This window comes from Myotis myotis, unplaced genomic scaffold, assembly GCF_014108235.1.
Source record: "Myotis myotis isolate mMyoMyo1 unplaced genomic scaffold, mMyoMyo1.p scaffold_m19_p_7, whole genome shotgun sequence".
NCBI classification, from domain to species: Eukaryota; Metazoa; Chordata; class Mammalia; order Chiroptera; family Vespertilionidae; genus Myotis; species Myotis myotis.
The window spans coordinates 17,872,849-18,016,237 of NW_023416379.1; the positions used below are offsets into that span (position 1 = coordinate 17,872,849).

The 143,389-nt window shown below is 40.1% G+C and overlaps 1 protein-coding gene across 1 annotated transcript; it reads left to right on the forward strand.

Moving 5' to 3' along the window:
- Nucleotides 1-11,595: 11,595 nt before the first annotated feature.
- RSPO3 (R-spondin 3) lies at nt 11,596-98,294 on the forward strand. Its single transcript, XM_036318361.1, has 5 exons — nt 11,596-12,174; nt 46,067-46,258; nt 47,829-47,975; nt 52,649-52,846; nt 97,063-98,294. The coding sequence occupies exons 1-5, from the start codon at nt 12,078-12,080 to the stop codon at nt 97,248-97,250; spliced, it is 822 nt and encodes a 273-aa protein (XP_036174254.1). The 5' UTR covers nt 11,596-12,077; the 3' UTR covers nt 97,251-98,294.
- Nucleotides 98,295-143,389: the final 45,095 nt, after the last annotated feature.

Consider the following 143,389-nt stretch of genomic DNA (forward strand, 5'->3'; position numbering starts at 1 on the left):
AAATTCGTGCACCTTGAAAGTAACTGTGGGCCATGAGGCTGCAGTGAGCACAGGGATGGGTCTTGGCCCATCCTCCATGCCCTGGCCCGGCCCCCAGTCCCCTGTCTGCCAGTAGTCCCACTCCTGCAGCCACCATTCCCATGTGCTAACAGCGCCGGCCCTGCTTGCACCTGCTGATGGCGCAGAACGATTGGGGCCCACACCAGCAGCGGGTGCAAGCGGAGTTGACACCATCAGCAGGTGTGAGGCAGCTGCTGCCTCGATCACCCTTCAGGAGCAGGGGCAAGGTGGAGAATCCCTGAGGGGTGATTGGGACTGGCAGCCACCGCTTGCATCTGCTAACAACGCTGAGCAATCAGGGCCAGCGCCCGGCACAAGCAGTGGCTCTGGCACCGGCAGCAGGTGCAAGCACCAGGCGGGACCACGGGGCGTGGGAGCAAAGAATTTTCAGTAACCACCAGAGGCTCGCCCTAGTGACAGCAACCGGTGCCCTGCCTTGGTCTAGCATCCCCGCTCACCTGCTCCACCATCCCACCATGGCCCACATCCGCCATGTTCTGCACTCTGCCGCCTGCTGCCGACGCCCACCATGTTCTACATGCACCCCCTGGTGGTCAGCGCATGTCATAATGACCAGTTGTTCAGTTGTTTGGTTGTTCATTTGTTCAGTTGTTCCACTGTTCAGTCTATTTGCATATTAAGGTTTTATATATATAGATGCTAGGACTATGCTGACTGATGCAATGAGAACCTGACTTGGGGAAGTCTCAGTAACCCATTAACTGCCAAGTTGTGTTTCTCACTCAGACTGTATGTCCAGCACAGTCAGCAGTGGGTGAGCAGCGAGGGGGCTGTTCACCAGAGTCCCACAGGGACCTAGACTAATAAAGGATTCCTTTTCCCATGTTCTTCCATATCATCACAACTCCAGAAAGAGAATATTGTAAACCTGTCCCTGGCCCTTAAAGCTTTTGTCTTGCAGTGACTTAGTGTCACTTCTGCTTATTTCTTTTGTTTTATATATTCTATGCTAAATTTAAAGAGAGGGAGGGGCATGGAAACCGAATCTCTACAGGTGTCCAGAAAGAGTGAAGAGAGAGACTATTTGCTAAAACACCCCATGGCTACCACATAAGGCCATGCCAGGGCCAGAATGGCAGGGAAAATCCCTACGGTCACTTTCACCCATATTTGAGCTCTGTACAGATGTCTCTGGCCCCCAAGCAAATCTGCCCGTAAACTATTATATTAGGTCCCACCAATACAAGGAGAAATGTTAGTTCATCCTTGACCTTTTAATATAATTTCCTTATAGACACTTTACACAAGACCCTAGATATCCACCATAGTTCTACCCCTACGATATGCAAAGGGACATGGATGATGAACTGTGCAGAGGAAACTAGACTACGACTTATTTATCCTACTCTCCCACTATCTTCCCTCCAGTTCCAGAAGAGTTCTCTACGTCTTCTTCCTCTGACAAGGCTATCTTTTACGACCTGGTTCCTCATTACGCTATAACTTTCAGTGGAACTCTATATTTAGACTGCCAACTTTGCTTGTGTATATAAAGGAAAATTTTGGAGTTGAGAAATTTCTTGTCTCTCAACAAATCCATGGTAAGACTATTACTAACGGGGGATTCGAAAAAGGCAGTTTTGAGGCTCAAAGAAGGACAATAAAATTATGGTCTAAGTGATATCTGTCCTTACCCTCAAATAATAAATGGCCTTGCTTCAATGTATAGAGTAACTGTAGGGCAACAATATTCAGGGAATGAAAAATGCATCTGCTTAACATTTTCAAAACTGTTATCTTCAAATTAAGCAATGTAGAATATTAAACATCAGGGCTATAATTTAAACAAAATGTTTTTCATTACTGGGGCAGTTTTTAAATGAAAATGTAGCACAAGTACTAGTATTTAATGAAAAATATTTATGTTGTCACTGAGGGTTTCCCTGTCAAAGTATTTAGAAGTCTGTCATGCCAGAAAAATAATCCTTTCATACAATTCTCAGGAACAAGTATCAATAATAGCAGCAATTTCAATTTTAAAAAGAAAATGGTTGAAGAGAAAATGGGTACGATATATTTTGCCTCACCTTTTTGTGTTTGAGAATATATATACTCATCTACTTTCAGCCTTCAAATGCATTTTCTGGATAATTTTTCTTATTTTTCTCATAAGACAGGCCAAATCTCAGGTGAATCTATGTCAGGGAATTTTCAATTACTTTTTGTAACAACCTATTATGTAATTTCTTATACAACCTACTCCAATATTGTAGGGATACCAAAAATGGGGTGTCTAACTTAAATTTTTATTTATGCTTCACAGGGCAATCCCTAGAAAATTAAGTTCATCATTGAAACACTCACACCTCCTCTTCTGCTGCTGCTTTTTCTTGCAGCTTCTATCTCTGCCCTCACTTCTCCACTTCCCATAGTTACTCAGCATCCTCATTATACACAAGTCTCTCACATACTCACATTTCAAAATGTCTGGTATAGGTCAGACCTTCTCCCCTTACAAAATACCAGGGATCTGTTAAGAAGGAAACAATCTAATTAAAGTAATTTGTTCATTATTCTCTTTCTTGGGAGTAACTGCATTTAAAATAAATTTCTAATTGTGATGATTAAAAGTAGTATTTCTTATCTATTAGAAGTTATTAATTATCTATTATTTATTAGTAGTCAGTCTGGTCTTGAATTTCTAACTTATTATATCATATATTTTTAATAAAAACATGAAAGATACCATATTTTGTATAACTTACAATGTTACTAAGTAAAGTATTGGTTCATATGATCACAAATAATGAAAATTCACCATAAAATCATGCAAAATTTATGTATCATTTTTACATAAATCAGAGACTCAATTAACACCAAGGCAGAAATCTACCAGTTTACCTGCCTCCTTTCTTAAACCCTTAAGGTAATCTATTTTGTAGGGCAAACTGATTGAATCTATTTTATTAAATCTTGGTTTTTTTGATATTTAGTAAGATAGTGACTTCACATTCCTGTAAGCTACAATGATGTTCTTCTATCAATTTTAGTGAAAAAAAGATGGCCTCCCAGCAAGAAGGCTTTTGCACAGTGGTTCTTCTTAATGAGGAGCCTTCTTTGTTGCATTCACAAATCTTAAGTAATGCTAACCTAGCTCTGAAGACAAGAAAGAAGAAGGGGTGGGAATCAGAGGCTGAAGTTACCTCTATATAATGGAAGCCCTTGTGACTTCTTCCCCTAAGATCAGAATGCCCCAACCATTTTTCTCAATGAGTTACAAACCATAATGGCTTTCTACTTATGGACTTACAGACAAAACTTCACCCCAGAAGTGGCTTGGAGCTTTGTACTGGTTTAATATTCTGAGGCCTCAAGACTTTACTTGAAACTCAATCAGAGGAAAAAATAATCTAGAAGCGTTCAAGAACACTCTTTACAGAGAGGGTATATGGTAAACTTCAGTATAGCTTTTGTCTCTCTTTTTAAAAATCTTTATTCTTGCAAGTATTACTTATGCCCCCCTTTCTTCCCCATTGACCTCTTCTAGCCTGCCCCCCACCCTAGGCCTTCATCACCCTATTGTCTGTGTCTATGGGTTATGCAGATAAGCATACAAGTTCTTTGGTTGATCTCTTCTCACCCACCCATACTCCCCTGCCTTCCCTCTGAGGTTTAACAGTCGGTTCCTAGCTTCCATTGCTTTCTTGTTTCAATTCAGTGTTAGTCTTCTGAGTGCCTAAGGGGTTCAAAAGCTTGACTTTATGCAGTGGGTTAAAAATTCCCAACAATTTTCTGCAGCTCCTCATATCAAAAGATAGAGTCTATTGAGTAAAACCTGGAAACTGGTATGGCCCTGTACCTTGCTTGACCAACAGAATGTACTAGGAATTAACACTGTAGGACTTCCAAAGGCTCCTTCAGTGTCCACCTTCATGCATCAGAACCCAGAGAGCTCATTCTCAGGGCATGAATAAACACCTGAGGGGAGAGGCCTGCCTGCTCTGCCATCTCAGTTGAGTCCAGACCCAGTGACCTGATAGCTGAATGGAGTATATGAGTGGCCCACCCATATGACCATATGAGGGAAGACCAAGAGAACAACCAGTCAAAAAAATAAATAAATAAACAAAATAAAACAAAAACTATGAGCTCCCATAAACAGTTGACATTTTAAGCCTTAAGTTTGGGGCGGAGGGAGGGTTGTTTTATAGCCATACATAATAGACAGAAGCTCCCTGGGAAGAAAGTCCTTTGCAATTTTACCTACAAATATAGAATGCCACCTGCCAAATTGGGAAAGGTGGCAAACAGGCCAGAATCCAAATGTCAGCACCACCAGGCAACCAGAACCTTTCCTGTTCCTCAAAATGGCTTAAAATTCCCTACATCTGGGGCATGCCCTTAGGACAATGTAAAATCAAAATATATTTCTAGGAAAGAAATGACTTTATGGAGGGAAAGAAGAAGGAGGGAAGGGCAGAACAAAGCTAACTCTTTATCACTAATAAAGGTTAGGTTCCAGAGTAGGGAGCTTCTGATACAGGGAGGGCTACGCAGCCAGATGGTTGAGACACAGCAGGGCACTTTTCGGTAAGGCTGGGTGCCCAAAGCGCAGTCTGGGGAGAACATGTTTAAAGGAATTCTAGGATGCGTGAGGAAGGGTGGAGGAGGAACGTGGGCTAGGAGAGTGAGAGCAGCCTAGGAAGTCCAACCCTCATTTCCTTGGTTACTCTAAATACTTGTAGAAAAGAGGAGGAATAAAACATCATTTTCTCACATGAGAGGAATCTACCCACCATGTAGCTATAGTAAATTGCTCAAATCATTAACCTACATGGACAGCCCCGCACGTATCAGCCATTAACAACACTCCCACATGGTCAATACCGGGCCACATGAATCGCTGGAGGAGGAGGCGGCCTGATCCCACTCCTGGAGCATGGCTGCCTCCCTCTAGCAGTCAGACAACCGTGACCACTGACCCCACAGAACAAGATAGGAGAGCTTATCCTTCCACCTCTGGATCAGGACCAGTCTAAGGCAGAGGCAGAAATCCCTCCTTATCTACATTGAAACTCACCATCAGTCCTTTAAAAGCTGTGCATCTTAGACGCAGAGTTTATCTCCACCCTGCCCAGCCACGCATTGTTCCTCCTTCCTCTTCCGAGAACACACCACACGGCCCCTGTCACGTAGCATTTATCTGTGGAAGCTTTAATGGTTTATGTGCCTGCCTTCCTCCTTCACTGAGGGCAAGGCCCTGTCTCCATAGTTATCGCTCTCTAGAGCAGCGGTTCTCAACCTGTGGGTCGCGACCCCTTTGGGGGTCGAACGACCCTTTCACAGGGGTCGCCTAAGACCATCGGAAAACACATATGTAATTACATATTGTTTTTGTGACTAATCACTATGCTTTAATTACGTTCAATTTGTAACAATGAAAATACATCCTGCATATCAGATATTTACATTATGATTCATAACAGTAGCAAAATTACAGTTATGAAGTAGCAATGAAAATAATTTTATGGTTGGGGGTCACCACAACATGAGGAACTGTATTAAAGGGTCGCGGCATTAGGAAGGTTGAGAACCACTGCTCTAGAGCTTAGCATGGTATGTGCCACATGTGCACTTATTGTTGAAAGAAGTAACTAGCTGACCCAAGGTGGCTACTCAAATGCATCAATAGTAACAAACGTAAACCATAAATGATAGGTGAGTATAGCGTTGAAGAGAGGTGTGTGTGTGTTTTTAAATACAGCTGCTCTGAAGAGGATGTTTCCTAAGCTTATCGTTGAGCATGAACTTATGTGCCTCTTCATGCCATTTTTTTTTTCTGTCACAAAATGTAACATTGCTATATATATATATATATATATATATATATATATATATATATATATATATATATTTTCAGAGAGGAAGAGAGAGATAGAAACATCAATGCTGAGAGAGAATCACTGATAGGCTGCCTCCTGCACTCCCGCTACCGGGGATTGAGCCCACAACCCAGGCATGTGCCCTTGATGGAAATCGAACTCGGGACCCTTCAGTCCGCAGGCCGTTGCTCTATTCACTGAGCAAAACCAGCTAGGGCTATAACATTGCTTTTAACCACAGCACCAATACAACCTATAATGACCTTTCTTTAATATTATTCTCTTAGATAGAAGCCATTCATTAAGCCCTGCTTCTTTGTCTAGCCTGGAATCACCCATAGTAGGCACCATCAACAAACATTTGTGGGATGAATAGATGGTGACCAATTTACCTTACCGGCCACTTTTCACTATCCAATAAGGTGCCCTTACTCACCTATCTGTTGTGCATGACTGGTTTGAGACCTAGCAGGAATAAATAAATAAGCAAAAAGTGACTTAATCAAACCAGCCTTAAAATCACTGGCATCCTTTGCGGCTGCGCTATCCTTACTGCACTGTCCCTTCTCTTCCTGTTTATCACCTTGTTTCTGGTGCCTGATTACAATTTTGAACATGAACTTTGCTCTGCTCCTTGCCATTCTGATTTTAGTTACTCACTTTGGCTTAGCCCACAGACCTTGCTCTGGATCTAAAGAGGCAGGACAGCAGTGTTATTGAAACCTGGTTGAGAGCTAGGTAATCGTTTCTACATAAGCTCAGGCAAGTGACTTGATCTTTCTGGCTTCAGTTGTCTCATCTGTGAAGCAATGTGTTTCAAGGTTGTTTTGAAATAATCCATACGCCAAAACCGGTTTGGCTCAGTGGATAGAGCGTCGCCCTCTGGACTGAAAGGTCCCAGGTTCGATCCCGGTCAAGGGCATGTACCTGGGTTGCGGGCACATCCCCAGTAGGAGATGTGCAGGAGGCAGCTGATCAATGTTTCTAACTCTCTATCTCTCTCCCTTCCTCTCTGTAAAAAAATCAATAAAATATATTTTTTTTTAAAAAATGAAATAACCCATACAAAAGCAACTGCAAAAGAATTACTCATTAGAATTATCCCTCATCTAGCTTTGCACTCTGCATCTGATACAGTGTTTTTGTGTCTTTGTTAGTAATCCTTCAACCCACAGCTGTGACCGCAGCCACTCAAGCTTCACTAGTGATTTTCTGAAGAGTTTCCTGGGACAAAAGAAAGATGGATATCAATCCTCATCCAAAGATATAGATCAGAAAAAGAAAGGAATAACACAGAATGAAAGAAGTTCTCACTCAATCAAATCCATGTTCCTTACTCACCTATGATTCCTGATAACAAATGGAGATTGAGTGGTACCTCCAGGGGTACAAAAGCATTTTCCCTACTCTCTCTAGGTGTCTGCCCAGAATCTGAGATTAAAAATTTGCTCTTCCTTGGCCAAGCCTAAAGACATCTAAAAAGATTAAAGTAGTTCTGGACCTATTTTGTTGAGGCAGAATCATCTAGGATTCCTTTCATGGGTTAGACATTTCTACAAAATCAACGATTTTGTGAGCAGATTTCTAAGTCTGAACCTATTCAATTAAACACAATTCCGTAAGTGAAAGCTGTGATGTCACATAGCTAGAAATAGCTTTGACATTTGCAATTACAAGTCTATCTTTCTTTATTGAATATATTGCCAGTACTTTCAGAGCTAAAAGGGAATTTGGAGACCATTTAGTTGAATTCCTTCATTTTTCAGATGAAGAAATCTGAAATACAACAACAAATACAGAATAAGGACTCAACTTGATCCCTAGATTGCTACACTAGGCCCTTTCTTAATGCAGCACAGAACTTTATATTAAAGATCTATAATCAGACAAAAGTTTCTGAGATATTAATTTTTGATAGTAAATATGATAGGGTATTCGCTTTTTAAATGAGCCCAGCAATTAATTGATTTGTGACAGAAGTTATTTAAAATAGGCACACCAGGCAGTGCTCACCACAACTTTATAAGTGTCCCATAACTTCATCTGGGAGAAAGCAGATACTTCCTTGTTGACAGAAAGTAATCTATCATGAGTCCTAATTTTCTCATTTTCTTAATGATATGTAATCACTTAATCATTTTTTAAATTGCTATAATAATTCTGTCTCCTTGATTTCTCTCTCTGCAAATAGCAGTTGTCCTTCCTCTACTAATTTCAACGGCTTTCAAATACTGCTGCCTGCTCTATATTTCAGAGATGACTTCTAACTGCTTCAGTTACACAGACCCGCCAACAGCACCCTGTTTGACTTAACTCAGATGCCTCCAGATCTGAGTAACTGGAGAGTTGAGCATTTTCAGGATCTGCATGTCAGTTCTGTAGTATAATGACTGATGTCAGCCCAAACTTTGCCAAACATCTCTCATCACTGCTAGTTCTATCCCATTCCAAACCGTGGGGCTTGCTCTCCCTTTCTGGAGCACACCCCCTTACACATACTTGCAGTATGGATGCAACAATATGACAATCATTTTCTCTTCTTCCAGTGCCACTGCTGCAAAGGACAAAAATAACTTGTAACTGTTTGTCACTGCCTGGTGGGGGAGGTGGTAAAGGAGAGATGAGAAGTTTCACGAACTACTCTGGATGTGTTTAATCCACTGTCATTGTCCAAAACGATTCTATTCTTCCAGCTCCAATCTCTTAAACTCCTGGTTATCCAAGCCCCTTGGAACTTGAGAGTTTTCTGGAGAAAAATAACAATGTTGACTTCTATGCTGAGCCTATGGTTTTTAACTTGCTTCTTAGGCTTGGGCCCTGGAAATCATTGGCAGCCCCAGGCTTCTGTGAGTGTTGCTTTCTTGATTTAAAAAAAAAAAAAAAATGGGAGGGGGTACTATGTTGTACAAAATAAGCCAGGGCATGCTTTCCATAAGCTGCTAGGACAGTTAAGGGAATGGGAGACTGAGCCAGGCAAGTAAACACACATTTAATAGTACGCTAACATGGATCAGGGAAAAGTTCTAAAGCATAGCGTCAAGAGAGAAAGAATACGCTCGCCGTTTATTTAATGTTTTCCTTATGTTTCCTCCGACCAGCACTCTTCCTTGACAAGCTTTTCCTGCCCACTGCTTCTAGTGCTTCTTTCCTGGGATGGCTCAAGAGCTACAGCTTCTCACTTCGCTTGTTTATTTATTTAGACTGCCATTGCCGTTCCCTTCCACACTAACATGAGTCTGCACAACGCACAGTGAAAAGTAAATGTCTTCCTTCATGTTTATTTCCCTGAGGTTGTTCACCAAATTGCTTTTTTACATCCCTTTTGCAATCTCATCCCATCCGGTTCAGGTATCCTGGATTAGAATGGCCTTCTCTGGAGTCCTTTTCAAAGGGAGCCTCCCACAGCCTTTAAATCCCCCACATTTTATGGTACAGATATTCAGGATCTGTGGTATTAAGTGAGAAGGAAGGCAAAGCTGAGTGTGACCGGCACAGAAAAATAAAGTAGCTTATTTTTTTAATGGAGAATCTTTATTGGAATTGCCCTGTTATTTGTAACTTTTCTGGTTCTAAGTGATACACTCAGTCATTTGCAAGTGGATATTATGTAACAGAAAAAGGAGGAGAATGTGTGTGTGCTTGTGAGTGTGTGTGTGTGTGTGTGTGTGTGTGTGTTGCACAGAAAATGCAGTTCCACCCCAGAAAGAGAAATATTCAAATGGGAAGTCTTAAAAAATAAGCCAAAAATCATAATCTTGATAGGATTGTTGTGGTGGTTGTCTTCCTCATAAAATACAGCCTAAAGAAAACTATTCCTACCTTTGAAATTCCAACACAAGTGTGCAAAGTAAGAAATTATATTTAATTAAGGAATTAGCATGGAAAGGCCAGTCTCTCAGGTTCTAATTTTTAGCAACTTGGCAGGAATTCACATTTTATGATTCTCTCCTTTTGTATCCAGGCCATTTCATCTCCCCAACCCTCACTTTTGGGATGTTTAACAGCTACACCACTAAAGACCTCAGAGACTTACAACAATGTGAAGCATTGCAAGCTTGCAAAATGGGGTGGATAGGGGCAATAATCTTTTTTTCTCCTCTCATTTATCAACACCTAAGTTGAGGGCAACCTAGTACTGGGGGTCACAAGCGGAGGAAAGAAAAAGGAACACAAATCTTCCTTGCTTTCCTATAGGCTTCAGCTACTTTCTAAACCTAAATTATTGGACATAAATATTTCCAAGGTGTCTATGAATCAAGGATCTTTTTAAAGTGACCTCCCAGAGGTTTGGGGCTGTGTGACCCTGTAATGCTAAACAGTGTGGTCCTGCAGATATTCCATTACAATCATAGGACAGGTCTGTATTAAAATCCCTTTGGGGGCTTGTGACTTTCAACTAAATGCTTCTTCAGTAACTACTGGAAGCCCATCAACTTGCACTACCGCAGAAAGGAGGTGGGAAGCTTACCGCTGACTAATGACAGCCAGGGTGTACTCCACTCCGAAGGGCTAGCCCTGGGCTCACCCGTCCCCGGCCACCCAGGAACCTCATTTTCCGCTGTCCTGGGGTCCCTACCTCCGCTGGGAACAGAAGGAAGTAGTAGACCCTCCTCTCCTCCCCCAATACCAGGAGAAACCTTTTCAAATGTCACACCCAGTCCCCCAGATGAGACACCAAATGGCACAGCAGATCTGCTCCGGAAGATTGGGAGACGGGGGGTGAGAGAGCGCCCGGCGAGGGCAAGTGACTACGAGGGAACTTCTTGGGGGAGGAGGAACCGTCCAGGGCCGCGCGCGGCCAGGCTCAGTTTGGAAGAAAACCGCCGCGTAATTGAATTTTCAAAGGGACAGTCCCGAGGGCACACACCTCTGGGTCCTACCCGCTCCGGTCAGGTAACCCGCGGCAGCGGCGACCTCCCGCAGCCACCGAGCTTCCTCCGGACCACCCGCCCCGCGCCTCACTGCAGCTACTTTTATTGAGAGAAAGGGAGGAAAGCAACAGAGGAGAGGCTTTAAAAACAAAACAAACAAACAAAAAACTGGGAAGTTGTCCGCAGCCAGAAACCCTCCAGCAATCTGCCAAGCGGTCAAGGGGCGAGCTGCCCAGAGCCCCGTCACTGCGCGCCGCGCTGGGGGTGCGGGCGCCCCGTGCAGAGCGCTCGGCCCGCGCGAGCTGGGTGCGCCCAGCCTTGACCTCGGAGACCGAGACCGGCGGGACGCGGGAGTCGGGCGCGGGGGGTCTCTCGCCTCCTGGACCTTCGGCCTCAACACTCCCGGGCCGCGCGCCCGCCTCTCCCCGCGAAAGCTGCCCTTTGGAGGGCTCTGCTTCGCACGCAGCGCCTCCCGGCTGCCCCGGCTCCCGTGCTCCCGCCTTCTTTGCAGCGCCCGGAGATGCTCCGCCGCACACCCGGGACCCCTTAGGCGCCTCTTCCCGTCCCTCTGCCAAAGCGCAACGCCTGTACTTTTCCAGCTCCCTCTTTCCCTCTTGAAATTGAAAGTTATTGAGGTCGCTCAGGGTTGTTGCTCCAGCAGTTTCCTTCCCCGCCCCCGAGCTCCCCCCGCCCCCCGCAGCCATGCCCCCTCCCCTTCCCTCGCCCCGTCTTTCCCTCCCTCCTTCCCTCCCTCCCTCCCTCCTCCCCTCTGGGGTTCTCCTGGCAGCCCAGCCCCACTGGAGCGGCTCCTGCTCGCGAAAGGCAGAAGCAGCTCGGGGTCTCTCCACCGTCCCTTGGCCATGGCCGCGGTGCCGACGGCGCTCGCTCCCCGACGCTCCCGGGGCCTCGGCCTCTGCCTCCGCCACCTCTGAGCCCCCGGGGCCGCCGCCGCCGCCGCCCGCCCGCCCGCTCGGATCCCGCCCGCGGCCGCCGCCGCCGCGCACCATGCTACCTGCGGCAGCCCCGGCGAGGCCGCTCGCTGCTCCCGGAACCCTCGGCGTTGACAGCCACCCTCGCGGAGCCGCCGCGGTCCAGGGCTCGGACCACTTGAAAGTACAATAGTTGGTTTCCCTCTCCACCCGCCCCGCTCGGCTGGCCAACCCAGCACGCCCATCGGATCCGAGTGGAGAAGTTGTCCGCCGCTCTCTGTACGCCTAACACCTACACATCTTCCTAAAACACTCAGCATAATTACCAACCAAAAGAAAAAGGAGGACAAGAAGGGAAACAGTACTGGGTTACTATGCACTTGCGACTGATTTCTTGGTTTTTTATCATTTTGAACTTTATGGAATACATCGGCAGCCAAAACGCCTCCCGGGGAAGGCGCCAGCGAAGAAGTAAGTGCGGGGTCTTTTCCGCGTTTGCTCCCTCCCTCCCGCCGCGTTCACCTGTCGGGTCGCCCGGCCGGTGCGGAGCCGGCACCCGGCGCGGCGGTCCTCCCGCCCTGCGCCCCACGCCTCCGACGGCGGTAACCGTTCAGGCTCCGGGAGGGACGGCGTCTCTCACTCCTTCCTCCCCGCATCCCCCCGTGACCCGCAGACACGCGCGAGCCGCAGCCGGGCATCCCGGGCGCCCAGGGCTCTCCCGCCCCCGGGAACTTCAGGTTCGCGGAGAAGTCGGGTCTTTCCTAAGACCAGCTCTAGGGATTCGCGCTTTCCTTTCGAGACTCGGACGGGGACCCCGAATCCCAGGGACGCCCCTGCCCACCGAGGAGACGCGAGGGGCGGTGCTCGCTCGCCCTGGCGCCCGGTCCCCTCGCGTCGCCGCCCCGCGTGGGGAGACCTGGCTGGGCTCTCCGGTGGCGATCGGCTGCTGAGAGCCCGCGGGGCAGCGGGGGGCGAGGGGGCGGACGGCTGCGCGGCCACTTGCCCTCGCCACACGCGAGTGGAGCCCGAGGCTGGAGAGGCGCGCAGGGTCCGCGTGTCCGCGCGCTTCGGAGCCGCTCGCAGCCCCAGTCCCCGGGCTGTGGGGACCCCCGCACCGCCGTGCAGAGCCGGTTTCCAGGTTCAGCCTGGCCTGTCACACGTGAACATCTCAGGCTCTTTCAAGCCGGTCCCCTTTCTAGCGGGCAGACAGGTACAGGGGGTGGGGTGCCCCCTAAAGAGTCAAGCTCGCCTCCTCGCCGTCTCTGACCCTGACTCCGTGGCTTGGAAGGTTGGCTTGTGGGCGCTTCTTTAGACCGTGTCCCCGCTGGGATGAGACGGGCACCCCCGGAGCACCCTCGATCCAGGTCGGTCTGTGTGAAAGCAGTGCCCTCCTGAGATGAGGGCACAAACCCGGGGATGTCACCTCTCCCTGCCCCTGGGTAGCCCGGCGCGCCGGTCGCTCGAACGTCCGTGCCTGGGGCTGCAGTCCCTTGGAGGACAGCAGAGCGGGGGTCGGAGGGGGGTCTACCCTGGCTTTAGTGTGGGGGGCGCTGCTGGGGAGAGGGAGGGAGAAACCGCCCGGAGCCCTTGGGGGCACAGAGGGTGATGCTATTGCCTTGGTCCCTCGGACCTCCTGGGCGTGGGAGGCAACGACGTTGGGCGGCTCCTGATCGCGCGTGGAAAGCCCCCCAGCTCCTCGGGACCGGCGCGGGCGCCACGCGGAGGACACAGCACAGGCTTGTGTGAGATGGAGGTTTAGTCATCGCTTCCCCACCGCTGCTCGCCCCTGCCCTACCCCTGGACGGGAGGGTCCCCTGAAAGCTGCCTTTGTGCCGCTGGCCTCCAGCAGACAAGGTTTGATTCACCTGAAAACTGCCTTTTAGAAACGTGGCGGGGCCCGAGCTCCAGGGGCTCCGGCCCGGCCTCACTGCCTCTCGGATCGCGTGGCAGGGGGCAGGAGGACCTAAGTTAAGCTAAACGTGTCAGGGCATCCGATTTATTATTCTTGGCTCCTGGGTGGTTTCTCTTCCTCCTCACTCCTCCAGCCATCCTTTCACTCAAGCATTGCGCTCGCGCCTGCGCCCCCTCCCCGCTCCTCCCTCTTCTTGCGTGTCCAGCTGGGGATCTGAGTCACAGGTCTATGGGAAGAAGGATGCCCATGCCGGGCACCAGCACAGCCTCCTAGTTGCGAATCCCTCTTCCAGCCGGCGCCCACCTGGAGCTCAAAGTCCACTCCCTCCACCCCACTGAGGACCCACGGGGCTAGAAGCCGCTCACTGGCTGGCTGGGGACCGGGACCCGAGTGTCAGTGTGTCAAGTGTCTCCGATTGCAGTGTCGGAGCCCCTGTGTCTGAAGGAAGAGACAGTAAAGAAAGTTAGCCGTCCATCCGTTCCCACCTCCCTGAGCGAGGACAGCGGTGCGGGACGCTGCCCAGGGAGGCTGCCCAGAGAGCGCACCTCTAGGATAGGACCTGGAGGAATCGCGGAGTCAAAAGGCAAACTGCTTCTCTGCCTTAATCATCTCCAGGCCGAGTCAAAGGCGCCCTCTGGTTGTGTAGCGGGATGAGAGAGGGAGTGGGTGGGACTGGGATGAAATTCCAATTATTCTGTGGGAGTGGGGCCTGGAGAGAGCTCCCAGAGCAGGGGATGCTCCGTCGCCCTGCAGCCTGCTTTGGCGGCCGGGTTTGCTGGTGCAATCCTGGGAGAGGGGCGACCCCTTGCGTCCTCCGAGGAGACGCGCCAGACTCTCTTGGCAGGTGCAGTAATGGGTTTGTTGTTGTTGTTGTTGTTTTGGAGAATGGGGAAGGGGTGGTGGGGAAGGAGAGGTCTTTGTTAAATGTCCAGAAACTCAAGGCCAAATTGCAGGTGCACATATTCATTTCTTTAAAAATCTCTGAAAGAAACACATGGAGACTTTTTCTCAAGAACTAGGAAAGGTTTTCTGTAATGAAAAATAAGGTTAGCAGTCAAAGGGATTTTAGAAAGTGGTCTCTCCTGTTTTTCAAAGAGACAACTTCAGTGAATGTTTCAGAGTGTCCCTTCTAGACTGTAGTTAAATAGCTTCACTTCCTTAAACTCTTAAGACATGAGAGAAAATTGAACTAAGAACTTACGGTCTTTTGAATATTTTAGTAGAAAGTGTCTTACACAAAAAGATATTCATTTGTAGTGTTAAATGTCAAGTTGAAGGAACCATGGTTAATCTTCAGATATAGCAAATGAAGCCATGTCAGGTATTTCCTTCCGTCCCCCACACAACTGCTACACCCTTCTCTCTATGTTGTTGCAAACTAATGATATTGTTTCCTCTTATAAAAGAGACATTTCACACAGAACTTTTAAATATATACTATTGAATTATGGGTTGATAAATACACAATAACGTTTTCACCTATTTGGATTCATATCCAGCTCCTAGAGATGACTAAATTGAATTTATTTTAAGTAACAATGCAATTGTTACTTAAAAATTCCCAGGTAGCAATGTTTTCAGAGGTAAGCACTAGGATGCTCAATCAAGAACCTGAAACTCAACTTTTAATTTCTCTCCAACTCAGCCTTTGCAACTTAGTACAGTCAGCTTCTGAATTCCAGGTTATCCGCTAATAAAATTAATAGTCAAATTTGCCATGATAATGACCACAATACCTTACTATTGCTCCACATTTTCACTTGAATTATTCATTTGAGCTTCTAAATAGCCACTTGATCTAAAGAGGCAGGCATTAATATTCTCATTTCACAGAGATTGAACCCAAGAAACAGAGGCTAAGTAAGCTATACAAAATTATACAGTTAGTAAGTGAAGCTTGTCCCCTGCTATTTATATGATATGCTGATTCATGTGTGAAAGAAGATGTCAGGCATGCTAAGTAATCTTATGGTCTCTAGACCATCATTTATCCAATATGTTTGGAGAATATGCTGTTCTGCTTGACTGGAAGTTTTTGAAATGATATTTGTATGTATTATACATTAATGACCAATGTCAAAGGATTAACTAACGAGTAATAATAGTGAAGCTTGTTAAATATAATATAATATTATTTGGTTATTCAGAAGTAATTGCAGGATCATATTATGCCAGAAGACTACTGTTAGAAACATCAGTTGCCACTGTAGTATTCTTTTTTGTAATGCCATGTACTAATTGGATTTTAATTTTTTAGATTTCAGATAAATGCAAGATTTGAAAAGCCATTGTATGCATAATAATTACAAAGTATCCATTGCACAATCTATAAAGCTTTTGAATCTTTCATAAAGGTGTTTTAAATAAAGGAGTAAGAATACAAAGGGAATATTTTAATGGTAATAAAATAAAAACGGGTTCATTGGAATATACTGGTTATTGCTCATGACATTGTTTCAGATGTCGAGCCATTCTTTGAGATTCTGATGCACTCTTGGTGATTACACTCTAGTCTTGGAAAATAACAAGTTAACAATAAGGTGGAAAAATCTTTTATTTTGTTCTGAATTTTTTAATATTACTTTTAAATGAAGGTATGGTTTAGATATTGGCTACAATACATTTTCTCACCTGTCTACTTTTGTTAACAGTCTACCTTGTTGTTAAGAGAAATTTAATAGATGGTGACTTGAGTAAAATTTGCTGGAGAAGGTATATTCTGCAACATATCATGTGCTATCTGTGTGAATCACAAATTCAAACTCTTAGTAATGACATCTAAATATATGCAAAAGACTTTTAGTTTTGTGAATTCTAGTTTAATCATCATTAGACTATCAGATTATTTTATAATTATTTAAACTATTAAATTAATTATTTTATAGTTTAACAGAAGGATTTTACCAAGAACATTAAGGGTGGTAATTTTTAAACATTGTCTTTTTAGTCCCAAGTTATTCTACATAAAGTAATTGAGAATATAAGAATGAGTGTGAAATTGATTTAATGTCATCATGTCTATAGTACTTTAAGCATGAAATATGAACAGTATTTCAATTTGTAAGTAGGTAAGTTTTGCTAACTCATTTACATTAAACATTTCCCTGGCATTTAATATTCTACAAATTAGATCCCCAGAATGCTATGAATGGAAATTACAACATGTAGTTAAAATTGATTTTCAAGTTATTATGGAGAGACCCTTGGCACACTACTACAAAACAAATTTATTAGTCATCTGATCATTTTAGACTATTTTTTAAAATATATGTTTATTGATTTCGGAGAGGGGGAGAGAGATAGAAACATTGATGATGAGAGAGAATCATTAATTTGCTGCCTCCTGCATGCCCTGCACTAGGATCAAGCCCGTAACTGGGCATATGCCCTGACCAGGAATAGAACCTTGACCTCCTAGTTCAGAGGTTGACGCTCAACCACGGAGCAATGCTGGCTGGGCTCACTTTAAACTATTTGAATCTGAACAGATATCTTGAAATTGCTACTAAATTCTAAAATATAAATGGTTAAATCTTTTTAAATGTAATAGTGCTCTAATACTATGTAATGTTGATAGAATACTATGTGAAGTTGCCAGACCCCATGTAGAGTTAAGATCAAATTATCCTCCTGCCGTTATTAGAATGAACTATCAAAAATAAAACTATACTACCTATAGTGATTTACTCAATCATCTTTTCCCTCTTTATCTCTATTCAAATGCTTCATTTTGGACATTGTGCTAACCTCTCTTCCCACTTCCTTACTATTCACTCCCCTTTCGCCCACCCCAAAATCCTTTTCCAAGTAGTGAATTCTTGAAATGCCATCAGAGAGGGTATTATGTTTCATGAAATGTAAGAATCAACTTTGGTTACCGTTAGAAAAACATCATTCAGTTTGAGAGCATGGTAAGGATCATGCAAGACAGTGTGTTGAAATTATATGTTTTACTTGGTTAGGACTATTTCTTCTCTGAACAGTGCCTTGTACACTCACATTCTTTTGAGAATGACCATTTGAAAAAGTGTTGAATCATAAATTACATAGTGGGGTGTGTTTTTTTTTTTTGCCTTGCTTTTGATTTTGAGGAATAATGTGGAATTGTGAAATTTTTTTTTTAAGGTTGAAAATTATCAGCTTATCTTAAAATTTACCGTCTGATGGACAACCTAGTAAATTTAAAACACTTTGCAATTATACCTTAACAAAATTATATAGAATCTATAATAATAAAAGCAAAATACGCTAATTAGACCGGTCAGCCGAACAACCTTCTGGACGAAGTCACGCGGCAGGGGCCAAGGCAGAGGTGGTTAGGTGCGATCAGGCAGGCAGGTGAGCAGTTAGGGACAATCAGGCAGGCAGGTGAGCAGTTAGGGGTGATCCAGCAGACAGGCAGAGTGGTTAGGGGTGATCAGATAGGCAGGCAAGTGGTTAGGGGCTATCAGGCAGGCAGGCGAGCAGTTAGAAGCCAACGGTCCCAGATTGCGAGAGGGTGCAGACTGGGCGGAGGACCCCTTCCTGCCTGCCCCCGTGCACAAATTTCGTGCACCGGGCCTCTAGTATAAAAGATACATCTGTAGAAGACATTGCCCGTTTTTTCTATTTATTTAATTCTACCCATCAGACCTTCCCATTAAGGAATACTGCTAACACTCTGTTTAAGTACTCATCCAGCAATATTGAAAAGAATAGGATGTTCCACTCTCAAGAATTGTGGCAGTGCCGAAAATGCTTACTGTCTCAGTGCCATTGAGGGCTAAGTAATCCCATTTTATGCTCCAAAGGTGTTTCAACAACATGAAACTTTTAAGCAAATTACCTGAATTCTTTTTACATGTGAAACATTTGAATAATTTCAAAATTTTATTTTTAAAAATATGGTTACAGGTGCCTCTTCTCTGATGAGAGCATTTCTGCCTTATTTGTAATCTTGACAAGGAACCAAGTTACCATCTGCTGTCACTAACATGTTTCTGGAATTTTCTCAAAGAAAACTGGTACTAAAGGATATGATCGCCCAATTAAATATATCTTTTAGAGCTTTTAACTGCCTTTATACCTCATGCAAGAATCTAATCCAGTATTCAAAACTCTACCTTATTAAAGTTCCATCTGACCTTTAAGAATTTGATGAATAGCAAGCATCACAAGTTCATGATAGAGACTGAGGCCTAAGAAGCCATTGAGGAGAGTCCTCAGTGTATGTGAGGAAAACTAGACTGAGAGGTAGACCAGACTAGATCCAGCACTGCTCCTAACATCTGGATAACCTAGTCAAGGTTACCACACTAAGTTGCAGTTCCTCACCTGTGAAATAAGATGGTGGTTAAAAATTTATATCTAGCCCGGCTGGCGTGGGCTCAGTGGTTGAACATCGACTTATGAACCAGGAGGTCAGGAGGTCAAAGTTTAATTCCCGGTCAGGGCACATGCCTGGATTGCAGGCTAGATCCCCAGTGTGGGGCGTGCAGGAGGCAGCCAATCAGTGACTCTCTCTCATCATTGATGTTTCTGTCTCTCTCTCCCTCTCTCATCCCCTTTAAAATCAATAAAAATTATATTTTAAAAAATTTAGATCTAAGTGATTCCTATAGTCTCTTCAACTTTTCATCTTTGGGTATGAGACGCATAAGCCAAGACTAGGGAGTTAAACAGTTTTAAACTTAGCTGTCTTATTCAACTAAGTTTAGTAGATAAAGATTAAGAATGAAAGCAAATATAAATATTCATTTACTACAAGTAAATTAATCATATAAACATTAGTTAATAAGTAATTTATCAAAGTCCATAATGAATTAATTATGATATTTCCCATCCTTCACAATTTCTAGTGCCTGAAAACATTAGCCATGGCACCAATCAGTGTACTCAGTCTTCAGGAGGTCCATCTTGTCCTTTGGCTCATAGTCATAGGGATCTGGTTTGGAACGTAACTTAAGAGAAGCTTTAGAAGTTCCCTATAATGGCAGACTTTCAGAAGGGGCCTGTGCTGGGATGAAGGTGGCAATTAAATGGCCCAGGTTTAGGGTAGTAAGGCCCTGTGCTATGACCGTTCCTGATTGAGCAAGAGAGCACATACAGCACATAATTTATATTATGAACAAATCCATAGGTCTTGGAAACAAGTTGGATATTAAGAAAAAAAGGAAGTGGACCATATTTGGCACTAAACTTTGGAGTATAAAGACTCAGGTCTGTGTGAATGGAAAAACAATCAATGGGAAGGTAGGAAAAGCATATGTGGTAAGAAACTTATTTTTCTTTTGAGTTACCTTTCTTGAGGGCCAGTTGAACATTTAGTAACTCCAAATTAAAGTTTCAGAGAGTGTCAGGGGCTGAAGATAAATATTTTGGAGTCACTCACATAAAGGGTATAGTTGAATGCTCGAGACAAAATCAAATGGTGCCTTGTTTATGAAAAGTGTTTGCAGTGCTGACATTAAGACTCACCCTTATTGGTAGCTTCAAAATATGATTTATTACACTAATGCATTTGTTTTAAAGAGTCTAATATATTATTCTCAACTATGGCTTCTCATTTTTACATATGGGACTCTCTGTATTAAATGAGACTGGTCACTGGTATCGTGAGCTGCAATTTGAACTGGCCAAATCTTTGAACTGAAGATCATACTTGGAAGTCTCATTAAATGTGAGACTATATTGCTTTGACACAGATCATAGGAAACTTGAAAAACTTTATGGTAAAGAAAGACGAGTTTTCTTAAGATGTAAACATGATTTTTTGAAAATATTCCATTTAGATCTAGCATCTACTCAAAACAGTGCAATTCTCTGTCCAAGTACATTTCTCTACAAAGTGCACTCTCTTAAAATAAGAGCATCTCAGGGTGGGATGAAACTGGAAGGAATCCAGCCCATACACACAGTGTGTGGATTACCGCTGCAACATCCCCACCGAGTAATTGTCCAGCCCTAGGAACCACTCCACTCCACACCCTCTCTTTCTTCTCCTAGTCACTTTGAACCTTCTGTATCAGAAGCAGGTTATATTTCCTAGTGTGTCTATTCTCATAGTTCTCTTCTGAGACCTTGGCATGAGCATGGGATTGGATTCAGTTACCTTAAAACCCATTTCTCAAATGAATACACAATAATGCAATGCACTCTATTCACTCCCAAAAATTGTCCTCAGAAAACTAGCTGGTAAGCATATTTATAATTATACCCCGATACAAAGCACATTCCTGAGAGTAAGTGGTAAAGCAGCCCCCATTTTATAACCACATAACACAAACCACCACCACACAATATAAAATAACAGAATTTGTGAGCTGCTTGTTTTAGAACACTGTTTTCTTAACATATGCTTGATAAGCTGGTAAGAAAAAGAACAGCTAGTTTCTCATTACTATGTTCTCCACTCATGCAAAAGGACCTCACAGATATGAACACAGTCATCTCCACAAAGGCTGTCATGTCAGGAGAGGCGTATCAGTCACATTTTGCTGAGAAGAAAGAAGAAAAATGTTGTGCCAAAGTGTGTGTAAATGCTTCATAGCAAGCTATAGCTTTCTATTTCTCAGAGCCACTGTAATATACATTTCATCTGCATATAATACATTTATATTTACTTTTTGAAATGAGTGCTGTGATAATGGCTATTACTTAAATAGCTGCTGTGTTCTATCTGTGAGGACCCGACCCTGAACTTGATGTTTTTTTTTGCAAATATTATCTCATTTAGTCAAAACACTCACCCTGTAAGGAAGGTGCCAATGTCCCATGTTAGTTGTTCCAGATCAGTCAATGAAGATGTAGTGGACCTGGGATTCCAGCCCAGCTGACTCTAAAGCCCAAGTTCTCCCCGGATTTCTTCTCATCACCTCAACTCTTGGGATTGGTATGGAAGCAATCATGGAAGCATTTTCTCAAACCTCACCTTACTTTTTCTTTCCCTTACTCACCCTTTGCTCATTATTTCTTCCTCCTCATTTGACAAACCGCAAGTTTTTTCAAACATTTACTATAAAGTTTGCTTCTGGTATTCTGATATTCTCTCCCATAGCTCTTTCTCTTCTTTACCCTCTCCTCTCTTTCTTGAAACCTGCCCTATTAATGATTTTAAACATAAAAAGTTGCTGATTTTTTTTCCATTAGGACAATAGGCTAGCACATTTTATATGAAATGCTCTGAGATTATTCTTCCCATCTATGGTGTGGATGTCCAAGATAAGATTAACTTAGGCATGAGGATGTGGGTACAGTCTATAATTTTTCAGTTAAATATCAAAATCTGTCTATGTAATTTACAACCACAATAGATATTTCACTGACTAGCTTTTGTTATCCAGAAAAGTTATCTTTATGGTGCTTCATAAAATCTGTTATTTATATTACTTTTCCCATAAGCATTAACCGTAACCTCCACTCTGAATTTTTGTTTTATGGGCTTTTGTACAGTAATTTTCAATCCTGATTTCAAATGAAAATCACCTGGGGATCTTTTTTTTTAAAAAAAAAAAAAAAAGGCAAATCAATGCCAGACTACGTGGAGCAACCAAATGTGGGGCTGGGGCCTGGACATATATGTTTTTTAAAAATAGTCCTGTTGGATCCTTAATTTGAGAATGGCTATCACTGCTGAGCAGCTGTTGAAAACAGTGCCCATTCATGAGGGTTAGATAGATGAAACAGCCTGTGCGTAGTGTGATAAGAAATGAGATATATGTCATTTGAACAGGTAATAGTTTAAAATATAAAGCAGATAGTCCCATATTGTTTATCAATAGAGTAATGTTAAATTTGTGACACTGCCTAGTGCAGACAAGACCAGCTGATAGAAAATTGTCTCAGCCAGAGTCCAAGAAAAGAGAGCCAAGGCACACAGTAGGGCACCGTAGTGAGTTGAACAAATATGGACTTCACTGAGCAAGAATACAGCTGCTGGGGGAGGTGTAATCTGGGCTGAGTGTGCTTGCTGCTGAACTTTATGTACCATGGGTGAGTGAGGCAGTAAATAGGATAAAAGATGGGGTATCAGCCATACCACAAAGGGTTTTCAAAGCTACTTAATAAGCAAATGTTTTTATGTCATACCTGCTGACTGGTAATGTACCCTAGAGTCCTCTTTGTTTTTAGGAAAACGTAATGGTTAGAGAACTGCCTAATAATAAATAAACATCCCATTGTTTAATAGTTTCTACAATCCCTGACCAACTTTAAATTGACTACTGGTGGTTGTAAAACTACTATAAGTAACAGTTTTAACTCTATCTTAATGGGTTAAGTTTTGTAGTAGGTTGTTTATTCATGAACTTACTGATTTTTTCTCTCCTAATGTGCTCTTCGTTGGGTGGTTATCTTCATTAAATCTTGTTTATTATTTTTTCTAGTCTAGGAAGGATTTTCAAACCTTGTCACAAACCAGAGAAAGCTCCATGGATAGTGAGGTGGAAGTCTAGGCTTCCTGTCAAACTTAATTTTGCTTGTTAAAGGGGCTTGTTGGGAGAATTTGGGTTCTAGTGAGTCACCAGGCCAAATCCCAATAACCACACTTGCCAAAAGTAATTAGATTGAGGAAAGCCAGGCTCCTCGGGAGGAGGGTCATCACAGCACACTTGAGCCATTGCTACGTGGTCAGACCTAGTTACTTGTCCCTGAGGATTGGGAACAATCATGAGTTATAAGGAGCAGAAAATGCACCAGAAAACAATGCTTTCCACCAATTTTTTTCCCTTCAATAGGTTATTCACCCTAAGCACGCAAGAGATGGAAATATGCCACTGGTATCCGTACACAGCTCATGTCACCATCGCCATATAAACCACCTTGTCTGCCTGCTTGAGTACAAACACACATACAGAACTCCTGCTGTCATCATTCCAAGTTCTCCCCTCCCTTCCTGAGTAGATAAAAAGAACCCAAGGAATTTAGTTGTCTTTGTAAAAGAGGTGTCTGATTAGGATGGAAAGGGAAGGGAAGGGACTCTTATAAACATCCTAAGGTCAATGTACATATAGTATTACTGAATTAACCCTAGAAATAAGAACATAGTAGTATAATACACCAGGACTGGAATTCTAAAATCTCTAGAGCTAGGAAAAGGCCAACAATAAGCTTATGATTTCTTATACTGAAAAGAATACCATGCTGAAACATGGTACCATAAGGAGCTAAGTAGAAATGATCAATAACTAAGCAATGCTCTAATTTTAAATCTTTCTACAGGCAAATATTAAGTTAGCATAAATATACTTAATAACCTAAGTGAAAGTTTGCCTTTAAAATTATTGGCATTGCCTCAAGTACCCAAAATAGAGACTCTGTCACTTCATGTGATGGATTTTCAATGGAACAAGGACACAGATCTCCCACTGATCATATTGTTAATGTGGTAAGTTTCACATTCCTTTATGACTCAGGATGACTTCAGCATATTTCAGTACTCCTATGACCTTAGCCCAGCGATTTTCAACCAGTGTGCTGCAAGAGGCACACTGGTGTGCCACAAGAAATTTTAAAACATGCAATACCTGACTATTTAGTCAGGGGCACTGACCTCTTTTCCCTTGCATTGTCAAGTTTAAAAAATGACAGCAGCCAACACAATAGCCCTCTGATGTAAGTGAATCAAAATGACACCTAGCTTTTTTTATCATACTGGAAAATTCATATACATATATATATATATATATATATATATATATATATATATATATATATATAGTGTGCTAAAGAATTTTAATAATTAGTTTATGTGTTCCATGAGGTGAAAAGGTTGAAACTCACTGCCTTAGACTACTAGATCTTTTTAAGCATGTGGATAGGTGATACTGCTTATTTTAAATCCACTGACAGGCAGGCAGTCAGATTCACTTTCTGGCCAGCTTTCTCTAGCAACTGGAAATCTCCAGGTAATACTGGAAAATAAACCATGACCTTGTGCACACCAAAGAATTATAATGACCTGCTGTCAATATATTACCAATCTAATGGAAATGTTTGATTCTCTTTGGTCTTGAGTTTGACCGTGAGATAATCTAAGAATAGAAGAATCCTAATTTTTGGAAATGTAGCAGCAAATGCTACCTGTGTTTACTTATTTCACTACCTTTTGATGGCATGTAGTTTCTGCCTTGAAATACAAAAGATATAGGCAAATGCTGCTTGGCCATAAACCATTTGGCCATAAACCATGTGGCCATAAACTAAATGAGCACATAAATGAGCAGCTAAGTATTCGTTTTTTACAGAACTCAGTCTTGCTTTCCAAGTTATGACCACTTTGTTGATCTAAGTCTAAAAGAACCGCACTACTTTTTGGTAACAAGAAATAAAGCCCAAAGGTGGTATCATCAGCCCCTCTGCCCTCAATTCACCCACTCATTTCATGCCATCTCCAAAATGGAAACTCAGCCCCCTCCACAAAGACCAATGTAATTTAAAAGGGACAGTCTCTCTTTCCTATAGCACATTTCTAAGACGTCCATCCAACTTTCCAGTTTGTCTAGCACTTGATGTTGATCCAATCTCTTTTTAAAAAATGTTTTTATTGATATTTTTTAGAGAGAGAGGAAGGGAGAGGGATAGAGAGATAGAAATATCGATGAGACAGAAACATCGTCAATCGGCTGCCTCCTGCACACCCCCACAGGGGATCGAGCCCGCAACCTTAGTATGTGCCCTGAACTGGAATCGAACTGGTGGCCTCTTGGTACTGGGTCAATGCTCAACCACTGAGATACAGCGGCCAGGATAGATCCAACCTCTTAACGCAGATCAGTGGGATTCCCTTGGAAGCCAGGTAGGCTTACGGCAGGACCATGTGGATGCATCCTGGTCACCTAGCACAGTCAATAGCATGTGCCATCCACTCGGCACTGAGCCCAGGACCCAGCCTGATTCATGTGTGTTTTCATACTTGTGGGCATTACATGCCCATCCCTCAATAATACCTAATTTCTGAAAGAATAAAGGGGAGTTTCAGGCGCTCCAACCCATTTTAGGTTACCGCTATCATTTTCAGCACCCACGTGGACATCTCACATTGCAGGAATTCATTGTAAACGATTTGCCCCTGAACTTAATATATTGCCCACACTATACGTGGAGAGTTTACAATCCCAGGAAACTTTATGTAATACTTTTTAACCAAACTACTTAAATCACTGGCTGTGGGGCAGAAGTGCTATCATTCATCAAATAACACATTTCAAATGAAAATTGCCAAGATTTTCCAGAGCAGGATATTTTCTCCGCCCTTCCTAGCCCAAACTCACTTCCTCGTCCACTCCCCAAATTCTAAACCACTACTCAGACGAATTGAACAGTGGTAATTTTAGAATCTTCCAAAGAAAAAGCAAACACACAGATAGCCCAGCTAATTTCTAAAACACTGTTGCCTTTATCTTGGCAGATTTCAGCCCTCTCCTTTCCCACTCTTGCAGGCTGACTCTCCCTCCACAGGTCATGGAAGGAACAAGGTATTTCTGTCTCCTGAGCACCTTGAGGACCATTGCACAGAATGCGTCCAGTGCTCATTCACACTTCAACAGGCTTCTTTCCTCAGCGACAATTTATTTACTAGGTCTCTGAAGCCTAAATGATCCCTTTAAACCTGAGGAAATTGGAGAGTCATTTTTATAAGAGCAATAAACGAAAGTGGCTGTTCAGATACTTTCCTTGAACTGGTCCTCACACTGAAGTACCTTTTTGTTCATGCAAATCCTTGATATTCCAGCAAGCTGCTCCCTAAAATTCTGTTGCTGCTCAATATGATATGACCAGGGACCCCATCTCCCCTCCCCCCCCACACACACACCAGCCCCCTGCTCCTGGGAGTATGCCAGCAATTTTGCAGAATTCATTCTGACAACTGTTCTGGTATAAATATTTAGAGAAATCCTTCCATTAGAGATTAAACAACATGTAAGTAACGGTTCATAAATGATAGATCTTACTAATGTTTGCAACAGCAGGCCTTATGCTCTCTGATGCACAGATTCCATGCTGTACACTGAAAAAAAGACTAAGGGGAAAAGAATCAAGACAAGAATTACATTGAACTGCATGTAATTTGAACTGCAAGATAGTATTTTAAGTTACCGCTACAGAGCTGACTTGTTTTAATGTGCACAGAATGTAGGGGGAATGAGTTTCTTTAAATTGCAAATAGCAAAAGTTTGCTCCTGGCATTGTAGTGGTTTAAAAACGGCTAGAAGAGTCTGGCCAGTGTGGCTCAATGGTTGAGTATCAATCTATGAATCAGGAGGTCACGGTTCGATTCCTGGTCAGGGCACATGCCCGGGTTGCAGGCCCCAGGAGGGAGGCAGCTGATCAATGATGCTCTCTCATCATTGGTGTTTCTATCTCTCTCTCCCTCTCCTTTCCTCTCTGAAATCAATAAAAAGCAAACAAAACAAAACAAAACAAACAAAAAATGGTGAGAAGCAATTACAGATCTTTTTATTACCATGCATTTCAAATGCAGTTCATAGCTATCTCTCCATATTCCCACCAAATGAGGTAATATATCTGAGATCCTATGTGATGTAAAGTCTGGTTTTTATCTCCTTATTCAAGAACCATTAAAAGAGATTATGGCTGAGCTCTAATGCTAATATCAAATGTCATTTATTAAAATAGGCTGCTTTGCCCTAACCGGTTTGGCTCAGTGGATAGAGCGTCGGCCTTTAGACTCAAGTGTCCCAGGTTCGATTCCGGTCAAGGGCATGTATCTTGGTTGCAGGCGCATACCTAGTGGGGGATGTGCAGGAGGCAGCTGCTTGATGTTTTTCTCTCATCGATGTTTCTAACTCTCTATCCCTCTCCCTTCCTCTCTGTAAAAAATCAATAAAATGTATTAAAAAAAAATAGGCTGCTTCTCCAGTGTCAAGGGCTAGAAGCTCACTGTGTTTCACTTGTGTGTTTTTCAGTGTGCTTGACGTTTTTACGCTGCTTATTCTATACTAGGGGATCGTACGGCTAAGTGATTTAAAGCATCAGAGACTCACTGACAGAATTCCTACTTAACTCTACAGTATTAATGATTGCTGTGATTCTGGACTAGAACAGGTGTGCATCCTTTAATTATCATTGTCACACTAAAGAGGTTAAAATATCTATAATGGGATTTTACTTCTGCTTCAAATATACAATGCCAATCATTCACCGCCGAGTCTCCAGTTGAATCCCACCTGAATCCTGTATTTGTTCATGATTCAGCAAAGAAAATAAAAAAAGATTTAAGGGGGACGAAAGGGAAACTTCATAAACGTCATGGCAGGAGAATAACACCTTTCTAATTGCCTTTTTAGAATCTAGGTCTTCTGGAATTTGGACTATAAAGAAATCTCCCTCAAGGAGGCAGGTGAATTGATTTCTAATTAATACTCTGCTATATGATTTAGACAAAAAATTTAGTCTGTGGTTCAGTTGCATCCACTATAAAACGGGACTAAAATCTTTTATTTACTTGAAAGGAGACTGATCTTAAAGGCCACCCCCGCCCCAACAGTAAGATCAAAGAGCTTTTCCTTTTCCTTCTTGTAGCTTGCCCTAACCTTAGGTAGTTGTCAACAGTTCAAGAAGTTGGAGTTAGGACTTGAATTAAAAAGCATAAGTTTCTCTTTGTAGTCTCATGTAAGTCTTCAGGAAGCTTACAAGTGAAAAGTAAGTTCCATTGAGGGGAAAAGTCTTAGGAAAAATGGAAACTAAATGTAGCCCTAATTAAAACAACATAAATGTGTTCATTCAACAGCTGTTTATTGAACATGTAGTATGTGCTGGGATTACAAAAGTGAGCAAAACACTCATGAAACCTATCCTTGTAACGTGTCACAGTGGTTCAGGAAAGAAAATAAGGAGCCAGAATTAGATATTTGGCTCAAGAAAAAGTAAAATGGTTAGATACTCTTTATAAGCTGTATAACATTTTTCAAGACTTGTTTAAATAGAATTCAAAAATTAATTAGTTTACAAATGAGACTAATGCACACCCGATTATTCTCTGGAAAACAAAGATGCCAGACAGTCTGGGGATGAAGCCGGAAGGTGGAAGGAAGATCGACTGGAAACACTGGAATTTATTGGACCTCCCAGTATTTTCTTGTCTGAAAATTTATGACCAGTGAACCGGAGTCATCAGTTAGCATGACGTTTGTGACAATCATAGGAAGTATGCTATGCGCACTGTAAACGTAGTTGGCATTGTTAGGTAAAGCTTGTAATGGAGTGGCATAGTTTGGCTGAGCTAATTTCCATTTTTAGCACATTGACTAATTTCTAAAGTTGATCTTTTACACTAGTTCATTAAGTGGAATTACTTTCACCAAACAAACATTAAAATATTTATGTTTAAAAATAGTGCATTTTTTGTCCATCTCTCCCAAGCACTTTCAAATCTTTTTTTTCTTTATTTTTTTTCCATTACCATTTATCCCCCCTATAATCTCTTCCACCTCCACCCGACCCCCACAATCACCACACTGTTGTCTGTGTCCTTGAGTTCTTTCTTTTATGCTAAACCCTTGACCACTACATGGACCATACACTCCCATCTACTTAAGGCACCAATTTGGCAAACACATATCAACAAGTTATTTGAATTTCTTATGGAAGTCTGTTGATGGCCTTTCCTAACATCAATTGATAGCTTTCAAGATGTCAGTTGCCAGACTTCAGCGTTTTGAAAATAACATGATCCTGTTCTTTTCTATATATTGTTGCTAACTTGTGAAGGGTTTTGAGTAAAGAAAGGTAAGCATCAGGTATTTTTATGTGCCAGCTCAGGTAACCCTTACAACAATCTCATGATACACTGATCACTATTTTATAAATGAAGAAACGGAGGCTCAGATCACCCAAGGAACAGATAAAAATGACGTAGGCAGACATGATGGAACTAAGTGAATACCCAGATCTTCTGACCTAAAGCACTGCTTTCCCCATTACACTCTGCTTTTCAGTAAGACTCCTAAAGGAGAAAGCCAGAGGAGAGTTAAACGTGGAGAGTTCTCTGTCTGCAGCTCAGAGTGAACTGCTAGTGGTTCCTTAGACAAAAAGTGAGGGTGAGAGAGTAAACCAGGCCCATTGACAGCCGTGGTTACTTGTGAAGTGCAATGAGAAGCCTTTAAACTGTTTTTAAAGCAGGAGCCCGATTAGATCATAACTATTGTTTTTTAAAGGTCACTCTATGGTAGCATTAGTCCTGGTAGGAAATGGAAGTTTAGCGCTGTTAATTAAGGAGGGAGAGTCCCTAGGAAAGGGTGGTTGGAGATGGGGGTGAGGAGGCTCCTAAATTTCTGGCTTTAATAACTGGATGGTGGCACATAGTGAGTAGAAAATATTAGAGAAAGAATGCATGTGGATTAGGTGTTCAATGTGTTTTCATAGTAAGATGTTAGGGAATAATGCATACAACATGATCCTCTCATATTACGTTAGAGGAAAAAAGAGATCCAGAGAAGTTACTTGATTGAAGTCACCACTTTGTAGTGGAGCAAAGAGTAGAAACAACTCCTGTGGCCATTCTGCGACACTGGGCACCACAGAACAAATGAATGGTTCAGGACCAGCATTCCAGAGAAGTGACCTGTGGGTCTTCTGGCAATCTGACCTCTTATTTAATCAATGCTCATTTCAAAGAGAATTATTTGTCCACTGATGAAGATTTATTTCACAGTCTCTTTATTTCCTTACTCTATGAGATCCAAATCTTAAAAAGTTACTATAACCTATTACCCAAGAGAACATGATGCATGTTAGGGCACAATAAAAACAAAACAGAAAAAAACCAGTTACCCATACTCTCATCAAATACAAATGATTAGGTTCAAATCTGGCACTGAGTTGGTGAGATATAATTATGCTCATTATTAAAAACTAGAGGCCCAGTACACAAAAATTTGTGCACTCGGGGGGGTCCTTCAGCCCAGCCTGTGCCTTCTCGCAGTCTGGGACCCCTCGGGGGATGACCACCCACTGGCTTAGGCCTGCTCCCTGGGGGATTGGGCCTAAGCTGTCAGTCAGACATCCCTCTGGCAGCCCGGGAGCCCTCGGGGGATGTCCACTTGCCAGTGGGAAGCAGGCCTAAGCTGCAGTTGGACATCCTTAGTGCTGCTGAGGAGGTGGGAGAGGCTCCCACCACCACCGCTGAACTGGCAGCCGTCAGCCTGGCTTGTGTCTGAGCAGAGCTCCCCCTGTGGGAGCGCACTGACCACCAGGGGGCAGCTCCTGAATTGAGCGTCTGCCCCCTGGTGGTCAGTGTGTGTCATAGTGACCAGTCATTCCCAGTCATTCTGCTGTTAGGGTCAATTTGCATATTACCCTTTTATTATATAGGATAGAGGCCTGGTGCATGGGTGGGGGCTGGCTGGTTTGCCCTGAAGGGTGTCCTGGATCAGGGTGGGGGTCCCGCTGAGGTGCCTGGCCAGCCTGGGTGAGTGGCTGATGGCTTTTTGCAGGCTGGCCACAGCCCCTTCAGGGTGGGGGTCCCTACTGGGGTGCCTGGCCAGCCTGGGTGAGGGGCTGATGGCTGTTTTCAGACTGGCCAAGGCCCCCAACAGGGACCCTCACCCCATGAGGGTGTGGCCATCCTGGGTGAGGGGTTGATGTCTTTTTGCAGGCTAGCCACGGCCCCCAGCCACCCAAGCTCCCAGTGAAGGCTGGCTGGAAGCAAGTATCTGGGATTTATTTATCTTCTATAATTGAAACTTTGTTGCCTTGAGCGGAGGCCACAGCCGGCCAGGGCAGGCAGGAAGCTTGGCTTCCTCCATCACCGGGGAAACCAAGCCTCCTGCTTGCTCCAGCTCTGTGGCTGCCTGCCGCCATCTTGGTTGGGTTAATTTGCATATAGTTGCTCTGATTGGCTGGTGGGCATGGCTTGGGGCATAGCAGAGGTGCAGTCAATTTGCATGTTTCTATTTTATTAGATAATATATCATTATGTTTTTATATATTTTATTTTTTCAATACCCTTGTGAAATGTGTAGAACAAGTTTTACCATTCTCAATTTTACAGATAAAGCTCAAAGACATTAAGTGACATGTATAGTATCACAAAACTAGTAAGTGGCAGAATTCAGCCTCAAGTTTCTATTATAGGGGAATATTTGTTTTATTGTTTTGTTTTGTTTTCTTGCTTTTTTGCTGCAAAAAGCTTTATTGTTTCATTTGGTCCAATGCATGGGAGAGGGCTTCAGGGTGGTTAAAAGAATGGCTAGTAGTTTCTGGCAGAGGCTCAGGCAAAAGCCAGACACCAGGGGAATGCAGAGGGGCCCCTCAAAGGCCTCTGGGCTCCAAAGGTGCTTGAGGGCGAGCCTTTCGAAAGGATACTCCCCAGCCCACCCTGGAGGCTGGCAGCCTGTGGAGGTGAGGCAGGTGTTACCCATCTCCTTGATGAGTTTCACCTCCTCTCCCCGGAAGTGGTTCTGCAGGAAGTCCCAGAGCTGAGTGTTTGCGCAGGCAGAACCCAGGGAAGACAGCTCCACAAGGGCCTGCAGCTCCACAAGGGCCTGGTTCAGGGTCCTCTCCAAGGCCAGGGCGGCTTCCATGGCACCCTGAGTTTTGCCAACTCACCGTGGGGAGGCTTTAGCGCGTCCTGGAGGAGAATGCGGCCACCGCCCTGGTTTTGCATCTTTAAGAGACACTCAGTGCCCTCGGCTTCTTCTCTGCCAACTCCTGGAAGAAGCGGCCCCGCCCTCAAGAGCCACGTTGTTGGTGGAAATAGAAGCCCAGAGAGAGGTAGGTGTGGGAGGTCCACAGAGGCAGGCTGGCCAGGCGGTTGAGCACAGCCTTCACATGAGTGGAATAATTCTAATGAATTTGGGAGCTCATGGTTGTTTGGCAATAAGTAGTTAAGGTAGGAAGAAGCCCGGGGTGTTGGCTGGTCCCGGAGGTGGTCCTGAAGGTGGTGACTGATAAGACGCAGGAGTGAGGCTGGAGGCTGTAAGAAGGAGTGTCCCTGGGTCTATTCCATCCAAACATTGTTGAAGCAAGAGACAGATTGGAACGGCCGAAGGCACTGAATATTTGGTTTTTTGTTTGTTTATTTGTTTTTTACTAGAAGTCCATGGCCTTCCCTGCACTGCCACTATCCCATTTATCTCCTGCAAAGTTCCTACTATTGGTTTAATTTCTTTGGGTTTGCCATTAAAGGCATGTAGAGTAGGGGAGATCTTTGTTCAGGTGATGTTATTTTTACTGGCTGACAAGGTGAATTGGTGGATCTTTAAGGTCCTTTTCCATTTGAATACCTAAATGTGAGCCCATCACAGGGGGAAGGAGAGGAGAGGGTGCCAGATAAGTTATTTTAGAGAATTAACAAAATGTTTGCAAATCTAAGAATAAAATTTTAAGTTCTTGGCTCCCCTAATGGTACTAATAAGCTAAAAATAATTTATAAAAAGAGACTCATAGTGATACATTATTTTGTAAAATGATTAAGAAAAAAAATTTCTCATTTTGTAATATCATTGTCTGTAATCATTATTTTTGAATTAAGATCCTCGAATAAGCTCCCTAGTTAAAATTGACTGGTGAGATTTTGGTGAGGCAGAGTATCCAAGGCAACATGCTGATAGGGTTATGATGGAAAATGAGCCATGTTGGATCTTTTTGTAACAAAAGGCTTTGGCTCTGTAGTCTCCATGGAGAATGATCATTTATAATGGGTTGCAGGAAAATTTGTTTTATCCTGTGGGGAAGACAGAAAATGAGAGGAATTACTGTCAGGTGTCTCTACTCCTACTTTGGGCAATTTTCATGACTAACTTTCCAGGTCCTGTCTCCACAATGACCACTCAGCCAGAACTCAACGCTGGGGAATGAGCTCAGACACTGGAAAACATGAGGGAATGTGGCTGCTTTAAGGAATGAAGCTTAGCTACTCCGTTCTAGCTCTCTTTGGCTTTGGTAAAACCCTTAGATTCCATATCTTAATTCTTGTATGCTCAGGTAGGATGACTGAAAGCATCCCCCTTACCCCGAGACTTTGTTTTCTAAACTCCTGTGTTTTCTGAACACACAAACAACTTTTCCTAAAATTTCATCATCTTTCAAAGCAGTGATGTTGCCTTGTTATCGTCACAGTAAACTTCTTAAGTGGCTTCATATGTTTTTGCTTAATCTTTTCTCCCCTGTTTCTCTCCATCAATTTTACATTTCAGTCAAACAAACAAACAAACAAAAAACCAACCCTAAAGAGTGCCACTAATGCTAGCTGATCCCAGTCAAGGCACCCAAACTTCATAAACCTCATTTTTTGTTTTGAGGAGTTTTGATATGTGTTTTTTTTAGATGAAACAAAGGGGGTTTATTTGTTCTTTATGATTTATTATGAACTGTTAATGTGCCTAGTCCTGAGCTATGTGTTTTTTATACAAAATGGAAATGAGAGAAGTCCAAGTCCCCAGGACCTCAAAATAATCATTTTTATCTGCTTTTCTTCCTCTCTCAATTTTTACCTGCTTTTCTCCCTTTCTTTAGATATCAACTCTCCTTCTAGTTTGATATCCAAATCTCCTTTTCTCTGTTAATTACATTATTTTGTGCCTGGCTTCCCAAGTTAGAAACCACCACATCAACACTTACTACTCCTTTGTTTGCCCACTTAAAACTGATTTTCAAATCCTGTTTATTCTCCTTCTTGAAAAGCTTTAAAATCCATGCCCTCTTTCCATCCCAGCAATGCTCTCCTTATTCAGCTCACAACAATGTCTGGTATAGAGCATCCCATCCCAGCGACTCTCTCAAGGTGTAGTCTCTCCTTCGCTGATTCTTCTCTCCACCATCAGATCTTAAAACCAAATTAGATCATGCCACTAACTTGTCCATAAACAGTTCCTCCAAATTGCATAGAAGATTAAATGCAAACCCCTACCCAGTTTCCCCTTATTTTTCAAAATTCAGGTCAAATTTCAGGTGTTCCAAGTAGGGGTGTCCAGGTGGTTAGTTGTTTCCTTCCTGCCAATGTCTTGTACATACTATTTACCACACTGCCTTTACTTTGTCCATAGTCTCTCGCCGTACTTGAACTCCTAGGTCTTTACCTTTCCTAAAGCACCAAATATCATTTGACAAACTATGTTAAGGAAAAGAGAGAAAATGTATTGGAGTCTTTATGGTAGTAGAACTTCCTGAAAGACGGATTTATGTTCAATATGGGAAGATATTTCAAAATGTTCAATATAAGGAGGTGCTGTAAGATAATTATATTGGCTGCACCCAAATGTCATCAGATTAGACATTATTAAATAGACTGTTCCGGGGAAGATGTTTGAACTAAATCCCTCTAAAGTTCCAAAGGCTTATGACTCTATCAGCTGCAAGCTAATTAACTACATGGACCTCGGTGTTCTCATCTGAAATTTAAGAGAGAAGGAAGAGCTCTAAGATCCTTTTAAACTCCACAGTTGTATTCACCATTCTCCTAAATCATCTTTATGCTTTTATATAATTGCTTTTGATCATAACATTCTCTCTCTTTCCGTCTTTCCATTTGTCTAAGTTATTCTTTAATTTCAAGTCTTGTAACTGTTCCTAAACGCCCTCCATAGTCTTCAGATACCTCAACCATCAGTAATTGCCCCTGCCTGTTAATTTCTGTTGCACTAAATTTCTAGTCGATGTGGCCATTGGGATATAAAAAGATTACTAACTGTATTGTAGGCTTCTTGGTCAGAGACCACATTTTGTCTCTCAGTCCCTAGAAGAGTATTTCCAGTAATCACTGAATAAATACTTATTTGTGAATATGGCAGTGATGTGGCACGCACAATGTGGTACTTGTATCACCTGCCTCACATTCACTCGGGGTTACTTCTTATAACGCAGCTGGCATTATGAAAATTATTCCAGGTCATTTTTTCACACAGTAAGGTTTTAGAACCACTGGCATAGATCTTCGGGTGCTATATGCCATTCTGGTCTTATTTCCATAGCTTGCCTTACGACTTTCGGTCTTCAGTGTAGAGTCCCAGAGGACTTCTTGTGTGAGAGTGCCATTGATACCCATTAAAATCTGCGTCTGCAGTCCTTAAAATATAGCCCCCTGCCCCATGACTCTTAGAGTGTCCCTGGTTCCCTGAAGTTCCCCAGATCACCTGTGTCAGAAGAAGCACCAGCATCTGTCCTCTCTCCAGCCTCCTTGCTAGGAGGTTTCTGACAGAGTTATTATTGACTAAAGCTCCCAGCTACCTCTAATGAGTAGAAATGGCTTAAGGTACTTCTTGGGTAAAACAAAATCTCTTACGCCTAGTGATTGTATTAAGTGCCTGCGAGAAGGCTAGGCTCTTACATATGATCTCACTTAATTTCCCTTCCCGTCCCAGTACTAGTATCTACCAAGTAGATAATTCCCGTGTTACAGATGAGGAGGCCTAGGCTCAGAGAGGTAAGCAACTTTTGTCTAAGGAAATAATCAGGCCCTGAACTCTTGGACACAGATTATTGGTTTTATTCAGATTTGGATACTCACTAACAAGCACAGTGTCTGGATGTTGCATAATTTAATTGTTTAAATGAAAAGCTGGGTGAAGAGATAAATTTTGGTTTTGTGGCTAGTAAATGTCAGAACTCTGTATAAGCCCAAAGTCAGTCCTCCACCCCCCAGTCCCTGTGCTCCTCTGGGAAGTGTGCAGAGCCCATTTCCGAATAAGGTGGCAATCCAGGGAGCGTGCACATAGGACAAAAATGCATCACACCCACGAAGGTGCATGTCAGCACTTCCTGTTCTCTCAGCAGTTTTGTGAATCTGGTAGAAAAATCCACTTATTTTTCAGTTCAGGAGTTTAGATGTGACACATAAAGCTGGACTTATTTAATGGTATACCCACTATTTGCACATCTTCTTGTGCCTGTTAAAATACCACAAGTCCCTTGCCTGCTGTTTGCTTATGCTAAGACTTCAGCCATCAGATATTCTACTTTAGCATGCTATGTGGCAAGAAGATCCAAGTTTATTCATAATATAACAAAGTGGAGTTTGTTTTTAGCACAAACTGAAGTTTGTTTCATTCAAGAATGTGAACTTAGTAGTTACAGAATCACACCCATGCAGATTCATTGCCATTCAACTATCACATTTTCTGTTTATGTTGATTTCTAATTAATTCTCTCCTCAAAAAAAAAAAAAAATGGAATGGCTCTCTCGGCCAGACCAGAGCACATAATGATTCCCACTGTTGGATGAACACTGTTGGATCTGTCTCATGAAAAATGCTGTTATTACCACCCACTAACTCATCAACAGGTCCTGGCTCTCTACAGAATCTGGGTCTCCATCACCCCTATCCACACCCTCTTGTCCTCTATTCACCTCCATTTGGGAACATGGCCACTTGGAGAAGGGGAAGCCTTCCCTCCCTTAGCAACAGCTGGGATGCTGATTCAGTACCTTACATTTTACACCCGTGGCAGAGTGCATTAACTTTATGATAGAATTTCTACTTGTGGTTAGGAAAAAAAACCCCACTATGTTTGGTTCTACAAATGCTTTTTGTTGCAGTTTCGCAACAGAATCAACTCTAGCTATCTGGTAGGTCATAGGAAAACGAATATGGTTTCCAGTACTTTTGAAGAATCAACTTTGGAATTAGCCCTTAGGTTATTAACTTGTTTAATGGAAAAAAGAACATGATATTGAGAGTCTGAAAGGAAGGTTATATCAGAAGAGAAATTATAGTGTTGTTCTAAATTATTTAGACGGTGTTAATATGTGTCTCTAATGGCATGAATTCAGAAAAAATACCAAAAAAAAAGATTGTATACACGATTGCAAAGGGTTTTACTTCTTATTCTCTTTATTCATTCTTATGACCTCTTATATATTTCATAACTTTCCTGTTCCTCCTCACCACCGCCACCCCTTCCCCCCCCCTCCAACCCCACTCACACACACACTCCAGTAACAGGGAATGTGAATTTAAAACCCCAGGACAAACTAAAATTACTGCTAGAAGGAGATGGGAGGAACAAAGAAGAAATGAAGTGTTCCCAAGAGCAAAGAACATGTAGATCAACGCACAGTCTCTTCAAAGATTATGATCTGAACATAAATTCCCAAGTTATGGCTAGTTAGAACATTCTCCTCTAATATAAAAATTAATAAGAGAACATATTTTCATGGAATATAAGATGCTGGTTCTGTTCCATGTACTAGTATCATAAATCTAACAAAAATTAAAATGAATAAACATATCAGACAAAATGTGTTCTTGCCTTTCCTTCTGATATTAGCAATACAAAATCCAAATGCACTTGGTATGGAATAGCAGCTATTTACTTTGGTCCACAAGGCTCTAACCTTCTTTTCTAACCTCATCTCATTCCGCTCTCAGCGCTGTGGTCTTATTGGTTCCCCTTGGGCTGCTCCTCAGGCCAGTTCTTTCCCAAAGCCGTAAAATGTTTGCACTTCGTGATGCTCACCTGTAATACCCTTTCTCAAGTGTTCGTGGCTGATTTCTTTTTATTCTCTTGGTCTCAGCTAAAGAGTAACCTTCTCAAAGGGGCCTTCCCTGACCACCATATTTAAAGCAGCTCCCCAGAGCTACTCTCTGACCTATCCACCTGTTTATTTCCTTCACCGCTCCACAATATTTCATCAATTATTTATTTATTTGCTTATTAGCCAATTAATGTCATGAGGGAAGGAACCAGATGTTTTGTTCAGTCCTGCATGTTCTGCATCCTGAGTAGTGTTGGGCACATAGTGAGTTATCAGAAATTTTGCTGAAAACCTTAATCATAGTCTCCACACTGTGTGTGCAATGCCCACTTTAGTCTATCTTTTGTTTCTAGTCCTGATTCTTTAGCCTGTGGATACACAAAGCACAGCCATCAGCCACTAAGTTGGCATCTAGCTACCAAATAGTCATCCTATTTTAGATTTTAGGAATTCTATATCTGCCATCATTTGCTAGCCATTTTCTTAAATGTTGAGCTGGCTTGATTTTAGTGGAAAGTCTAGCTAAGTGCTACCTAATGTTAGGTCTGTTTCATTGCTGTGGTTTTATTTAAAGTATTTATAGGATATAAATATTAGACTCCCTTCAGGAAATTATTATTCAGTAAGAGAAAGAGAAAGATTTTCCAAGTTCTGAAAGAAATAGTTTCCATTAAAAACAGTATGTTTCCCCACATAATAACGGTGGAGCCCTAAATGGGCTGTATTCAGAACTGGTGGACACATTCCTCTCGGAGACTGTTAGGAATTTTGTGAAACCATTGGTGTGGCACAAACTTTCGAGTATTCAAGGTTGATTTACTGGGACAAAAGATGTGGCCAATTCTATCATCCTAACTGCTTCAGGTCAATTAATGTCTTCACTCTTGATTTTAATAAAAAACCAAAAAGAACATGTATGTGTCCTCTGTCTGAATACATATATATGTATATATGTACTTATGTACACATGCATACATATCTATATTTAAGTAGCATAAGTGAATTTTAATTAATTTAATGATTAAAACATTGGTATATAAATACATTTAAGCCATTAGATGATACACAGTATTTCAAAAGTAACAACATTTATGTTTGTATATATAAACATGTGGTGGTTTCAACAAATTATTAGCCACAAATTATGATAAAGAACTATGATAGATCCAGATATTATTGTTTGACAATGTAAAGAAGTATCATATGCCAATAAGCAATTATATTCATTCAAACAGCTTTTGATATTGTATTGTTTATACTTAATACTCCCAAATTGCCCAAATGGCTGTGGAGATATAGCCATTGTCAGTACTGCTTGAATGCTTTAACTTATGAGCAAATAAGAAACATTGGCTCTCAATGTCTTCTAGGGTTGATTCAGAATTTGAAAGAGATTGCCAAGTAATTCAAATTTTTAACATTATGTTTTTCTTAAAGTGAATATTGCCAAAAATTCCATAGGAATCATGAAACATCTCTTTCTGTAACCATAACATTACATTAAACTTAAAAACGATTCTGCAACAATCAAGCCCCAAAGTATGATAAAAATGTGCTACCCTAACTTAAGCAAGAGAAAAAGTCTACATTTTCTCCAGGTGAATCTGTAATTGAAGAACTTAGAAAAGCTTTCATTATTTTATTTTGAAAAATGTATTTCATATTTAAGCATCCTTAAAGTGTATGTGATTTGAAACTTGATTTTTTACCAAATGTTCATAGGCATAACTCACTTACAAATCCTTCTTTAGATACTTTTTGTTAAATATTTACTGCTTTGACATCTTTATTATTTAAAAAACACAAATAGCCCTGCTAGTGTGGTTCAGTGGTTGAGCATCAACCTATGAACCAGGAGTTCGAGGTTTGATTCCTGCTCAGGGAACATGCCCAGGTTGCAGGCTCAGTCTCCAGTGTGGGGTGTGCAACAGGTAGCTGATCAATGATTCTCTCTCATCATCGATGTTTCTATCTCTCTCTCCCTCTCCCTTCCTCTCTGAAATAAATAAAAATGTATTTTAAGAAAATAAACAGAAAACACAAATGCCTTATTTTTAAAATTTATTACCTTCAGCCATTCAGTAATAAAAAATTATTTGTTGAGACCTAGTCAATAAGCAGCCGGGGCTTATCAAAGAAAATTATGAAGAAATTATCAAGGCTGACCAGACCCCTGTCTTCCAAAAGCCTTCAGTCAATGTGAATGTCCTTGTAAAAGGAGAAGACATGGAGGAAAGGACAGATGTAAAAATAACGTTGATTATAGAGTTTCACTGGTCTCCTCTTCCTACCCTGTCTGTTAAGGCCACTGCATACAGGAGAGTAGGCAGTAAATACTGTGAAGGCGAGAATACTTTAAAGTAACTTTGTGTATTATTGTTTCTTCTTCTTCTTCTTCTTCTTCTTCTTCTTCTTCTTCTTCTTCTTCTTCTTCTTCTTCTTCTTCTTCTTCTTCTCCTTCTCCTCCTCCTCCTCCTCCTCCTCCTCCTCCTCCTCCTCCTCCTCCTCCTCCTCCTTCTCTTTCTCCTCCTTCTTCTCCTCCTCCTTCTTCCTTAAAAGTAAGTTTTATCTAATTTACTAATTTTTCATTATCTGAATTATAAAATCAACAAGTTAATTTCATGTTTTTAGCTTTTCTTTTAAACTTAGTCAAACCTGCTTTTATAAGCCTAACGTTTATTAAATTTCGTACTTCTGGAAATGTTCTAGCCACACATAAATGGCCATCGGAGGCCATTGGCAGCATGCAATAATGGGTCTCTTCCACAGAGCGATTTGCAGTAGATGTTAGTACATTTGCAGTTAGGCTTTAGGAGGAGATTAAAATAAAGCAAACCCTTGAGGCTTTTACTTCAACTGTTACAGAAACAGAACATTGATTCCAATGCTGCCATTGGTTTGGTAGATCATAAACATTGAAATTACCTAAACATTGTGTATTTACCAAATGCTCTAATACAGTTTAAAACTCTGTGTTATGGATATTTTATCAAAAAAGTGAATTACCACACGTGCCAATAGCCTTTAGGAAGTGTTGCATTAGTCATGCATCACAAGGTTATTAAATAGAGAAAATAGTAGGAAATCTTATCAGATGGAAAAAAACTGAAGTTACTCAGAGTATCGAAAGTTCAGACACTGAAAATGTGTTTGTTATGCATTAATATATACTCTTTTCATACTTCACCTTCATATGCAAGTTAAGGAAAATACTTTCCTCTTTCCCAGTTTTGGGGACAGACACTCATTTTACCAGGTATTTGACACATCTATAGTCAGCAGGTCCCATTTTAAAGTTCCTGTGAATTCTGCCCATTTTTTCCACTTATAATTACTCACATCTAACGTTTACTTATATAGACAGAGATTGGTATGAGATATCAAAGATCTAGGTTCTAACTTTTGATCTAAACTCACTATTTATTCAGTAGCTTACAACATTTCTTTGAATTCTAGTTTTGGATTTCAAAACAAATAATTGGTGTAGCTCCTACCATTACAAACAGCAGTTGCCACAGTTATTTAGACTTTCTTTGGAAGCAAAAGTGGTACGGACATACAAAGTATTATTTAAATTAGCTGATAGATCCCTTTTCTTTTACAAAATATCCCTTATCTGGGGCTCTGTTTGCTTCCTTTGCCATCCTTCAGCACCTCCCCTTTCAATATGTCTTCTCTAATTAAGAAGCTACCACCAGAGACTCACAGGTACATCTCAAGCAACTACCACCCAATAAAACTAAATCTATTGAACATTGCTTTCTGTATATCTTATAAAACCTGCAAAATCAATGATCCCAAGCCATGTTTATATTTGTAGACCTTTTTGTTCTATGTACCTTGCTCCAAACCTCCAACTGAAGGCTTTTTACTCCTCCAGCCATACTTTCCTTTCTAGTCACTGGCTGGAACTCAAAACACACCTTCTCAAATCCTCTTTCTTATTCAGTCCACATTCTGTTGGTCACCATATTTAATTGACTTTACCTCCAAAATGTCCTTGGAAATATGCATCTCTCCCTCACCACATTCCATTGCCCCTGCTAGATTTTAAGCTATCATCAGTCTTTTACCTTAGACTCCTAGTTTCCATGCCTGCCATGTTTTCAGGGAAAATCACTTTTCTCATATAAATGTGATTGTATCATTCACCAGATTGAAATTCTCCTTATCCACAGAATAAGTACCTTGGCCCACAAAGGGTTTCATAATCTAGATCTACCCTGTGCTTCCAATCTCCTTGATATTCCTCATGCTTCCATTCACCACTGCTTAAGCATCAGTTGCATTGAACTCATGCCAGTCTCCTCCTTGATGTGGTCATTGTGGTGTTCCCTCCTCCAGTCCTACCATGGCCACTTCCATATTGATACCTTCAGCTCCTTTTCTAACATTAAGTATGAACATTAGATAGTCTATGAAGCCTACCCACCAACAACACCTCCATTGTTATATAAAATAATAGTACAAAAACATTGTTTGAAAAAGTGAGTTGGAAATGCAAAATGGCATTATTATTAGAATAGAACAAAGAAGAAGCATGACAAGGCGGAATTCTATTTTCTGTCTTAGGATCATGAGATTTTAAGGCTGAAAGGGTTGTTACAGTCAATCCAGACCAAAGTTTTCTGTGGTTTCCATATAAAAAGTAAAAACTCTTGCCTTAAGATGAAGTTTGAGAAATTTGTGTCCTGTTGTGTAAGACTGACTGTATAATTTGAGTGATCTTTATCCAGCTTTCAAGAAAGCAATCACTATGCTACTCAACTGTAAAAAAAAAATCTAGAATCTTAGAATATGAACTTCATAGTCTCAATTCTTCTCACTTCCCACAACATAATACTTAAACCTTCCTGAAGCAATAAAGTTTGCTTTCAAATTGTACCTGCCCATATTCAAAATGCCCTGATTAAGAACAAACAAACAAGAATTTTCTTTGCTAGTTAAGACAGTCATGTCTTTACTTTTTCAAAAAAGTATTTTGTTAAAAATTTTTGGCTACAAATGAAATATGTGTTTAAAAAGCAAAGAGAGTGATAGTAGCACAGTGTGTGAGTCGACTGTGCTTATTAATCAGTAAAAGCGTTAATGAGGGAATTGTGCACCCTCATAATTTGGGTGCAAACTGTTACCAATTGTGGGACCCATACAGCTCTCTCCTGGAGAAGTTTCCAAACATCCAAAACTCAATTTTTTAAATGAAATTTATTTTAACGTTTTTTGAGGCTCTGAACATGTGAGTCGTGTTTATTTTCATAGTTGATTCCTTTAAAGTTACATTATAATAGATCAACATTTCAAGGTGCTCAAAAGTCTATTGTGACTCCTTTGAGCAGCTGCATTTGAGAGACAGGGACAGATTGGTGAGGACCAATCCAAACCATCTCCATGTAAGCTCAGAGTCACTCAGTGCCCTGGGTTGGAATGATTTTCTTTCCAACTGAGTTCCTGAGGTCCATTTTTCCATAGAGTTTTTAGGAAACGGTTTCACAGGTTTTATTTTTTATCTACATCTCTTATTTCTTAAACTGAGTCAGTAGACTCAGAACACACGGAGCTCTCTTCACTTTAGGGTCTTTTCCCGCTTAAAATGTGTACACATTTTCTGTAAGTCTCCAATGCCGAGTTACTGGCATGAAAAATTACCCTGTTACTTGGAAAGCAGTCTTCACTTACAAGTCCCCCAGGTCCTATAATGTCTAAACCTCCTGTGCCACTTTCTATGTCCACCCCACCCCACAGAGGAGCAAGTACAGGAAAAGCAGACTTCCCTTCCCCCACACATTTCCTCAGTTTATTTACAAAACATCTTGGAATGAGAATGAGCTGCTTGTGGTTCCTGTGGCTGATTCAGGGATGGTTCCCTCCAGGCAGAGGATGCTGGTCAACTGAGTGAACTCTCTGTAGCTAACCCGTGCACCCTGTGGGAAGGCTGAGCGGGCTCATGGGTGCCCCTTCTCAGTCAGCCTGGTGGGATTTGCTTTTGTGGTAAATAACTTAGCAATAATCAAACGTCACTGTGAAACAGACTCAAGAAAGGCATGGTCCATCAGAGCCTATCCCTCCCACCACCAACAGAACAGTCGGAAATACATGGGGATGCCTTTACACCAAGCATGTCAAACTCAAAGGCTAACAAGGGCCAAATAAACAAGGTTTAAGTTTATGTGGGCTGCAAAAAAGCAAAAACTTCAATTTTCATAGAAACATGGGTTTATTTCAATAGAGACATGCTGAATACAAAGGGCTGAAATAAATGAGTAATCATTAACATAAAATAATAGAATATTTTAATAAACATTAATATTGTTTCTTGAACATTAACTTACCAGACACTGAATAACTGCACAAATTAAGAAGCATAATGCAAATAAACCTATTTTTCTTGTTCTCCGAAAGCGAAATATTTCCTGTTGCGCACACCAAACAAGTCAGTCCAAGACTAATGACGTGGCCATTGGCTGCTAAAATAGTCACTGCTAGTATTAGTGGAGAGAAATGGTGCGCCTGCGCATAAGGGAAATGAATGCAACATGATTATAGTAATCAGTCATTAGCGAATGTTGAAGTTCATTATTAATAACTAGAGGCCCAATGCACAAAATTCTTGCAAAGGGCTCAGCCCTCCCAACCCCGGCTGCCTCGCGGCCCTGAAGCCTCGCAGCCCTGAAGCCCCGCGGCCCTGCCCACTGGTCATTCTGGAAGGTCATTCCACCATCTGGTCTAATGAGCATATTAGCTCTTTAATATAGGATTATGTGTAACAGGATATTGTAAAAATTAAGTTACAAAATTTTTATTAAAACATTTCTTATTTATATTGGTTGGGCCACAAAAATATTCCTTGTGGTCCAATGTGGCCCACAGGCTGCAAGTTTGACATGCTTGCTTTACACACTTATGTACCAACCTTTGCTTCTCATAATGGTCAGGATTTTGCCCTTCTGGACTCCTGAAAGGACAATAAGGCTATTAATAGTGCATTTAAATAGAGAATGCGTTAGGGGAAGAAGTCATCCCAAACACCTGCTAGATGAGAGATTCACCTTAGTTAGCAATTTTCCATCAGCTTGCACATAGGCGTTGATGACTAGTTAGTCGTAAGGTTTAAAGTTGTGAGGATTTCAAGTAAACATGACTCTTCCAAACGTTGGTTTATATTTGTTCAGATTGGCTAATGAATAGTCTTACCACACAAATAAATGACTCTTGGAAACCTTGGAATTCTCAGGGATATGTGTAGAAGTAGTCCTTAGTATGGACTGGTTATGTCCTTGCCAAGTAAATAATTCCCTTGAGTAAATGACAGATGAGGGTGCAAAAACTATAAGACTTCTCTCCCAATGGATAAAACGTTGAACATAAATTATGGCAAGTACTCACATATGATTCACGTGGAAATACTGGTAAGCTAAACATCATAATTTCACCTTTTTATCAATGTGAACTGATAAACATTAAATTCATGTGAGAGGAAATATTTTGGGAAAGCATTGGGAGGTAGGGCGCCCAAATAGCTACATAGTTTTAGAATCAATTGGCATTGGATCAAAGAGTAAAATTGTGCACCCGGACAAACCATAGTTGAAAAAAGATACCCTAGAACACAGTGTCCTTGCTCAAGTTAAGCCCCAGTCTATGTTGTCATCCTTGCTTGAAGAAATTAGAGACGTGCTTATCATCCACCACAGAAATGAAAAGCAAAACTAATGTGTATTGATTTCAGTGAATGTGCACAAAATTACCATCTCCAATTGGCCAGGCTGGTGGTTCAATTGGATATTTTCATATACATCTATGAGGCAATATAGTCTTCTATTTCAAATGCTCAAATTTTAAGAACTTTTAAATCAGGAACAATGTATGTATTAAAAGGAAATAGTAAGGCAGAAAAAAGAGAGGGGGGGGGGAATCCCAACTCATTCACCCCTTACCACCAAATTGAAAGCTAATGAAAGAAAATGTACCCAGAGAATGTCATTGAGCTTCTATATTTACAATTTAACCTTTGTTTCTGTCTTTCTACATTTGCCCTCCAGTGCATCCTAACGTCAGTCAAGGCTGCCAAGGAGGCTGTGCAACGTGTTCAGATTACAATGGATGTTTGTCATGTAAGCCCAGACTATTTTTTGTTCTGGAAAGAATTGGCATGAAGCAGATTGGAGTGTGTCTCTCTTCATGTCCAAGTGGATATTATGGAACTCGATATCCAGATATAAATAAGTGTACAAGTAAGTGCCTACACAAAATTATGTTTTTATCTCATCCATGGGGACTTTCCAGATATGAAATGGCCTCTAGAATATTTGTGATATTCAGTGTTAAGTAAATGATAATATTTTACCTGATTAATTAGGCTGAATCCTACTTGGACTTCACTGTCAGGGCAGGACAATTTTCACCACTTATAAAAAACACTCAAGTTTTGTGTTGTTGTTGTTGTTTTTTTCTCTTTTTCATTGTTTCATTCCTAAGGTATAAATCATTGAACCTATGGAAAAACGGTGCAAGCATCAATGCCATTTGAGTTCCCATTATATTTACAAAATCTAAATATTTAATGACTTAAAGAATCAATTCAGCTATTTTTCACTTCAGGAAGGATTCCAGTATAGATACTGAAACATTTATCAGTTGGCAATAAGTGTTGGAAATATCACATCACCTCTCATCTGCAGCTGAAAAACCTACTCTCCACACTGTAGGCGAAGTAATGGTTTAAAATGTAAATTAGGGAATATCACTCCTCTATCCTACACCACATGTAGCCCTGCCTACCTCTCCAACCTCATCTACGACTACCTCTCAAACACTTTCACTAACCTCCCTGGCCTTCTTACAGGATCTTCCCACCTCAAAGCTTTTGCAATTGCTGTTCTACACCCACTGTGCTGGCAGTTTGCAAAGCTCTTTTGCCCACACCTTGTTTGGCTGGTTCTCGCTTTATACCCAAGATTCTACTCATGTGTCACCTTCTCAGAGAGGCATTTCATGACCATCATATCAAAATAATCAACCGCTTCCTTTTATCAGTAATTTTTCATATCTTTTTCCTACTTTTGTTGTTAATTTTTTCCAGAGCATTTATTACTCTGGAACCAGACTGCCTGGTTTTAGAAACAAATCTGCTCTGTGTTCTAGGCTAGTTACACAACCTTGTGTGTCTCAGTTTTCTTATCTGTAAAATGGGAATCATAATAGGGGCCACCCCATTTGGTATTATAATTAAATAACTTAATATTGCAAAATTCTGGTAGCAGTGTCTGACTTGTAGTATCACCATAGAAGAGGCAACTATTGTTATTTTTTTATTGTGTCTCTTCTCCTTGAATGTAACTTTGTGAAGTCTGGGCCTTGTCTCATTTTTGTGCACTGCTGTCAGTAAATACCGAGAAGTGATTGACACATATTGGGCAATCAAGTACTTGTTTGAATGAATGGACTTCAAGAACAGCACAAAGGCAATATCCTAGTATGTTTTATTACAGTTCTGATGAAACATTTCACTATTATTTATTATAAATAGATATTTGCTCTAATAACATTCTTGGCAGTGGACTTACGGCCAAAAACTTTTTTCTAAGGCAATCAGTACAATGATTCTAAAACCAGTGACTGATGTACATCAACGAAATGACTGTGGGGGAGTCCTTAATTTAGTTTGGCAAAATAATTTTGAGCCCTACATGTTTGTTTGCCATAAAAGTCACATGTGCCTATGTTGTAAGCATACAGAACTGGACCAACAATAGTTAAGTCAAGATAATAAAAAAATTATTCCTCTTTTTCTTTCTCTTTCAGAGTGCAAAGCTGACTGTGATACTTGCTTCAACAAAAATTTCTGCACAAAGTGTAAAAGTGGGTTTTACTTACACCTTGGGAAGTGCCTTGGCAATTGCCCAGAAGGGTTGGAAGCCAACAACCACACCATGGAGTGCGTCAGTATTGGTGAGGAGGAACTCTATGATTTCGAAAGATGAGAAACATCTTAGATGATAATTCAGTCTCCATGGACATGCTTCTCGTCGTCCTATTTTACAAGAACCTGAGGGACTGTCTCTACAAGGCTCTCTCCATCTTTCCATCTTAATGGTGTTTCCATAGCTTTTCCCAGCCGTATTATAGTACAATTTAACATCCTGTGGGATTTCCATTATATCTTAGGGACTGTTAATAACTGTTTCAACTATTCTTATCATTACTTTGTATCATTCTTTAATGAAGTTTTACTTATAGTGATACACACACACACACACACACACACACACACACACAGAGTGGCCAGATTATTATGACCACCCCATCAGTACAATGAAGTGAATTAGTTATGCAAATAATAATAATATAAAACCTTGAGAGTATTTGCTTAGGAAGTTTTCAATATTCAGTATTTTTGAAAGTGTCAATGAAGTACGGATGGGGTGGTCATAATAATCTGGCCACTCAGTGTATATATTGGCCTTGAACTAAATTCCCACCTTAGGGCAAAAACGTGGCAAAACACCTAGGTCTAATCTCAGTCAGTGACCTAAGTTACTCTCCAAGGGGAGAAAAACATGCTCAGTGGGTAGATCAAACACCTAGAGAACTGGAGCTGATACAGTTAAAATTCTTACCCTTTCCTTTCACACTGCCTTGCTGAAATGTCCTGCTATGCAGGTATTCAGAAACGAGGAGAGATTTTTGGACTTACTCAAACTGACAGAGGAGACAGTCCCCGGGTCTGATTAATTGCAGGCCGAGTTTCCTCGGGGGGGGGGGGGGGGGGTCCCTCAGACAAGTTGTTTGTCTAAATAACAGATCACTGTCAGGCTATATTTTCCTTCTTTTAAATGCTGTGCAGCTACTACAGCTACAAGTTTGATGAACACTTGGGGAGCAGATGCTACACCAAATGGGAAAACAACGTACTAAATCTCCAAGTCCCCTGGGCAAGAGCTGCAGGAACCTTTGATGCTGCGCTGGCTGCGCTGATGTTGGCACATGCACACAAATGTCCTCCTGATTCTGTACAAGATAGTCGTCTGCAGGACTCCCCCTGGGTCCCCACAGTCAGATCCATTAGAATCTAAAGCGCTGGGGTAATAACCCTAACATGGGGTTTAACCATTTCAGGCCCACGCGGAACACTTCTGTCTAAGCACAATTTTTGGCAGAGTGAAATAGATGGATGATATTGTTAAGATAACTTCAGAAGCATCTGGAAAACAACAGTCCCGAAACAGTTCATGACTCATTTTAGTTTGCCTTTTTCCCCCTCTAGTCAATAAAACACATAACGCGCGCGCGCGCGCGCACACACACACACACACACACACACACACACACACACGCCACCTTAGAAATAAGGTGCTTTATCTATTTGTAGGTACCAAGGGTTGATGACTAGAGGTAATAAATTCCAAACTGTGAGAAAAGATAGGAAACAATTCTGTAGAATATTCAAACAGGATGAGCTGCAAAGAGTTTGTAGTATTTCTCCACCCAGGGAAAGGGGCGGGGCACCTGTTTGGATTTTCTTAGTTGCTGAAAGTATAGCATTCAGTCCTTAAAAGGCTATTTATTTTAAACAGATCAATGCTTTCTTATCAGAGAAAGCATTTAACACCTGGAGCTATTGGATTAGCCTTTAAAGCTGACTGGCCATTTATACTACCATTAAGACAAGACTATTTCTTAACACAATAAAATTAAAGAAATTCCATCATTTAGAATATGGGTGAGCAGCCTAAAAGGCATTTCATGAATCTGGTTCGCTGAACAGGTATACACGACTTGGGACACACTAGTAGCACAAATCAGCAGCTTTGGTTCAGGGCTGGCTCTTGTTGCTTGCTCCCTATGGGATGTCTCCCATCACATGGTGTCTAGCCTACCAGCACTACGCAGGCCAGGCCCATGGGCTTCCCGAGAATTTCATGAAAAATGATGACCTGCTTGATTATCACAAAGGGCCATTAAAGCCTATTCCTTTAACAAATATAAAAACTAGGCCTCGGAGAGCTGAAATGATGATCCTAAGGACACAAGTGAGTTATTGCCGGTGCTGTAACGATGACCTTGACTCTAGCTCCCTAGTGTTCACCCAACAGGTTAAAGAATGTTTTCTCTCTTTGCTAAAATCTACACTATATGACTTGTTTCTTACCCAGATTTTCAATTGACAGGAAAGGTCATAAACAGAAAACACCACCCTGATATAGAGCTGGGGCGAAAGACTTACCAACATACCCGTTACCAAGGTTGGCAGGTCCAATTAAGCACAAATATCCACTGACCCCAAATTTACAGGGGAATGTACTTCTTCTGCTTTGGACTCCAGATATTTGCTTCCTTTCTGAACTGCCATTCCATTCTGTCATCCTTATTGCTTCTCTCGGAAAGCTGTTTAAGTAGTGAAAGGGGGAAGATATTCAGCTCCAAAGAGTGAGTAGCAAGAACATACCCTTGCTATGTTCTCTGTGGAACCACATAGTTAGCCAACAAGAATGAGAGCGATATCATTACTAGAATTTCATTGTTAGAATCATTCATCACCTGACGGAGGACTCACAGCTAGCTATGCTGTAATTTTTAAAACGTTTTTCGGAAGTCTGGGTATACATTGCCTAGACCACCTTTGCCATTGTAACAAAGCACCAAAGTTCTGTTCACTTGCACATCATATAATTTTTTTTCTCAGTTCGTCCTCTTAGTTCTGGTATTAAATGAATAGTAGACAGTGATAGCTCATAAACTTAGATTTTTATTTTTCCATGTGCTTTCTTGGAGGTCTTTTTATTTTCTGTGTTCAAGATCCACTGCTTTTTAGTGATTAATATGGGGGTGGAAGATATTTCCTTAACTGGCAAGAGTTATGGTATCATTAAGTGACTTGGTTGCTCTAATAATGGTATAACTGAGCATGAAGACTATTTTGAAAGTGGTGCAATAAAGTTCACTTGAGTTCATAGAAACTTAAATTTGCTTATCTAGTCATTTCCATTTAACTCTGTGTTACATTCCGATATCTGAAAGTGACCAAAAAAGCATGTGGAAAATGTATGGCAAATGGACTTAAATTTCTAAAACATTTAGGTTCTTTTTCTTGAGAATGTATGAAATATAGCATCTGTCTTAAAGTAAGGATGCTTTAAATCGGAAGGCAGTAAGAAAATTTTTTGGAAACTTGTTTTTGTGGAAAGGGAGTCATATCATCTGGAAGAGCTACTGTTGCAAGCTGTTACCGTTATTGTAAGTTAGGAAGTTTCATAGACATAAATATAAGAATAGCACCTTGCAGATATTTATTTTCATTAGAAATGCAAAAGCCTGACCTTGAAAAGGCATGATTGAAAGGAAGAGATTAATACATAAAGAAAAAGGAACACCTCTATGAAAAAAAAAAAAGGTTTAGAGAAAGTACATCAGTTGATCTTAGGAATCACTCAAGGTAATTTTAGAAGCAGTCTATCAGCTGAAATTGACCCAGATTCACTTAGAATAGATGTCTCCATGCCTGAACCATATCTATATATATAAAAAGCCAGATCAGGGGGCGGGGCCAGAGGTCAACCTCCCATGGCCCCACCCCCTGATCGGCCGCAGCCCCTGCCCCACCAGCTCTGTCCCCAATCAGCCCCCCCACACCAATCGGGTGGGGCTGGCCAGCCAACCTTCTGCTATCGCCTCCTCTCAACAAGCCTGGCCCCGATCTGCTGATTGAGGCCAGGCCGGCTGGACCCCACCCGTGCACGAATTCATGCACTGGGCCTCTAGACCAGGGGTCCTCAAACTTTTTAAACAGGGGGCCAGTTCACTGTCCCTCAGACTGTTGGAGGGCCGGGCTATAGTTTAAAAAAAAACTATGAACAAATTCAGCAACAGGCAGCGGCGGCAAAAACACCCGGCGGGCCGGATAAATGCTTTCAGCGGGCCGCATGTGGCCCGCGGGCCGCAGTTTGAGGACCTCTGCTCTAGACCATTAATAAATAATAATATTTAAATACTCAAGAGCAATGAAGTAGAACAGGTGGTGGATTGTAGGCTAAGGACCCAGGTTCATTTTTCGCTTTACCGTTCTGTATGTAGCACAGAAGTTCTCAAAGTGTGTTCTCAGTACTTGCAAATCAGTATTGCATGTATTGTTAGAAATGCAAATTCTCAGGCCCCATCCCAGACAGCTGAATCAGAAACATGGGGTGGGGTCCAGAATTCTGTGTTAGCCCTCCTGGGGATTCTGTTATTCACTACAGTTTGAGAATCCTTGAATGCATAAGAATGACTATTCTATCAAGTTATGATCAGGATCAATCAATAATTGCCCAGTACTCAGAACTTGTAAAACACTGGCTAATTATGAGTAATTGTATTAGTTGCTGGTTAATCAAATCTAAAGTGAACAGAAAACCTACTGCAAGAATGAGTTTACCTGGTAATATGTGCACTAAAAAACTGAAAACAGTCTATTCCTGCCTCCCCCTTGCTCTTTGTTCTATCTTTGTCATCTTGCCCAACTCTGTTCTGAAGGATTGCTGCTCAGAGTTTGGGCATGTATTGATGGCAGCAAACCTTTTTGTTTATTTAACAATCGTGGGAATATTTGTGCGCCAGCTGACGCTGTTTCTGCTGTTCTGTTGCAGTGCACTGTGAGGCCAGTGAGTGGAGTGCTTGGAGTCCATGCACGAAGAAGGGGAAAACATGTGGCTTCAAAAGAGGGACTGAAACCCGGGTCCGAGAAATCACACAGCATCCGTCAGCGAAGGGTAACCTGTGTCCCCCGACCAGTGAGACGAGAAAGTGTACAGTGCAAAGAAAGAAGTGTCAGAAGGGAGAACGAGGTACTAAAAGAAATGCTTGTTTGCATCTTCATAATTTGATGGAAATTTCACTTTATTTCTTAGGACACATTTAGTATTACCATACATCTCTAAAGCCCTCAGATGTGTACTAACCAAAGAAAGTGTGGGCTGTAAATTACAGAATATAGATGTGTATTTTTTTTTTTTAACATGGAGCTGATGGCAGAACTATAAACTGCTATAGAGGTATGGCTCACTGAGTCCTGATGAAGAAGGCTGCATCATGGGAATTTAGGCCTATTTAGGAGGAGGTGTAGATTCTCTTTCTTCTACTCCACCTGCCTGCTGCCTAGAAAATTTTGGGGAGCCTCATAACCACAAGGTATAATACCATGCGGTATAAGATCATGGTGAAGAGACACCAGAAAATAAACATATTCCTTTGATCGTTGCCTACAAACCAAAGAAGTACAGTTAGGATGTAAGCTTTTCTAGCTAACATAGTTTCAAGGTTACTTAGGATTTCTAAAATATTTAAATATATGTTTTTTAAAAATATTTTTTTATTGATTTTAGAGAGAGGGAGGGAGAGAGATAGAGAGCTAGAAACATCTATGAGAGAGAAACATCGATCGGCTGCCTCCTGTTGGGGATTGAGCCTGACACCTGGGCATGTGCCTTGACCGGGAATGGAACCCTGACCTCCTGGTTCATGGGCTGACGCTCATCCACTGAGCCACCCCAACCGAGCTAAATGTATACATGTTTTTAATATTGACTTTACATTTGAGGTAAAGAACCAAGCCATATTTTATAAATATAATACCAACTTTAATGACATGCTACCCTCCAGATTTTATTCATAGTCCGCTAACTTTATATAACAGATTACAGAATCTTAATGATCAGTGTTCAATAACTCTGTGTCAGAGCTTCTTCTGAAGTCTTACGATTACCAAGGAGAAGTATACCATTTCATATGATGTTTTAAGGTGATTAAATACATATTGGCCTTTAAAGTTTAATTTTTTTCATCTTCCTCACTAATGTCTTCAGCACCAGTGTCTACCCGTATGTTACATAGCTTTATATAACTACTAGAGGCCCGATGTACAAATTCATGCATGGGTGGGGTCCCTCATTGTGGCCTGGAGGATTGGGCCAAATTGGCAGTTCAATGCCACCTGACACTCCTGCCTGCCACTCCCGCTCATCCTGGCCCCCTGTGCCTGCCACAGGCTCATGCCCAGTCAGTCCTGATTGGGAGAGGCTTGCACTCACCAGCCATGAGCCCTGCATCTGGCACCATCCGCAGGGGGGTGAAGGGGAGCCAGGACCCAATCCACCCTCCAGGCGGGCTGTGGGATACCTTTGCCAACCTGGGATCCAGATCCCTCCCGTTGACATTCATGCCGGTTGTCAGGCTGCTTTTATATCTTTCTTCCTTGCGGAGCATCTAGAAAGGGAAAGTAGCCATGGTGTTGGAGGCCAAGGATGCTGTCGGATCTTGCCGGTGGCGCCAGTCTGTCGGTGCCTGGCCTGTTCTTGGGAGATTGGACCTGCAGGACTACTGAGGGAGTGAGTGGCTGCTGCCGGGCGGGTGGGCCGCAGGGACAGGTCTGTCAGCTGAGCAGCACTCCCATTGTGGGCGCTCACTGACCACCAGGAGGCAGCTCCTGCATTGAGCGTCTGCCCCCTGGTGATCAGTGTGCGTCCTAGTGATCAGTAGACCAGTTGTTTGGTTGTTCAGTCCTAATGGTCACTTGGGCTTTTATATATATAGATTGGTAGTTATCTGCTAAGTCATTAAATCATCCCTCAATTAACTGTCAATTAAAAATAGTTTAGCTGCCTCTGTAATTGAACTTATTTCTTATTTCATTCATTCATTCATTCATTCGAGATCATTTTATTGAATTTTTACTTTATGGCCATACACAATTTTAAGCCCTGGAGATTTACAACTGAATAGGGTAAAATCTCTATCCTGAAGGTTCACTCAGAATCCTACGGAGGGTTAAGATGTTTAAACAGATAATCACAATATCCTATATTAGGGAAGATTATATGTGTGTGAACAAGTCCAATGGGAACACAGAGAAGGGTGCTGAGCAAACCTGAATATTGCTCATCTAAGGCAGAACTTGGGTCACGTGTACTTTGCAATGTCTTTCACTATCCCAAATGCACCAGCAATCATCATAATGTATAAAGCTATTGTTGTCATTAGTAATCAAGTAGTTAATGTGATAAAATTATTGAAGACATGAATTATTTTAACGGGATCTTCAAGCTTTTGCAAATTTGTAAGATTAAAATTAGGTTTTGATTAAAATTAGGTTTAAGAAATGAAAGTTGGCTAGTGAAAAAGGTCTTTCTGGCATTAGTTACCAATTAATTTAAAACATCTTAGATTTTAAAAGTTGAATTTGGAAATCAAATATTTCATCACTCTACTTGTTGTTAAGCTCCCATAGCCGTACATTTACTTATGTTTACTAAATTTTCTTGAAATTTAATGACTTACAGGTGGTCTTCACTCATACTAGGCTTTCCACAAAGATTCTACACTGCTAATAAGTATTTAGTATACTTGTCTTTTCAAATATAAGTGAAAAAAAAATTTTATCTAATAGAAAAAGTAAATTATGGTACTAATTGCATTTTATTTCTTTACTTGAGAATGTGGTCTTCTAATATATTTTTCTGGCAGTTGACTTAAAACATTATCATTAAAAATGTCAGTCTTTAAAACTAAGAATGGATAAGACAAATAATGTCACAAGAAGTTAAAAATGGTAACCTGTGCTATAAGCTTGGCTTAAAAGTTTCTTTTCTGGTCTTTTTTTCTTCCCTCTGATAGTATATGGTAACATTTCATATTACAGAGGAACTTTATACAACCATAAAAATGTATGTGTTTATTACTTTTCAAATTTCATAATACACAAACAACCAAGTAGGAAATATGGATAGCATTTGGGATTAAATACCAGATTCAGTTCCAATTTTATTAATCTTCATACATCTTTTTATGTCTGTCAAATATTTTTCTCAAGTAGCCTAAAAGTTTAAGATAGAAAGGAAACAAGTTATTTCTTAATTCATTACTTCTCTAATCTAACATTTATCTTATATTGTTTTAATGGTAACTTATCAAATATCCTATTGAACATGGAGAAACCAAATAGAAAAGTATTTATGAACTCTAGGTAGACCACTATACCACATCAAAATAATATTACCCAGAGTACTCTCACTTAGGCTCTGAGACCATATATATATATACTAGAGGCCCAGTGCACAAAAATTTGTGCACTGGCCGGAATGGGGAGTGTCCCTCAGCCGACCTATGTCCTCTTACAGTCTGGGACCTCTCAGGAGATAACCACCTGCTGGCTTGGGCCGCTCCCCAGGTGGCAAATGGCAGGCCCAATCCTGCGGTGCCTGTCCTGCCTCCACGGGTCACAGATGGCAGGCTCGGATGGCGGTGGGACGAGCGGCCTATGGCACCACCTCGCCCCGCCACCCCGGGTCACACACAGGAGTCCCAGATGGTGGCGGGCGGGGGGGCGGATTGCGCTGTTCCGCCCCACCTACAGTATGAAATTTAACAGCCATCTTTGTTAGGTAAATTTGCATACTCTTCTGATTGGCTGGTGGGCATAGCAAAGGTACGGTCAGTTAGCATATTTGTCTTTTATTAGTGTAGATAATAAACACAATAAAGTGATAAAGACATGATTTCTCCTACCACTCTTAAATGCTTATAGATTCATAAAAGAAGATCTTTTCAATTCATGACTGGAGCATTTCTGGGGAGTAAGCTAATAGATAAGACTCTTTAAAATAAATTTAGCCTGAAAATCTTGAATTTAAACTTACATCTATCATCCCCACCTAAGAGGTTAACAATAGACAGAGGTAGATAAGCCATTTTTGGAAAAGGTGTGGAGCATGTGTTCAGGATTTTTCTGTTGGGCCATGATTGCCAAAGGCAAGGTCTCCAGGGAAGAATGATAAGATCCAGAAATGACTTTTCAAAATGCACACAAAGAGACTGAATAGAAGGAACTAGGTTTCAGTAACAGGATGGATTATTCTAGTTGTGATATGCATATACATATATATTTGAAAAATTGTTTGTGAATAATACACACATACACATTTTTCTTTACTAATATTTTTCTCATGCTTAAAATGGTCATAGTAAATGAATCTATGAAGGAAAATGTAATATCTCTAGCCCCAAATCTGAATTTTTATCTGATGTACTTTTTTGTTTGTACCCTTTAAGATTATTTTCCTTTACCTGACATGCTACCTTTAACTTTTCCATCATTACCAGCTTTAATAAGTTATAACCATTGCAATAGTTTCTAGCTTGAGCTATCTCAATTAAATTATATATCTAAAATGTCAAAGATATATAACATATTTTAAGAGATTATAAAGTCTAACACATATAGACTATCATATATGCATTAAAACAATATATTAAAACTAGAGACCCAGTGCATGAATTCGTGCATGGGTGGGGTCCATCTGGCCTGCTCCAATGGGGAACCATTGGGCCGGGCCAGCGGGGGAGAGGGCCTATGGGTGGTTGGTCAGCTGGCCCCACTCCCAATTTGGTTGTTAGGGACCGATTGGGGGCTGGGTTGGCCAGGAACGGGGGACCTGTTTGGGGCCAGATGAGGCTGGTTGGCTGCCGCAGTGTGCACCATAGCCACCAGTCATTCCGGTTGTTCTGGTTGTTCTGCTGTTCTGGTTGCTGGGCTTTTATATATATATAGATAGAAATAAATAAGGAGAAAATGCACTTTCAATGGTTGTCAACTTATACTTATTGACTCCTTTGATTTACTTGGTGTAACCATCTTAGATAGATAAAGGGAAGTGAAACAGGACAATGCAATATACGTGTGCCTATATTTGAGGCAAAAGGATAATTTTTGTGTATATGTAGGGGTGGGCATAGGAACACCAAACATCTTTATTAATTTGCACATCCTTTAACTGACTGAAGAAATTTCCTATAGATATGGGGTTTTCAGGCAATTAGAAAAGAATGAAAGAAATTTTGTTCCTTGCCTAATTGCATGGAGAGCATACTAATTCATTGCATGCAATGCATGATAGAAATGGAGGAGAAGAGTAAGTCACAGAAGAAATAGGGTTGCCTCTACTTTCTTGGTGTCAAAAAGAAACACCATCCTTCCCACCAGAGAGAGAGAACAGGAATCCATTAAAACAAAAATAAATAAAATATCCAGAGACATTTCCAGGGAAGAAACAGTGTGGGGATTATTGCATTATTTGAACATATTGCAGGTTGCCTTATGTGCGTTTCCCAAATTAAAGGTAACGCAGCAAAATCTAATAGGTTTTACACAAAAGAAACGTGTTATATGTTAACTTATAAATCGCTATTACTACTTCAAATACCACTATTTTATATGCATTGTGTTTATCATGAGCACTATATTTAAAATTGCAGCCAAAACAGTTTTAAAAAAATCAAGCAAATAAAAAGTGAGTCTGCTTGGTTCCTAGGTATCCTCCTCAGTTTATTAGTTTACTTCCTAAAAGCTTTATAACAATGATTCCAGTGGTGAATGGTTGCGTTTTCTACAAGAAGTATTTATATTAAATATTTTTTTCAAATTCAAAACAATATATTTAGCCAATATTTTCTGAACAGTTTTCAAAATCCCAATCAATGGATTGGTTAGCTCAAAATTGCAGGAGGCCAACTGGCTTAGAGTATGTGCATGATGTCCTCTCCCCACCTGTGCTCCATGGAGGAAGACCAGCTGGCCGGCGGCTCGTCCTGTTTAAGCACTGGAGGGTGGGCCCTGTCTACTCCTCCCTACACCCAATCGGTGGACTAGCTCTTTGCCATACGTCAGAGAACATGTGAAAAAGTGCAGAGCTGAGACGATAATGGCATTAGAGATTGTGGTCCTCAACATGCATGATTTTGCTCCCGAGGGGACATTGCTGATGATCACAACCTGGAGGAAGGGAATGCTATCAGCATGTAATGGTAAAGTCTGGGATGCTGCTAAATACCCTACATGCACAGGACAGCCCTACACAACAGAAATTATCTGCTGGTGACAAGGAGGAGAAACTCAACAATCTGTCTTTGATATCCCTCCTTAGGTTCTAGTCAGTTCCTACCCCAAGGGGTTTGTTCAGATTCTGGGGAGGGCCTGTTGCCACCAACAAAAACCTGCACATGCTCTGAAGCTTTGGTAACAAGGACGAGATGGTAGAACAGCAGGGAAATCCCGCCCCCCCCCCACCACACACAAGTTACTATAAAAATAATAAACCAATTTTATTAAAAAATTAATGTTATTTTAATTCAAAATATTTCAGTGTCACATGAAAATGTTCAGCTATGTTAAAACCTCCAAGAAAGGTAGTCTCTTGCAGTAAATAACACCTTTTGCTCTCAGAGAGATGTGCCCTAATGTAAACGTATGTACCTCCTCCTAAAGGCTACTTTGCAATCCCCTTGTATGTTCTTAATTGTGTCAATCTTAAAGAAAAAACTCAGCTAAAAATAAGAAACTTTTTGTTTCATGCCTTGCAACCCTAGGTACTATAACATTTTAAAAAATTCCACCATCAGTTATCTCTTTATAATGAACTAGAGGCCCGGTGCACAAAAATTTGTGCACTCAGGGTAGGGGGTCCCTCAGCCCGGCCTATGCCCTCTCGCAGTCTGGGACCCCTCAGGGGATGACCACTTGCTGACTTAGGCCTGCTCCCCAGGAGATTGGGCCTAAGATGGCAGTCAGACATCCCTCTGGCAGCCCGACAGCCCTCGGGGGATGTCCACTTGCCAGCGGGGAGCAGGCCTAAACTGCAGTCGGACATCCTTACCACTGCTGAGGAGGCAGGAGAGGCTCCCACCACCACCGCTTAACTGGCAGCCATCAGCCTGGCTTGTGGCTGAGCAGAGCTCCTCCATGTGGAAGCTCACTGACGACCAGAGGGAACCTCCTGCGTTGAGCGTCTTCCCCCTGGTGGTCAGTGTGTGTCATAGTGACCAGTCATTCCCAGTCTTTCTGCTGTTAGGGTCAGTTTGCATATTACCCTTTTACTATATAGGATAGAGGCCTGGTGCACGAGTGGGGGCTGGCTGGTTTGCCCTGAAGGGTGTCCCGGATCAGGGTGGGGGTCCTGATGGGGTGCCTGGCCAGCCTGGATGAGGGGATGATGGCTGTTTTCAGGCTGGCGAGCGACTGAAGCTCCCAACCTCTCCTTTTTTTCTTTTTCTTTTTTTATTCTGGGATTAATTTCCTTCTATGGCAGCCACTGGAGCTGAGAGCCAGCTTTAGTTCTGAGGCTCGGCTCCAGCTCTGAGACCTCGGCTGCTGAAAGCAGGTATTTGGGTTTGTTTGGCTTCTATACTTGAAACACTATTACAGCTCCAGCTCTGAGGCCCAGCTGGCTAAAAGCAGGTTTCTGGGGATTGTTTAGCTTCTATAATTGCAACATTGTTTCTTAGAGTGCAGCTCAGAGGCCTGCAGCGGCAGGTGGGGAACCTTGGCTTCCTCCATCACTGGAGCAAGCAAGCCTCATGTTCGCTTCAGCTGCCTAGCTGCTGGCCGCCATCTTGGTTGGCAGTTAATTTGCATATCGCCCTGATTAGCCAATGGGAAGTGTGTCGGAGGTACGGTTAATTACCCTATTTGTCTATTATTAGATAGGATACCGAATTCATATTACCCCATTTTTTGTAGGCTACCTAAGATTTGGTGGACATCATTAATGGTGGTCAAAATTTATGGTGGGAAATACTCGTGTTACCATTATCCATGAAGTCCATTCCTTGCTATGGTGACAGAATAATCATTTATAGTTCTCTCTGTTGTGTTGATATGTACCTCAGAAGCCCTATTCTAAAACCATCGTTATCATAATTTATCCAGAAAAAATATTTTTTGTGATGTTTATAAATTTCTAATGTTTTTCGACGTAACACATGTGGGTCAGTTTATTAAATACAGTAGTAGCTGTAGTACACAAAGCATTCTTCAGCCCCTGAGCAAACAATGATTTTGCCACTGTTTAGATTCTGTGCGTGAAGTGAAGTTGTTCGGTGAGCCTTTGCTGTATAACAAATGATCCCAAAACCTAGAGGCTCAAAACAACAATAACAATAAATGTGAATGAGCAATTGAAGCTGAAGTGATATCACAGAATTTAATTATAACCTGTGCAGCTCCCTCTGGGCTCTCTCTCATGTGGTTGGCTGGCTGAGGAAGGACTGTGGGCTATGTTTCTATCATGATCAAAGTGGCTAGGGGTTCTACAAGGTTTAAAAAGGGAGAGGAAAAACAGTTCCTCTTGAAGAGGGTCTGGGGGGATAAATGCAATGCAAGAGACTTGACTTGGGGTGGTGAACACACAATACAATGTACAGATGATGTACTGTAGAATTGTACAGCTGAAACCTATGTAATTTTATTATTTTTATTTTTTAAATATATTTTATTGTTTTTTTTACAGAGAGGAAGGGAGAGGGATAGAGAGTTGGAAACATCGATGAGAGAGAAACATTGATGAGCTGCCTCCTGCACACTCCCTACTGGGTATGTGCCTGCAACCAAGGTACATGCCCTTGACCGGAATTGAACCTGGGACCCTTGAGTCCACAGGCCGACGCTCTATCCACTGAGCCAAACTGGTTAGGGCATGAAGCCTATGTAATTTTATTAGCCAATATCACCCCAATAAATTCATTAAAAAGGTAAAAAAATGGGAGAACCAAGATGGCGGCATAGGTTAACGCCGGAGTTTGCTGCTTTGAACAACTACTTCAAAAGTGAAACTAAAAGACAGAAGGGACATCACCCAGAACCACAGGAACGCTGGCTGAGTGGAAGTCCTACAACTAGGAGGAAAAAGAAACGCACACGGACACTCAGAGGAGGCGCAGTGCTGAAGTCAAATTCTGAGGTGCGGAGTGCGCCAGCGGGCTGGCAGCGGAGGGCGCGGTTGGCGTTTTCAATCGGGAGGGAGTCGCAGACTCTGAGCTCCAGATCCGGGCGAGTCTCTAGGGACCCAGACTCAAACGGGAGAAGCGGGACTGTCTGGCTTCGGTCAGAGCGAGTGCAGCTTTCTCTCTGAGCTTTGCAGCGGGTGCTGGGACTCAGAGAGGCAGAGCCCCTGGGGACAGGACTGAGAGCTGCCATAACTGCTCTCTCTGGCCCACCCTGTTGATCCTGTGCGACCCGCCCCGCCCAAGCCCTGCACAGAGGCATTTGCCGGATAGCCTCAGGCAAAGGCTAGATTAGCACCTCCCTAGAGGACAGAAGTTCTCTCACTGCTGACACAGCTGATTCGCATAGCCACTTGGCCTGGAGGTCAAACCCTCCCTGGAATTAGCTACAACAATCAAGATTTAACTATATGACTTCGAACAAAGACCACTAGGGGGTGCACCAAGGAAGCATAACAAAATGCGGAGACAAAGAAACAGGACAAAATTGTCAATGGAAGATATAGAGTTCAGAACCACACTTTTAAGGTCTCTTCAGAACTGTTTAGAAGCCGCCGATAAACTTAATGAGATCTACAAGAAAACTAATGAGACCCTCGATCTTATATTGGGGAACCAACTAGAAATTAAGCATACACGGACTGAAATAACGAATATTATACAGACTCCCGACAGCAGACCAGAGGAGCGCAAGAATCAAGTCAATGATTTGAAATGCGAGGAAGCAAAAAACACCCAACCGGAAAAGCAAAATGAAAAAAGAATCCAAAAATGCGAGGATAGTGTAAGGAGCCTCTGGGACAGCTTCAAGCGTACCAACATCAGAATTATAGGGGTGCCAGAAGATGAGAGAGAGCAAGATATTGAAAACCTATTTGAAGAAATAATTACAGAAAACTTCCCCCACCTGGTGAAAGAAATGGACTTATAGGTCCAAGAAGCGCGGAGAACCCCAAACAAAAGGAATCCAAAGAGGACCACACCAAGACACATCATAATTAAAATGCCAAGAGCAAAAGATAAAGAGAGAATCTTAAAAACAGCAAGAGAAAGAAACTCAGTTACCTACAAGGGAATACCCATACGACTGTCAGCTGATTTCTCAACAGAAACTTTGCAGGCCAGAAGGGAGTGGCAAGAAATATTCAAAGTGATGAATACCAAGAACCTACAACCAAGATTACTTTATCCAGCAAAGCTATCATTCAGAATTGAAGGTCAGATAAAGAGCTTCACAGATAAGGAAAAGCTAAAGGAGTTTATCACCACCAAACCAGGATTATATGAAATGCTGAAAGGTGTCCTTTAAGAAGAGGAAGAGGAAGAAAAAGGTAAAGATACAAATTATGAACAACAAATATGCATCTATCAACAAGTGAATCTAAGAATCAAGTGAATAAATAATCTGATGAACAGAATGAACTGTTGATTATAATAGAATCAGGGACATAGAAAGGGAATGGACTGACTATTCCTGGGGGGGAAAGGGGTGTGGGAGATGCGGGAAGAGACTGGACAAAAATCATGCACCTATGGATGAGGACAGTGGGTGGGGAGTGAGGGCGGAGGGTGGGGCGGGAACTGGGAGGAGGGGAGTTATGGGGGGGAAAAAAAAGAGGAACAAATGTAATAATCTGAACAATAAAGATTTAATTAAAAAAAATAAAACAAACAAAAAAAAAAGGTAAAAAAATAATAATAAAATAATAAAACAATGACCACAATGAGAAGGGAAGGGGTGGGTGGGTGTGTGTGTGTGTGTGTGTGTGTGAGTGAAAATAAACAAACGGTAGAAGGGACTAAATTGAAGGTTAGATGGAAAGAGAAATACATGTGGAAAAGAACAGAAACATGGTAGATTAAGAGGTTTTGATGAATTTGCTGTTTATATCCATTCTGTCCATGTTAATAATAATAGCCTATTGGTGCCAGACACTGTGTTAGAAATTTTATGTTTGGATTAGTCCATCAGTAAAAAATATACCTCATTCTATGTGGGGTCTGCTTTGACAGTAATGTATAAGGATTACACCATTTGAGTGTTCATTTCCGTTCGTGGTGCTAAATATATTTTAATGTAAACAAGTTTGAGAATGTTTTTGCTTCAGTGGTATCACAGAATGTAATTGTAACCTGGTTGCGTTTGTTTGGTCACACCTCTTGGGGGGCCTAAGGACAAGGTATCCAGTCCTTTTTGCCAGGCCGTAACAATCTACAAAGTTGGTCTGTAATGCTCCTATGAAGAAGTTGCTAGAGTAGATAAAAGGAGAACACGATAATGATCTATGGAAAGAATCATTCTTTTGTGCCTTCAAATGTGTGCTGTCTTCTCTGCCAAAGAGGTTTCAGCAACAGCAGCAGTTTCAAGGAGTGACTGTATTAGGGAGGTAGGAAAGAGGACAGGCGCATGAAAGGAGGAAGTGTCTTTTTGCTGGAGAAATGTTTACTTTGTAATTAGCAAAGGACAAGAAGGCCCTTTTGGAAACTGTACTTGGGGGTCCAAAATTTAAATTTATGCTGATGCTCTCCCAGCCTCTCTCTAGGGAACCCTCCTAATTGGCAGGGATCTCAGCTGGCTAGAACAGGCGGCAAAGGAAGCCAAGGTCTTGGGGTCATTTCTCCGAAGAGCCCGTTAACTCAGCTCTGTTCCACAGCCACAAGCTGTATCTTTAACCCTACTTAACCATCTTGAAAACGTACATCAGTACATCAACACGGTGGTCACACACACACACACACACACACACACACACACACACACACACAAAATACATATATTCACCTCGAGACCAAAACAGAAAGTATACAGAGACATTTCATTTTTGCCAGCATAAACAAATGTTTTTGTAAATGTCTTAGCAAACTCTAATGAAGACCTCAGCTCCTCCTGGAGCAAACTGCGAAGATAAAAATGATCCACACAGGTATATGTTACAAGTGCGCCAATCATCGATGCTCATGACCATGGAATGACATAAACCACAATGCCAACATCTGAAATATAAGATTCAGAGTGGCAGAGACTTTGTTTTTGTTTGCCTCTTTTGCTCATTTGATATCCTAGACACCTAAGAGTGTCTAGCACATGACTGGTGCTTTAGTAACTATTTGTGAAGTATATGAAGGTATCATGGCCTGGCCTTTTATTTATTACCAGAGGCCCGATGCATGAAATTTGTGCAAGAGTAGGCCTTCCTTCCCCCAGCTGCAGGCACTGGCTTCCCTCTGGCACCCAGGACCCAGGCTTCCCTCCAGCAGCTCGCAGGCATCCAGGACCCGGGCTTCCCTTGCAATCCCGGCTTCACCTGGAAGGACGTCTGGAAGGATGTCTGGTCTGATATTTATGCTTTTATTATTATAGATTCCTCTTCTGCCCTTTACAAATTGGAAAATACAATAGAAATAATCTCTTACACAACAACTTCATGAACATGGAGTGTGTTTTTAGAAAGGAAGAAACAGTACTTTAGAAGTAAGAGAGTCCTACTCCTTTTAACTGTTGTCTATAGCACCTCACTTTTCATGTCCTAAATGGAAATGCTTTTTTTTAAATAATTTTTTAAAATATATTTTTATTGATTTCAGAGAGGAAGGGAGGAGAGAGAGATATAAACATCAACAATGAGAGGCAATCATTGATCAGCTGCCTTTTTTCTGAACCCTTCCCCCTGCCCCCCCCCCCCCCCCCCCGTCCCCCCACCCCCTAACCCTGTTGAGCTAGCCGGCAACCTGGCTTTCGTTATGACTGGGAATTCAACTGTGACCTCCTTGGTTCATAGATCGACACTCTACTCCTTAGCCACACCGGCCAGGTGCTTGTTTTTATAATTTTTATTTGTCTTTTAGTTTTCTTTTCAAATACATGTAATTATTGCTTGAACAGAAAAACAACATATCAGTACTTATTTCCCATTGATAACCCCTTTTCACGAAGCTCACCGTTAACCCCCCTTTGTATTCATCAGACATTTTAGTTGAAAATGACAGATTTCAAATTACCTTAAACCAAAAGCAAACTATTGGCTTTAGGCACCGCTTGCTCTGAGGGCTTAAACAATATCACTTGGCTCTTTCTCACCATTTCAACTCATCCTGCCTCTGTTTCTCATTGTTTATTGGCCTGCTTCTTCCTGCTGCAGAGAGCTCTTCCCCTAAACTCAGGGGAAAGCTGGCTCTAGGCAGCCCTAAGTCTACATCCACATTGCTCTCAATCCAAAAGAATGGTTCTCTCTCTCTTTCAGTGTTCACTCACCCAATCTCATGAATGGATTCAAATGGACTCTGTTGGAATCACATGTCCACCCTTGAAGGAATCACTGAGGCAGGAGGACTGCGCTAGTGTGATTGGTCTGCCTGTATTGCATGTCCATTATTATAACCAAGGAACAGATGGGCCACTTTGAGTGGCAAGCCTTTGTAGAAACAAGGGGACTAGGCTGACAAATAGCAGTTGCAAAAAATGACCTTCTAAAAAAAAAAAATTCAAATTTTACAAAACACAGAAGCTTATACTTTTTTATAACGTAATCCTACCCTATATTATACATGGAAAAACATTTAAGTGAGGAGGAATAACTAAAGTTTTCTCCGTCTATATTAGACTAGAGAGGCCTGTCTAGCTTAATGCTAATGAGGTTTTAATCTGTGTGTTTTCCCCTGATTTCTGTGGTTTGCTAGAAACATTTTTATGTGAGTAAACTGGCTCAGAAATGAATAGGAAAATAACCACTGCTCATGTGAGTGGCTTCTGGGATTGATTTGTGCAGGCTTAAGGAAAGGCATGTCCATTTCCATTTCCAGCCGCTGCGTGTTCCGTGTGAAATGTACCAGTGTGGGTAATGACCTTTTGCTTGATTATGAACCCGGCCACTGGGACGTTAAAATTAACTCAAACCTAATTACTGAACTCTGATGTTTATACTGTGTATACACCACCCGGTCATAACTCTAGCCTCTGTGAGCCCAGGCTGCCGTAATTGAGAAATTTGCCTTGTAAAGGGTTGTTTTGTTTATTTGTTGTTTCTGCTGGAAAAGCCTGCTTTTCTTATTTTTGCTAAGAATCGGATTTAGGAAAGAGGTTCTGAACAGAGTCCAATTACAGTTACTATCTCAATGCGATAGTACAGTTACTATCTCAGTGCATTTTAAATGAGATATTCCTTTTAGTTTTGCGTCACATGAAATCTAGACGTTTAGAAGCACAGTGCCACTTATTTTACTGACGTTTTATAAAATGTCACATTTTTTTGGCAAGAAAATGTCAACATACCAAATTCACACTTGGGAAATATGAATAATTGCTGATTCCAAAAATAAGACAGACATCGACATGTATGCACACTTAGAATTGGCAGTTAACATCTAATTAATTGCAAAGGATCAGCAATTACCATCTGACTTATTTCAATCTTATTACTCTATTTACAGAAATAATAACCGAGTTTTCCATAAAGTAATTAGTAGAATGCTAATTTGCTAATTATTTTTATGGACTATGGACATGTGATAGTGAAATATCCCTTAGAATAGTAAATACTCATTGTAAACATCTGATATAACACATACCTGCTTTCCATGCAACACCAAAATCATAAAATAATTTGGTTTTGTTTCAAATTTGTTTGTTCCAATAACTGAAATACAGTTTACTAAGTATTTCATAAGAATTATGGTGGATTCACATTTAGTGTGTCAAATTCTGCTTTGAAATGTTCAGGAGAAGGGAGTTTTTATGTGTAATTTCTCTCAGCCCGTGTGTCCCTCTTCCTACTGTGGATCTTGCCTTGTCATCTTTTCCTGCCATGCCTGCAGGTTTCCTCAATTTTCAAAGAATTATCTGCTCATAGCCTCATTGTTTCTTTTTGTGTTTTTGTGTTTTGTTTGTTTGTTTGTTTGTTTTTGTTTGTTTTCATGTTTAATCCTTGCAGCATCAGTTTGGTGAAGTAAAGACGTACTGAAATCGTTTGAAAGGCAGAGCTATCTCAGTTCAACTCCCCGGCTAGCTGTTCGTTTCTTTGTTTCGTTTTTACGAAAGCATTATTTTTAGTATCAATAACGACAAACCTGGATGGTAACTTTTCTCCTGGCTTTGTTCTTATTACTATAGTAAAAGTCTCTATAATGTTCATAAGCTGACGCAGTCACTTTCTGTCAGAGGTAAAAGAGTTGATATTTCATAGTATTTAGAATACAGGCTCTGGAACCACATACCTGTTTTTAAATCTCACTGGTGCTTTTAACGAGTTCTATGAATTTAAGCAAATGACTGGCCTTTGCATGCCCTGTTTTCCTGGGGATGACAACAGTTACTGTGAGGAGTTATGTAGTGAGGAGTTGCTGCGTGTGTATAAAACTCTTAGACTTGTGTCTGGCACATGGTAAGCATCCAGTAATTGTGAGATTTAATATAAAATGGAGTCCCAAACACTGGGTGGATAAATAAAAGGACATGCACATTTTAAATATTAATGTATTCTGTCAGATTACTTTCCAAAAAATTTTTGACAGTTCACATTTGTGGTGTATCAGAATTGCCTGCTTTCTTATATATTTGCCAGAACTGGATGTTACCAGTTTTTAAACTCTTGCCAATCTGATGAATTAGCAATAGTACCCTATTGTTTTGTTACTGGCATTTTCCTGCCTACCAGTAAGGCTAATAATATATTAGTTACTTGGATTTCTATAGGATAGCTATTTATATGCTTTTCCAATTTTTCTATTAAGCAATTTTATGTGTAAATATGATGATCCATACATAAAAGATATCTTGCCTTGTATCTTTTTGCCTCTGCCAATGTAATTAAGAGGAGATGTGTATTAGAACTAATCTTATATTTCTTGTATAGCAATAGCAACACATGAAACATCAAAATGAGAGCGTCAAAAGGGATCTTACAGATGCATAGTTCACCCATCCCTATTTTGTGTGTTGTTGTTTTTTTTGTTTGTTTTTTGGGGGTTTTTTTTGGTAATAAATGACACCAATACCTAAGGAGATAAAATGACTTTGCCCAAGTGTCCTTGTCCCAATCCTGGTGCATTGCAGTTTCCACGATATTATGCTGCTTTATGGACACAATATTTCCGGTACTATCGTTTAATCACTTTCCATTAACAACTATGGTTATGTTGCTAATTCTATTTGTGGAGCTGCACAGATATTTAATAATGCATCACCATGCTAGCTTTAGCGGCTTTCTCCTCCTTTGAATCCCTTCTTTTCACCCCTATTTTTAAACAGCGAAGGGAGCCACCTGCTTAAGCAACCCTTTGATGCTGCAATGGAAGAGAGACTGTCTCCCTTCAAAGAACTAGGTCTTTCTCAGTGAGTTTGCTCCTGTGGTGTAGGGCCAGGTATTCTGGAAAGCAGGTTGAGCTTTAAGCGAAGAGAGTTCTACCTGAAAAGGTGATCTGGTAAGGGCACCAAAAAAGGGAGGCCAGAAAAGAAGACAGGCAAGAGATTTCTTATGGAGACAAGAGCAGCCTTTTTAATGGGCATTACCTGAGTCTTGCTTTGCTCCTGGTAATACATTACTGGCTATCTACAGATGCTTACAAGATGAGAAGAGTAGATCAGAAAAGTCATTTTTAAATGAGTTTTAGTAGCAGAACCCTTTTCTTTATTGAAATCTTATGCAGAGCCTAATATATAAAATAGGTAAAAATAGAAGTTGTTGGGGAGAAATTGGAACCTTTGTGCATGATTGTTGGGAATGTATAATGGTAGAGCCGCTGTGGAAAACAGCGTGATGTTTCTGCAAAGAATTAAAAATAGAATTACCATATAATCCACCAATTCCACATCTAGTAATATACCCAAAATGATTGAAAGCAAAATGGTCTCAAAAAGATATTTGTATACCCACATTCACAGCAGCGTTATTAACAATAGCCAAAAGGAGGATGCAACCCAAGTGTCCATTGATAACATTTGTTTATCTAGGTAAATGAAGAAACAAAATGTGTATATATGCTATGGAATATTATTCAGCTTTGTAAAGGAAAAAAAAATATGTGTCACATGTTATAACATGGATAAACCCTAAAAATGTGATGCTAAATGAGCTAAGCCAGTCACCAAAAGGCAAATGCTGTATGACTACAGTTATATGAGTTACATAGAGTAGTCAAATTCATTAGAGATAGACAATAGAATAGTGGTTGCCAGAAGCTGAGGGGAGGAGGGAATTGGGACTTATTTTAATAGGTACAGAGTTTCAGTTTTGCGAGACAAAAATATTTGAGGAGATGGATAGTGCTGATGGTTGCACAACAGTGTGAATGTACCTAATTCTGATGATTTATGCACTTACATGTGATTAAAGTGGTAAGTTTTATATTATGTGCATTTTACCGCACTTCAAAATAATTTTAAAAATATAAGTGCTTGTATTAAAGTAAGGCCTAACTCACCAATAGCTCTGAGCTAGAGTACTCTAAATGAAAACATTAAAGAAGATGGATTAGCCCAGCCAGTGTGGCTCAGTGGTTGAATGTCAACCCATGCACCAAGAGGCCCCCAGGTTTGATTCCCGTTCAAGGGCTCAATCCCCAGTAAGGGGTGTGTGATAGATGTTTCTCTCTCTTTCTCCATCTTCCTTCCTCTCTCTCCCTAAAAACAAAAAAATCAATAAAAACATATCTTTTAAAAAGAAGATGGTTTATAAAATCTCTTTTATGTTTCCCAATTAGATTCAGATAAAACCTGAACTTAATATTCCTATAAACCCTTTACTACAGTAAAGTACAATATGTTTTTCTTAAGAACATTGCTTGAATCTCAAGAGATGTATCCGTGTGCCCCCTAAGGCATCATCCAGAGTTTTTGTCAGGTGTCATCGTGTATATTATGCTGTAGCTGAGGGATGTTCAGGGTGACAAGAACTAAGGAGCTGTGAACACTAGTTCTCTAGGGATGCATTAACGTGCTGGGCTTTGTTCCTTTCTCGGTTTTCTCCTCAAATCTGTATTCACTTATACTAATTTATGGAAATGTCGCTTCAACACTTGTCATCTGTAGCAGCAACTCTATGGAAAAGAGACACAAAATTTTGTAACATTTCTAATACATACACTGTACAGATAACCTTTAACTTGTAGTTATGTTTAATGTATGACACCATGTAATTTTGAAGAATATTGTTCATTGTTATTTTGTCCCACCTAATACCTGATGCAACGCTTTTTTTTCAGGATTTCTGTCATTTCTGTCTCCTTTTTTGATTGCTAAATGCATAATCTGAAATACTATGCTGCAAACCAGCCTTAACTTGGCTAGGAGCTTAGGAGAAGTACTCTGAGCACTTTTTATATAAACTCTAAGGAGGTCAAATTTAGAAAAATCTCAGCTGCTATACTTGGATCCCATGAGTCACTGACCATTTATAATTAATATTAATAAATGGCAGATGACAGATGTTTATTGCTTAACTAAAAATGTGTGTGCAATACTAAATTTAAAAAAAAAATAAGTTAGTTTAAGACCCAAAGGGCTTAAATATATGTATTTGGAGTAATGAAAATAATAAAACCACCAATATGTGATCCAGAATCCTCGAACTGCAAACACCACAGTTTCATAGGAAACATAAAAGTATTTTCAATTCATCATATTAAACATGGGATTGCCAGGAAAATCTATCCCTTTAAATTAAAATGCCTCTTTTACAAGCCTAGATTTCTCTAGAAAGGAGGCTTATGAATCATTAATATGCTCTTAACTATTGATCTCACAGTCTAAAACTAAACTGTTAAGCATATATGGCTGTTATAATCAGAAAATTTTAAAATATAGTACCCAAATCATGAGTTGGTTTAAATTTTAACATTCCATGGATTCCCACTAAATAGTATACAACTGGAAGGGGATTTATTCACCTCTGGACACTAAGGAGTTAGGACACGGTAGTTTAGCATAGATGTATTATTTTTGGAACCTGATAAGATGATTAAGTTGAAGATTAAGGTAACTTCTAGTTATTGAAGAAGTAAAAATGGTTTTCTAGGGGACCCAAAATCATCTTACAAAAAGCCAAAAGACAGGAAAATAATTTGCTTGGGTTGTATGTCCTTACTCAACGTCAATAACCATAACCATTGACATCAATTCTTTCCAAATATGGTTTGGCTAAAGTGTGGCAAGTTGCATATTTATCTCGTGTAATCCTTTAAATATTCTGGGCATCTGGGCATTGCTGTTACCAACTCCATTTTAAAAATGAGGAAACTGAGGCATCGAGTGTGAGTAACCAGGACTAGAACCTGGGTCTTTTGTCTATTAGTCCAGCCTTCTTCCCATGCTGTTTCTTTCAACACTTTGCCACATGACCATTCATTTCTATTTGTCTGACCTTTTCTAATTATACCCACTACACATGTGGTTGGCATTCACCATTGTTTCTTGTTATTGTCATTGTTGTTGCTGATGACGTTGAGAATGTTCTCTTCCTACCACCAAATCTGCTAAGTCAGTGGTTCTCAACCTTCCTAATGTCGCAACCCTTTTATACAGTGCCTCATATTGTGGTGACCCCCAATTTCATTGTTACAAATTGAACATAATTAAAGCATAGTGATCAATAACAAAAACAATATGTAATTATATACGTGTTTTCCGATGGTCTTAGGCGACCCCTGTGAAAGGGTCGTTCGACCCCCACATTGGTCGCGACCCACAGGTTGAGAACCGCTGTAAGTCTTTCTTTGTATTTTAATAACCATTCTGATCTTCAAAGAACAAACTTGAACTCAGTGAGCAAATTGGCCAATGACACCTCCTTTTGCCTCAAATCACAAGGCTGTTTTAAAGCCAAATGGTTTTTCACAAATTGTCAACATCATAGTCCAATGTAGTAAGTGGTTATGTTCGCCGCCATCATCCTGTCCAAACAGAGACACTGTCCGTCAATGGAGTCAGTGACCTTCAGGCTCTGAGTGCTTTGTGCAGTTTTCACAGGGCTGTGTTTGGATATGGGTCCCAATAAAGAGCCTTGTTTGGCTTTTTCAGAGGTCGTGAAAATTAATGCCCCTTCCAACTACCATAAAATAACATTGAAAACATAAAGATGAAATTCACTAAAAAAAAAAAAATGTATTTCAAAGACTCAGCTTTTCGACTCGATTTATGAAGTACTGTATAGATGGTCTCCTAAGTGTCATGTGCACCAGCGGCTACGCCAGACATGGAGCGAAGTTCCAGCCCCGAGAGGCTTCCAAGCCTGAAGCAAGCTGCACGTGGATGGGGTTCCAAGAGAGCACACAATGTGCGTGTGCGAAGGAAGCAGATGCAGCGTGACTTTGGGTTTGTTCTCTGGGAACTCACGGCTATATGGAAAAAATCACATGCTGCTCTCAGTCGCTGTGGACATCTGCTGAAGGCACGGGAGATGCAGCTAAGGCAATGGTGCAAAATCCCTCCTCGAATATCCTAACTTAGAAACAAGGGAAACTGCTCACGGAATACGAGTTTCTTTCTGACATTATAAACGTACAGCATGCCCCTCCAAGGTGGCAAACAGAGGCTATTTGTTTTCAAGAAGATGGGAGCATCTATTTCCTGGAGTAATATTATTAGATACCTATTGACAGCCTTTAGTTTGAGATGTCAAAGGCCAGCCTGTTTCTAACAGTGTGTTTGCAATACCTTGCTCTTAGCAAAGGCTTGAAAATTTAAAGAGGCTTTTAAATATTTTTTAGGCATGAAATTGAGCTCACAAAATAAGCTTAATGGCAAGTTAGTCAGAAACACATGGATATGTTTCCTTTAAATTATATACAGATTTTTAGAATTAAGATGTGGTAAAACCAACTAGTAGTCTATTAAGCCTTCTAAAGCCACTTGAAACATAATTAATTTTTTTTCCAAATTCAAGGATGTTCTATTGGAAACAGAAAATTGGTGGCTGTCATTTTGGCATTGCCTGTGCATTTTACAAACACTAAATTTAGCCTCATTTTGGAATAGGGGATATGCTCCCATCAGGGACAGAGCAAAAGGTGTGAAGAGAGCAAATGAAATGTGGGATGTTAAGAAATCCGGTGTCACTGTTCAGTTTGTCCTCACTGCCACCATATTCTCTACGACTGATAGAATGGAACATCTTCCTCAAAAAGTAAATATGTTGTACCACACAGCAATTAAAAATAATACCCATGGAGTCAGCGAACTGGGAATATAATCACCAACACTTTTTTTAAAAAAACAAAGACTGTTTCATGATCCATTTGTATTCATCCTCAGTTATACAATAGGTTTCCATTTGAAGTGCACAGTAAAATTTTCCTAAGCCAGTTTTGCAGGATGTCTGGCAGGAGTAGTGTTTAGATTTATGGAGAAGCTTTCTATCTTTGGGCAGCTTTACCTTAATTTTCTGAACCTGTCATAAAATCATGTGCATGAGGAACACTTAAACTTCTTACATTTGTATCTCTGACTTAAATGCATGAAAATGTATTCAATTTTAAAACTTTTTAGTGAATAGATTTTATAGCACATCTATATATATAAAAGGCTAATATGCTAAGTGTCCGACCGTCTGACCTGTCACCATGACGTGCACTGACCACCAGGGGGCAGATGCTCAATGCAGGAGCTGCCGTGATGCACACAGAGAAACGGCACTGCGGACTGGCGCCCACAAAGCAACACTTGGCTTCCCTCAAATGGCACACAGGCCCAACCACCACCCCAGAGCAACACCCCACCAAATCACAGCCAACACTGCCGAGACCCCATGCAGCAAAATGTGGCCCATAGCCCAGCCCAGCCTGGAAACAGTAGCTGTGGGCACCCAGTAATGACATAACGTAGCAATGCCCAGCTTCCTCTCCCTAGCGACTACTAGCCTCCTTGCAGTATCTTCAGCCCAGGAACACAACTTGCTTTATAGTCAGGTGCAAACATTTTACACTTTAACCAAATGTCTGTGAAGCATTTTCTCGTGCTTCATCTCATTTGATCCTCACAGAAGTCCTGGAGTAGGTAGATAGAAGACTCGGTGGAATCCTATTTTCTTTTCATTAGCCTGAAAATGGCTTAGTAACTTGAGCCGACTGAAAAGAAGTAAGAAATGGTGGACATTGAAAATGATTTCAGGTTTTCTCACTGCACAGAATATAGTCAAACACTGCTACAATGAAATATTTTACCCTTTGTTCTCCCTGCGTGATCTATAATAATAATCTGCTTCGTGTTGATATTTACTGCTGTGTTGCTGACAATTACCTGAAAGAGAAGTAGGGGTGCTTTATTGGGTTGGAAAAAGTTTAGCTACATCAGAAAGCAGATCTAATTAAGCAAGTTTATTCTATATCTATAAAAGACTAAGTTGACTTGCACATGCACGATACATATAAAGCTCTCGTTGGTGCCAATCGCACACATGTGTTTCAATCTATTATTGTTGATCATGAATTTGGTTGACACTTCTATTATAGAGGAAGGGTGAATAGCAATATTAAAATATTTCTTCTAATTAATTTTCTTTTAATGTACATGAATGCATGCACTGGGCCTCTAATTTTATATGGAAAAAAAAGGTGATTTTTCCAGCCTTACTGAAGTCACTCAATGCTCTCTTCATCATTCTCTTTATGTTCTAGACCTAGAATCTATTTGTTCTCTAACTTATACATTTTCCCAGTATATATTTATCGATGTGTAGTTTTATTCCTATATTTGACCCTTAATGTCTCTTAGCTTCCGGTATGGCCACTTGTTTTGTTTTGTTTGTTTATCTAACTTAGAAAATACAGTTCCTCTCTGAAGATAAAATCCAAAAGCGCAGTGTTTAGATTTTGTTGTGTTGGGGGTGGGAGAATGCATCTTTTTTAATATTGAAACCCAGATAATTCAAAGAAGTAAGAGCTCTGCTAGTCTGAATTACAGAATATAGAATATATTAGAAAGACATACAGTCCTATTACTTTCTTCAATTGCATTTGGTTAAGGTGCCAAGTACATATTGGTTAGGTGACTGTTTCAGTTTTCAAACAATATTGCCTGGTAACACTTTTTTTCATAAATGATATAAATTGCTGGAAAACTTTATACTTTTGGATAACTTAAAATACCTCTAAAAACAACTTTGTTTCAATTTTAAATCTACTTAAAAATCCTTCTCCCTGATGATATTGCAAAGGTCAATTTTAGCATACTTACCATAGTGCCTTCTCAAACATAGGTTCCAAATTTGTGGGTTTATAGCGGATTTGTTTTTATTACTCAGCCCAACTTCTTCATCTCTTTACTGGTCTGTCTAAAAACTAGTAAGAATAGAGCTAGTATCAAAATCTGGATATCCTTAAAGACTGTATTCTTTAAGACTAGTTCACCAAATTTTCTAATACTGGTAAGCAAGAACACATTATATTGAATAAGGATATTGTTAACCACATTCTAAGATTCATCTTAAATTGTTTTATTATGAGCATTATGTATCTATCATAAAAAAACACACTATTATTTTAAAACACTTATGAAGTGCCCATCTGAAAATGATATGCTGCTGGATGTTTTGTAATGTTAAGCAGATGCAGAGATAAATGCAAAAGCAAATTCCAGAGTATTTTTGTAGCCATGAAACCACCATAAAAAGAGGTTTGTGACCCCACTGTTACCTTAACATTGTCTTCAGCATTTCATATTTAATTACAGAAGATTACTCACCAATATAATAAATATAGATTTATGAGATACTTTAATGTTCTTAAAACAAATGAAAACCACCCAAGAGGAGCCTCACCAACCCTGAGGTTGTCCAGATTGCATTGGCGGAGAGTAAGTGGAAGATCACTCATCTCCAAGGGTCATGCAATCAATCTCAGAGTGGGAGTTAAAGCAGTGACTAAGCAGAAAAGGAAGCTGAAGTACAAGCCTGTTACAAAGGAGGTTGGCGCTCCAATGTCAAGGAACTTAATTTCCTTTTTTTGTGAATAGACCTAAAATATCACTTCTTACCATGATTTTCTTTGGGTCCTCAAACCCCACTTGTTCGGTCAGTTATTTTTTCTGACTATTACTGATACAGTCAAACAGATAAAAAGAATACATTTTTAAAAGAGCACAGTGTATTTTAAGTTCTGGGGGCGGGGTGGGGGTGGGAGGGAGAGTGGCAGGCACTTTATGTTAGGAGTCACCAGGAAGTAATTTTAAATGAATATATGATAATCCAGAGTTTGGACAATGAAGAAAACCTCAAGATGCAGTTTAAAGAAGAAACATTCTACTCCAGGGTGAATATATTTATTTAACTTCAAACAATAAAAGTTAAAACTCATCTTCATTTAACTCAGGTGACAGCTGTTGAAAAAATGAATGTCTTATGGCTGAATTAGTATGCTCATGATAATCCCTATGATTCCTTGTGGCAGCACAGTTTTATCGCTAATAAACACTACCTTCTCTCCCCCACCTCCTCCACTTACTAAGATTCTCAAACCTTACATTTTAAGCAAGACTTCTTTGTTGTTGTTGTTGTTGATCCTTGCCCAAGGATATTTTTCCATTGATTTTCAGGAAGAGAGAGGGAAAGACAAAGAGAAAAACCAATGTGAGAGAAACACATAGATTGGTTGCCTCCTGCACAAGTCCGACCAGGGCCCGGGCTGGGGAGGAGCCTATTGTTATGTGCCCTTGACCAGATTTGAACCCAGGACCCTCTGGTCCTCAAGCTGAGGCTCTATCCACTGAACCAACCCAGCTAGGGCAAGCAAGACTTCTTTTGGACTTGGTCCTTCCTTAATGGGAAAACCTTTCTCTGACTGCGGAGAACTTTGACACAAGATTGGCCTGCCTTTGGGGTTTTTAATGTGATGTGCCACGGCTGATGGCTTATGAAAGTGACTGTTAAGTCTATTGCTCACGTCAATGTTCCCACTGGATATTTTTCTCATTCTTTGGGAATTTAAAAGAATAACAAATAACCAACAAATCATTAAAAACTATAACATGTTACCCAATTCTTGGGAATAAGCCAATGAGCCTAAAATCTGCTTAAGTGTCATAAATGCGAATCCCCAGCCTTTCAAGCTACCACTTTGTATCAGATGCTCACCAGTGAGAACTCTATCACCGCTGCACAGAAGAGACATTCATTTGGTCGCTGCCAACTGTGAGGTTCTGCCTCCTTGAACCCAGCTGGTCATACAGATGGCAGGGCTGCGTGTTTGCCCCTGAGGTAGCTGAAGGTAGAGAGTGCCCTGTCAGAAAGAAGACATGAGTGCAAATGTAACATGAAGTCAATGTGAGGTTGGCACCAAATGTTCCGTGTCAGTAGTATGTGGAATTTAGTACAGTCATAAGAACTTAATTCTATATTCTATCAGAATCAGTGATCGGGTGTGAACTTCATATGTCACAAGCTATAGGAACAAATAAACAAAGCTGGGTGAACAACTAAAGTGGTGAAACAAGAATTGGGGGGAAAAAAACTTTAATGTGAACTGAGAAAAAGTCACAAGAAGACAATTTTTTTTTATCTGTGTTTGTTTTTCCTCAAAAATCAACTGTAAGTGCTGTCCAGGGAAAGGAGTCGGAGAGAGCCAAATGATGGTCTTAAAGTTTTGTTTTTGTTAATGGGGTTTTGTTGTTACCTCCCCCCCCCCCCAAAAAATAAACGGAATGGTGAAATAAATTTTAGTATGCTACTATTAGTCTCATAACCTGTTGGATATAGTCCTTCTTTGACTCATTTCTGCAATAGAAATGAAGTGTGAAATGAAACTGGCATTCATTGAATATTAATAGATATTTATTTAGCTGACTTTCTAGGGCAATGCCTCCTATGAGAGAGTCTTTATAGTTATCAAAATGTTAAGTAATTATATTCCACTGTATATATTTTTAAACAGATCATATTGTAATTGATAAGCAGAGATATTTTGTATAATTTGGGCTACACAACAACTATAAATGTCACAGACAACTCAAGGTGCTCTCAGATATACACATAAGCTTCTTAATTACAAAATTCATAATGGAATATATATATTTTTACTTTATGATTTTATTTTTATTTTTTAATTCTTTATTGTTTAAAGTATTGCATGTCTCCTTTTCCCCCATTGATCTCTCCCCAGCCATCCCCACCCCCCAGAACATGCCCCCCCCCCCAGTCTGTGTCCATTTGTTATGCTCATATGCATGCATACAAGTCCTTTGGTTGATGTCTTACCCTCTCACCCCCCACCTTCCCTCATAGGTTGGACAGTCTGTTCAACGCTTCAGTGACTCTGGTTCTATTTTTGCTCATCAGTTTATGTTGTTCATTATATGGAATATATTTCTTAAAGCAGGTTTCATTTAAGCCTTTTTTCACATAATCATAGAAATTAAAAAATAAAATGATTACATATGGGGCAACTTAGTGTCAAAGATTTTTCTAAAATAATTGGGAGTCTCATCAATATAGTCTTTGCTACAACTATGCTCAGTTATAAGTCAGGATAAATAGTAAATATCAAGCTCCTAGGAATTTTCAAAGCAGCACAGTCTGGCTAAGAGTCAGCATCAACATAATGAACATTTACTGCCTTGTATTACATATAACATATAATGTAGTAGTAATATATGTAAATATATGCTATAGGTACATAATCTTAGGCATTTTCCAAAAGATGTTCATATTTTGTGAACTTTTATACATGAAATCAATAAAATCTATGTAGGTATACAAAATACATATTGTTCTAGATTTCAACTCGACTTTCTCATTTTATACTTCAAAAGAATGAAACTCTTTCTGAGAAAGGAGCATCTGTGTCTTTTCACATATAACTTTTCTTGATTATTTCTAAGAAAGCAGACTAAACATGCAGTTCTGACATAATGCAGCATCCCATTTTGATTTCTGGTTAGCCTAGAAGCCTTCACCAGCTGAAAAAAGTCTCTGAAAAGGGCAAAACTTTCTGACCTCGGGAGGTTCTGATAGGAAGAACTGAAGCAATGAACACCGAGAGTAGAGAAAACATTGGAATAAATTCCCCAAAGTTCTGTAACCACACTGATATGGGCGCATGGAGAAAGGCATACGTTCATTCTCAAAGAATCTCCGTTTTCACATTCTCCCATTTCTCTCAAAGCTGATTTTGCAGATGATATAGTCCAGATGAATATCTGCTTAATAGGAATTCTTGTTCACAAATTAACACTGAGAGCGTCTCCACCATATTATCTACAAGTAAGAGGGGGTGGATACACCTTGTTTCAAAATTTGGCTAATAATGAATCAGATCATTTTTTTAAAACAAAGCAAAAATTTGGTTCTCATAGGAATTGAGTAAGTAGTAGAGTTATGAACCTTAAAAAATTAAAATGTGGGTCTTTATGACACTTTGGCTGCTTTTGATCTATTATTTTGCACCAATAAATTTAATTTCTCCAAATGTCCTGGAGTAAAGTTTCTAGAAAGGAAATGAAGGTGTTTATATTCCAAAATTCTGTGTAGACAAGTGAGGTGTTTTTCATAACCAGGATGACCTATTCAGGTTACATAGAGCATTTGAACATTGGCACACTGGTCTTCAAAACTGTTTTCGGCATATGTTTATGAACTGAAATATAAGAAAACCATTACAAGGTTTGAGCTTGTATTAGTGCTCTATTGCTGTTATAAATTACAAAAAAATGTAGTATCTTAAAACATAATTTTCATCTCATAGTTCCATAGTTCAGAAGTCCAACACAGGCCTAATCAAGCTAAAATCAAGGTGTTTGCAGGACTGTTTCTTTCCGGAGGCTCCAGGGGAGAATCCAGTTCCTTGCCTTTTCCAGCTTGTAGAGTCTGCCAACATTCCTTGGCTCGTGGTCCCTCCCTCTGTCTTCAAAGCCACAAATGGCAGGTGGAATCCGTTCACATAACATCTCTCTGACCCTTCTGCCTCGCCTTCCACTTTTAAGGACTCATAGAAGTAGACTGAGCCCGCCTGGATAATCGCAGGTAATCTCTCTCTCTCAGAGTCAGCTGAGGAGCAACTTGAATTTCATCTGCAACCTTAATTCTCTTTGTCATGTAAAGTAACATAGTCACAGGATTAGGACATTTTCATTTTTTGAGAAGCTATTAGTTTGCCTACCATGGAACTCTTCCAGAAAAATGGGTCATGCTTCTTAGGCATTTGAAGAGTCCCCAATTCACATCATATTCTTCTCTTTATGGACCCTAGGCGAAGGATCACTAAGCCAAGGACAAACATTAACTGGCATTGCTCATTTTTATGAACTGGACGCTCACGCTGATGATTTCTTCTATGAGAAATTGTTGACAGATTCAGCTAAGTCTGCCCAGTTCTTTCATTACTCTCTCTGTTTCCCCCTATCATTTACAGATTTAAAAGGGAAAGTTAATTTTTCTTATAAACAAACTGTAGAAAAATATGAATAAATTTATCATCCCTAATGCGTGCATGCGTGTGTTGTGCATATTAATCAGAGGACAAACTGAGGCCTAGAAATTGGAAGCTGGATGCGATGATGCTGTGAGTAAGCCTTGTATCCTCACTGCTCCCAGCTGGGGTGATGTCATGACACCCTGCCTCATATAGAGCAGTTTATTTACTGGATCACATCACCGCCAAAAGCAGAGCTTCCTTTACTGAGAGCAGCATAAAGAAACAAAGCGCTACAATTGTGACAAAAGAAAAGTAATCTCAGAGAATAAATTGATGTCCAACTAGAAAATGTGTTATTCACCTTGGCCGATTTGACTCAGTGGATAGAGCATCGGCCTACAGACCGAAGGGCCCCTGTTTGATTCTGGTCAAGGGCATGTACCTTGGTGGCAGGCTCCTCCCCACTGGGGCCCTGGTTGGGGTGCGTGCAGGAGGCAACCAATCTATGTGTTTTCCTCACATCGGTATTTCTCTCTGTCTTTCCCTCTCTCTTCCACTCTATCTAAGAATCAATGGAAGAATATCCTTGGGTGAGGATTTAAAAAGAGGAGGAGGAGGAGGAGGAGGAGGAGGAGGAGGAGGAGGAGGAGGAGGGGGAGGAGGAGGAGGAGGAGGAGGAGGGGAAAATGTGTTTTTATGTGTAAAATTGTCATTAAACTATTTTGTTGTTTAAACCTTGTGTTATCACCACTCATGGTGCTTTGCATGATTCTGGTGTTCAACATTCTGCCTTTTCATCCTCTCATTCAATTTTGTGTATTGAATAACAGCTATGTTATCAGGAACTGTGCTAAATGCTAGAAGTGAAAATGACAAGGAAGATACACAAATACGTATTGCTGGAAAAAAGGAATGGGCATGTAAGGTGTTCTGAAACAGAGGAGGTAAATTGTTATTGCCTGTTGTAGTCCACGTAGAATTTTTCCATTGAGCAGCACCATCTAAGGCACAAAAGCAAGAAGCACATGATGTGATCAAATAATAGTGAGACATGTCACGTGCAGAAACATTAGGGAGAGATAATGCTTTATAAAATAGGCTGGAGTCAGATTCTGAGGGGCCTTCTAAACTATGTTATCCGAATTGTGGGAGAACTGGCACTGGAGAGATTTAAAAAGAAGACACCAGCCCGGCTGATGTGTCTCAGTGGTTGAGCGTCGACCCTGGAACCAAGAGAGCCTTGGTTCTATTCCCAGTCAGGGCACGCGCTGGGGTTGTGAACTCCATCCCGGATAGGGGGTGTGCAGGAAGCAGCTGATCAATGATGTTTTCTTTCTCATTGACATTTCTGTCTCTCTATCCCTCTTCTTTCCTCTCTAAAAATCAATAAAAACATATTTAAAAGAGAGACAGTGTGTCCAAAAGGAACAACAGACCAGCCCTCTGCACTATTAGAAGGTAACCCACCAGGAAGGTGAAAAACGACAGGAAGCAAACAAAAAACGTGATCTGTTTTTTTGCAAAAAATCTAGAGATGATTGTCATTTGGACTAAATGAGATAGAGACAGGAATAATATATTAGAGATGTGTAAGAGGTGAAATTTTCAAAATCTTACTAAAGTAGATGGATTTGAGTGCATTAAGTTCTTTCACCAAAAGTCTTAAAGGAATCAAGTACGCCTGAGATTTTACCCCAGTCAGATTAAAGCTGTTCTATTTTCAAAAGTGACATTTTTCACTCAACTGTTTTATGTTTTCCTTGGGACCATCGTCATCATCAATTCTTTGCATTTTCTAAGTTCTTATATATCATTTGTTCCTCACCCTACCCACACGGTGGGAATAACAGGAATTGCCCATCCCAGTTAATAAAGCACAGAAAGGGCTTCGCTGAAGGTCACGTTGCTGTTAAGTAACACAACGTCTAACACGCACGTTTTCTGTTACCCATTTCAGACTGTTGACATTTAATTTAATGTCACACATATTTTTTAAGCACACATTTTTTTTTAAATGAGTTCTTACGAGTTTATGTAACCACCCCCAAGGAGAGACAATAACCAGTGGTTTAGCCAAGACTCAGATCTTTCTAACTTCAGAATCTGTTAGAGAATGACAGGGAAGACTTCATGGAGATACCACCTTCAAAAAGGAGCTTAAAGGATGTATATAAGCAAAGAGTACTTTTCAAAATATTTAACCAGTACAGTAAAATATGTTAAGCGTTCATATACACATAAAAATGTTAAATAGATTAGCGCACATAAAGAATACAACTGCTTACCATGTGTTGTAAGTAGCAGTGAAAATCATCTATTAGATCAGGGGTCCTCAAACTTTTTAAACAGGGGGCCAGTTCACTGTCCCTCAGACTGTTGGAGGGCCGGACTATAGTTTAAAAAAAAAAAACTATGAACAAATTCCTATGCACACTGCACATATCTTATTTTGAAGTAAAAAACAAAATGGGAACAAATACAATATTTGTATTTGCATATGGCCTGCGGGCCGTAGTTTGAGGACCCCTGTATTAGGTCATTCAGTGATTTCTGAAATATTCATTGTGTTTTAGAAATCACTGGTATTATTTTCTGTTGGGGCAGATGAATATACCCACACCCAGACCTGTTCCTACCCAGGGAAGGCTGCCAGGAGACACGTGTGCTAAACTCCTCAAGGCCTCTGCAGCTGAGAAATACCAACAGTTTGCAGGGCCCCAAAATGTGCTGGATAACAAATGGCCAAGGCATAATGGAGAAAGAAGGATTCTCCTTCCTGTTCGCCCCACCCCCCACCCCCAGCACAGCAGAGACAGAACTGCCAATTAGAAATTCTCTTGATTTCCTTAAGTATTTTTAATTCTCAGTATTTTTAATCACCTCCAGACCACTTCCCCCTTTCCTAAAAATTTCCTAGAAATAAGGGAAGAGCTTATATAAAGTCATGGATCACAAATATTCTTTCTTCTACCTTAATGTGGTCTTCAGGCACACAGGAAGATTATCCACTTTGCTCAGAAAATAAAATCCAAAAGCATGGGTTATCAAAAACAATCTCTTTAAAACTTTTTTTAAAAATGTATTTAGTTTTTTTTTTAATTTTCAAGATCATCTTATTTGATTCTTAAATACTCAATGGAGCGATAATTATTCATTTCCATAGAGATTGATCAAGCCAGGGTTCATTCCTTTAGGAATTATCACAATTTCTTTAAGCTTCAGCTCCTTTGCTTCAGTCTTTTCTGGGATTTTCTTTCCCCATTAATTGTATTACACATGCCATCTCTGCCCTTGCCACACCCTCTTAAATTAGATGTTTCATCATAGTAACCAGGGGCCCTTCATTTTGGTGGAATTCCACTGAAAGCAAAATTCAACAGATTACAACAAAAGCCACAGCCATTCAAAACTGGGAAATCGGGCTCCTGAGACTATGGTGCCACTTCAAACGCCCCAAGCTGGGCCAAGGGAAGCCAGGGTCATATTTCATCATTTTAAAGGAAGACTAAATCCCCAACTCCACCAGATAAAGCATCATTTACTCCTGTTATAAAAGGGAGTTTAAGGAAAAAAAGGTTATTTGACATCATTAGACTTTTTACAATCATCCCAAATCCCTTCCTCTCCTCTTCCATTCCCGCTTTCTGCCCCTCCCTGACCACCTCTTATTTTCCAGTCTCAGAAACATTTTGTTAGGCCACTGTTTGCACCTCAGTGAAACTTTTAGAGCCTTCAAATCCCCCAAACTGATCTAGAATTATAATTTCTTCTAAAAATAAAAGAGTAGAATGCCCTGTAACCTCTCTCTTGCAACCTGGACTTTCTAAACTCTCTTCTTGAAGCAATCTGAGAACAATCTATTCGTTCACCTTTGGTTTGGTCCCAAAGATGACCTTCTACAACATGGCAAGTCAAAATTATTTCCCTGAGACCATGATGAAGTCCTGCGGAGTGGGCTGTAGCCACTTGAAGCTGATATTGGAAAGGAAGTGGCTATTTGGCTGAGGGCGCCATAATAACAATGGGAGTCATTAAGACAAGTTATTTGAAATACTGCGTAATCACAGCACACTTGCAAATGTGAGGATAACACCCAAAGCCTCTCTCACTATGCCTGTCCTTCCCCAACTCTTCCTCCAATAGAAGGACAGGTATGAAATAAAGAAAGGAGAGCATTATTTATGTTTCATTTAAAATCTTCAACAAGTATTTATTGGGTAGCTAGTATATACAGGGTCTTGCCAAAGAGAAAGGTAAAACTACCACTTTCTTTGGGGGGGGGGGGTTCTTTCTTTTTTAAAAAAATTTTTTATTGAGTTTATTTATTTAAGAGAGGAAGGGGGAAGGAGAGAGAGAAACATCGATGATGAGAGAGAATCATTGATTGGCTGCCTCCTACATGCCCCACATGGGGGATCAAACCCAAAACCTGGGCATATGCCCTGACCAGAAATCAAACCATGGCCTCCTGGTTCGTAGGTTGATGCTCAACCACTGAGTCACATGGGCCGGGCCAGAGCAATGCCATCAGTGCTGATCAGGTACGTGGGTTTCATAAGCTCTGAGGTTCTCTGTGCACAAAATGAATCAGGAACCCACTCCACCCAAAAATAACCTGTCCTATGAGTTGTATTTTTCTCTTTTAATATTTTTAAAGGAAATCCAAATTAATTTTGAGATTCTATAAAGACAAGTTTATCATATATGAAGTTATTACTACATTGCTCTTCCTAATATTACAAAAAATAAGAACATGGTTTAATATCACCTGACAATTTGCAAAAGGGCCTGGGTATAAATGAAAATTCAGTAGATAATATATTACGATATACTTAGGGACCCAATCAAAACCATGGAAGGAAATTAACGAGTTAGCAAAGAAAGAGGAGGCAAATTGGGGCTCTAATGAGAATGTCAGTTGGGAAAATCCACCTATAAAAGGTTGAGTGACCAAAGAATAAAAGTAATTCTTTGATTTCTTCTCCATTAATCAGATGCTTATTAGAGGACCATGTTCTGTTTACCCCCACAACATTTTGAAAGTTTTCAAGGAACAAAAATAGAGAAGCTGCATGCCTTAACAAATGGAAAAACATGTTTGATAAGAACAAGTTAAAAGTCATATAAGCTAGCAAAATCTCTTTGCTTTAAGGGCTCAAATTTCTGAAGGACTCATAAATACATTGAATATCCTTTCATACACATTGAAAATTCAATTAGAAAACAGGCTCTTGGTCTTTGAATTGACATTTTTCAATCCATCAGGAAAATAGAACATTTCCATCTGTGGTGGGAAGGAACCTATAAATAAATATGTTCATAAATATTTATGTAGACATACACAAACATACATACACATTTGTTGCACATGTGTCTATTCTCTCAACTCTCCTCTACAATAACCCACACCAATACAATAATTTTAAAAAGCACAGTGAAAAGCTGTAAAATGAGAAACAGTAAAATATTACTAATCTTGCTTAATTATAGGGTTGATATTTCTAGATTATTAAACTTTCAACTGCCAAAAAAGTTAAAATAATTAAATCAGTTGTGTTCCATTCAAGTTTAGGTAACCACTATTGATGAAGCACTATAATTACAGGGAGCTATCTTGCTGGTTATGAAAATGCATGTGGAAAGTATTTCTAACTAAGAACAGATATTTGCAGCAACAAAGAGAGAGGGAGAAAAAGTATCTTAAAGTTTGCATTATCTTCCATAGGATCTTATTTATATTATGAATGAAACTTATTTTTTACAAATTATAATATAGTAGAGGTTAAGTGAGGTTTTCCTATGTTTTCCAAAGTAGTTTAAAAAATCAATAGTTTGAGATAGAGTTTGTAACAGAAAAGATAACACTGAAACAAATTGAAAACATTTCAGAATGTAATAAAGCTGCATAAAAATATTAGCTTGACATAGGCAATCAATAAATAGCTGAAAATGTGAAATTATAGCTATATAAAAGTGTGTGGCATCTATACTAAAAATATCATGGCGTCGTGCACTGTAAGTAAGAGACTTGGAATTTGTTTTTCTCCCTGTGATGTAATTCCTGATTAGAGTTACATTCCTCCCCCGCCCTCCCCGCACAGAATAGTAAAAAAGCTTCAAAGAAGAGTGGGCTATGGTAGAATGAGAATTAGACAGCAGAGGCAACTAGTGTATAAAATGATGAAAGAGATCAGAATAATATCAACATTTCTTGTATAATCAATCACTGCACATGTGTCAGCAAGTATGAGGCCACCCCTTCCTTGTCAATACAACCAAGTAGACAATTTGGGTAAGGGAGGAAGTATAGCACAGTCAAACATGGCTATCAACACTTCTTTTTCTGTCTCAGAAGAACAAAATTCTGAGACAAGTTCTTGGAGCAAACAGAAATTTATCCAAATGAAAATCAAATGATAAATGCCAAGAGAATATTCTTTCTTTGGAATTCTTTCAGTTCTTCAAGTTAACCAGCTGGAATGAATTTTCAAGTAGCATTCTGTTCAGCCTTTTGAAATGAAGGACTTTCCTGTTAATTGGAAAGCTATATTTCATCAAAGATGAAGACAGTGCTTTTGGCTTAGTGAGTCTCTTTCTCTTGGAAAAAAAAAGGGGGGGGGAGGGGGACATGAGGGTCATCTGGTGGATGTTTACCATAAACAGATTCCAGAACATGCATTTCAAATATGAGAGACTGACTGTGAGCCTACATATCTAACTAAAGAAAAAAGGGGAAAATTCAAATACTGGTGTTATTCTAAGCTCTGCATAAAAAAAAAGCTATCACTGTGCTCTCTAGTGAAAGAAAAATGTAAGGAAGCAAAAGAAAAAATCAAACAATATTATTAACTTTCAGAATCAAATATTGATACAAGTGAGGTTGGGTGTTTTCTAAGGTAAATGGATTTGGTAAGTTAATAAATTTAAGCATTCTTTGTTATGTTACTTTAATATGTGCTATTAGGGCTGAGGTAATGATTTTCAACTCAGATTTAGAGTAAGAAAGTAAAAATTCACCTGGAAACAAATACTTTTAAGACTCAGATTTTCAAAGCAATCTATACTTTAGGCAGTACTTTCAATTTATTTGACTAGTGATATATTAAATAAAGTTGTTACATTTAATTTTAAATTGACACAAAATTAGGCAAACTAATTTATCACAAAGAGTGTGAAAAGTTTTTAAAATAATTATAATGAAATATTAAACAGTTTTTTCAGACTTCTTAAAGAAATCACTGACAATTGTGTATTCTGCTTTAAAATAATTTCATAGAAAAACCTATCCATGATGCTACTTACATACTTTAAGCTTGCCACTATATGTATGATAGGATTTTTCAAAGAGGTTATTTCACTGTTTTTTTTAAAATATTTATATTACTGAAATAGATTTTTAAAGGATGGTATGAAAGAAATATTTGACATAAACATTTCATCTATTCACACATATTCTCCACCTTGAGATATAAGGTAGCAGCCAGCATGAGTCAGGGCGGGCAGTGAGGAAGGGACAAGGTAGAGTATAAGTTCCAAAAAAGATAAACACATCATTTCCATTTTAATATAGTCATTCATGCTTTGAGAAGACTGGGCTAAACGCAAAATTTCAGGGAGAACACTTGTCAGGCAGGCCCCAATGGTTTTTGAAACAGATGAACCAGCCACACAACTGTCCAAAATGTAGATAAGCAGTATCACAGAAGTTTCCTTATTATAAGTTCATAAACTGTATACAAGACAATCAAAATATAGAGAGAGTCATCTTTTCTTAAGGGAGCAGTAATATTCATTTTACAAACGAGTCATGAATTTTATGGCAAGAGTAATAAACAAAATTTGACTGGATTCAATAGATGAAATCCATCAGCACACCCTTTGACAACAATTAAAAATCAGAATATTTACACGCTTATCCAATGGATACAATTGCCTAAGACCAAAGATCTAGTTCCAAACACATTATATGAACGTGCTTAGATCCAGAAATTTTCAACATGTAAATGAATGTGTGTGATTTGGTTTCTGACAGTTTTGTAATCTAGCCTAGTGTGGTGGATGGAATTTCAAAGTCAAGTTAGAGATTTTGCACTGAAAACTGAAACACTGAAATGGCTAATTTCAAATGGACTTTTCATCAAAAGGTGGTTGATCCAAGAGAAATAACAGTAAGTCTACATAAAGGAATACTAAACTTTTTAAAAAATATTTTTATTGATTTCAGAGAGAAAGGGAGAGGAAGAAGGAAATAGAAACATCAATGATGGGAGAGACTCATTGATTGGCTGCCTCCTGCACGCCCCACACTGGGGATCAAGCCTGCAACCCGGGCATGTGCCCTGACCAGGAATTGAACCGTGACCTCCTGGTTCATAGGTTGACATTCAACTACTGAGCCATGCTAGCCAGGCTAAACTTTGTTTTCATAGCACATTGTAGCAGTGTTGACAGCTAATTTTTTTAAACAGCGGTAACTAAGAATACTAAACTTAAAATAGTTATGTAATACAAATTGTAATGTTGTATGTTTTTAAAAATATTATAAAATGAAATACAGAATAACCTTTACTTTTATAATGAGTACATTGTAAATATTGCAAATAGTAAATTTCTAGGTACTTTTCCTCGTTGCACTTTTAAGTATCCTTTTATTACTAATTTCCAAAAGAAAGGCATTCTAGTATGCAATATTCAATATCTTTAACAGTTTCTTTCAAACTCTAAAGTCCCATTTGAACACAAGGAGTCCAGGCTAGAATTCTGGGCAGCGGAAGCAATGAGGTGCAATGGAGTTCCCTGGGATGATAAGGCTGTGGAAACTTCTGTTAAGACATCTGACTTGAGTCTTTAGTGTGGAGTGAAATTATTGGAACAACCAAAGGGGAAAAAAAAGTCTATAAAGGCCTATTGACATAATCAATTTACAAGGAAAGTATTTTATTTGGCAAAAACAGTTTATTATGCTAATCCAGATTATGGAAATGTAGATTTTTTAAATGTGATTATTGATATTTAGGAGGTTTACTGTAAAATGAATCGATAGGACTGCATTCAAACCTCAGAGGAATTTTACATTTGAAAGTCATACAGTATTTTTTTTCTCCTTTTTTGTCTTAAGTGTAAGAAAATATAAAAATCTCTGATAATTTTATTAGGATTTCAAAATGTAATGGTGCTAGTTTAAATGTAAAATAAAGTTTGTAAATTAGATATGCCATATAAATAATTTCAAATTACATATCTATTGTATCTTACCTCTACATGTTTGGGGAAGGGTGAAAATACAGAAAAATAAATATACTTGTGGCAATAAAAAAAAAAATGAAGAGAGTAGAGAATGAGGTAACTGAATGGTGCTGACACAAAACGCCATTAGACTCTGATGGGTGACTGGCTGCTCAGAAAATTCAAATTTCAAGAGGGTCAATATGTTCTTCACCTTAATTTTTATAAAACATCTATTTAATAAGTTCACACCTGGACACTTTTTTTTCCTCAGTAGCTTAAGTGTGAAATAAAACAAGGACACCATGTCACATTGTGCTCTATGGAGACATCATGTGGAAGCAGAAGAGTACAGGGGTTAAGAGCCCTCATTTTCCTCATCTGTTAAAGAGGGTTATAATAGAGATTGTAGACACGGTGCTCTTGCTTAGAAATATGCCTTGATACATATAAGTATTCGTTAAATTTTTGTTATCATTACTCTTCCTATTTTTAAAAGCAGCTCTTCAAGTCATCACATCTTGATTAAATTGCAACAGGTTACTAATTGGAAGTTTTTGGAGCAAAGAAAATAGAATTATATATAACCTCGTGTAGAAAAAGATCAGGGTGAGAGCAAGCAATAAAGAAGGCATTTTCAGGGTGATGTATAAAATATCTGGGGCCAGTAAATATTGTGGGTTGTGGTGAGTGGAGTGCAGGGGCCACTAGGAAGAGCAGTGTGAGGGTATCGAAATGGATGTCACCAGGCAAGGACCCTGAGTGCATGTTAAGAAGCTTGGGTCTATCGTTTCACTTCCTAAAATTTACTTACATTGTCTCACATCAGGACAGTCTTAGTTCAGAATTCCCCAAAGCATGTGCCACAAATAGAACGTATCCCTTAAACTGGCTCTTTTCAATTGGTGGCAAAATGCAATTTCCATCTTAATATGTCTTAATGATCACAACCAACTTTGCAAAAATGGGTTGAAGGTAATTTTCCCAAATTAAGAACATCTAGTAGAGTGTGTAATGGTGTGTCAAATTATTTCTCTGTGAATAATTAGTCAGAAACATCTTGGAAGTTAAATAGAAATGCAATTGAATTAATTCATGTATTAAAATTATGGAGTAGATACTTTCAGGTAGCTTTGCATTTCAATTTAGATAAATTAAGTGCCCATTTTAAAGTTATCTATTATTTAATTTTCCACCATGCTGTTATAAGTTTCTAGGTTAAAATAATAGCCAGGAAATAAGTATTTCTATTTTATTAAAAGAAACACGCAAACAAAAGACAAAAGATTTGAATGCATTTCTCAAATCAGTTCCATTTGGTAATAATGTAGCTGAGAAGGAATTAGCCTTGCTGACTTTCAACTATGTTCTTCACCATTGTCAAGCCCTTCTGTTTATATATAATCCACAATTCAAATGCCTTTAAATGTATATCATCTATACAATAGATCATATTTGCTGAAGTAGTTATAATGTAGCAATTCCCCTGCCTTTGAAAATTAACTAAAAAGAACAAAAGTTGGAATTTTCATTCTCTATACATAAAAATCCGGTGCAACTCTACATTAAAAAATCATCACATTAACTGCATTTTCACACCATGTGTGCCTTTTTTGAAGTGTATAAAGCCATGGGTGTCCAACAATTTTATTCCATACCCAATAAAGCAAAAGGCCTAGCAAAATTTTAAATTTGAATGGGATAATTATTTAATTGGGTTGAGTTTTAAATTTAGTGATATTTAGTTCTCAGAATAGAGTGTGGGATACATTTTTAGCTTTTTGAGAAAAAATAGGTTTGTCTTGCAGCCGGACCTACTTAAAGCTCAATGGCTCCCCTTAGTGGTGTCTTTTAAGAATTTCACTAAGCGGTAGCTTTTCTAAAGACCTACTCACAAGACAGATGTTTCTATCCAGAAAATCATGGGCTGATATTTATTTTTAAGTAATTTTCAATGAATCAGTTCTATTTTTGATTATATGGAAGTAACATTTTTGTGCATAACCTTCTTACATTTAAAAGGGTAATTGAGCATTTTCTATGGTTTCCATTTTCATTTGGAACTTAAATATGTAATACAAAACTTAGGAAAAATAACTCATCATTTTCTTCTCTCTTTGTTCCCTTTACATCTTTATGCTTTCTAGTTCATATTTCTACTTGAACAGGTTTTCTAAAGACAATTAGCAACTAATGTTTATTTTGTATCTAGGTACCTATGTCCAATGTACCTAATCAGAAAACCTGCCTTAAAAATTAGTAACAACATGCCTGACTGGCGTGGCTGAGTGGTTGAGTGTTGACCTATGAACGAGGAGGCCCCGGTTCAATTCCCAGTGTAGGGTGTGCAGCAGGCAGCCAGTCGGTGATTCTCATTGTTGATGTTTCTATCTCCCTTTCCCTTCCTCTCTGAAATCAATAAAAATATATTTTAAAATATTAGTAGCAACAATAAGCCAAAAATATTTGCTATCCATTGGGAAAATATATAAGAAATTAAATAAGAAATTATGTGATGTGAAATAAATTTTGAGCGTATATATTAAAGAAAATTGGACCATCTGTTGATCTCCAGCTATGGTTCTTAAATGTGCTGCACATCAGAATCGAATGGGGGTGAACCTGTCGTTAGCTATAGGTTCCTGGACCCATCATTAGAACTACTGGATCATAATCTCCAAGGGTGAGGCCTAAAACTCTGCGTTTTTAAAAGTCATCTATGCTTGGAAACCTGGTCTGCAAAAGGCCCTAGGAAGTGCTTACATAATGACTCTATTTTTGTATTAATGAAACATTAATTTTAGAATCCCCAAAATGTCAGTCACCTATTCAATTATGTGGTTCTGGTTTGCAACAAAATCTTAGATAATATGTAGCTATATCGTCTGAATACCAGTCACTGCCTATACTCCTGTATGGATTCTTACTACTTACGAAGTATTTATGAAATAGGAAATAAAGTTATATCTCAAAACATCTTGTTGGCCTTTTAAACTAGCCACAGAAACACTGCAACTCTGCCCTGCTCTCAGGTTCTGATACTTTCCCTTGCCCAGTTTTCAGAACCACTGGTCCTCAGGACAAACTCCCAATATGGCAATCACACCCTGTATATCATTCCAGTTTCTCTGGGTAATATCCTATATATAAACCATGATCAAACCAAGGAAGGCTACTTTCAGTTTTCCAGACTCACCATGCCCTTGCGTGCCTTCATGCTGCTGACTCTGCCCCTCAGACCTTCTTCCCTCATCACCCTGGGAAGCGCTCACCCATTCTTTAAGGCTCAGCTCCAACATCACCCCATCTGGGGAGTCTTTCTCCATCTCCATTGGCAGAGTTCAGTGCTCTCCTTTCTGTGCTCCCAAAAGGATCTTGTGCATACCTCTCTTTCAGTATTAGCTTGTGACTCTCATTATTGTGTCTGTCTCCATATCTCTCTTGTATCTCCATGTTTTAGCACAATTTTTAGCATGGAGTCGAGGTTTAATTCATGTTTGTGGAATGAGTTAATGACATTCGCTTTCACTTCTCCTGTGATTAATGTGTGCCAGGCACTACGCTAAGTGCTTTGCAAGCATCTTGTGTAATCCTTACAAAGTTTAACAAGTATTAATGATTATCTACATTTTAAATATCAGGCAATTAATTCTGAGAGATATCAACAATGTGAGTGCCAAAAGTCAAACAACAGGTAGTGGCAGACCTAGAATTTGAACACCATGTTATTCTGACTCTAAAGGCAGTGGTCTACAACATGACCCCATAGTGCTTCCCTGTAGGAGCGCAAATTGTACTTGATTACTAAAGGAAATTTCCCTTTTGATGGTTTCTACCCAAACACCACTCTTTTAGCTGGAACAGTAAGGGAAGATGAACATTCTTTTAATCATAAGAACCATCTACAGCCCAATTCTGACACACACACCCATGCGTGACACACACACCCATAATCAATGAATGAAAATACAAACACATACATGTAAGACTGTGATAACTGGAATGCTTAGTTTGCAAAATGACCCCCAAAAATATAAAAATAACGATTGACCACATCAATGAAAAGTCACCAGAAGAGAAAAAGGAGGCCTCTCTAATGAAAACCTTGCAAAATTTTCCAAATCGCACATGATTTTTAATGGACTACAGCGACTCTTCTGCATTTCTATTTTATTTCTTAGACAAGGGGAAAATATATTATTTATGCGAAAGGGTAGTTAGTGTTTCCAACCACGAACACATGGCCTGTAAAAAATAATAATCCCATTTTTCTATTGTGCAATAGCTCTCTGTTGGGCAACAACAATGTACAATGTGCTAGTTTCCTGTTACTTTACTACAGCCTCCCCTTTCACTCACCGCCCAGACTAAATAGCTCTTCCCTGGATTATAAAACTATAATACAAGCTACTTCCAAAAATGTTTCTGCCTGTCTTAAGGAATAATCATATCAGTTTGCTAATAAGCAGAAATGCACTGTAAGTTGAGTATGTTGTCACAAGTGGCTAAAAAACATATAAATCAATCTGTGACCAGGAAAAAAAACAATATATTAGTTATGTGTTCAAAACATTATGGTTGGGATCACAGCTGTAAGATGTTGGACCATCATCAAGAGAAGAATGTCAAACACTGAACTTTTGGATGATTTCCATAAAAGTAACATTTTGTTTGGGGTCAGTAGTTTTTATGAAACTTTGGAATGATTTCCACTGACAATTTTTTTAGAGTTGAACTTGAACACCTCCAAAATGCTCCTCAAAATGGAAATCTTATGTAATCTAACCTCTGTAGCCATGTCCTTCTGAAAACCAAGCACATACCATGAGAACCAGCATTTCATTCTTTCAATTTGTGAGGCTTTCTGAAAATTAAACTATGCTACATATTCAGTACGGTAAATTTACTCTTCATTTTTCTCTGTTTAGTTACCAAATGCAAGTCAACATTTCCAATGAGTAGTATTTAAAGCCAGTATGGGGGGGAAAAACAAGACAAAACAAAACATGGATTTCTTCCACAGAATCTTATCAATCCAGACGTATTCTTTTAAGCGAAAAGAAGAATGGAATTAGTGCACCAGGCCTCATAGTCAACTCCAATACTTTTTGTTCATCTTTACATATCCAAAACAATTTGATATTTTCTGTACAGTGGTCTGAATTCCCATTTCCATGAACTGTTCTTTTACAGTCCAGAATTTGGAGGTGTGTTATGTTGAGCCTAACAAGGCAGGTTTTCATAAAGTAACTGGAAGCTTTTGTAAATATAGTCTCAGACAAAGCGAGTTGTGGCATAAAATCATTAATCCAAGGAGACTGTATTGGCCGAGTACACATATGCACTATTAATAATATTGCTCCCTGGGATTCTGAAACCAGAGCTCAAGGAAAGGAAAGCCAAACCACTGAATTCAATATTTGCAGCCTATTTCAGGACATGAAAATATTTTGGTTCTCTCATGCAAATAATTTCCCCAAAATACCTTTGTCCAAAGTATCTTTTTGTAGACAGAGACTAATATCAAATTTTACATGGCTTAGTAGGTGGGAACATGAGTTATCAGAATTTGTTCTACATCAAGGAATAGTTGGTTCCTAATTTTCATTTACGATGATAATTGAATTAGTAATTTCTCATTGGGATTTATGTATTAATGGATGCTCCTAAAATCATGCTCTCAGAAATTATTTTACATTGTTGACTGAATATGTAAAATGTTTACATGGCAGTAAAACATCCAGTTAATTCACTATTTGGAAATAAATAAAAACAATCGATCTTATTTGATGCCAGGCTCATGCACTTTAATTATATTATTCTCTTCTAAAATGTTCAGCCATTCTTCAATGCCAACAGAAATTCAGTTCTTTACCCAGGCTCCAGTCTACCTCACAATATGCCTTTCCACATAAAAAGCTTTAAAGTCATGTTGATTCCACCTTGTAAAATGCCTCATAGTGTGAACCTGACATAAAATCTTTGCCTCAATCCCAGCTTAATGTCAGAGACCTCCATGGAAGCCAATAAATATACAATAATTATCGGCTCATTTGATTGAATGATACACAATGTCCCTGCCCTTGTAGCTTCTACTATAGGGTTATTGGTATTATAGTCACCACTGCCCCTGGAAATTAAGATCAACATACAAATATTCATGTTAAAGTTATCCTGATATTCTTCATGATCTATTTCTTGCTTATTTGTTATATAAATTAGTTCTAGTAGATGGCATGCAGATATTGACAGATTGCAAATATGTAAATGCTACTTAGAAATTTTTGAATATAAAATAGTGCCTTAATAGGAGCCAGATAATATATACTCACTGATAAATTTCTTATGTGGCAAGAAATCTTCAAACCTTCTATTAAATATCCATAAATACCTATCAAGTAAAATATTACCAAATTTATAACAATAAAATCCTCTAGAGTTCAGAACTATTATCTACTAATTGCTTCATTATATTTTGTATGTGTTTCATGTTTATATTGCTTGAAATATAATATGGACTTAAGAAAGAGTAGTTGAGTGAATGATTAAATAGTAGATATTTGGCATCTATGAGTACAGTATGCAACCCAAGAAAAAATCAGCTCTTTTTAAAAACCTTAGAATAACCAAATAGAACATAATTGAATGTATTTTTTAAAGGCGTATCCTTTCATTTCAGGAAAAAAAGGAAGGGAGAGGAAAAGAAAAAAACTTAATAAAGAAGAAAATAAGGATGCAGTGCCTGATAACAAAGGTCTGGAACCCAGCAGAGAAACCCCAGAACAACGAGAAAATAAACAGCAGCAGAAGAAGCGAAAGGTCCAAGATAAACAACAGAAATCGGTATCCGTCAGCACTGTGCATTAGAGGGTCCCATGAGATGGTCGTAGATTCGTGATGCTGCTATCTCCACCAGATGCCCAGGACAGGGGAGCACCAGGATAGGTGCTCTAGCCATTAGGATCACAAACGGACAATGTGTCAGTTACTGCTCGGTCCAAACAACATTCCAAACAGTTGTTTTATCTTCATACAAGCATAATTACCAACATCAGAGCCCAAAGTTCAAAGAAGGGATGCTTTCGAGTGGTTTTCGTACTTGCTTCTGCACATTTTTAAGAGACAAGAACGTTTGTACATAATCCTCAATAGGCTATAAGTTCTAACAACCTAATGATGACATCTGGAAAAGCAACATCTTTTCCCTATTAAAAAAAATATTTTTTCAAGCTATTATTTTAAGAAGGAAAAGATAGTTCTGCAAATTCAAAGACACAGTATCCCTTCAAAACAAATAAGAGATCAGGGGAGAGACACATCTTTCCAAGGACAGTGTTGTCTGTCCAGGAGATTCTAGAGAGTGTTCCGATGCTAGGGCCTGGCATTTGGAATCCTAAGAACTATCACCACATTAAGATCAGTTCTATTGCCCTCGTCCTGTCCGGCAATAGAGTGCACCTAGAGTTAAATATACTGTCTGGGACTGGAGAAAAGCAAAATGTGGAAGAAACCATAGAGTTGGAGATGACTTTTGTGCTTTCCAAAACTGTGAAGGGTTGTGATTCCCCGGAACAGGCCTCCAGTCTATGTCAGCACTGTGTGGTTCAGCCTCTGCTACCCCTTGGGTTATATAAGTCTGTAAACATGTACCTGTAACTTACTTCCAAAAGCAAAATCATACTTATTAGAAGATTCTGATTCATAGAACACAAAAACTAGAGCAAGGAGAATATAACATGTTTGCAAAGTTATGTGTTTTCTTTCTCAATGAGGGAGAAACCATTTTATTACCTGCTTAATGGTCCACCTGAATTAAGAAGGATGCTACTTTCTAACAAGGTGTATCTAGTAGAGGGGAAAGCCACCACAATAAATATATTTGTTGATAGTTTTTAAAGTTTGGTTCATTTTGTTTTATTGGAAAGTTGTTTCTCTTACAGTCTCGTGAATTAGAAAAGATAATTCTACATCCTATGTAAGTCAGAACATATTACATTTCATTTGCTTTTTTTTTTTTTTTAATCCATCTTTGGATATGAGCCAATGGAGATTTATTTATAGGGCATTAGGAGATATTTATTCAATTTATATTTATTTTCTTATTTTAATCAACAAATTCTGGTTATAGATGTAAAGGCCTTCCTAAATTATTGCACTGCTTTATTGCTTAGACATTCGCATCTTTTCTTGTATGTTGGTTTCTCCTCCATCGTGGACATTTGACCTTTTCTTCTCCATATTTTCTCAGTCTCTGGGCCTCTTTTGGGGATTGAGGTTGAAAGGACAGAACAGGACTGATAGCTGTGTCCTTATCCCCTCTTCCAAGAAAAAGCCGCAGAATGTATCAGTTAGTCAGCCTGCCCTTATCTCAGCCAATGGGAAAGCGGGGGAAACTAGCCCAAGGCCAAGAGAATGCTAGCCACCCCCTGTCTTTGTGCAACCAGACCCTAGCTGCACCCTGCCCTTGCGTCACTAGCCCCCGGCCCTCACTCAACCAACCGGAATCGGCCAAATCAGTGGTCAGAGTGTGCCACCACCCCCCCGACCCCAAGCCCTATAAATTCTTTGTTCCCTTGGGACTCGGGGCTCTCTCTTGCATCCAGTAATGGAGGCGGGGGGGGGGGGGGTCCAAGTCCCGGGCTTGAATAAAAGACTCTATGCTTTTGCATCGGACTCGGCTCCCTAGTGGTCTGTCTTGGGGGATCTTGAAATCTGGGCATAACAGAAGTCACCTTAGCTGAAGGCCTCACAGAGGACACAGCCAGCCTAGGGCAGGAAGGGGCACCGCAGTGTGCAGCACAGAATCCTATGACCCGCCTTACTCTTCCTGTTGTAATGGAAGGAGGCACAGTGCCAGAAGCCGGACCACCCTTGCTGCTTGACACTGCAGGGAAGTCGCTGCAGGGAAGAAACATCTGCACAGCTTATGTTTCAAGGGACCTGGCGTATATGACATGTGTTTGCTCCCCCTCTTAGCGCTATGTGTTTTAAACAGGACCACCTCCCCGAGAAAGGTTGTTTCCCCAGGTGAGGATTTTTCCCTGGAGTTAACAGGACTAAGGAAGAGAATAAATCAGCAAATCCCCCTAGTGTTACAGAAATACCATGTACTACTTATGAAGGACTTGGACTAAGACTGTTGGCAATAAATTTGGGACTTGTTGGGCCCACATCCCCAGGGGTCTGCCCACCAGGGAAAGCACCAAAGCCTATACCCCTGGAGATCCACCGACACAAGGCAGTCCCAGGGAAGGCAAGCAGCGAGGCTGGGAGGACATAACCTTTACTGGGTAGGATAATCTCCTTCAGTCACTTCCTTGTAGCCTATCAGTAGAGCAGTGACCTTGGAATAGCTCTTGTAATGGAACACAGAGATTAACCTAGACAAGATTAAAATCAACAGAACTAGATAGAGACAGGATTTTTGGCAAAGGTCAGATAAGAAACAAGGAACTGTAGAACGTTACCCAAAACATAACATGATGTGATTATAGAGGCATGCTTATGGGATCAAATGGTATAAATGTAATAGGAGAAAAAAAACAGAACCTGGCTATGATGATCACCTGAACGCTGCCTCCGTGTCCTTCCTTCTTCGCCGACTCCGTCCACACCTTTGGGAACCCCTGGACCTGCTGGGGCTGGACCCCAACAGCACAGCTGCTCTGTCCACCATGCTTCCTAGCCCCCCAGAGATCACTGCTTTCTGAAGAATTTGCAATGAACTGGGCTTCTGGCTGCCTCTCACTGGTCACTCTTTCCCCACCAACTGCACTGTCATGTGGACTGATGGGCTTACTTTCATTTCCACTTCTCTTTTGCTCTTCCAAAATACAAACCAACTTGCCGAAACCGGTTTGGCTCAGTGGATAGAGCGTCGGCCTGCGGACTGAAAGGTCCCAGGTTCGATTCCGGTCAAGGGCATGTACCTTGGTTGCGGGCACATCCCCAGTTTTTTTGTCCAGGAGAGAAAAGTGTTTCAACTAAGTAGATCTAGTCCCAATGTATAAATATAATTCTATCTTCAACTACAACTTATGTTTCCAGGGACAACCAAAAACCTTTCCTACAGAGCTAGGATAGGTGGAAGTATATTCCCCTGTTCTAGAATTTTTGCTTGGTTTCAAACACCATCTTTGTTCTCAATCTTATCCAGTCAAGCATAAGTGGCCAAATTATTTTTGTGTATCTTTTTATGTTTGTCCTTGTCTTCGTTATTTCAATAACTGGGAAAGTCCATGCCTGTATTTGCAGTGCTGGGAAGGGGTTAAATAAACCAGGACCCCAAAATATGGCACGTGGCTATCATGTCTTCTCATGTGTTTTGACAAGACTTTTACCCTGTGGTCTTCCAGACAATGGCACACCATCTAAATCCTTGATGCAGTACTTAAAAGCAGAAGTATTACAAAGGAAAGTGAAATAAAAACTAACATTAATATTTATATACTAGTGGCTTGGTGCATGGATTCATGCACTGATGGGATCCCTCAGCGTGGCCTGTGGGGATTGAGCCAAAACTAGCAGTCCAACACCACCTGGCACTCCTGCCTGCCACTTCTGCTCATCCTGGCTCTGCTGTGCCTGCCGTGGGCTCGCACCCAGTCAGTCCTGATGGAGAGAGGCTCGCAGCACTCGCCAGCCATGAGCCCTGCATCTGGCGCCAGTCCCGAGGGGTGTGAAGGGGGCCAGGACGTAATCAGCTCTCCAGGCGGGCAGTAGGATGCCCTTGACAGCCTGATATCCGGTTCTGTCCCGCTGATGTTCACGCCGATTGTCCGGAGCCACCTGGCAGCCGCTTTTATATCATTTCTTCCTTGCGGAGCATCTAGGGAGGGGAAGCAACCATGGTGCCCGAGGCCAACTTCCAGGAGGCCAGCAGCGCTGTCAGGATTGTGCCAGCAGCACCAATCCATTGGTGCCTGGCCCGTTCTCTGGAGATTGGACCTGCAGGACTACTGAGGGAGTGAGTGGCTGCCACCCAGCTGGTGGGCCACAGGTCGGTCAGCTGAGCAGCACTCCCACTGTGGGAGCACACTGACCACCATGGGGCAGCTCCTGCATTGAGGGTCTGCCCCCTGGCGGTCAGTGTGCATTATAGCCACCGGTCGTTTGGTAGTTCGGTCACTTAGGCTTATATATATATAGATTGGGTGAAATATAACTGCAGAGAAAAGTAGCATCAATTTTAACTGCAATTCTCAATTCATCTTTAATAGATCTGTAGGCACATGGAATAGTTATGACCTTTATACTAGCGGCCTACTCAGCTTTGAGCAAAAACTTGTGATCAACTTCTGGTCACAGAAGGCATTAACTTTCTGCTCTGATTCTGTCTCTAAGATCTGGTAAGCTGTTAATGGTAACAGATGGCTGGTAAATTCTTGGCACAAAGAGAATTGAGAGAGTAAAGCAACAAGAATCTGTCTATGTCTGATCCACACTCTTGCTCTGGTCTCCAAACTCTGCTTTATAACTAAGGGGAGGTCTCTGTTCTATCAGCAGATTTAGGTTCTAGTCCCAGGTGCTAACCACTGGCAAATCACTTACTGCTCTTGGTCCCCATTTCTTAAACACATCATAGAAGTGGTAGGCTGGAGATGACCACTCTAGTCCCAGTTAGGGGAGGATGGGACACTTCTGTTAGTTCAAGGTGATAGCCCTAACTAGTCCTTATTAACAGCATGTCCTTTGGGTTTCCCAACTTGCTTTTCTACACTTAGAAACGTGTAGGCTCTCAAAGTATACAGATTAAATTCCACTACTCTGATGTTATTAAATTAAACATTATCTACACTAACAGTTTTTAAATATTGCCATGAATAACACTGAGAAGAAAAGAAGAAATACATAAATATGGCTCATGCCAGGAACAGAGGAGGATTCCCACAAAGGGAGAGAAAAAGAAGGTAGGAAAGTCACCGTAGCTAAAATTAGACAGCCCGTGTTAATAGCCCATTTCTGTTATTTGACTGGTTATATCTTGTGTGACTTTGGGAGAGTTGTGTGGACTCTCAGAGCTTCTATTCCCCATTTCCAAAAAGAAAATGAAATGCCAACCTTGCAAGGTTATTTTGAGAACTAAAAGGTTAATCACTCATTATAATAATAACTATACAGTATATAAATACCAATGGAAAGCAATAACTATTTCCACAAGTAACACATAGAAATTAATTTTATTTCTTGATTAGTAATACATGTTAATATCCATGCAAGTGTAATAATTTCAAGGATCCCATGGATATACTTTAATAGCAGAGGAACCCAGTAGACTCTTTCTCAATTATAATACAAATAGAATAATCTGGAAGCCAATATAAATCCATCTTCTTCTGCAATAATAAGGTTAAATAAAGCTGGTGGTTAAATCAAATGAGATTTGTCCCATTCCAAGCAATAATACTTTATCTCACTAACTTAGTATGTATTACTGTTTTTATTATAGTTCTAGATTTATTAGAAAAAGTAACAAAAAATTGTCTATATCTCTTTTCTGCTAGCCACTTACCATTGACTAAGTTATATTATGTAATTATCACAAAGGCCCACTGAGAGAGTTATTGACATTCTTGTTTTAAACATGAGGAAAATGAGGCACATAAAAATATCCAAAGTCACACAGCTAGCATTCAGCGAGCATGGAAGTTACTCCCAGCTCTTCATGACTCCAAAGCCCACACTCCTTCCCTATATCATATTCCTTAAAACCATATTTATGATTAGTTCCAAGAATGTCCATGACACACATTATGGAAGTACTTTCCTATGATCTGAACCAGACTTCATGAAGGAGAAGACTGTAAAGTCAAATCACAGAGCTCTCAACCCAGGATAATACTCACCTCTGAATCTTAACCCACAAGTGACTGAGTGTGTGTGTGTGTGTGTGTGTGTGTGTGTGTGTGCTCCAGATGACCTGTGGGCTGGCTAGTGGGGCAGTGAATGGGATGGGAGAAGGCAAGTGTCCTTGTAGGGAAAAGGAGAAATGAGATTTATGTGCCATCAGAAAAAGACCAAAATCAGACAGAGACAAAAGGTATGGCTCCTGGAAAGAGTTCTGTATTATTCTTACCTTTGTAACTGCGGACTGGCTCTCAATTCAGTTCTCTTCCGATGTGAGCAGGATATTTTCCCGCACTATCATCTTTTCCCTGAGTCTCTGTTCAGAATTGTATTGCTGCAGGAAGAAACCTTTACAAATCTTTTCTATCAGAACTGCCTAAACAACTTCATTCAAACATGCCTCACTTTCTCTTAGCTCCTTCAGATATTCAACATCAGTATTTTAATCATCACATACCTTTTCTTGCCCATTCTGCCTCTCAGGTAATTCAAGGAGTAGCATACCCATCATCTAAACAGGTAAAGAAAAAATGAAAGGAAAAGAAGACAAGCAAAAAATAATAACCACTTTTCTTCTATCATAAAAATACAGTTGTAAAGAGAATCTCTACTAGTAGGAATATTCCATTAGCTAGAAAATTGGTAATACTGTCATTTCAAAATACAGAATTATATGACCATAAAACAATCTGATAAAAAAAAGTTGGAAAAATATCTTACACTTCCATATCGATAGGTGTGTGAAATGGAAAATATTGTTCAAATGATGTTTAGACATTCCAAGATACTAAATCATCTACCAAAGATTAAGTATTACTTTTAAAAACAAAGAATTAGAAAATGTATATTAGAAATATTTTTAAACAAAGCTGAGTAATCATTTTAATTATCAATGTTTTCTGCTAATTAAGTTTTAACTAATTATTAATAACTAATAATTACTAATAATTATTAGTAACTAATGTATTATTGAATTATCCCTATAGAATTTTCATCACAAGTAGATTTTAAGCAAGAGTCATTTTTTTCAACCAATTGAATAATTAACATTTACAGAGTCATCTATGTTTATAATAAAATCTGAAATGATATAATACATTTATAGGTGCTTGAAATTGTAAAGCACAGTAAACATAAGCTACTATTATTGCTAGCCATTTACTAACTACAGCAACAGATTTCCTCTCCTTTTGCCATTGCTCACACGTTGACTCACTGGAGACTTTATTCTCAGAGGAAATGATCCATGTCCTTCCCTGGAAGGAGTTAACAGAGGCATCAATTCCTGCACGCACATATTTGAGAATGCAGCATGCAGCAGTTCCCACCGGCGTATTTTTCTGTTGCTGCTGCCATTGGGACTAAGTCAATGGTGGAGCAGGAAGCACCACTTCACTTTATAAATTTTGCGGTGCCCAAAGACAGTAACATAAGCTACCTCTAAATATTGATACTATACCACAGACATTTTTGAGCCAGTTGATACTAACAAACATGCTCTCTCTCCCCAGGTCATGCACACTCCTGGTGGGGCCCAACTTCCCAAGAGGTAGTTCTGCAATAGCTCAGTCAACTCCAAGTTTAAAAAACAAAGAAAAGGAAGAAAAGAAAACTTATGATCCCTAAAAGAATTGTGATATCTTACTTTCAGCTTTACAGCTAGTCAGTGACAACCATGTCCATGTACTGCCTCTCCTCTACAATGCTATACAAAAAAAAAAAAAGAGCCATGCTCTAGCCTGGGGCCTTAGGCTCTCCATGGTGGCAATGTCAGTCTGGCCTCTGTCCTCTTCCCTGCTTCGGTCCTGTACTTTGCTTGTTTATGTTCTTTAGTTGGCTAATTTGAGCAAAGACAAAACTACCTAATGATTTAAAAATTAATCTAGGAGTAAGTTGGAGAAGAAATAATTTAGTAAGTTCCCCTACTTTTAATGTAAAACTAAGGGAAAATGCTATTTACACTTAAAGTAGTAGGGTGATAAAACAAAAGGAAACTAGAAAAAGAAAAACACTTGGTAGTTAACATCAAAGGGATTTTCCTCATGTGGTAATTATTTAGAAGCAGGTCCCATTTATCACTAAATTTGCCCTTTCTGATTTTTTTTCCCCATTGTAAAAAATGGTTATGACTCACTTTAGGAACACATTAAACGCTACAGGAAAGTTGATTTTCGTTTATCCAAACCAGCAGTGAGAATAATTTATGATTCCAAAAAAGACAGAGACAAGCAGAGTCAGTTTAGGAAAGTGAGTCATTTTCATGCAAATGAATTCTAACTTTCCTGATTGCCATTCTACTCTCCTTTTAAACGTTGGGAGTTTTTAGGGTGAGAGGGGGGGAAAAGTATGAATTATTGTGGTAAACCAATATTTCTGCTTGTTGACTGTAGAGTTCTTAAAGCAGGGCTTAATATGCAACATGTGAAAGGGTCAAGAGAATACAGCTTAATTTGTATTTCCATATGATCCAATCAAATTCAAAATGCTATTTATTTATACAAAAGAAGAGATCATTTGAATATGCTGTTCTAGGTCTCCAGCCTTTCCAGATTTATTATGAAAATTATCCTTTCCATAATCATCAAAATAAATTGTTGGGGAATAGGCATTCCTACATGCCTAACCAATTTGAAATTCAGGACCAAAATCAGTTTCCTTGCCTCCACCCTTCCATCCCCGAACAACAAATAGTCAATTACATAATAAATGAATACAGGCTAAATTGGCAAGCAAAGAATAATTAAAAATCAATAAACTTAAAGGTAAATTACTATAGAAAAGCATCACTTGTTTCAGATTTGATGTAGTCCCTTTGGGAAATGACTAGGAAATCAATCAGTAGAAGAACTTCCTATCTATTTGAGTCCATTTGGGGCTGTTAGAATAAAATACCAGAAACTGGGTAGCTTATAGATAACACGCTGGAAGCTGGAAGATTAAGATCAAGGTGCTGGTACATTTGGTGTCTAGTGAGGGCTCACTTTCTACTTCATTGATGGCACCTCTCGCTGTGTCCTCACTTGGTGGAAGGGGCTAGGAAGCTCTCTGGAGCCCCTTTTGTGAGTGCCCTACTCCCAAATCTGAGGACTCCATCTTCACGGCCTAAGTACCTCCCAAAGGTCTCACCCTCTTCCACCATCAGATTGGACATTAGGTTTTCAACCTATGACTTGGAGGTGAGAGGACACATTTAGACAATAACATCATCCATTAATGAGCTGTCATTTAACTAAATAATGAAACCAAAGATTCTGCCATTCTTATTGTATAGCTGATTAGCAACCATGTGTCCGTAACCTACCCAATGAGACTTAGTATTTTCAAATGTATAGGCTATGTAAATGTTTTCCCTAAAATTGTATATAAAGTCTCTAGGTAGAGGTTAAAGGCTTTGCGTTCATTATAATGATTGCTGAACCAACTGTGGCATCCATGGAAAATGTTAGGTTTTCTACTCTGCAAAAATGATAAGAAAACGTATTGTTTTTGTAGTTGTATAATTTTATGTTTTGATACCAAAAATAACAGAAAATGAGAAAATACAGAAGTCTAACTTGGTAAAGAGATACAGCGATTTGATTATCAGTTTGAAGAAAAAACAGTGTCTTTATTTCTAAAAACAATCATGACTGGGCTACTGAACGAGGTAGGAAAACCAAGGTTTTGACCTACTACCCAAGCAGTGCTTCAAAAGACTGAAAAAATAGATACCTTTGAGTAGCATTTCAGTTGGAGACGTAGCCAGGTATAAGATGGTTTCAGCTCCTCAAAGAAAAAGAACATTTTGTCCCATTTGCTCTTGTGTTAGTTACTTGAAACACTATACAACACTCAGTCATTAGAAGTGAACTGAGAAGAATACTTCAGAAAACAAATTGAGTCCCAGGCTGCTTCTTTAAGTGTGGAGAGAAAAATAACACTAAAGTGGGAGAAGATAGTTAAAAGTGGAATCCCTCAGATATTCTATTTTGCAAAAAGAGGCTTCAGAGGAAGGCACTGCGTTTCTAAGGACGCCGCACCCACCGCCGAGTGCAAAGCTGTCCTCAGGGCTTCCTCAGCCTCCACTGCCTGCACTCCCCCAAACTCAGTGCTGGGTGTCGCCCTAGAAAGACAAAGCACCTTCCGAGGGGACTCGAGAAAGCAGAGGTAAGGCTAAACAATTTATTGGGGGGGGGGGGGGGGGGGTCATTATATTCCAAAATAATTTTGAAAACGAGAAATGCTATTCCATATGACTAAGTGTCATTGAGGTAGTCACAGTGAGGAAATTGCCAACTGTGTGAACTTTCTCACCCTGGCTTCACAGTTTAATACGGTTTTATTGTGTAACACGTAAAGGAAAGGGATAACAGAATCTTCCAGTACCCATGGCTTCCAGAACCTTCATCGAGCCCTACTGCACAAACACGGCCACCTAGTGCCCCACGGTCCCTGGTCCCCTAGCGAAGGCTAAGCCTGGTTTGAGACGTACCAGCGATTCTCTCAGAACAAAACCAAGAGCTGTCTATCCTGGGGGCCTTGTGAGCATCTGTCCGCCTTCCACAGGCTCCAGGTTTTGTAAGCAAATGCCCCCGGGCTCAGTCACCCTTTCTGCCCTGTTTCTTTCCTTTCTTATCAAATGAACAGCTCCTCCGGGAGCTCAGCTCTTCCTCACAGGGTAAGCCCTGTAAAACCTTACAGGATGAGAAGAACAAGAAAGAGAAAACAAAGAAAAACAAGGTCCTCATAATGAAAGACATGACAGAGAACTAAGTCGCTGGAGAAAACCAGGCGCACCCTTTGCAGCGCTGTGCTGCTTGAACCCACACGCCCAAAGTAAACTGTCTTCATTTCAAGAAGCTGTCTCTCTATAAATAAACTGACCAATGTATCTTTAAAACATAAACAGCTCGGACTGTCATAATAAACATTGCAAAATAAATACGAAATAACATCTGGAGGCAACGCTTTGCATGGGGTGGGATGAGAGAGAGTGCTAACTTTTCTTCGTTCCGTGAACAAAGCAGGAATTTCATTTTTTTAAAATTTAGGAAATGCTTTCCGTTATTAACCAAACGCAAGCCAAAGATGTTCTGATTTTACTTTAAAATCCCAAAGAATACAAGACTGTACATAATGTCTTTTCACAAATTGGCTAGTCTCATTGTTTTCATGCCCTTGTTTTCTACTATGTATTTGAAACTAGGAGAATACACATTGTTACTAAGCCCCTTCATCTAGGTAGGAAAACGGTTCATATTCAGCTCTAAGTATTATTAATACTGGTAGATGATAAACTGCCTTCTTTTTGCCTTGGGAAACTAAACTCTCCGGTGTGATGTACTAGGAGTTGCGCAACACTTCCCGTGTAAGGGAATATTATAGTAATTATTGCATTTAATTGTTATTGCTCATTGCAATTACAAGCAAAAGGTCTATGTTTTCTGTGCTACTCATATGCAACCAACTTGTGTGTAGTGATCACATTCAATTAATGTTTATGGAGAGCCTGCAGCAAATGGTCAGGCTCTCTTCCTGTGCAAAATAATTACACGGAATGCTTGAGTCTCCTAGAAAACTGTGACGGAGCTCCTAGCCTAGGAGTCACTTTGCTTATTGTATGTAATACTCTGGTAAAATCTTGGTAGGTAACATAGTAAGCATTGTATGTCCAATGCCAAAGAAACAACAGCAGTAGAAACTTATGTCACTTGTGAGTAAAATATCTTTATGCCTAATGTATAGTAAATAATGATAACAATCAGCTACATTATTCCAAACGTATATGCTTTCAGTTATTTCTTGCTCCCAGTTTATAAATTTTGTGGTGTTTTTTTGCCGGGAGCCGGTCCATGCTTGCTGTTTCAAGGGACCTGGCATATATGGCATACTGTTCTTAATATGTTTGCTCACCTTCTTGGCACTATATGTTTTAACCAAGGTCTCTGAGAAAGGTTGTTTCCCCAGGTAGGGATTTTCCCCTGAAGTTAGGGAGGGAATAAAACCCCTCAACTAAGTGCCAGGTGGGTAATTAATCACTTTAACTATGAACAATCATGCTTAAGCTACATAATCTTTACTCCCTGGAATGGAGATAAGAAACGCCCTAACCTTTGTAATAGAGATTGATAGGATTGAATCAACTGGTATAAATACAGTTGTAACAAGACAGCAAGAGTCAGAACTTAGAACACAGAACTGAGAGACAGAACCTAGGCACAGAACCTACACAGAACATTCTCTGGAGACAGAAGAACTTCGCTGGAGAGAACATGGCAAAAGATCCTGGACTGAACCTGACTACAGAAATTGGCAAGAGAACCTGACTAGAACCTGGTGACTGAACCTGGCTGGAGAACCTGGACAGAACCTGGCTGGAGAACCTAGCGAGGGAACATGGCTACAGAACCTGGCTGGAGAACCTGGAGATCCTAACCGGAACTTCGTTGGAGATCCAGACCAGAAGTTGGCTGGAGATCCTGGCTAGAGATCCTGGCTAGGCTGCTGATCAACTGAACGCTGTCTCCATGTCATCTCTTCTTCGCCGACTCCGTCCACACCTTTGGGGACCCGCTGGGGTTGGACCCCGGCATTTTTTAATGAAACAAACCTGATCATTAGTAATGGGCTAATAAATTATTTCTCATCTAGTCAGATTAAGTAGGTAAGGATGTTTAATTCCATATAAGTGCTTTTTTAAAAGTGTACTTATTGCCCTGGCCAGGTGTCTCAGTTGGTTGGAGCATCATACTGTATACCAAAAAGGTTGTGGTTCAATTGTTCAGGGTACATACCTAGGTTTTGTGTTCCATCCCCGGTCAGGGCGAGTATGGGAGGCAACCGATCAATGTTTCTCTCCCTCCCTCCCTCCCTTCCTCTTCCTCTAAAATTGATAAGCATGGCCTTGGATGGGAATTTAAAAAATTAAAAATTAGTTTTTTTCCATAGGGAGTAGTTTTGGGCAGTGGAAAACTGCTGAGATGTGATCTGAGATACAGTCTCATCGGCTAACAGTCTGCTCCTCATTTCACATATTTTTTACATTTCTCACATGTGGCCTAACTGTATAAGCAAAATGGGGAACTCAATTTTCCTTAAAAAAAAAAAAAAAAAAAAAAAAAAAAAGAGAGGGTTCTCTTTTGAAAATAACAATGATTTCATTACATTCTCTCTTTTTTCTTTTTCTGATTAACCAAAATGCCAGTTGTAGCCAGGCTGCATGAAGAATCTTCTAATTTATAAATTTAAAATGTTCATCGGATATTGCAAAGGTTGGAAATATTACAAAGGTTGGAGGCAGGTCAAATTTACCTAGGCTACAAGTCGAAATAAATGTAAAAGTATCATCCTCAGATTTGATGACTAATCATTTCCTCTCTTTCAACAAAGATTCATCCAACAACAAAAAATTCATTCATATTACAAGTTTCAAAAAGAACATTTTCTTTTCATATTTCAAGGTTCTAAATGATAAAATAAAACATATTCAGCCAAAAATAAATACTTCAGAACTCCATAGAAAGGGAGACAAAATATGAGGGGAGGGTCCACCATGTGTCTGGCATGCCATATACTGTGTTACCTTTATGCATATCCCTTTGTCAGTCCCCCCGAAATCCCTATTCTTGGACTCCTGGCTCCTGTTTCTCTCCCAATAAACAGACCCCCATTTGACTGTATTGTGAAACAATCCCAATCAGAAGAAACGATCCAGATGAATAACTGGAGGCCTCACTGGAGAACCCTGGGAACTAAGTCTGGGGTTGCCTTATTGAGTACAAGTTAATGGAAAGAGCACAGGCTTAGGGCACGGGACTTAACATTTAAATCCCTCCACCACTGACTAATTGTGCAATCTTCTAAAAAGAAGTTTTTGGTTCTCAGTATCCTCTTGCTTAGAGGGAATATATTCTTATAGACTGTACAGAGTTGTGAGGATTAAAGGTAACAGAGTATATGGCATGCCAGACACATGGTGGATGCTCTGCAAATTGTTGCTATCATTATCAGCTCTTACATATGCTTTGTTTTAGATATTTGTATATAATATACACACATATATACAAACACATGTATATCCACACAGAGGTATGTAACACATGTATCTCTCAATAATTAATCTTCCTGTAATATTCAATTTAATCAATGAGTATTTATCTACTGTTTGCCAGGCAACATGCCTGATACTGTTGATACAAATACAGAAGACAAAATCCTTATCTCTGAATCTCCCTAGTGGAAGAAACCCATACGATACCCAAGTGCTAGTCACATGTTTTACCTAAGTGTATGCCTGGTAGCGTAGGGTCCAAAAAGAACAAACCCAGATCTGAGCCTTAGGAGCATGGCCAGGAGAGGGTACGCGGTGAATCCCTCAAGGATGAGTAATTCTTGGCCAGTGAAACCAGTAGGAGAGGAGCAAGGGCATCCCTGTCCAAGAGGAAAGTCTGAAATAAAAGAGCATATGCTGTTTCAGGAACTCTGAGTAGCTTTTGTGTTTTATGGTAAGAGATTTGGGAGGCGTGTGGAGAGGGAACAGATGACAAATGGTCTTATATGCCATGTGACATCTTTGGACTTTGTCCTGAAAACAGTGGTGAGTCTGTGAAAGGTTTTAAGGCGGGCAATGAAATGACTCTGCCTGCCTCACAAAGATGCCTTTGGTGACAAGGAAAGGACGAACATTTTAAAGAGTGAAGGAAAAGAGGTCAATGCGGGGGGGGGGGGGGGGGGGCGCGATCTGTAATACTTTCAACAATAAAGTTTAATTTAAAAAGAAAGAGTGAAGGAAAGGAGACTCAGAGGAGCAGCATTTTTAAGTACATGGGTATAACATTATCTTACTCAACTGCAAAATAAATAGAGCCTGAATGAATGCAGAGAGAAGGTAAAGGAGAGGAGGGCGTTGACACCAGAGATCATCTGGAGGTAGTAGCCACAAAGCGTGGTGACCATTAGGAGGAAAAGGATGAGTGACACGAGTCCCACATTGGTCTTGTCGATTCTGAGGAGAGCATGGCGCCACCAAAAAGTCGACCACGGCAAGCCTGAGACCAAGGTTTGCTTCGTTGATTTTGAAATGTGGGAGACACTCCATGGAGATGAACTCATGAGAGTCTGAAATATAGATCTGTCCCTGATTGAAACATATGAAATGCAGAGATGATCAAGTTAGGAATAATCATCTAACAAATAAATCAGAGAGCCGGAGCCAGTGGGCCTGAGGGAACTAGACTACTGCAGTAAAAGAAAAGAAAAAAGATTGAACACATTTAGCAAAAAAGAGTAACTGGAGAAAAGGGAATTCACGGAGGAAAATGGAGAAAGCCAAGCTGAGAGGTAAATAACTAAGGAACAAAGAAAGTGGGAACACAGAAACGCTGTTCCAAGGATTTGGCAACGTGGTCATCCTTCAGAACTTGTTTCAAAAAAGTTGCGAAGAGGATCTCAGTGTGTTGAGAGCAGAGGGGAGGTAGGGAATTGCAGGTGCCGAATGTGGGTAATGCAACCATAGTAACACGAAAGAGAAACTTCTTCTCTCAGTGGATGAGAAAGAGAACCACTCAGGGTCAAGGTTTGCTTTGATTGGGTCATCTTTATGAAGGAATAGATCAGGCCAGAGCACCGTAACCTGTACAGCAAAGGAGAAACAGAGATGTGCCAGCTTAACACACAAGGAGTAGCATTATGCTAACGTATAATGAAACTAAAAGGGCAGCTAAATACTAGGATATGGTGTTAAGCACGGTAGACAAATAGCAATTTAAACCGTGTTTCCATTATAAACGGTTTCTCCCAAAACAACTTCCACTCTCTCTCGAATCTCCATAGCACATCATGATTCTCAGCAAGATAATTATTTTTCCTTCTTTATTTGACTGTCTTTTCTTCTATAAAAAATGCATTTGGTAATGTCATTTCAACTTATTCTGTTTTTCTACCCAAAATTAATCTATATTACTGCCCTCTTTAAAATCTACCACAATTCCTCAACTTTTAGGGAATATTGCCTGTATATTAATTTTTTATGTTTTTGTATGCTACCTGATAAATTAGTTACAAATGAAATTAAAAAGAGGTTTTTTTCTATATAAAATACTGTAAAATATAAAGTATAATAAAATATAAAAAGCATACATTTAATTTAGAGTATAACAATATTATCAATTAAAGATATGTTATCTCTTCTCAATTAAATTATGTTTGCATCACTGACAAGAAGAAAAGCTGTTCAAGTCAACTTATCACTACTATGTAGAAAAATTTCACTAAGAAAAACTTAGACCTAAATATATTTTAAATGAAGCATAAATTTTTTGCTCCATATTTGCTTTACTTTTTTCAAATACATGCAGCCGCAGCCCACTATATGCAATCCTGTTTGATGAAACCCATTATATTTTGTTACAATTTATAACTGCCTTTCACATATTGGCACGGGTTCAGCTATTCAATTAAAAATTAGATGTTTTATGAATGTGTTCAGTTGCTGATAGGAAGCATCTTGTGCTTAGCATATTTAGTAAAAATTGGGCTAAAGAGTCTTCATTACCTTATTTGATATCTAAAACCAGAGGCATAATGTAATGCCTGCAGTATAGATCTAATGATAAACATAGAATGCTAGCTTTCTGCCTGATAAAAACTCAGAAAACCAGTAAAAATCATGTATTTTCACAGTTCCTTCTAAATAATAAAAAGAGAAATACTTACTTTCCAGCCAAATTCTAAATCATAAAATTTGGTATAAAAGGATCAGAAAATTAAGCAATTTTCTTATATCAGTTATACATCTTTTTCTGAAAGCCATCCATTATGTTTGACCACTTCCTCAAAACTGTTCATTTTTTAAGAATTATTTTATTTTCTAAATATTTGGGGGGTTTTGCCTAAATAACAGAACCTGCCCTGAGGAACAAATGCAGAGTCTGAAGACTACAATAAAGCTGTGCATTTCTATCTGACAAAATTCTAAATAGGAAGCTATTGACGTAGAAGCAAGAAGCCCAGACTTCACCGTCAGAGGAGACTATACAGGCACCTGGGATCACCACAGCTCTAGACATCAGGCTCTCCTAGCAAATCACATTTTCCTGCCATGTTTCTTTGGTTTGGGAGCTTGGATTTTACAGATTTTTTTAAAGTAATAATTTAGAAAAACTTCATGAACTATATTTTGAAATTTCTTAAATGTTTTCGTTGATTTCAGAGAGAGGAAGGGAGAGAGAGGTAGAAACATCAATGATGAGAATCACTGATCAGCTGCCTCCTGCACGCCCCCTACTGGGGATGGAGCCTGCAACCCGGGCATGTGCCCTGACTGGGAATCAAACCGTGATCTCCTGGTTCATAGATCCACGCCCAACCACTAGCCACACCGGTGGGGCCTGTATCTTGAATTTAACAAAGGGTTTGACAGAGTTTCTCTGGATATTTTCATTAATAAGATTGACAGAAGAAGCTACAAATCCAGCTGAGCAACCCCAGATAAGAAAAGTTCATAAAATGATCTATGCCAAACTGTAGGTTTTAGAATAGTTCACCAAAGCCTTTGTCCTTCATTCTGTACTGTTACTTCATTCAATAGCTAAGAAGAAGCTAAAGAAAGCATGCTTATCTAAGTTTGGGGGGGAAAAAAGACAATGCTGAGAGAAATAACTGATACTTGGGATGAGAACATAAAAATTGTAAAATAGCCAAACAGATAGGAACAATAGGCTAGGACCAAAATGACAAAATCAATAAGCTAAGAAAGCATTAAAGTACAACAAATTACAAAAAACAAGGGAATTAATAGCCACTGGCATGGGGGTGGGGAGAATCATTTCTTAGACGTGTTTTAGTCGACCACAAGCTTAATAGGAGCTGAGTCTGATCAGATGCCTAAAGGAGTGAATGAAGCAATGGTGCTGGGGACAGCTTGTCTTCCCCGGAAGGCTGCCACTTCCACCTCAAGGTCAGGCCCTGGGAACAAGCTAATCTGGGTGTCTGATGCTCGGGCTAGAATTTCTTCAGTTTACTCATGTTCCCTCAAGTTCACCTCTGAGCTCTGTGGGGAAATGTGAGGCCAGTGAGGCCCAGACCATGAAATGGAATTTTCACAGGAGGAGGGAAGACTCCTTTGGCTAATCAAACACCAATGCCTCTCTCCAGTCCACTCCTGACTTTGAGAGAATTATTTAAATTTCAGCTAAAGCAAGGAAATGGAGAGCTCAGTTTACAGAGGGTTTGGTAGTATGTTGGATTCTAGATGTGGGAAAGGGAGAGATGAAAATAAGGAGTGGATAATTCAGACTTGTAAGGAACACAGATTAAACAGGAAATAATACAATTTGGGGTGGATGATGGAGGATACAAGGAAGGTGCGTGAAGGAAGAAGACCCAAAAGAATGAGATTTTCTATCACTGTTTTTAAACCTTAACTTCTTAAAATTCAGACATCTGGCATCGTCATGCTTGATCCTTACATGCCACTGCCAAATTCTTTCTGACTCCTTACTTACTCCCCGCATGCTTCTCAGAGACTTGAGCAGACCAAGCATAAGGTCAGATTTTCACCATCATTTCTACTACATCTTGGATAACTGCCAAGTCTGTGCAGACAGTATTTCCAATATTCCAACCTCATTGTCTTTGTATCTCTATATGGACACCCTGAGCCATACAACATCCAGAATTCTTCCAGGTCTGGATTTATAATTTCTGGATCACCACACTCTGTAGTGATTTTCTAAATTTTCTGTTAAATCTCCTTAATTTTCTTCTCCCTCTACCTATAGGTACACAATGTTCTTCAGTCTCATTGAGAACTCTAATTCTTGAGCCTTCAATTTATCTTATTCTCTCATCCTCTTTCTGATTTCAGCTGAGCTTCATTTTCCTCGTTTTTTTAAATATATTTTATTGATTTTTTACAGAGAGGAAGGGAGAGGGATAGAGAGTAAGAAACATCGATGAGAGAGAAACATCGATCAGCTGCCTCCTGCACACCTGCTGCTGGGGATGTGCCCGCAACCAAGGTACATGCCCTTGAGGGGAATCAAACCTGGGACCCTTCCGTCTGCAGGCCGACGCTCCATCCACTGAGCCAAACCGGTTAGGGCCATTTTCCTCACTTTTAAATAAAATGTAGATCATATGTGATGTCAGGATTAGAGATAAATTACATAAAACACATAGCATTTCTCTTTGCTAGGAGTAGGCACTAAATAATCATTGTGAACTTAGTCCACCTACACTTCATGATTTATTACTTAATAACTATTTTGCCATAAACATGATCGCCCTTTCCCTTTATCCTTCTTCTGCACCTAATCAGCAAAAATCTAGCCCTGGATCAACCAGAAGAGTCTTTTCCAGTCTCGTATCTGGCTGCCAAGAACTGCTGAAAACAAATGCCACAACCACATGGATTGATGCCACTACAAATTCATGGTCTCCCACATCAGTTGAGCTATTAACACTACACAGTAAAATTTCTAACTATCCCTAGTCCACTTCCTCTTTCATTCCCCACAATAATATTTTCAGACTTTCACCACCCTGATTTTCTCCATCACTTTTAGAAAATTAATTCTGCTTTAGAGAGAATATACAGGCCATTATGGAAGAATGATCTCCATTTCCTGTCTCTCCCCACAACACAATTATACATATAAATATAGTTAGAGCCAGCCTTACCCCTTCTCTTCCTATTTTAGCTAAGTGGTGTCCTTCTGAATTTCAAATGTTAATCCATCCATCTGTGTGTGTTTTTTAAATCACATGTGTCCATTTCTTCGGAAACCTTACTTAAATTGAGTATATCTGCTCTCTTCTGTATCTTTACCTTCTCTTTCTCTTTCAGCATCTTCCATCTTGTCTCTTTATCTCCTTCTAGTGATCATTTTATTTTTGCTTTTCCTCTTAGAGCCATGTTTCTTCAAAAAGCAATTAAGTACTTAATTTCACTGTCCTGTTTCCTAGGACATTCTGAACCACTGTGCTTGTTTACCACCCTTAAAGCCAATCTTACACATGTCTTTCTAGTTGCTAAAAACAGCAGACTTGTTTCAGTCATTACCTTACAGGACCTCTCTACTACTCATGATGTTATTTATCATTTTCCTTCTTGAAATTCTTTTCCTTATGGTTGTTATGATATCAGCAACTCTTGATTTTTCTCCTTTATCTTCCATAGAGAAAATCTCATTTACTTACAAGATTATAACTACCATTTAACCTTAATATTCCAACATTTAAATCTTCAACCCTGGATCTTCCACTCCAGATTCTTGTAGCTAATAGATAATTCAAGAAAAACAAACAAATAAAATTTCTTGACCTGAATGTTCTATAGCATTTCAAACTTATTATGCTACAAATTGAACTCATCATCTTCCTCCTAGCTTTAAATTTCCTGTCTCCTGTTCTTTCTATCTTGGCAAACTACCAGTTCCCATCCATTTTTTTTTTCAAGTCAGAAATTGCATTCAACCTTCATTCACATTTATGCTGTAATTAAGTCCTGACAGTCTTTTTCCTTAATCTTCCTTAAATTCATTGTTTTGTTGTTGTTGTTGTTGTTCCATGTTCACTGCTGTACACGTGGCTTTCCTTGTAGTTTTCTACAAGAATGTCTTCATTGTGTCTGCCAAAATTCATTTGAGCCATTTTTATTATCTGCACTGCTGCCAGGTATCCTCCCAATTTAAAACCCTGTCCCTAGTGTTCTCCATTGCTCCAAAAAAATAGTAACAATTAGCTTTTATTTAAAAAACTTACTATGTAAATAAGTACATATGGCCTTCTTTGCCCAGAAGCCTCTGGACAGTCTCATACTATGAGGAACTTCCTCTCTCATGCAACCCTCTCCAAGCACTGCCCGCTAAAGCTTGCTGTGTGTTACTCCCTCTCGTGGGCATATCTTTTCCCTTGATGAGCTCAAAATCCCTTGAACCTCGATGGCCATACTATACTCCTTGCAGGATAAAATCCAAACTCCTTAGCAGAACATATCAAAGACTTCATCATCTGGTCTCTGTCTGCTCCTCCAGCTTCATTTCTTACAGCTATTTTTCTTTGTACCTGCTACATTTCAATAGTAAACAATTAATTATATATCCTCAAATGGCCATAATCCAGCTCATCTTTGGACTATCATAACTTTTTTATTGGGATAGTTAAATAATACCCAAACATCAGTAGAAAATTTTAAATCAACCATCGTTAATAAGAGTTTAGATAACTGTTAATACTGTACTCCTGAGAGGAGGCTTAAATCAATAATCATTCATTTATTCCTTCAACAAATATTTAGCACATATTTCCTCTGTGCCTAGAATTATTCTAGGTACTCAGGGGAAATCTATGAATAAAACAGACACACACATACACAGAATCCTCATACTTGTGAAGCTTCTTCATTCTAGAGGAAGATGGGATGACAGTCGAAAATTTTAAGTGAATGGACAGAGATTTCAGAGAGGTAACATGAGTGAATTTGGGATTTCATTCTGGGATAAATGGGGAGCTAACTGGAAAGTCTGAGCAGTTAAGTGCCATGATATGATAATATTTCAACAAAATCACTTTAGCTCCTAGGTTGAGAATAGACTTCAGGGGACAAAGAGCAAAGGAAGAAGCTGAGAATAGTCTGGTAGCAGAGGAGCTGGTACGAGAAGGTCAGGTCTTGGAATTATTACAAAAATGAAGTCACCAGATATGATTATAGGTTATAAGTAATGTGTGAAAAAGACAAAGGAGTTAAGGATGACTCTAATATTTTTTTGGTCAGAGCAACTAAAAGGATGGAGTGGCCATTAACTGTGATGGATAAGATTACAGTAAGGTCTTAGTGTTTATTCTTTGTCTTCAGATATAACCTTTCTCCTCAAAGAACAATAACTGTTATTACACAAGGGTGGACAAAAGTAGGTTTGCAGTTGTCATGTAAATAAATACTACAATAATTAATAAATAATACAAGAATAAATTGTGTTTCATGTACTCACAAATGTAAACCTACTTTTGCCCACTCCTGTGTATCAACACTTTGAAAAAAAATATCTTGATCTCTGGAGAAAAAAATAATATGAACCAAACAATCACATTTCAAATGTCAAAAATAGAATAATGACAAGTTGGATGGATCAGTGTGTTCTAGATACTCTGCTATTCCATATGGTCTAAAAAACAGTACAATCCAAACTTCATCCATAATAAATGAGTCACAAATAGGAACTGTTTAAGAATTGCAAAATACGATATAAATACCAGAGTGGACTTTAAGATTTATTTTGAAAATCAATTTTTCTTTAATTTTGTTTTAAAACCCTCCTTTTTTTCCTTCCTCCTCTTCCTCTTCTCTCTCTCTCTCTCTCTCTCTCTCTCTCTCTCTCTCTCTCTCTCTCTCCTTCTATTACCTTCTACTTTGTTATTCTTTTCTCCTTTCTAAAATTACATTTTTCCTTGGTTCCTCTTTGGCCCTTTAAATTTTCAAGGCCTTGGTTTTATTTTGAAGTTAAAGTGTGATTTCTGGAGCATTGTGGATTAAAGTTCATTTAAATCCATCATATTTTATCTTAATCAACCTCTTTCTATTAGCAATGCAAAATATACTACAAAATGTAATTGGTAACAAAGGAGCACTGGTGAGTCTTTCATTGTGAGTAGGTGGAATAGATATTTGCCTCATGATTTGCCTGAGCAATATATATACACGGATTAAAAATAGAAAGTCCTAGGATGAAGAGAATTAAATATTTATGTGAGACTAAAAAAAAAGTACATAAATTTTAAAGCCAGAAGACTTGGGAATTACGCATAATATCTCGTAAACTGAGTGACTTTGGGCAAGATACTTATTCTCTCTGAGTCATAGTTTCCTCAGTTCCAAAGCATCATTTTGTAGTTTTTGTCTTTCTTTTCTTCCTGCTTATCTTATTTTTTCTTCCTTTCATCTTTGCTTTCTTTCATTTCTTCTCTCTACCTCTCCTTCCCTCCTTCTATTTCTTCACCCCTTCCTTCCTTTCTTCCTTCCTTCCTTCCTTCCTTTTTACCTTTCTTCCTTCTATTCTTCCCTTCTTTCTTTCTTCCTACCAAATATCATAACATACAGCGTTTAAGAGAGATTTCAATAAGAATATGTCCAATAAAATAATGAAAATAGAATACAAATAAGAATACAAATAAGTAACCTAAAAAGCACCAACTGGGCTAAAATAGTTTATCTTTAAGCCATTAAAAGTTGAAAATATTTAGGTATTCAGTCAACACTGTCAGCTGGGTAGAGGCAATCACACCACTTTATGGAGATGTTTGCAGCCTCAGTTCTCAGTCTACTCCATCACTTTTACCCATGATGTAGGTATACCCACCTCCAATATGGCCTTTCCAAAACTCTATGCACTTACTAGGTAGGTAAACATTGGCAAGTTGTTTAACCTCTCTGGGATCAGTTTTATTACCTGTAAAGATTGAAAGAAAACATAAATCTATGTATTATTATAATAAAATAATATATGTGGAAGTATTTGTACTAGTTTTCTATTGCTGTATAACAATATTATCACGTCCTGGAGGCTTAAAACAACACAAATTTATTATCTCAAATTCTCACTGGGTAAGAGTCTGGACATGGCTGCACTGGATCCTCTTCTCAGAGTTTCACAAGCCTACGATCAAGATGCTGTCATAATGTTGTTCCCATTTGGAGGTCAGGGTTCTCTTCCAAGCTTACTCAGATTGTTGAAAGAATTCAGCTCTGACTGTTGTAGGACTGAGTTACCCGTTTTCTTTCTGGCTTTTGACTAGTGACCAGAAGCCACCTGCTATTCCTTGACATGTGGCTCCCATAGTCAGTTCTCAACATCGATGTTTGTTTTTAGCGAGGCAAAACGAGTGTATCTTTGATGCTTCTTATCTCTTTTAAGAGCTCACCCAATTAGGTCAAGCTCACTGAGGGTAACCTCCAGTTTGAGGTTAGTCAACTGGTTAGTAACCTAATCTTAAGAGTGATATCTGCCATATTAATAGTTTCACCCACAGGCATGGGGTGGAGGTTATACAAGGTCATGGATCATTGGGGGTTATCTTAGCATTCTGCCTGTTGCATGTAGTGTACCATGATACCCAATCCCTATAAATAAAACAATTAAAACAAGATTTTATAGAAAGTGCTACTTGATTTCATCATTTTTACACACCAGAATCCTGACTATAATAATTTAGTCTGAATACATTATAGACAGTATTACCTCAAGGATTTCTCAAATCTGCCATTTATTTAACAAGTATTTTTTGACTGGCTACTATATGCTATCCACAGTGCTAGGCACTGGTGACAGGATAAGATAGGCATGGTCTTAGCCTTACAGAGCTTACCGCTAGTCCTGAGAAAATAAAATAAACAAATGAAATCACCAAACAAATACAAAAACAAATAAATACAATTTTTGCTAATTATGGTAAGAGTTTTCAGATATCAAAAGGCTTTTAACAAGGTAGTGACATTATTCAGATGGCACTTTTAGAAAATCACAGTTAATAAGAGATTAATGTTTGTTGAGAATGACTAAACCCATTCATGAAATGAGAATTTGGTAGTTTTTACCATACATAAACATAAATGTGTTGGCCTTAGAACCCAAATCTCTTTCATAAACCTACCTTAAGTTCCACACACAATAAAAAGGAACAAATCTAGTCTAACTTTTTTGTCTTATGTCGGGAAGAGGAAGCCTGAAAATATGTTTTCCAGGGCTTGTAAGGAGTTCCACAATGTCATAGGTCCAGGTTCCATCAACCTCAGCTCATGACTTCCACCTCACAGTCCAAGAGAACTGGTCAAGTCCCAACTGGATTACATTACAACCAGCTAAAAAGGAGGACATTTGAAGGAACGGGGCAAAGAGCATATGCCAACTGGTCTGTAAGGAAACTATAAAAACAAAACAAAACCTTCTGCTTGCATGCTATTCATCTCATTTACCAGAACTTAGTCACATGGCCATATCTTACTGCAAGGAAGATTAGATAATGAAGCCTTTTTTTCCAAGCAGCCATGTTTCCAACTAAAATCCAAGTTTTCCATTGCAGGGAAGAAAAGGAGAATGGAAACTGAAATAAGCAACTAGCAGACTCTGCCATGTGGTGAAAGCCAGGAAGAAAGTTTGAATGGAGTAGGCCAAATCCACAACTTTTGGCCAGTTTTGTTCTAAGTATCTCAAGCTAACCTGATCTAGACAAAGGATCATCCCCAACAACGAGGCTTACCAATATAGAATTTTCAGTGGAAGCCCCAATTAGAACTGGGATAGCCAATTTTAAATGTAAAAAAAAAAACACACACACAGAGAATAAATAAGAGTCTTGGTTTATTAGTCAGAACTCTATCAGATATATGTAACAGAAGCCCCCACCCCCTTGAACTAGTTGAAGCAATGAGAAAAGATGTTTTATTGGTAAGCTATTTGCCCAATGCTCAGAACTTATAAAATACCAAATAACCAAGACTTTGGAAGAATGGGTCTTGAACTAGCTTTAGGGATAAACCAGACACTGAAGGGATCTTCTCAATATGGTAACATTTTCACCACATTCTCTCTACTTTTCACCTCTATTTCGGGGAGTTAGTGGGAGTCAGCTTTATTTTCTTGGATTCCCAATATAGTGAATATGTGGAATTGTTCCCAACTACTCACTTGAAGGTTTCTGACCAGAGAGGTGATAGAAAGAGATTCCGTTCCTGGGAAGGGACTCTGGTTTGCCCCATTTGGAGAATATTTCTATCCATGAACTAATTGTTGCCAACCTCCAACTGAAGCAGATGGATACAAATAGGGGTGCATAGGAGCTGAACCTGAAGAAATAGGAGGGAAGCTGCTGAGCAAATACACTCCACAGAGGTCTGTTAGACCTGAGCTGACATACTAAAGCTCTGGACGTCCTGAACACCCGATCCAACAGCAGAATAAGAGGCAAAGAGAAAACAAATGTTTCTGAAGATATTTTAGAAACTTAAAAATTCTTCCGAACTAATATGAGAGTTTAAATCCATTTAAAGGACTTTTTCATTTCTTGTGGGGACAAAGGATGTTCTTGATTAAGCGAAGAGGTTCGTTTTGTTTAGTTTTATAGAGAGAAAACAATTTTCAGACACTTTATATTTCTGGCTTCATCTGACTGAGCTAGGCTTTTATCTGGTGTATGTTGCATAACCCTGGCTAGCCCTTCCACCCAGCTGCATGAGAAGAGCCAAGGGAGCTCCCTTGAGCTCCTCTCCCAGCCAACCCAAAAAAACACAGGGGAAGGGAATCCAACCAGCTCTGCCCTGTGCCTTGGGCCAAACACTGTCTTCGTTTTCTGTGCTTTCTCCCACCGTTTGTTGCTAGATGTTGTGCTTTCCTTGTCTCAAAGAGTGCTGACGTTCAGAATTTAGATTTAAACTTTGGAGTAGAAGCAAAGAAAGCAAGTAGACTTTCCACTGAACTTTGGTCCTATGCCTCTCAGGCTCAAGTGGCTCAGTCAAAGGAACTGGTGTATGGTCAAGGCTAGCCCAGCCTGCTGGAGCTCTCCATAGGAATTTGGAGCCAGCCCCAGATACAATAAAGTGATACTTTGTTTGATTTGGGGTTTTCTTGTGCTTGTGTGTGTGTGTGTGTGTGTGTGTGTGTGTGTGTGTGGCTATGGGTACCTGTTAAAAAAAACCTCTTGCAGTTCATTCATGCATATATATGCACACTCACATACTCATATACTTATCACAACTGAATTCATACATACATATATTGGGTGCTGATATACTAATATAGTGGAGTGATAAATTATTAGTTTCTTTTTTTACTAAGAAGCTTATGAGTTCCCTTCAGTCAGTGTAGATGAAGATATGCCGTATCAGTACTGCTGCTGTCTGGAGTCCTCTTTTATTCTCTTTTATGACTGTGATAGTTTTTATCAGGCCACCTGCATTGGGATCTGTGTCTCTCTTATTTAAAAGCCCTCATTACTATTTTCAGAGCTCTTTTTTTCATACCTGCATGCTCAAATTTCACTATCAGTTGATTTCTATAGAGAGTTGATGCCTCTAACTTGTTCCATAAAATACTTTCAGTCTGCTTTACTTCTTAACCTTGAAATTCTCTCTCTCTGACTCTCTCTCTCTCTCTCTCTCTCTCTCTCTCTCTGATTTCCTTCCTCTCTCCCTATCTGTTTCTTTCTTGGATGGATGGGTGGATGGAAAGAAATTTAGGAAGAAAGTTATGAAGTTAGAAGGAAGGAAGAAAGGGAGGAAAGAAGGAAGGAGATTCTCAGAGAGCATTGGTATTATATTCCACAAATGTCAAAAAAAGAGTTATCACTGATTTGGGTAATAACAACTTCCATATTGACTAATGCATAAACATCATGTATGACGTGTTCTATTCAACACTGACTACAGCAGTTGAAGATGTATCTAATTTAAAATTTTCACACAGAGCACCATAGAGGTTACAATTAATATAATTAACTCAGTATTGGTTTCCTTGTCTTTTGGCCTAGATAGCCAAAAAGGCAATGGATTCACAGGAGTCCCTGTGGGGGCAAAAGGAGGCTCAGAAAGAGAGACTGTGGCTCCTAAGTACAAACTTCACTACCTTATTGCTTAGTCTTTTCTGTGCCTTAGGAACTAATCAGGGGAAGGGTTTGCTGGGCCTCACAGTGGGTTTAAGAATCCATTTAGCACCCCTGAAATCAGGAATGTAAGAGATGGCCCCTCTTTTAACTCCCATTGCTTCATGGTGGCCTGGATCATGTCAAATCACCCAACACAGAAGAAATTAGTTATTACTGCCTCATTTAGAAGTCTCCTTCACCTAAAAAAGTTAATAAACCTAAACCTGTGATATGGATTAACTTAGGAATGACTTCTTTTCTCTTTCTTTTTTTTTTTTTAATATATTTGCATTTGTTTCAGAGAGGAACAGAGAGGGAGACAGAGATAGAAACATTAATGATGAGAGAGAATCATTGATTGGCTGCCTCCTGTACGCCACACACTGGGGATCAAGCCCACAACCCAGGCATGTACCCTGACCAGGAATCGAACTGTGACCTCCAGATTTCATAGGTCACCGCTCAACCACTGAGCCATGCTGGCCTGGCTCCTTTTCTCTTTCTTATGTCATTATCGCTTGTGCTAACTTGTAAGTATAACCATAATATAAGGAAAATAAGTTTAAATAAAAGTACAAATATGCGATAGTTACTATTCTAAAAAAAAACAAAAACTAAATTGGATATAAATTGTGTTGTCACGACACAAGGAACATAGCAACCAGATATGGAAAGGGAAGAAGGGAAGTTAATTAAACATGCAAAAACTGTACCATACCTAAAGATAAAGGATTGGCAGAAAGGTATCAACAGAAATGCAGAAACATCCCACAGAAGTAATGGAAAACTGACATAGACTCATATTGTAACACAATTACAGAAAGAGATCCATACACCAAGAAAACATGCAAACTGTATAAAGACAGATGAATGCACAAACCAAGGCAGGAAGGATGGACATATACATAAGTAGGACTCAAGAGGCATGGAGGGTGCAAGGGGTCAGATCTTTAAATGTTGCAGGAGTAGTTTCGGTGGTGTGATTTGAAGGGACCTATCCATCTTCAGGAATAGAGAGACGAGAGAAACTGACAAGAACTATCCTATAAGAAAAAATCAAGTCCAAGATTGAGAATATCTGTTTCTATTATTCACTGCTGTGTAAGAATGACTCCAAAACAAAAAGACTTAAAACAATGATCATTTTATTATATGTCAACATTTTGAGAATCTTCTAGAAAATTGGACATATGCAGCTGGGCTAGTGTTTTGTTCCACAGGGTACTGACTCGCTGTCTAAGGTATCTTCACTCTTGCGAACGACACTTCGCCACAGTCGACTGGAAGTCTGGGCTCAGCTGGACCCCTCTGTCTCTCCTCCAGGTATCCTCAGGCCTTTCCATGTGGTCTCTCCAGCAGTGTAGTCTGACTTCCTACTTTGTGGCTTGCAGCTTCGGAAGACCAAAACAGAAGATGTTAATCTCATAAAAACAAGGTCTAGAAGCGCCAGAGTCTCTTTCATGACGTCCTATTACTCAAAACAGCCTTGTGCCAGCCCAGATTCAAGAAGAGGGCACATAGACCACACCTCCTGATAGGAGGAGTGTCAAAGCATTTGTAACTGTCATTTATCTGCCAAATCATTCAAGCCAAAACAGCGACTGCACTCACTCCAGGACACAGCAACTCTGTCATGATGAAGCCCTTCCTCCCAGTATGGATTCAGGAAGAGCGACATCTAGTTCTTGTTCCTGACCTCATTGGGCATTCATTTGCTCTTTCGCCATCAAGTATTATGTTGGCTGTAGGTTTTTATAGATTTCCTTTTTCAGGTGGGGGAGTACTCTTGTGTTCTTTCTTTGCTGAGCATTTTCATCAGAAATAGGTGTCGGATTTTGTCATGAGCTTTTTCTGTGTTTATTTAGATAAGTTTTCAATATGACTTTTTCTATTTTAGCTCATAATATACTGAACACATGGATTTATTTTCTGTAAACCAGCCATATATTCTTAGGATAAAACCCCACTTGGTAATGATATTTTACCCATTGAACATATTTGGGGGCTCAATTTGCTAAAGTTATTTTGGAATGTTTGTATAAATACTTAGGAGGACTATTGATCAGTAGTTGTTCTTATTTGGGTTTGTTGTTGTTTTTGGAATGTCTTTACCTGAAATCAATTTTTACAAATTTTAAAAAAATGAAACAACTTGATACATCAGATTTTATAAATGAGTTACCAGATATTTAAAGCAGTAGTTCTTAAAGTCTGGCAAGCAGAACAAAAACATCTAGGAGCCCACCCAGAGTTACCTCATTAGAATAAAATACACTGCTACAGCCCAGACACTTCCAAGTGATTTAGAAACTCTGTGTCAGAAACAGGCATCAAGCACCATCTATGAGAATACAAAATGCCCCTGGCATTCTTATCACTTAGAAAATCATGAGGATTTTAGAAGGTTTTGCCTTATATCTGTGTGATTAAGGAAGTATTTGCTCTAGCTGCTTTGGCTTAGTGGATAGAGCTTTGGCCTGTGGACTGAAGGGATCTGGTTCAGTTCCCAGGTTGCAGACTTGATCCCCCAGTAGGGGAGGTACAGAAGGCAGCCCATAGATGATTCTCTCTCATCATTGATGTTTCTAGGTCTTTCTCCCTCTCTCTTTCTCTCTGAAATCAATAAAAATATATTTTTAAAAAGAGGCATTTTAAAGAAGTCTAACACAAAACAAGGGAGTATCTTCTCCAAAGATAAATTCAATTTTTGACCCCAAAACTCAGAAACCTCAGCCCTGATTGTGTCTGCATCTGCCTATTTGTTCCTACCAGGTGGCAACAGAAGGGAAAGGGGAAACTCCACATCACTTTCACTCATGTGCTTCTCTTTGCCTCAGAGACTCAGAGTGCTTTTGATTTGAGGCAATAAAAAGCAAAGACGAAAGCACTATGATTTTAAAATGAGCCAGGACAGTCACTTGACCTCAATAACCACATCCCAGGTGCGATCTGACCATAGCCCCACCTTGTGGATAGATCCAGCCTCTTAAGAGAAAAGTAGACCAAAAGGGTTAATGCTGTTGGTAAAATCAATTTAGGATTCTAGCCCGGTAGATAGATGCAACCGGGTAACAGGAAATTTGGAGAAAAGGCATATTTACATAAAGATGCAGTCATGAGTAGGACTTGTCTCACTTAGGGTTCTTTAGGTGCAAGAAACAAAAGTCAACCCAGTCTAACAAGCACAGAGGACTATATTGGAGGATTGAAGAATCTGAGACGAAGTCAGTCTTGGAAAAGTCTCCAAAGTATCTATGGGGAAAATGGAAACAAATGGATAGTCACAGCCAGATGGGATGGACCGGCTCCAACTGCTTTTTCCACCTTTCTCCGCATTCCACATGAGCTTCAAATTCCAAGGAGAGGGAGACATCTGATTGGGATGGCTCGGGTCACATGCCTACTCCTTGGCCGGGGGAAATGGAGACATCTTGATTGATAGCTGCATGGTTGTGAAGGAGTCGTTTTCCCCATGTAAGTTCAGGGCTCCATTTCAAAAGGAAAGGAAATGGCTTTTTGGCCGGCACAAACAACAGATGTCCGCTGCACGACTGACTAGCCCAGGTTTTGGGAAATGTACCAATGAAGAACAACATTGTGATTGCCAGTTGAACCTTGGTGCAAGACCATGATTTCTTTTTAATATGTAAGAGAAAGGATAACTCAAGATTTATCATTCTAGGAAGTGGTTGGTGCCACAGGAGGAAACGAGGTGGGCCTCTGTCTGGGAGAGGAAGGGTCTTCTGCAGTCTCTGGGGATGGAGGCATTATGCTGACACCAAGACATTCTTCTGGACGTGCGCCTGCCTGTGGTAGCTGTCGTGAATCTCTGTTTGCTCTGTGTGACGCAACAGCAACAATAATGAAGAAAGATAAGCTATTTTCAGGGGCCTCCAGTATCCAAGACAGTGGTGGTGAAATCCTCCCTTGTCAGGAAAGATACCTCTGAGTGAGTGGCGGCTAACAGGTGCATGGCAAACACGGAAGACAAAACACACAAAGCCACCCTGCCCTCTTCAACCACAAAACAAAATTCCCCGTCGTTTGGACTGCAGGGGAGTTTTCTTTGCCTAAGATCAGGATGGGGTTTCCTCAGTGGTGACCAATAGAGGGTCTGTGACCGGCAGAGGAACACTCAAGGGAGTGAGCTGCAACAACATGGGACAGAAGCAAGATGAAGATGTTGGATTGAGAGAAACTGCTTAACCCAGAGCAAGCATATGTACCCTACACCTTTGGTGAAAATCCATGTAGCCATTATTGCATAATAAGGTAACATGAAAGAAGACAAAGAGGAAAACAGAAACACACACATATACAACATATAAATGTGAATATTTATGTGTTTGTGTACATATATAATAAACATGGCATATATTTTGCTTAAGGAAAATAGTCGCTACTAATACTTTCAACAGTTTTTCATTCCCCTTTTAATTTAAGGTACTTTTGTTGTACAGAAGCTTGCTATTTTTGTGGCATCAAACATTGTGCCTTTCTTCTGTGATTCCTTCCATTTCTTTTATGCTTAGAAAGTATTTCCCTGAAAATGACCAGTATTATGGTGTCTCTAATTCATTTTAAAGGACTTTGGCATAGACAGTGTGCTATTATATATATATATATATATGCTATTTGGCTTAAGCAGTGCATGCTGTGTGATCATTTGTCCAGATGAGGATTTCCCATCCATAGGGCAGCAGTTAGCATCAATCAGAAAGGCCATACTCCAAGGACTAGGAGCACATCAGCTAATTTATCTCTGATCACCACCAGGACTTTTGCTAATTAAAATATGAATAGTAGAAAGAGTCTTTGTTGGTGAGATAGGTTCTTCTTGGTAAAATTAATGGCATTTGAGTTATGTGCATCAAATAAAAAAATTCAGAACCTTTATACCCTTTCTTGAACAATACATGAATTTTAAATATATATTTTTATTGATTTCAGAGAGAAAGGGAGAAGGAGAGAGAGAAAAAATCAATGATGAGAGAGAATCATTGATTGGCTGCCTCATGCATGAGCCCACAACCTGGGCATGTGCCCTGACTAGGAATCTAACTGTGACCTCTTGGTTCATAAGTTGATGTTCAACCACTGAGCCATGCCAGCTGTGCAGTATATAAGAATTTAAGGAGCCTGTTATCTTGTTTGCTTAAGGATGGCACCAAGACTTGATCCCTAATGATATATTTTTCCTAGGTTGCAATGAAAACTTGATAAATGGCTGCATGTATATAAGAATTTGGTCTGACTACTGCTTTCTTTATAACCTGATGGAGAGGTTGTGAGAAGTAGTTAATCCTCACCCACTTCTAGCTATAAGAAGCTACTATTGATTAATAAAAATAACCTAAGACGTGCTCAAGGTCAATTGTCTTAGGCCAATTCTGAAGAACCAGTTAAGTATCCAACCATGTTCTCTTCTCATTTATTTCATGGCTTTATCTTTTCTATCTAACTCATGATCCATCTGGAGTTTTTAATCTCAAATGACTACAGGAGTGGAGCTGTTCACATAAATGCGTGAGGCAAGCTGGCACAAAGCAAGAGGTAGAAAGAACTGTGCCAAACTGCAGAGCACCAGGGGGCCACCACTCCTCTGCTCATGCCAAACACTGCCATCTGGGAACGTGGGTCCAGTGTTGCTCTATCTTCTGAGTTACTTTTCCCCTCATGCTTTTTTTTTTTTAACATTTATATTTTGATTAAAAAAAATTCTGATTTTTAAAATACCAGTATATATTTGTGGCCCAATTATGGTACAGGGTGGACAGTTTGCAATCTTTGCTTTATAGTATAAGAAGCAGATGAAATATATTCTTTTCTCCAGGTAAGAATATATTTTCCCCAAAATTCTTTGTTGAAAATATAACCTTTCTTGCTAAGAGCCTATTCTTTCTTCATCAAACATTATATTATTGTTTGCTAGCAGCTGTCTATTATTTCCTGCATATTTGGGTACATTTAAGAATAACTTGTCCATCTCCAACAACATCCTTTCAGAATTTTATTTGACATTTGAATTTCAAATTAAGTTGTTAACTCAAATTTTTTTTAAATATTAAACAAATTAATAATATTTTAAATAGTTAAGAAAAATAATATTTCATTTTTGTACTTTATTTTGTATCTAAATATTTGACAAGTTTTTTCTAGTCCTGAGAATTTTAAAATTTATTCTTGTGGGGCTTCTAAATGTATAATTAAATAACTGGGCATCATTTTCTGGACTATGAAACATAATATATAACATGAAGAGTTTGTATTTATTGAAAGCTTAAAAGGGCTCCACAGTAAAACAATTGAGCCTTGGGACTATTTTTTTAAATTAATTCCATGATTACTGGAAATCTGTTTTGTGATTCTAGTCATTTTTATTTTTCTAAAAAGTTATTTTATTTAAGACTTTTATTGCTACCGACTATGTGATTATATAGTATGAGCATTAGGCAATAAAGACATACAAGGTCCCTCTTCTGAATCAACTTACATTCTCATGAGCAAAGACAAATAATAAACCAGGAAATAAAAATTTTAAATATTAAGAAAAGAAAAATGCTCTGGTGAAATTAAGAGTGTGATATGATAGGGCATAACAAAGCTGAGGGATGTTGGGGAATCACAGGTAGTCAGAATAAAACCTCTTCAAGGAAATGACATTTAAGCTGAGAAAGAACCACCAAAGATCCAGGGAAAGAGATTTGTCTTAGTCCGTTTTGGCTGCTATAACAATATACCACAGACCGGGTAGCTTATAATCAACAGAGGTCTGTTCTCACAGTTCTGGAGGCCGGAAGCCAGTGGTCAAGGTGAGCATAGTTGGGAAAGACCCCTTTTCCAGGTTGCAGAATTTTCTGCTTTCATGTCCTAATCTCCCTTGCAAAGGCCCACCTACTAATACCATCACCTTTGGATTCAGGATTTCTGCATGAATTGGTGGTGTTGGGGAACACAAACATTCAGAACATAGCAAGACTCCTTGTAGAAGGCACAGTGAGTCCAATGTGTAGGAAAAATTTCTATGTGTACAAAGATTGGTATAGTCCAAGTTACTCATGTGACTGGAATTTTCAAATTTATTAATAAAGCTTTTTATAGTAATGTTAACTTCTTCCATATCTATGGCTGTTTACTTTCTCATTCTTAATAATGCTTATTTGTATTTTACATCTCTTCATAATGAAATTTGCCCAAGATTTATCTGTTTTATTGTGCACTTATTTTTTTAAATCAAGCAAAACTTTTGGCTCATCAATTCTACTTTGATTTTTCTATTTGGGATTTTATTCCTGTATTCTTGTGTCCTATTTTAAATATTTTTAAAAATCTTTATTGTTGAAAGTATTACATAAGCCCTCTTTTCCCCCCATTCTTTATTTTTAGTAATAAATATATGATTATGAAATGTTCTCTGATGTAAGTTTTACATAAAAAGATCCTAATACATTGTATTCTTGTTTTAAGGTTGTCTCAAATTATAATATTGATTTTCTTGTTGGTACAGGATGTAGATCCTTTTGAACTTTAAAAGGTAGGCAATTTTTACCATTTAATACTTTGTTTTAATATCCATTTTAATTACATTGTTATAAAAAATGACCCAGGAACTCATGATTTGAGAAATTTATTGAAATATACTTTTTAGTCTAAGTACACAAGTTTCTTCTTTTTCCTCTTTGTCTGTTTGGCAATTATTACATGGGCACCTGAAAAAAAAGTATATTCTTCTCTTATAGATATAAAATTCATTGTATATCTATTAATTCAACCTTAAAATATCATGCAATTTCTTCTTCTTTTTTTTTAAATATATTTTATTGGTTTTTTTACAGAGAGGAAGGGAGAGGGATAGAATTAGAAACATCAATGAGAGAGAAACATCGATCAGCTGCCTCCTGCACACCCCCTCCTGGGGATGTGCCCGCAACCAAAGTACATGCCCTTGACCGGAATCGAACCTGGGACTTTTCAGTCTGCAGGCCGACCCTTTATCCACTGAGCCAAACCAGTTAGGGCGCAATTTCTTCTTGTCATTGCCTTTTTCATCTATGTACTTGAACAAAGGTTGAGAGATGTATCAGTTGTGCAAAGCAGGGTGTGTGCGATTTTTTAAATATTTTGTCTTATATTTCTGACAGTAGGACAAGTGTGAGTGCCAGAAATATGGATGTTTGTAGCTAGAGTTTGGGACTGTTGGGTGCTAGTATGTTTGTTGCCAGTAGGATCTGTATCATGTATCATGGTTTTTCTTGTTGCAAATACTACAGGAAAAGTTAACTCAAACTGACTTAAACAATAAGGGACTATATAAGCTCATAAAACTGAGAAATTCAGAGAAAAGGCAGTCATTGAGTGCACTTCAGCAGGCCTCTGCCGATCTCTCAGCCCCACTGTCCTCCATCAGGATTTTTCCACAGGGTAACAAAGTGGTGGAGGCAGCTCCGTGTGTGACACTTCCACTTGATGGCATTCAAAGGACAAGAGGGACTGTCCCCCACACTCTGCAACAGTCTCGGGATGTCACATGATCGCAGTCTCTTAGGTCAGATGTCACCTTAAAGTCGTTGTCCCGGAGTTGGTATGTGCTCATTGACTTAGCCCAGTTTACATGCTCCAGATTGGAGTAGTGTTTTCCAGAATTTCATAGACACCCCTTCCCCTATGGAAACCAAGGACATGGGGAAGACAAAAGGGCAAACTCAACTTTAGACAAAGCAGCAGCAAATTCCTTGACTGTGGATGCCCAGCCTCATACAGGCCCTTCTATATTCTACTTTCTATCCAAGGGAGCTGTGGTTTCCTGTGTGGTTGCTCCAAAGGAAGGCACTCATCCTATCTAATAATAGCCAAACATGGTAATTGACCGTACCTTTGCTACGGCTCCCATTGGCTAATCAGCGAGATATGCAAATTAACCGCCAACAAAGATGGCCGCTAATTTGCATACTGCAGGCAGGGCGGGACAGCGTGAGCCGCCAGGGCAAGCCACCATCCAGGCCCCTGTGGGCGACCCCAGAAGCCGCTTGCCTGCCGCCCGGGACCGAATCCCGTCCCAGGTGGCAGGCACACCGGCCCCACAAGCCCCAGGAGCCACCTGCCTGCCACCTTAAGCTGCAGCCTGTTTTGCTCAAAGGATAGAGCATTAGCCCTTGGACTGAAGGGTCCCAGGTTAGATTACAGTCAAGAGCATGTACCTCAGTTGCTGGCTTGATCCCCAGTCCCTATCAGACCATGTGCAGGAGGCAACCAATCAATGTGTCTCTCCCTTTCCCTTCACTCTCTCTAAAATTCAATGGAAAAATATCCTTGGGTGAAGATTAACAAAAGCAAAGTAAATGGATTAAGTAACATTAAAGAGATTATAAGAAAAATATATTCCAAATTTTGTTAGTTGTATAATGGTTATGTTTAAATTATTAACACCTAAGAAATTGGGTGAAGGGTACATATAATATGCTGTAGTATTTTATAGTTTTTTTAACATGTATGAGATTATTTCAAATTAAAATATTAAAAAATTAATAAAATATTAATTGAAATGTATCTGTATTACACGAAAAATCTCCTAATTGCTTCTAGCATAATTTATTAAATTGTGCTAAAATTTACAAGGGCTCAATTAAAAAATATCTTAATTCTAAATGATATAATAGAAAATATATAATAGTGCAGTTATAAGCACTTATCTGAAAATAAAAATTTAAAGAAGTGAATTTAAAGAAAGGATTAGCCAAAGAAAATATATGCACAACCCATGGACACAGACAACAGTATGGTGATGGCCAGAGAGAAGTGAGGGGCAAGAGCTGGGTAGAGGGGGCAAAAGGGGGGAAATAGGGACATCCTATCCTATCTAATAAAAGAGTAATATGCAAATTAACCATCACTTCACAATAAAGATGGCGGCGCCCACAGCCAATAAGAAGGGAATATTCAAATTGACGTGACAAAGATGGCAGTGCCAGCTGGAGCCACGGACCCTGCCAGAGAGTGGGTGGGAAGGCCTGGTTATCCTGGGTTGCCCCAGTGATCCAGGAATGGGGCTAGGGGCAATCAGGCCAGGAGGGGAGGGCAGATGGGGGTGATCAGACTGGCGGTGGGGGAAGTTGGGGGCGAGCAGGCCAGCGGGGGGCGGGGGGTGGCACTTGAGAGCAATCAGGCTGGCAGGGAGGGCAGTAGGCAGCGAGCAGGCCGGTGGGGGGTGCAGTTGGGGGCAATAAGGCCAGCACGGGGGTGCAGTTGGGGGCGAGCAGGATGGTGGGGGGGGGCAGTTGGGGGTGATCAGGCTGGCAGGCAGAGTGGTTAGGGGTGATCAGGCAGGCAGGCAGATGAGCGGTTAGGATACAGCAGTCCCAAATTGCGAGAGGGATGTCCGACTGCTGGTTTAGACACCAGACATCCCCCAATGGGTCCAAGATTGGACAGGGTGCAGGCCAGGCTGAGGGACACCTCCTCCCTCCCCCGCCCCCGCACGAATTTCGTGCACCAGGCCACTAGTATAATAATAATAAAAGGCTAATATGCAAATTGACTGAACGACAGAATGGCCGGTTGCTATGATGTGCATTGGCCACCAGGGGCAGACGTTCAATGCAGGAGCTGTCCCCTGGTGGTCAGTGCACTTCCATATGGGGAGTGCCACTCAGCCAGAAGCTGGCTCATGGCTGGCCAGCGCAGAGGTGGTGGCAGGAGCCTCTCCCACCTCCGTGGCAGCACTAAGAATGTCCAACTAATAGTTTAGACCCAATCCCTTGGGGGCCTAAGCCTTTAGTTGGACATCCCCTGAGGGCTCCCTGGTTGCCAGAAGGATGTCTGACTGCAAGCTTAGGCCTGATACCCAGGGGAGTGTGCCTAAGTCAACAAGTGGACATCCCCCAAGGGGTCCTGGACTGCAAATGGGCGCAGGCCGGGCTGAGGGACCCCTCCGAGTGCACAAATTTTTGTGCACCAGGCCTCTAGTCTATATTATAAAAGGCCAGTGGCCATAATGCCATAATGCTGTAACGACCAAACAACCGGTCACCATGAAGTGCATGGAGCACCTCTCGGTCCCTCCTCCATGGCCCACAGGCTCCAATCGCAGCAAGGCTAGCAGCCCGCGGGCGGAGAAGCGGTGGGTGTGTTGGCGAGGCAAGGCCCACCCGGATGGGCAGGGCTGTGTGATTTCGTGCGCTGGGCCGCTAGTAAACAAATAAAAAGTGAGAGGGAGGAGGTGATTCTTTTCTTGTTCCTGGCTCTGGCAGTGACAGGGGTAGGTGACTGCTGGTGGCCATGAGGTCCTGGATTCCTGTGGCTTCTGTGAGCAATGGTCTCCTGGCTTCCTCTTGTGGTAGTTCAAACAGAAGTGCTTCAGCCGCCTGTGAGTCGGCTTCTGGGAACCCCAGTAAACCCCTGGTTCCTCCAGCCTTAGGCGAGCTAGTGATTCTGCACTTACTGATATCAGGGTATCCTTATTGTCCCTTTTTGGGCTCCTCCAGTGTATAATACTTTTGCAACCAAATCACTGCATTATGTTCCCTTTGTTTGAAATACCTAAGGTGGTTTCTGTCTTCTAAACATGACACTGACTGATACACTGCTGTGAAAAATATTTCAAGTTTCTAGGTTATAATGGTATTAAACTGGGATAATTAATATGCACATAATTCCATAAATAAATATTTGCAAGTCCAAATACGTGTGATTATAAAACCACTTAACATTGATTTGCTAAATCCTAATCATTTTGAGGAAAATGTGGTATCGAAAACTTATTTGCTGCCTGTACGAATTTAAACTTTTTCCTTTATGTATAGGGCACACTGTTTAAGTGTTATTTTTATTAAAATAATAAAAATAACAAATAAATCATTGTTATAAAATAGAGCATTTATTCTTATCTTTCAATATAAGAGCTTATATAATGAAACAAGCATGGACTTTGAAGATAATATAGTAGATACTATGATCAATATACGACATCTGAAAATCAGACATAAAACCAGGGTTAGGAAATGCATGCTTGACTCTACTGTAAAATTTGACTCAGTGACCGTATTGTGTTGGGCTATTTACCCAGACATACTAGTACAATTCTCATAATTCAGCTGTAACTTCTGGGGCCACCGTAGGAATACTGAGAGCTAGCCAAAGATCGAGCATTAATTATCACAATAGGTAAAGGAAAAAACACTAGGAAAATTGTCTACTATACTGTTATTTACAAAGGAATTCTGCCAGAAAAGTATATATTATTTGATTACTGTAAGTGGAACAGTATCAAATGGTAGGATAGAGACCAAGCTATGTATCAGCTCTTAGAGCAGAATCTTCAACTGAAATGGAAAAGTTTGCTTTCCAAATCTCCCCTTGGCTTTATTTCCATTCATCTGCTAGCTATAATGATGGGTACATTCCTCAAGCTGGTTTGTTCTGTTTCCAGACATATGAGAAAGTTGTGTCCACAGTTATCAGATGATTGTTGGCATGTGGGAAGAAATCTAGCTTAGGGTTGGTACACAAAATAGCCTCAGACCAATGTTTTTAAACTTTTTGGTCTTGGGACTCCTTTAAACTCTTAAAAATTATTGCAGAGTCCAAAGAACTGTTGTTTATATGTGTTAATCTATCAATATTTACCAAATTAGAGACGAAAACAGAAAACTATTTAAAATATTTATTTATTTAAAAATATGAAGCCCATTAAGTGTTAACATAAGTATTTTCTGAAAAATAACTATAATTTCCAAAACAAAGTTAACTTGGGGAGAAGGGTGGCATTATTTTGTGCTTTGTAAAACTCTTTAATGCCTGGCTTAAGTGAAAGAGGCAAATTCTAATATCTGCATCTATATTCAATCTGTTGCTACATCATACATCACATAATAGTAGCCTCTGGAAAACTCGACTGTACACTAGAGAGAGATGGTGAGTGAGTGAGTGAGTGAGTGAGTGAGTGAGTGAGTGAGTGAACAAAGCAGTAAGAGTCGTGGTATTATTATTGAATAATTTTTTAAATGTTTTTTATGAATTTCAGAGAGAAAAGGAGAGGGAGAGAGAGACAGAAATATTAATGATGAGAGAGAATCATTGATCTGCTGCCTCCTGCAGGCCCCACACCAGGGATCAAGCCTGCAACTGGCCCCGACCAGGAATTGAACCGTGACCTCCTGGTTCATAGGTCAATGCTCAACCACTGAGCCACGTGGGCCAAGCTTGAAATAATTCTTACCTCTGAGTCCCTCTGACAGGATCTCAAGAACCCCAGGGAACAGTAGAAAGCAATTTGAAAACCTCTGCCCTAGACTAGTTACACCAGTGGTTTTCAATACAGTTTCCACTATAGAACATATAGTTTTCTCATGTGTGTTTTCATAGATGTCTTTAGATACTAGGGAAACAAAAAGAATATTTTTATCATTACGTTACCTGAGGTCCGGGCTGCCTGTCACTACTTGAACCAATTAAGCAGAGACAGGGTTGAATCATATATGAGTGTTTATTCCAATACTGCCGGCATATGGGGGAGCAGCAGGTCACCCACAAAAATCTGCTCTGCCTCTCCCCATAAGCCAGCCACCTATATTGGGTAGAAGGACAAAGATTGCGTGGGAAGGTAGGAATTACAGGCATGGGAAAGTAGGCTTGGTGTAATCATTACAGGTCACAAGTAATGGGCTGGGGAGTGGGGGGCGCAGAGTGCGGGTGCCTCCGGGCATCCCTGGGACCAGATTACAGGCACGAGGGCTGGGGTTGTAAAGAGCAGGTGCCTCCAGGACTAGATTGTTTCAGCCACAAGCCTGTAAATCGTTCCATGCTGATAAAGGCAGTTCTCGGAAAAGGAGGACGGACTGCATTCCTATCTTAGCTCCCACGTCCCAGGGCGTACAACTCCCAGCCAGGTTAGAATGTGCTTTCTCAAATCAGAACAGAACCATCATGGTTAACAGAGCACGATGAATATTTCTTATAATTGTAGTTGGTCCCCAATATTCTACTTCTGCCCCTAACAATTAAGCAAAATAAATAACAACAAACATTTTGGGGTGTTGAGAGGTATTAAGAGGTATACAGGACACCTGGAGGAGATGTGTGGTATTCAAGACAGCATTTTATATGCTCGTGGGAAACAGACATTGGTTTAGGAATAATGAGCAATTCCTAGCAGTTTGTTGCAACTCCTTTATCTTTGATTCAGTGAAGCAAAATAAAATGTCAGTGACAGTAACATTATTACAGAGGTACCTTAAATCTGTTAGGATTGACTCATTTCTTTAAGTGAATCATTTGGAAGTTTGGGCATTTTAACAATTATTGGAAATTAATTTCTTTTTAAAAACTTCTGACAATGTTGAGAGTGCTGTCCTGTAATATTCACAGATAGAAACTCATCACTATCTTTCAGAGAAAAAGTATAGCAAGGGAATAAGAAAGACTGACTGAAAAAAAAAAAAAGAAAAAAAAAAGGCAGTTGAGCACAGAAGGAGGGAGGAAGCCATTCTGGGAAAGAGGGTTGTAAGCAGAGAGAAAAGCAACACTAAAGACTGTGGGTGAGAGCTTGCGTAGTGCCCTGTTGGAACACGAAGCTGAGAGTGCAGTTTGCGGGGTCAGAGAGGTAAGGAGGGGAGTCTTAGAGTCATCCGGGGCTTTGGCTTTCCCTTTGTTTTGGGAAACCATGGGACACTTTGAACAGAGGGGTGGTATGATCTGACTTCCTTTTTAAGAAATTTACTTTGCTCTCTGTGTTGGGAATAGACTCAAAGAAAAGCAAGGGCAGAAGCAAGAAAATCTGTCCCTGGGCTAAGGCAATAATCCAAGAGAGATGCTGTAGGTTGTAGCAGGGGTGGTAAGCAGTTAGATTCTGGGCATGTTTTGATTATTGGAAAAAATGGATGTGGGACATAAAAGAGAGGAAGTAAAGACGGGATAGGACAAGGAAAGATGGAGCTAATTCATTGAAATGAGTAAGGCAGTGATGGTGAACCTTTTGAGCTCGGCGTGTCAGCATTTTGAAAAACCCTAAATTAACTCTGGTGCCGTGTCACATATAGAAATTTTTTGATATTTGCAACCATAGTAAAACAAAGACTTATATTTTGATATTTATTTTATATATTTAAATGCCATTTAACAAAGAAAAATCAACCAAAAAAAATGAGTTCGTATGTCACCTCTGACACGTGTGTCACCTCTGACACGTGTGTCATAGGTTCGCCATCACTGGACAAAGATTATGGGTGTGGCTCAGAGAGGATTAGAAACCTGGATGGTGCTTTATTGGGATTCCTGTTGATTAATTAATTCCTTGCTTGTAGGTGGATAGAGAAAAAGACAGGATATCCTATCAAATAAAAGAGAAACATGGTAATTAGCATACAACCACTACCCTTCCCATTGGCTAATCAGGGTGATATGCAAATTAACTGCCAGCCAAGATGGCAGCTGGCAGCCAGGCAGCTTGAAACTAACATGAGGCTTGCTTGCTTCAGTGACAGAGGACTCCAACGTTCCCCGCCTGCCTTGCCGGCCTCTGAGCTTGCAGTCTGAAACATTGTAACAAATATAGAAGCTAAACAAACTCCAGAAATCCGCTTTCAGCCAGCCAGGATCTCAGAGCTGGAGTTGATACAGAGTTTCAATTATAGAACCTAAACAAACCAGATACCTGCTTTCAGCAGCAGAGGCCTCAGAGCTGGAGCCAGAGCTAAAGCTGGCCCAGAATAAAAAAAAAAGAAAAAGAAAAAGAAAAAAGGAGCAGTTGGGAGCTTCAGTCACCCGCCAGCCTGAAAACAGCCCTCAGCCCCTCAGCCAGACTGGCCAGGCACCCCAGTGGGGACCCCCACCCTGAAGGGTGTGTGACCAGCTGCAAACAGCCATCATCCCCTCACCCAGGCTGGCCAGGCACCCCAGTGGGGACCCCCACCCTGATCCAGGACACCCTTCAGGGCAAACCAGCCGGCCCCCACCCATGCACGAAACCTCTATCCTATATAGTAAAAGGGTAATATGCCTCCCAGCACTAGGATCAGCGGAGCCACGAGGCCTCCTGGCACCGGGATCAGCGTGACAGGGGGCAGCGCCCAAACCCCCTGATCGCCCTGCGGCTCTGTGTGTGACAGAGGGCGGGGCCACAACCTCCCTATCTGCCCTGCTCTGTTCGTGACAAGGGAAGGTGCCCCAACCCCCTGATCAGCCCTGCTCTGTGCCTGATAGGGGAGAGCTCCCCAACCCCCTGATCGCCCTGCGGCTCTGTGTGTGACAGGGTGCGGCGCCCCAACCACCTGATCGGCCCTGCTCTGTGTGTGACAGGGTGCGGCACCCCCACCCCCCACCCCCACGGGCCCTGCTCTGTGTGTGACAGTGGGCAGTGCCCCAGCCCCCTGATCGGCCCTGCTCTGTGCCTGATAGGGGGGAGCTCCCCAACCCCCTGATCGCCCTGCGGCTCTGTGTGTGACAGTGGGCAGCGCCCCAACCCCCTGATCAGCCCTGCTCTGTGCCTGATGGGGGGAGCTCCCCAACCCCCTGATCGGCCCTGCTCTGTGTGTGACAGGGTGCGGCACCCCAACCCCCGCCCCCCCCACCACGGGCCCTGCTCTGTGTGTGACGGGGTAGTGCCATAACCTCCCCATCAGCCATGCCCTGAGTGTGAGTGGCAGCACCCCAACCCCCTGATCGGCCCTACTCTGTGACAGGGGGGAGCTCCCCAACCCCAATTGACCCTGCTCTGTGCGTGACAGGGGGTGGCGCCGCAACCTCCCCATCGACCCTGGCTTGAGTGTGACAGGGGGCGGTGCCCCAACCCCCCAATTGGCCCTACCCTGGGCATGACTGAGGGTGGCATCGCAACTTCCCAATCCGCCCTGCTCTGTGCATGACAGGGGGCGGTGCCCCAACTCCCCAATCGGCCCTGCTCTGAGCCCAACCAGGGGCTGCACCTAGGGATTGGGCCTGCCCTCTGCCACCCGGGAGCAGGCCTAAGCCAGCAGGTCGTTATCTCCCGAGGGGTCCCAGACTTCGAGAGGGCACAGGCCGGGCTGAGGGCCCCCCCCCCCCCCGAGTGCACAAATTTTTGTGCACCGGGCCTCTAGTAAGTTATAATACAGGAACGGGCAAAAGTAGGTTTACAATTATGTGTATGCAAAATATGTTTATTCTTGGGGGTTTTTTTACATAATTATTGTACTATTTATTTATATTACAACTATAAACCTACTTTTCCCCACCCTCTTCTAAAATGTACCTAGAGCAATGGAAGAATTTTTAATAGCTTTTCTTAAAATAAAAGTATTTATGAATCCGGAAACATACTTGTGTTCTGATTCTGGTTCTGTTAGGGTCACCGAAAAAGGAACACACAAGGCCAAAAAGGGTAAAGAATTATTAATTTATTAGGTCATCTGGAAAATCAGATGGGCTGAGCCCCAAAATGACACCAGCACCCAGTGACAGGGAGTCAGAGATTTTAAAGGACTCGAGGGCTTTTTCTGGACAGAGAATTCTCTGGGCGGGTCCTGCAGGGAAAGATAATGGTCTTAGCAAGTGGAATGTGATTTAAGAGAAAGGGTATGTCAGTTATGAATTGGTCTAAAGGTCAGTTCCCGGGGGGGTGGGGGGGGTATCAATTCAATTATTTGGTCAGACCTAACAGGTTCTATCTTCAACAAAAAAGTCTTTAAGCAAGTCATTTAACTGTTATATCTATTTCTTAATCACAAAATGAAGAACTGGACTAGGTGAACTCTGATAGTTACTGTCTGGATTCAAATCGTAGCTGTGCCTGTAAAATGGGAATAACAATAGTTCCTCCATCATAGTTTATTATGAGCTAACTAGAGGCCTGGTGCATGAAATTCATGCACTTGGGGGGGGGGGGTCGGGGTCCCTCAGCCCGCCCTGCACCCTCTTGCAGTCCAGGAGCCCTCTGGGGATGTCCAACTGATGGCTTAGGCCCACTCCCCATTAGTTGGACATCCTTAGCGCTGCCGCAGAGGCGGGAGAGGTTCCTGCCACCACCACTGCGCTCGCCAGCCATGAGCTTGGCTTCTGGCTGAGCCAGTGCTCCCCCTGTGGGATCGCACTGACCACAAGGGAGCAGCTCCTGCATTGAGCGTCTGCTCCCTGGTGGTCAGTGCACATCATAGCGACTGGTTGTTCCACCCTATGGTCGATTTGCGTATTAGCCTTTTATTATATAGGATATGTGTAAAGGGCTTAGAACAAAGTCTTGCACATTGTTAGTTAATAGTAGTATTATCTTTTCAAGCTGGAATCAAATTTTTTGCGATTATGTGTTCCTGGGATATGCAGGGTAGAGGGCATAAAACTGGATGGTTAAGGAGAGCATAAAAATAGGGGATTAAAGTTAAAGCTGGAGAACATACAATTCAATATTGCTACATTTAAAGAAGTTATAAAAATATTGCTTTTACTTACATGAGAAAGCAAAATGGTACTATACTACTCTTCAGGAATTGGTTACATACTGGTATATGAGAACCTTGAGTACATTCATTTCAGAGGAATAGAAAAAAATGTACACATGTGTGTATATATAAGGACACTGAAAA

Excerpts from the sequence above, each read along its gene's own strand:
- RSPO3 (XM_036318361.1), top strand. The coding sequence starts at position 12,078 with ATGCACTTGCGACTGATTTCTTGGTTTTTTATCATTTTGAACTTTATG. Across the intron at positions 12,175-46,066 it reads GGGAAGGCGCCAGCGAAGAA|TGCATCCTAACGTCAGTCAA; the intron begins GTAAGTGCGGGG and ends TTTGCCCTCCAG. Across the intron at positions 47,976-52,648 it reads CATGGAGTGCGTCAGTATTG|TGCACTGTGAGGCCAGTGAG; the intron begins GTGAGGAGGAAC and ends GTTCTGTTGCAG.